Source organism: Talpa europaea (assembly GCF_964194135.1).
Source record: "Talpa europaea genome assembly, chromosome: 5".
In the NCBI taxonomy this organism is placed as follows: Eukaryota; Metazoa; Chordata; class Mammalia; order Eulipotyphla; family Talpidae; genus Talpa; species Talpa europaea.
The window spans coordinates 6,346,775-6,490,953 of NC_140071.1; positions in this window are offsets into that span (position 1 = coordinate 6,346,775).

Consider the following 144,179-nt stretch of genomic DNA (forward strand, 5'->3'; position numbering starts at 1 on the left):
AGTTCTGACTTTGTATAGAAATGCAGAACTGTAGTAACAAATATGGTGGCTGAACAGGCCGTTTAGGATTAGCAGACCCACAGACGCCAATGATTATAACAATAAAATTAAAAAAGCATCTTTTCCCCACTTACTGGAAAGACAATGTGATAATTTGAACCTTTGTCTTCATAGGTGAAATCCTTGTAGTTGAGCTAGATCTCAACTACACAGTTGAGTTATATCTCTATTTGTTATTTACTTGGTGTCAGAATAAAGCAAATAACCAATATTCTTGCCCAGAAAGCAGTCTAACGCCTCTCGTGCCTTTGCTTACTTTTCTGCTGGCCCATCAATTGTGACTGCTTGTACACGTTCATCCCTCTGTCATTTCCTGGAGTCCCAATAAACTCCCTTGTAAAAGCCAGACCCATCTGATGGGCTATAAATTAGGTCAGTTTTAACCTACTTTTGTCCTGGGCTCTCAAATAATTTTCCACTGCAGACTGATTTTCTTTAAATAGATTTTTATAAGGCTTTCATGGCAGAATTACATTTATATTTCACCACTTTCTTGCCTTCTCGTCACATTTTAGCTGAACAGTCACGATTTATTCAACTATAGCAGGCAAATTAATTTGTATTCTGAATCTGAATGCACTCAATATGATATATTTCTTTTAGATAATGACTTAAAATGATGAACTTTTGTTGGCTTTGTCAAAGAATAATCCTTGAGCTCTTGTTTCCGACATACACTCTTTACTTTGGAAATGGAGCCATTCAGAACACACACATCATGGCTTTTAATGTTTGTTATAACAACACTGAGAATGAAAGAGGTACGAGACCCGCAGGAGAAAATTTGGACAACTGAGATTGAGTTAGAGTTATGTCATCACTTGGGGTCTTTTAATAGTTTCTTCGTCTATAAAAGAGGAACATTAACAGCTTCCCACCATCTGATGTTGATGTAGAAAGGACATGTGAAATAAAAAGTAAGCATGGTATGAGTTATATGGAAAAAAGAGGCATATATCCCAGAGTAATTTTCAGATGAATTTAATGAAACAAGCTCAGTAGCTTTTAAAAAGATTCTTATGTAAATGTATACATGTATTATTACTTTATTTTCTAGATTACTTGGTACAAAACATTTTCACGGGGAAAGGCAAGGTGCCAGAAACACAGAGCAGAGGAGAATCTGCTGAGTGGATATTTTTTCTGCCACACATTGCTCCTCTACACCCCTTTCCATATGCACAAAACAGACTCTGGTTGGAGTTTTCAGGTTGAAGCAAAACCTAAAAATAGAAGCAGCATGTAGAGGTCCTCAGGGACCAGGTAGACCACATCAGAGCCTGAGACATTCTTGGCTGTGGAAAAGATGCAGCTCTTTTAGGTGAATGCAGTTTCAGAGCAAGAACATCAGGCAAGGCTCTTTGGCACCTGTTCTCACAACTGGATTTTAGTTTTACTTTGGGTCTTTCAGTCACAGAGTTTTTTCAACAATGCATGCAGCTGGAACTGAATGGATCAACTATCGATATGAGTTCACTTGTTCTTTATGAAATGAGGTTCGTTCTTGAGCAGCCTTGGGTCAGCCCTGGTCTCTTTAGTGGGTGGTTTTAGAAGCTACCAAAGACGCCCAGCATGTCAGCACTTCTGGTCAATGCTGCAAAGCCAAGAAAGTGATTATCAGCTCTCGCCTCAGGGATGACTGGGAATCAGGCTGCTGTTTGAGGCATTTTGAAAGTAATAGTGTTACAGGGCAACCCCAAGGGGTATTGGGATGACCTGGGTGTGCATTCTCCCCTATCTGCTTAAGAACTCAGGACAAGACTCAAGAGCATTCTCGCAGAGAACAGTGATCAAGAGGTTTATTTACAAAGGAAATGAGATGAGGGAGAAAACACACACACACACACACACACACACACACTCTCTCTCTCTCTCACACACACTCACACACACATTAATTGGTAGTGTGTATTGTGTATTCCTTACCAGTAATGTCCACTGGGCTGAGGCCCCTGGTGCATGATGAAAGCAGGAAAAGCCAAGAACCCACATGCCTATACATGCTCAGTTTTATACCAAGCGCCAGTTAACTCCACCCTCAGTCCCCAGCAATGCCCCCTTAGGGAAGTCAAGAGTCATGGCAGATACATGGTACCCTGGGAGTTGTAGTCCTCGTGCCTGAGATCTCTTTGGCCTGGAGGTGGGGTGGGGTCTGTAAACATCAGTGGATAGGGTTCGCTAAGGACATACCGTTCCCCCAACAATAGTGTAAAAAAGGCATTATTTGCAACATGCAATTTCAGCCACGTGGGCACAAAAAGTAAGCCAGTCTTCCAACTAACTTTTCTCAAAGGATTGGAATTTAGATCCTATTATAAGAATAGTGAGAAGTTCCTGAAAAAGCAGATTTCCCACACCTTTTCTTTGTTTCCGTTGAAAATGACTCTGGCAGCGTTGAGGGCGGGTTGCGGTCTATGGCTGGCAGTGGTCCCACAGCAGCATTTGCTTCCTTTTGAAATCACAGAAAGGTCAGCAGAGAATGTGTGTTTACTTTAAAAGGATGCTAATTCCCACATCTCCTGTCACTTAAGCTCTGTTGTTTCTAGGACAGTGGCTCTCAAAGGGGGTGATTCTGCCCTCTAGGCGGTGCTTGGCTGTGTCCCAGATCCCTTTGGTAGTCACAGATGGGAGGGGAGGCACTGCTGGCACTTTGTGGCAGAGGCCAGGGGTGCTGCTGAGCATCCTATACAGTACCCACAAAAAGCACTCAACCCCAAATGTCAAGAGTGTCGCTGATGGGAAACCCTGCTTTGTAGGGACTTTTCTTTGATGTCATCCTCCATGAGCCAACTCAGTGACCACATAAGGAAATGGGTGATAGCCACCAGTGTGTTTGACCATCAGTAATGGACTTACTATTTATTACCAGTTTGCATAAGAACAAAGATATATGTATACACATTTGTTTAACACATCTCTTGAAATCATTTTTAAACTTATAAGCAGAAATAACAAGGAAAGAAAACAACTTCGGATTTTGTTTGTTTAAATATCTGTATTATTCTTGCATATATATAGACCCAGTTCCAATTAAAAAAATATTAATATACTGCATTTTACAGAGAGTTGGAGATATTTATGTTGTGTTGCTGATTATTACAAATGATGATGCTGAGAATAATTTGGTGAACTGAATAGGGGTGAAGTAATAGGAGAAGTAAATATGGCACGTGTTGAGTGTGATTAAATGCTGAAAAGGAAAGGAAGTTAATCAGCCTGAGGTCTCAGAGAATGAAGGGATAGGGTGAGAAAGTGACATGTGAACAGAAATAAGAATGTCTGTGGATCTGTGGAAAGAGACTGCACCCAAAGAGTAAGTCCTTCTGTCCACCTAATTATTAAGCATCTCCTCTGCATTGGGTTTATTTTGGTGGGCATTTTCATGAGCCCACCATAGACAAACCCATTCTCCAGATTTTCTTGCTACCAATCTTTCAAACTTGGAAGTTGTTGGAGCTTCCAACTTCCAAAGCCCAGACCATTCAGCCAAACCATTAGGAACTGCCCATGAATCAGTGCAGGGCCATACATCTGGCCACCTCTCATTCCAGTCATGGTGGAACATTTGCCATGTGGGGGGTTTTCCTTTACTGTACCCTTCAGTGTCATTCCCAGATGGGGAATGACAACTAGGCTAGTTGGGGCTAGAGTGTGATGCTTTCCACTTTCTGGAGGTGTCAGCATATCTTTCTGAAGTTGTTGTTCCTGGTCAAGAGGTCAGAGGGAATAGCCTAGGAGGTCATTGGCCTGGGTTAAGACACAGGAAGTTGGTATTAAAGAAGTTTGAACCACCTGCTCATAATCTAGAAGTAACTTATTTATAGATTCTGGATATGCTTGAGCTCAGTCTCTTACATACCTGTATCTATCAGGACCCAACTGGAGAAGAACTATTAGGAGAAGAACCAAATACTATCCTTATGCAATGTGAGAGCTGGTTAGCAGTTTCTAGGAGGTTGTTGTCCTTCAATTCCACAGAACAGGCAGTCAGGAAGGGAGGTTTGTGAGTTGACTGAAGCCTGGCGGCATAAGCTGGAACCCCATGAGGATGAACTGAACCCTCTGATTCTGATGACCTTTATCTTGGAGGTAAAACACACATATATTGATACTTGGCTCCAAACTCAGAAAGTCTAAAGAATGTAGGATGGGTATTCGTAGATCCAGAGGCTGTTTCATGTTGCCAAGGTGAGCCAACAGGTTGACAACAATTGTTAAGTGTACTAAGAATGGCCACTTTTTCTTTACAGACTTCCAATGTCTTAAAAATTTCCTTGTGACCCACTGTAATCAGAAATGTACAAGAAAAGGAATTCTTGGAAGTGTAGTTCAGCCCAGCTAGTTGACGCACTAAAAAGCCACATCATACCATTCCCATTTGATGATAGATGGCTTCTGCTCACACCCAGTTTCGTGGTTAAGTGGATTTGGTGACACTGGGTTCATGATGGAAAATTCAGGGTGCACAGTCACCTGATGTCCTGTCTTTATGTCTTCAGTCTTTACCTAGGCTGCTCACAAGCCAGATCTATTTCTCAAAAGAAGAATTGCAAATCTCTGATTTATTATATTAACTCTCTATAAAATGTATCTTAATATGAGTTATATATTTCATACTTCTCTGGGTTTGTTCCTGCCCCCAGAACCAATGAATACCTAATCACCATTTGTGTGAGCTGATGGAGCTTTATAGTTTGTTTGGATATTCAATAAATCTAGTTTCTTTCACTGTTCTATTCTACATTTTCTCTTCTATTTTTTGATTGATTGTTGGAATTTTGGTTTAGATTGTACTGAATTTCTCTGATTCAATGGGTCTTTCAAACTCTTCATAATGTAGACTTTTATTTTGTATCCTTTTTGCTTCTGTGTAGAATTTTGAGAGAAATTTTCAGCTCCAGCCTCCAACTTAGTAATTTATTCCTCAGGGGTGTCCATTCTGACATTTGTTCCATTTGAGAAATTTGTTTTGATTAATTTGTTCTCTTATTTCCAAGATCTCAAATTGGTTCTTTGTCAAAAGAAATAATTTTTATTTCATGGATGGGATAATTCATTTAAAATTCCCCCTAGTTTGCTCTATTGCACATGTTTTACTATTTGTTGCTTTTTTTAAAAGAAAGATTTATTCATTTATTTCGTTGTAGAAGAATTGGGGTGTAAGCCAGAGGTGGGGGAGGTGAGAGGATTCACCAGAGACAGAGTGGGGAGCAGAACAGGTGGATCTACTGAAATAAACTGCTGAGGGGAGCAGCGAGACAGGAGAGGTCTGCTGCACCATTTGTGGGTCACCTCCCTGGCCGGGGATCGAACTCAGGCCATGGCAGTGATAGCCTGAGACTTAACCCTTAGGCCACCAAGGAGGCCCCTATTTGTTGCTTTTTTGGTGCTTCTTTGTCAAGGTGTTAGTTCTCCTTAAATATTTTCAGTGTGGTCCCTGAGTGGGTCTCGTGTACTGATTTAAAAACTCCAAGACTCCCTGATGACGTAAGTGTGATTGTGTTTCATTTTGTGGCAAGCTGCCGCCAGTGATTTTGGAGAAGGGGGATAGGATGTGCTCCCTGGGGGAACGTTTGATTAATCTGTCTTGTGAGTGTGGGGGCTTCCAGTTTCTCAGATATGTCAGAAGTCACTGTTGGCATCAGAAGTCACTGTCAGAAGCAGCAGCCTCTTCAACTTGAGTATTGCAACTCAGTGCCACGAGGAAGAAAATGCTGTCCTCTGATGACGTGGAGGTGTGGATTGCAGGGACAGGGAAGGCAGGGTAGAGCCCACAGTTTTTTCCAAATGCCCCAAATGTGATTCCAGAGCCCTGATGATTTCCCCAGTCCTCTACAAGTTCCACCAAGGATCAGAGCTCACCAAGCTCTAGCCTGGTTTTCAGTTTCCTGCTCCTGGGCTGCGTTCTGGGCTCCTGTTTACTCCATCAACCAACCACATTTGCTTCCCATCTTTTGTGAATTAGCCAAATTTCTGGTGTACTGACAGATTTTTTTTTCTCATGCTGGTAAGCAATGATTCTCTTGCACACACACATTTCCTCACTTTCCCATGCGGATGGGGGCTGGGGGGAGAGGAGGCTATGTTCTCTGTCTGCCATCTTGATCTCATTTGGTCTGATGTTCTTCAAGTGATTTAGCCTGTTGCCTTTCGTGATTCTCTAATGCCTTGAACCACACATTATCCCAGGTCTGTCCTATCAAATGAAATATTCAGTCTTGCAACTTAAAGGCACTAGAGATAAAGCTACTGGAACATAATGACTCATAGTAATGAGGTTTCATTTGAGGGTAATATGAACAACTGGGGACTCGTGTCTTTGTTCTCCTCAGTTTGGAATGTTTTCACATTGGGAAATGAGCAGGCAGTGGCTGGTTCCTGGCTTTTGTTCAGACTCTCGAGCATACTGTCTGCTTGACAGATAGAGTTTCTTATTGCTGGTGATAATTCTACAGGGGGTGATTCACTAGCACACGAGGCTGGAGCAGTGCATTTTCCTCCTCCTGCATATGCATGCTCACTCACTGTGCTGTTTGCTCCCAGTGTCCATTCCCCTCGCTTCATAAATCACCCTTTGATGAGAAAAAAATACAAAATATTAGTCATGTGAGGATTTGAATCATGTTAATTTAGCACCAATGAAAAAATTTTCTCCTTAATCCAGTAGCTGTCTGGAGCCACAGCCTGTCATTGCCGATGGCTTTGTGCGTCACCATCCGAAGTCCAGACAGCCAGCTCCCAAACCAGCTCTGGGCTCAAAGGATTTGTGCTAAATTCCTGCTCTGGACTGAGACTCTAAGCCTGGAGGGTGAGCTGTAAATCAGGAATGACTCGAACTAACAACTTCACTAAATTCAATCTTCTTTCTATTGATTCTCTATTATTCCATTTTTCTACTCTTTATTTGGATTCAATGTTATACTTGCAGCGCAGAACGAGGGGCATAGGACCCCACTGAGAGCCCAGTCAGGCACATAGGACCCCACGAGGCACTGTCACTTCCATAAATAAGAGACAGGTGGACTCTCCGGGGTGTGAGTTGGAATCTTGCCTAGCAGGGACTCAGGCACGCAGCGAGCTGCCACTTGCTAGAAGTTTCTGTCCTAGGTCTTGCCCATGTGCCCAGTTAGAGGACAGGCCGATCATAATGGCGATCACAATGGCTCGACTGGTGTGTGTGTGTGTCTGTGTACTCCCAGACTAAAGTTAAAAAAGTGTGGGGTAAAGTTAGCAACTGCAGGTATGTTCAGATTTACGTTAACCAGACTTACCTGAGGGGTTGGGAGCCAGTGGCATAGAGTCACAGGTTGGGTTCTCCAGAAGTGGTTGCTGATGTGGAGTAGGGGTGTGAGATTTCACAGGATTCAGAAGCTGCAAAATGAAGGGGGAGCCTGGGCAGAGGAAACAGGAGACGGTGCTGTAGCCTGAGACACCTTGACCAGCCTGGCAGGGACCTCTGGGGAAACCTGCCTGTCAACACTGTATTCATTAGGCCAAAAAGGCACATCTTCACAGCACTGCCTTGCTCAGTAGCCAGGTGCCAGCTGCCCAGCAAAGGCCTAGGGGAGGGTGAGAGGCTGTGAGCAGTTGAGGCAGAACCTGAAGTGGCTGAGGGTGGCTCCTACTCCCTGCAAATGAGCAAGGCCTCCCCACTCTCGCACACCTGGCCAGCACGTCCTGTGTCCCTCAAGCAGTGCAGCCAATGGGAGAACATTGCCCTGGAAAGAGAAGGTAGAGGTGGCCAAGCTTTCTTCTGGGGCCAGCTCACGAGGCCAGGACAGGTGTATGTTCTTGATATATATATTTTTTTAAAATAATAAATTTTATTTTTATATTCCCCATACAATTGCAACCCCCCCTTTCTGATCCCAATCCCTCCCCTCCCGCCCCCCACCCCCCAAAAAGTGTCTCTGGCTCATAGTTTTTTGTTGATTCTGATTTTCACATTCTTATAGTTATTCATTTTCCTGGTCCCTTATTTAAGTTTTCTAGATTCCTGCTATGAGTGAGACCATCCGGTATTTTTCTTTTTCTTTCTGGCTTATTTCGCTGAGCATGATCCCTTCCAGCACCATCCATGTTGCTGCAAATTGCATGTGTTTATCTTTTTTGAATGCTGAGTAATATTCCATGGTGTATATGGACCACATCTTCTTGATCCAGTCATCTATTTTTGGGCATTTGGGTTGTTTCCAAAGCTTAGCTATTGTAAACAGTGCTGCTATAAACATAGGGGTGCAGGTGCTCTTTGGAATTGATGTTTCTGTGTCCTTTGGGTAAATACCTAGGAGTGGAATTGCTGGATCCTATGGAAGCTCTATGTTTAGTAGGTCCAGAAATCTCCACACAGCTCTCCATAGTGGTTGGACCAGTTTGCACTCCCACCAACAGTGCAGGAGAGTTCCTTTTTCTCCACACCCTCGCCAACATTTGTTGTTGCTAGTTTTTTTAATATGTGCCATTCTCACTGGTGTGAGATGGTATCTCATGGTAGTTTTGATTTGCATTTCCCTGAATACAAGTGATGTTGAACATTTTTTCATATGCCTGTTGGCCATTTGCATTTCCTCTTCAGAGAAATTTCTTTTTAGCTCTTCTGCCCATTTTTTGACTGGATTATTTTCTTTGTTGTTGTTGAGTCTCATTAGCTCTTTGCAGATTTTTGTGATCAGTCCTTTATCATTAGTGTTGGGTGCAAAAATGTTCTCCCAGTTGGTGGGGTTTCTCTTTGTTTTTGTTATTGTCTCTTTTGCTGTGCAGAAGCTCTTTAATTTGATGTAGTCCCAGCTGTTTATCTTTGCCTTCACTATCACTGCTTTGGGTGATGTGTCTGTAAAGATGTCTTTGATGTGCAAATCACGTAGTGTTTTGCCTATATTTCCTTCTATGTATTTTATGGTTTCAGGTCTTATGTCTAGTTCTTTAATCCATTTTGAGTTGATTTTTGTGTATGGTGTGAGGTAGTGGTCAAGCTTCATTCTTTTGCATGTAGCGACCCAGTTTTCCCAGCACCATTTATTGAACAAACTTTCTTTGCTCCAATGCATAGTCTTTGCTCCTTTGTCAAAGATTAGTTGATCATAAATCTGTGAGTTTATTTCTGGATTTTCTATTCGATTCCATTGGTCTGTATGTCTGTTCTTGTTCCAATACCATGCAGTTTTGATGATTATGGCTTTGTAGTATAGTTTGAAGTCTGGGAGTCTGATGCCTCCATTCCCTTCTTTTTTTTTTTCAGGAGAGCTTTGGCTATTCGGGGTTTTTTGTGATTCCATATGAATTTCATCAATAATTGTTCTATTTCTTTGAAGAATGACATTGAAATTTTGATTGGAATAGCATTGAATCTGTATATTGCTTTTGGTAGGATGGCCATTTTAATAATGTTTATTCTTCCAATCCATGAGCAGGGGATGTCTTTCCATTTCTTTGTGTCTTCTATTTCTTTTAACAGTGTTTTATAGTTTTCTTTGTATAGGTCCTTTACCTCTTTTGTTAGATTTATTTCAAATATTTGTTTTTTTTTGTTTCGATAATAAAAGGGATGGTTTTTTTTATTTCTTCTTCTTCAGATTTATTGTTTGTGTATAGGAAGGCTACTGACTTTTGCGTGTTGATTTTGTATCCTGCCACTTTACTGAACTGATTGATGAGTTGAATTAGTTTTTCTGTGGAGTTTTTGGGGTTCTCTACGTATATTATCATATCATCTGCAAATAGTGATAGTTTGACTTCTTCTTTTCCTATTTGGATTCCTTGGATGTCTTTCTCTTGTCTTATTGCTCTGGCTAGGACTTCCAGTATTATATTGAAAAGCAGTGGTGAGAGTGGACATCCTTGTCTTGTTCCAGATCTTAATGGAATTGCTTTCAGCTTTTCACCATTGAGAATGATACTGGCTGTTGGCTTTTCATAGATGGCCTTTATGATGTTGAGGTATGTTCCTTGTATCCCAAGAATTTCAAGGGCTTTTATCATGAATGGGTGTTGCACTTTGTCGAAAGCTTTCTCAGCATCTATTGATATTATCATATGGTTTTTATATTTCTTTTTGTTGATGTGTTGGATAACGTTGATTGATTTTCGGATGTTAAACCATCCTTGTGTCCCTGGAATGAATCCTACTTGGTCGTGGTGAATTATCTTATGGATACATTGTTGGATTCTGATAGCTAAAATTTTATTGAGGATTTTTGCATCAGTGTTCATTAGGGAGATTGGCCTGTAGTTTTCCTTTTTTGTGTTGTCCTTGAGCACTAAACCCCCAAAAAACGGAGTACATATTTTTCTCAAGTGCACACGGATCATTCTCCAGGATCGATCACATACTAGGGCAAAAGACAAACATCAACAGATACACAAAGATTGAAATCATACCAACCATCTTTTCTGACCATGAAGGCATCAAACTAGAAATAAACCATAAAAGGAAGGCAAGGAACTTTCCTACCTCATGGAGATTAAAAACCACACTACTGGAAGACCACTGGACTAATGAGGAGATCAAAGAAGAAATTAAAAAATTCTTTGAATTGAATGACAAGGAGGACACCAATATCCTAAATGTATGGGATGCAGCAAAAGCAGTAATAAGAGGAAAATATATAGCAATAGAAGCTCACATCAAGAAACAAGAAAGAACTCAAAGAAACAACCTAATCTCAAAGCTCAAAGATCTAGAAAAAGAACAACAAAAAAACTCCAAAACCAGTAGAAGAAAAGAAATAATAATAACCAAAGCAGAAATAAATGAAATTGAAACTAAAAATACAATCCAAAAGATCAATGAAACCAAGAGCTGGTTCTTTGAAAAAAATCAATAAAATAAACAAACCCCTAGCCAGGCTCACAAAGGAAAAAAGGGAGAAAGCACAAATAAACAGGATCATCAATGAAAGAGGAGAAATCACAACGGACACAGCAGAAATCAAAAGAATAATCAGTAACTACTATGAACAGTTATATGGAAACAAGTTAAACAATCTAGAGGAGATGGACAAATTCCTACAACTCTACAATCACCCAAAGCTAGATAAAGAAGAAATAGAACACCTAAACAGACCAATTACAAGCAGCGAAATTGAAATGGTAATCAAAAACCTCCCCAAAAACAAAAGCCCAGGACCTGATGGATTTACAAATGAATTCTACCAAACATTCAGAGACGAATTAGTGCCTATCCTTCGCAAACTCTTCCAAAAAATTGAGAAGGAAGGGACAATACCAAACACGTTCTATGAAGCCAACATTACACTAATACCAAAACCAAACAAGGACAACACAAAAAAGGAAAACTACAGGCCAATCTCCCTAATGTTCTTGATATTTAAATGGTCTCTCAACTCAGTCTTCTCTTGTAATCAAGTTCCAAAGGGCTCGAGGTCATGCTAAGAAGTCAGTCACACACAGGAGTAGTATTGTTCTGAAGCTGATTAAAGAGGAAGAGTAGGCAGCTCTGATTTTGACCTAAGAGCAGAATCCAAAGCAGAAGGAAGAGATGGAATCTACAAATGAACTGGTCAGACCATCCAGGAAAACAAAACTCTCACCCTCAAGCTGCCCAGTGGCCTAGAAACCAGCCCCTCCATGCTTATCCAGGAAACCAGGCTGCTGTCTCTCTAGCGGCCAGGCAGAGCCCAAGGCTTGGACTTGAGCAGTAACTGACAGTTTTCCTAGTGTTTGTTGCCGCCTCCAGCGAAAGACCAGCTAGAAGAAGCTTCTCATGCACCCCTGGCCAATCACATAACAGGCCTTATACCCTGTTAGTCCTCCTCGTTAGTCCTCTTCCAGCTTCCCCACGCCAGCGGCCTGTGAGCAGGGCACACGGGAAGTCCCCCCAGATTTTACGCTAAAGTTTTCCCACTTCCTTGCCTGACTCGGAGTCTCACTCACTGGAAGTGATGGTGAGTGACTCGCTCCAGCAAGTTCTGCAGAATTGCCTTTGCTTGTGATCTGCTGCCTGGACTTTATTTACTCCACGGGAGGGAAGATGGTGTTTTTTGCCAATCCCACATATGAGAGGAGGAGAATGAAGCAGGGACAACAGAGCATCTAGAGATGGGGTTGCTGAGAAGCAGCAAGACCACCGAGGACTGTAGGAGTCAGGGCTCCAGGGAGCGGCCCTCCCCCAAGTACCACAAGGAAATCACCCCTGACCCAGAGCAATGATGCTACAGGGACTAAGCCTGAGAACTGACTCTTATTTTGAATTGAATTCACCCAACAAACACCTCCAACTGGGAAAAGGTGGGACATCATGTAGCAACAAACATCCGATTAAATATTTATAGACCCCTGCCTGAATATATGCCAGGCCGAGTGCCAGGCACAGGGGACAAAATAATGAACAAAATAAAAACCTCACAGGCTTTCTTGTCTCCATAAACAGTGCCTGGCACTAGTAAGTATTAAATTCTATTTTTATAATGTAAAAAATTGGATACACAGAACTGTGCCTGCTGGTGTGGCTTTGGGAAGTTTCCAGTTGAAAATCCTAAACCATATGGGAAGAAACCCAAGGAAAGGAAAACCTCCAGGACCTCTGGTGGGAGCTCTTCTCTCTCTCTCTCTCTCTCTCTCTCTCTCTCTCTCTCTCTCTCTCTCTCTCTCTCTCTCCCTCCCCATTTAGATATTAACATCTCTATGCCTCATTGTCCTCATGTAAAAATGTGGTTGATAATGGGTCTCCTTCCTCTCATAGATTTTTGGAATGCAATGGTAAAATAAATGAAGATGAGCAAAAGCGTTTGTAGATACTGTTTTTCTCCCTCCTCCCCTCACCCAGGGCAGGACCTGTAGACACACACCCACATATTCCCCGAGTGGAGCGTGCACACCCCGGGTGCCAGGGCTGTCCACAGTCTTGTGGTCCTACTTCCAGCCCCCTCCATGATGGCTTCTCACCTTGGTCTCTGTCTTTGCTGAATTCCCACAACTCTGGAACTCAAGGCCCCAGGGATAGGAGGGGTGATGATTTGGGCTGGTCTCCTGGCTAGATGGGGAAGCCTCTCCTGCCTTTCCGTGTGTCTCCCTCCATGGTTTGGTCCAGGGTGGACGAAGACAGACTTTCCCAAGGAGACGCCCATTCTTTGGTCAAGGGACACAAAACCCCCACTTGAATCACAAAACCATCCCTTTCCTGGAGAATTGCAAGAGCCTCTAACTATATTCTCTGCCTCCACGCTCCCTTTCTCTAAGTCACTTTTTAAAACTATTTATTTATTTATGCATACAAGAGCTGGGGTGCAGGCCAGAGATGTGGGGGGTGAGAGGATTCACCAGAGACAGAGCGGGGAACAGAACAGGCAGACTGACTGAAATACACTGCTGAGGGGAGCAGCGGGCGAGACAGGAGAGGTCTGCTGCGCCACGTGGGTAGCTCCCTGGCCTGGGATCAAGCTCATGCTTCAGTGGCTGTGGATAGCTTCACAGTGCTGTGTCTTAACCCCTTGCACCACCAGGGTGGCCTTCTCTAAGTCATTTTTCCCAGAATTGCCAGAGTAACATTTTGAAAATGTGAAATTGTTCACATCACACCCCTGCTCAAGACCTACAATCATTTATGGCTGTTCTAGTTAGACAAAGCCACGGGGGCTTGCCAAAATTTAATCTGATGTTACTTTAATATCTGTAGAAACTGTGGTTTCAAAAGATAGGAAGAATAGCATCTAGTTGCTAAATTCAATCAAGTGGGGAAGTCACCTGCATGGGGGTGTAAGCTGAACTGACATGTAGATTATTAGTTCATGCTGCAGCCCCGGTCCCAGCACCGAGAAGAACCCAAGACAGGACCTGGCCTGGCAGGCAGAGTGGGAAGAATTGCCCTGGAATGGATGTAGCTCCAGATATTGTAACACCCGGAGATTTGGGGTGATCATTACGCAGTGTCAGCACGCCAAGAAATCCCAAGTATTCCCCTGGGAAAGCAAGCTCAAAATCCTCGGAGGTGTCAGGATTTCCTTCTTTTTATGGCTGAGTGGCATTGGCGACAGCATGGTTGGACCTGGAGGACAGTATGCTAAGTCAGATGAGCCAGACAGAGAGAGACAAACACTGTCAGTGCAAGCTCAAAAAAAATTAAAGAAGTCAAACTCCGATGAGCAGAGAGCAGAATAGAGCCTGGGGCGGCAGAAATGGGAGTATATATTAGTCAAAAGGAAGAAACTTTCAGTTACAAAGCTAAGTCCTGGGGAATCTCATCAACACTGTGGTGACTCTGGTTAATAATTCTGTATCGTGTACTTGAAATTTGCTGAGCACATCACACACACACACACACACACACACACACACACACACAGGTATGTTAACTAACTTGGTTACTGCAAACCAATGTTACCTCAATGAAAAATACAATTAAAACAAAACAAAAACAAAAAATGTTGTAGACTTTAAACAACATAATTTATTTTGTCAATTATCTCTCAATAAAGTTGGCAAAAAATTGTTTCAGGTGACACAAATTTTTCCCTAGGGAATAAACGCCTCCACTCCAGGGAGGTTTAGCATTAAAGATAGATTTGATATAGTCTACGTGTATTTGTTATGCTAAGTAGCTGTAAATGTCTGGTGTATCAGTGTTAGTAGCTTGACCTTGTTATTTTAAGCTTAAAATCATGAAAGTGAGTAATTATTTGTGATTTATTTGAAGTTGCACTGAAGTTTGTACATGCTGTCGGGACATTCAAGAGATTTAATAGTCATCATATTTATGATGTACTTATAATTAAGTACTTAGGAAATTTGGTTCAGTCAATTGCAAAAGTGGAAAAAAAATCAAACATTAAATTTATAAATAGAGTGTAAAGTGTTTCAACGCAGTCAATTAATTGAGTTTGCAAGTGGGGTCAGATATCAATCATCTCTTAATTATGAAAATGTTCCAGGCTTTGAAATTGAGCAATAGAATTTCTTAAAAGCTCAACATAGGATAGAGTTGATGATGTATAACTTTAATAAATGCAACATTAATTTACATATGAAATAAAATCTGGAGTTTTATTTGGGGGCACCAAAAACCTTCATTTCTGAGCTCTCAGAATAAACTCTAAATTCCCTAGCAATGCCTGCTAGGTCCTGTGTGACCTGGTTTTGATTTGACTGTCTTGCATTTTAGGTCCTCCCCCAAATGCACTTCACCTGGCCACATGGACTCCATTCAGTTGCTTGCTTTTTTACACACACAGGATCCTTTTCAATCTTGTAGCCTTTTTCTCGCTGGTCCCTCTGGTGGAGACTTTCTTGACCCAGGACTTTTCACCATCCCCTTTCCAACTTAGCAGAGAGCTTTTCCCAAGGTCAAAGCCATCCTCTTACCTGCTGTGAGCTCTTCTCTGTGCCCCTATCTAATCCTCCTATTTATTTCCTTGAGGTGAATCATCTCAATTTTTAATGATTTAAAAGGATTCCAATATTTGTTTGCTTTTTTCACTCTCCCTGGTAAGATGTAGTCCTCCTAAGAGTTTGTCTTGTTGACAGCCGACTCTGGCAGTTGGTTAGTAGGTGCTAAATAAATATTTATTCACCAGGTAATTGAAACATACATTTATATTCAAAGCAAACATAGGCTCACACTATCCAATCTTTTCAGTAATTTCTAACATTTACTGAATAGTTTTTTCCAAGTTAAATATAGATGTACTTCAGAATTACTAAAGACAGCCTAATGCGCCACTGCAAGCATATGTGATAGTTGGAAGAATGATGCAGAGACCATTTAAATTTTAATGAAGTCTAATTTACCATTTACAAAATAATAAACCCGAGGAAGAAGAAATATCTCAAAATCCCTTTTTATGAGACAAAAAAAGGGGGTTAGAAAATCCTTTAACATCCTCTCTCTCTGAAAGGACAGTGGAGTAGGAATTCATCTTTATGTGACAGGTAAAGTAATTATGTGTGTGTGCACGCGCGAAGACAGGCAGAGTTTAAAAAACAACAGGGTAATATAAAAGCCGAAACAAGTAAGTAAAGGAAATTTGAATGAACGTGATTCTGTGTAATACCAGAATTAAAATTAAATTTGACCTAACATAGCCCTTTGGACAAGAAGCCCGAAGGACAGAGACCAAGAGGAGATGGTGACATTGAGGACGACAAACAGAGACACACGAACATAAACATTTCAGGTGTAAACCAGAGTAACAGGAACATCGTTTCCATGTAAGAGAGAAAACAAAGAATTAGCTATTCTCCTTAAATCCTCTTACTGTACTGCAGGTTAAAGAACCAAAAAGAAATACATACCCAGAGAAATTTTGCTAAAAATTTGAAATGGGGTGATAAAGGAAAAATTACCCACAAATCCAACAGACAGATTCTACTCTTCTGCAGAATCTAAGGATCAAAGACAGAAGGCTGTAAGATGAAATAATTTTATACACAGAAAATTATTTCCCATGCCTAGGAAGGCATCAGAAGGATGCTGTTAGGTATGCAAGGTTTGAAAATATAAATGAACTCAAGATATCCGTGTCACGCAGTCCCTGATTCCAAAGCTGGAATCTGCCACCAGGGACCCTTTGTATTATTTGTTGTCTACTTGAGTCAGGAGGTCACTGGGGAGACTGGAGACTTCCTTGCCTTCTCCTTAGTTCTCTTTTGCTTCATTTTCTTTGTCAGGAGACAGATAGACCTCCTGACAGATTGGATACAAACGTAAAAAATGACTGCGTGTCTCAGTTTCCGCACTTGCTAACAGTGCACCAAATGATAATTCAATAGGACGTAGCATAAGGCGAATTGTTAAACAAAAAGGCTTTTTACTCTCACAAAAGGAGAATTACACAGAACTCCACAATGGCTGTTGAGTTGCCAAGGAACTGAACAACCTTTGACACATTTGGTTAAATGGACTGAGCCACTTTAGAAACCAGCCAACAGATATTTTCGGTCTCACTCTTATGCAAATAATAAATCCTCGATCTGTGTTTACTGAGTTAGAGATCCTTAGATGCTCATGTAGATATTCCAGCTATAGTTTCAACCATGGACAAAAGGGCATAGTAAAGCCACTACACAATTGTTATCTTGGTTTCGTACCTCACCCCTGCAATTTCCCTCTGTCTTAATACATTTGGGGGGGGGGTGTTATCTTGATCACCCTCCACTAAAAAGTCTTGATTTGCCTTTATTTCCAACCTAGTGGATCCGTCTATTTTTCTGCTTCCTTTTGCAGCAAAACCTTTTGTTGTTCAGGTACTTACTGTCTCTGATTTCTCTCTTCTACTGTCTTTTTTAAGATTTATTTTATATATGCATCAAGAATTGGGGTGTAGGCCAGAGGTATGGGGGGTAGGAGAGAGGATTTACTAGAGACAGAGTGGGGAGCAGAATAGGCAGATCCACTGAAATCCACTGCTGAGGGAAACAGCAGGGAGACAGGAGAGGTCTGCTGTGCCATGTGGGCCAGCTCCCTGGCCAGGGATCAAACTCATGCTGCAGTGGCTGGCGATAGCTTGCCACCAGGGAGGCCATCTCTCCCATTGTCTTAAGTTAACCCCAGTGGATTTTGCTTCACTGAAACCTTCCTGTGGAGACTGTACATGACTCCAGGTGGCTGAGTCCCCAGCCAATCCTCATCCTGGTTGACCAATCACAGCAGTCAAGGCTCCTCCTTCGTGGCCTGCGCCCCTGTCCTGTCTGCCTCCTCCTCTGGCCCCACAGCACCTTCCAGTCTACAGATCTGAGAGCTGGGTCCTCCATCCTCTGCTCTTCTCTGTGGATACCCACCCCTTTAGAGACTTGATCAAATTTCATCGTTCTCAGGGACATTGTACTAGTTTCCTGGGCCTGCTGGAGCAGGTACCACAGACTTGGTGATGTAAAACCCACAGCCAGGGGCCTCCCCGGTGGCGCAGCGGTTGAGCGCTGGGTTGCGAAGCTGCCCGCGGCCTCTGCGGCGCTGGTTCGATCCCCGGCTGCTCCCCGGCCACGGGAGGAGGGTCCCGCATGGCGCGCAGACCTCTCCTGCCGCCCGCTGCTCCCCTCAGCAGTGTACTTCGGTCCTTCTGCCTGCTCTGCTCCCCGCTCTGGCTCTGGTGAATTCTCTCACCCTCCCGCGCTTCTGACTGTACCCAGTGCCTGAATAAACAAAAAAACAAACAAACAAATAAATCAAACATGCCTCTATAAAAAAAAAAAAAAAAAAAACCCACAGCCAGTTTCCCCTTTCAGTTCCAGAAGCTGGACACCCACGATATCACCCCTCCGCCTCCCCACAACTGCTACCAGTTGCACTGCTGAATTTTGGGCTTCTGGCTTCCAGAACTGAAAGAGAATAATTGCTGTGGTTTTTACATCACCAACAGGGCAAGTGGTAGCAGTTCCCCAGGGGGAGATATGTATTTTCTACACTGACATCAATATATTTATTATTTGCCTAGACATTTGTTACATTCTTGAGGATCCCCCTCATAGCCAAATGTTTACTTCCTCTGCTTCTATTTTCATTTGCTTCCACATGGCGGGGAGACTCCTAGGGAAAATATTTTAGGTTAATGATCAGGAAGAAAGACAATCCCTTTGAAGGCAGCTCTGACTTCAAGGGTCTCCAAAAAGTAAACTGTCATTTTCCCCTTGCTTCTGAAGGAAAACCTGAGTGCTGGTTAAATGGGGTGGAGGGGCTTTGTCTGCTGCCAGAAACTTCTAGATTCTGCCTCAAATTTTCATGCTGCTCTCTCAGAATCTCCTATCAGAGACTCCATTATTTCATGATGTGTGTTATTCATAACTTTTTCATTTGCATTATTATTTTTTGAGTCTTACAAGAAATTTCCCCTACATTTGGTAAGGTTGAGAATTCCTATGACATTTTCCAGACTGAAAACCTGAACTTAAAAGGCCTGTCCAGTGTAATAATTAAAAGGTCAAATGGCCTCAAGTTCAGCATCAACCTGCTAACCTTCCCTCTCTGATGATGCCTCTGTATTTTAGGTTAAAGCTGAATGCTTTCAGTTCTGTGTTTGAGTTGAGTGCATAGCAAATGTTTGCAAAGGGTCACAGAGGGGGAAAATGTTCTTCTCCTTCACCCATCAATATTTGCAGTGGGCAAGCCACCCATACACATTGTACTCTTTAATAGCAGAAAGCTCTTTATTTTATGCTTAAATAAAAAAGGCCCCAATAAACATGTTGTAAATAAACAGTTGTAAAATGAAGATGTATTGAGTTGGGAACAGTGGAGAATTGATCAAACTATTTTATGACTTCAGATTTTCAGTATGGATAATAGAAATGATTTGCAACTTCTTACACATTGGCATCCAATAAGTCATTGAAGCAGGTTATTTTATAAAGGGTAATATTTCATCTCCTTGAGGTCGGAGAGACTAGGGACTTGTGATTACATTTTCTAGTGGCTGAGGGTGTAGACTTTGGAGTAAGATGGAAATAAACATGAAGCTCAGAAATACTATGAAACAAACTGAAACTCTTAAACACTAAAGTCTCAATTTCTTCATGTGCAAGATGGGGATAATGCCAGTACTTACAGGACTGTTAGTATAAAAAAGGATGATTTGGTGCAAGAAAGGTATAATCATCCTTCAGCATCCTTGGGAAATGGTTTCCAAGACCTCTTTGGATACCAAAGATTGTGTGTGCTCAAGTGCCTTGCAAACTTCAGTCAGCTCTAGGTTATTTTTAATACGTAATGCATTTAGATGCTATGGAAATAGTTGTGCACTGTATTATTTAGGGAGTAATGAGAAAAAGAAAGGCCTGTTCACATTCAATACAAAAGCAACCACTGCAGGCCTGTGTCCTGGCAGTTGGTTGAATGTGGGAGGCAGAAGCCTTGGGTAAGGAGGCCTGATGCTTGTGGACATGGGCATAGGGTATTGATTCTGCTCTGCTGGGGATCCTCTCTTGCCCTTATGTTCCCAAGAGATTGTAAACACCTGGAGTTTACAAAATAACAGACTGGGATTCCACTTACCTCTTAATTAAAGACTGTGTGGGATTCTAACTTGTACTGGGAACGTGCCGGCCCCCATGGACCCGCTGAGAGAGATAGGCTATGGAGCAGCTTTGCAAGGCAAGACTCGCTGCTCGGTGACAGCTATCTTGCTATTTATTAGCTGTAACAGGCAAACATGACTGATTGTGTGACAAGAGCAGGAGGAACAGGATCCAGGGTAGACAAAGGGTAACCAATTTTTATGGGGAACTAGAGGGGACAGGTTGATCACATATACAGGGAGGACTACCTGTGCAGGTGCTTGATATAATTTCTGAGCTAGTCCCAGACCACCTTAGACCATGGTCACACAATCAGTCAACGGCTACCTAGGCATCCCCAGGCTTGCCTCGTGGTGTGGGCCATTGTCTTCAGGCAGTCAGGCAGGAGGGCCTCTTCAAAATCCAACACATACAGGTACATAGAAAGGCCACCCTGACTTTCAAAGCAGAGTTCCAGTAAAAGCCCAGGGTGGTGTGTGCAGTGCTTCAGGCTGAATTGGGGTCTCTTACATAATCCTGAAATCTACATTCTGGCATCTTCGTACACACATTTAGATGTGCGTATGAGGAGAGACACCCAGATTTTGATTGAGCTCCTTGGTTTCCTAACACAGGGTAGTGGAAGTATAATGGCATATGTATAGTAAGTAGGTCTATATATTTCTGTACTACACATATATACTGCTGTACTATCCTCATATATAGGTATATAGGGCTGTATGGACCCTCATGAAATCATGCCCCAAGAATCACCTGGGGTGTGCAAAAGATGGGCCCCACATGAAGAATGTACAAGCAGCCACATCATAAGGGGACGCAGGAAAAATGAATGAAGGATTCAGTAGAGCACTTGGCATGTGATGTGCCCATTGCATTCTGACTCTTGGAATTTTATTGACTTTGTCAGTAGTAGCATCCCCAGACATTCCTCAGAGGAGCCTCTATCCCTTTGGTAATTTTTATCTGTGTGTCTACATGCAGATGTGTTTATTTGTACACTAATGACCCTGGAATTTTCCTTAAAAATTATAGTTTTTTAGACTATAGGTTTTTAAAACCACTCTTTTCATAATGAAAGATCTATTTTCTCATACTTGAGTGAAGCTAAATGAATTCACAACTGTGCATTGGTGGTGAAGACTAACCTTATAGCTTGTATATTCACACAGTAGCAGCTGAGAATAGTATCCTAAGAAGTGTTCTATATGATTAACTTACTTTATTATTTCTCTAGCAGATGATGTTTTCCTAGAAGAACATACAACTTACTATATGTTCAAATTATGGAAATGAGATTAGATATTGTCACAGAAAAGACTCAGGCTGATGGAAAAGCACAATAACATTGGCAGAGCAGCCCATCAGGGTGAGCGAGGGCAAGTCTTCCCTGTAGACTCAAGAACTAGAGCCTTCTTCAGACTTCTTGAACTTTCTTTTCTTTTCTTTCTTTCTTTCTTTTTTTTTTTTTTAAAAAAAGATTTGTTTATTTATGCATACAAGAACTGGGGTATAAGCCAGAGGTGTGTGTGTGGGGGTAAGAGGATTCACCCGAGACAGAGTGGGGAGCAGAACAGGCAGATCGACTGAAACACACTGCTGAGGGGAGCAGAGTGGAGACAGGAGAGGTCTGCTGTGCCATGTGGGTCTGCTCCCTGGCCGGCTGGGGACTGAACTCGTGCTGCAGTGGCTGGTGATAGCTTGACCCTGCGCCCCGACTTCTTGAACTTTCCACTTATATTTCCAGTAGGTACAATGAGTCACATTTGGAAACTGAAGAGTAACTACTTCCCAGTTTTCGGTTTGAGGTCAGCTTCTGTCCTGGAGGTCTGGTTATCCAAAGTGCCAGATCTCACCATATCCCCAATGCCTCTTTCCCTTCTGCACCCCTCACTCATCGTGGTGGAGAGCGTTTCCTTCTTTCTTGGCTTTGACTTTGCCCATTTGATTTTCTCCGTCAGTGGCATGTGGCTTGAAATGAAAGTGCGCGGGTCCGAGCCTGGCCTTCCAGGGGCTCATGCACTTCTGTTTCCTTCCTCCACCTCCGCCATGACTTGCAGAGAACACATCCTGTCTGGCTGGCTGGATGAAGGGGTGAGAGACACGTGGATCTGAGCCATTCCCGCTGTGAAATTCCGAAGCAGAGTCACCAAGTCAAGCTCGGCGTAGACTGGCAGCTGGCAGGAAGATGGATGCATGATACTGAATGATTGTTTCAAACCACTGAGTTTTGCAGAAGTAGCAAACTAATAGAAGAATTAAATACTGTTTCATCTCAGATTTCTCATGTATGTGGGTGGGAGCTCTTCAGGCATCACAGGGATTTCCATCTCACTTGGCTGCCTCTGTGTGTGTGTGTGTGTGTGTATGTGTGTGTGTACTTTGGCCTGAAGCCTTATTTTATGTCTCCTTTCCTTTCAATCACTACTACTTGGGATGAATCAGGTCTAGCACCACTATCTCCATCATCATCAATAATCTTTTGATTACTTTCTCCAGCATAGTCCACGTCCTGTCCAGAGGGTGGCCCTTCCTTATAGACTCTTAACAGCTGGGAAGAGTAAAGGGTGGCATCTCTCATCTGCAATATTTGCTTTGTCTTCTGCATTTCCTCAACACCCATCAAGGTTTGCTTCAGTTTTCAGTCACCAAACGTGCATCTTACATAGGCTGATCCTGTGCCAAAGAATTTGGATCGGGCTGAATTGTGCTTTGTCCCCTTTGAATGAGCTGTAAATTCCTTGCAACATAGTTTGTCCCTTGTCTTCAACAATCTTCCCTACACAATACTTACAGTTTCTTTTTAGTATAGCTTTCCTCTATCCAGTTAAAAAAAGTATACATTCCGGAGCCTTCTGCTGCATTCCCACCCTCTGAATGTCTCCACGCACGGTAGGCAGGCTGGCTCCCGCCCCCACGAATCCATGGGCAGTGTCTGGAGGATCCTGTGGTTTGGGTTTTCCCTGTCTGGCTGCTCAGATGGCAGCTTCTGTCGTTCATAGGTTCATTGTCAGTGAAACTCTGGACCTTTGTGCATTTGAAAGATGGTGGCCATCACTAGTGCTTGGTGACTGTCCCCAGCCTGCAGTCCTGGCTCCCTCCCCTGCTGTCTAGTTGAGCAGGAGGCTTTTCTGATGAGCCCACAGCAGCCAGTCTGTGTCCTTATCTGCTTCCTCTGGCAGCTGCAACCTGCTCTCCTTGGGAAGTGTGGCTGCTGGATGCGGGAGAAACATCCTCCAACCCCGCCGGCCTGGCTCATTCGTCTTTGGCACTGGCATCTATCGCGAGGATCCTATGCCAAAGCTCTTCATTGCTTTGATTGGTGAGGCTCAGCCCCTTTGCTTCAGTCACAGAAGAACCACACAACCCGCACCCACTGCTGGTGACAACACTCATTTCATCTCCTCTTTGAGGGGAGTGGAGAGTCGGCATCTTGGTGGCCATTCTGTGTCTTCAGGACTGAAAATGTCCCACCCCTGCCTTCCCAGAGGGTTTACTTTAAGGAGACAGGCAGCACCTGTTGGAACAGGAAACTTCAGGAACTGGGGACCTCTCCTGGCCCTGCTGGTTTTCTTATCTCTTCATGGTCCATGAGATCCATGTTTCTTGTGGCGTCTCCTCTACTCGGTGGGTCTGCTCTGATTTCCATCTGCTACTAACCAGCCAATCTTAATCTCTTCCAGAAAGTCCAGAGGACAACTGTCTGTTAACTACGGATAACCTGACTCCCTTCACACCAGGGCACTGCCTTGGTCTCTGGCCTGCCCTGGTCAGACACTCACACCTGTTCCAAGAGTGTCTTCCAACAGGGGCCAGTTTAACCAGGAATGAGAAGGGAGGTGTGGGGGATGGACAGACTTGTCCAGTCCCCTCACTTCCCACCTGTTCCAAGGGCACTGATGTCCCTAAGGGAAGCCTGAGGATGGAGAGTGTTTCTAGGTGGGGCACCTGACCCAGTCCACAGGTAGCTGCCTCTGCACTTTGTCTGCGGGTCAGCAGGTCACTGGCCGGCAGGTCTATAGGGCGTGCTGAGCCTTTTCCTGGCACAACAAGGCCATCCCTGCATACAGAGCACTGCCTTTCTGATCTGATCTGGCCCTTGATTCAGCGCTCTCAGTCCTCTTGATTTGATAACACTAATGGTCTATGTGATTTTTCTTGTCTGCCTTCATTGCCTGAGGATGCGAGTCAACTGTTATCAGGACTGATCCTATGGGTAATCAAAGCAGACAGTTCTTTCATTCATTTCTCACTCAGCACATGTTTAAAGAACACTTTGAAAGACCTTGGGGGTTTACAGCTGTGAATGAAACCAGCCATAATCCAGTGGAGAATGAAAATGTCAAGTAATTAAAAGGGTTATGAGTGTTGTAAAGAGAAGACACTGGCTGCTGTTTTCAGAGCGAGAAGCTTTTGACAGCTGGCGCTCAATCATTCCTTCACTGATGTGTGCATTTATCAGAGCAGAGTCATTCAACGCCTACTATGTGCTGGGCACCGAGCTAACTGCTACAGTAGAAACCATGATGTAATTTCTACTGGATTTATTATTTTTTTTTAAGGCAAACAACCAATAACATTTTAAGGCAGGCAGAACTCAGTCCCAGGAGGAAAGTAAGGCAGAGGACAAGAAGTTGGCGAAAGAATCTGCAATTTTGTTTGACTACATATTGTTGGATACCTGACAATAAAGTCTGCATCATAATGTTTATAATTCTTCAGAGTAAAATATGAAAATCCTCCTCTTCAAAATCTAAAACTGACCATGTTTCATAAGTGTCATGTTCATCAATCCTTATAATGTACTGCAATGTTCAAGTGTATAAAAAACTTGCACTTCCATTGGCTAGAATTTATTTGCTATTCAACAAAGACATCTAAAACAAAATATTTTCTATCTATGTTAAAAAAAAAGAAGTTGGTGCAAGAAAAGTGCTGTTTCCCTAGTGTGGCCACAGCCAGCTTCTCTGAAGAGTTGCCATTTGCTCTGAGCCCTGATGGAAGTGAGAGGAGAAACACTGTGACCACAGGGGAAAGTGCTCCAGACGAGGGGCCAGTGATGCAAGGGGTGCGTGGCATGTCTGGGGGACAGCAAGCGGCCAGTAAGGTGTCAGGTGCTGAAAGAGGCAAGATGTACTCCCGGAGACAGTCTAGGACCACGTCTTGTAGGACCTCGTAAACCATGGAAAGGATTTTGGATGGAACTCTCTAGACTCGGCTTTGGTCTGGAAGTGCATTCCTCATGAATATTTTAAAGGATCATCATGCTTCGTTGGTGGAGTGTTTGTTCTATGTTTGAGTGTTTGTTCTAAATTGCATTTTTTTTTTTATATTGAAGTAATGATGGTTTGCAACACTGTATACAATTTAGGGGTACAGGTTCACACCTCTTTAGATGCTTGTTGTGCACCATACCTGTCACCAAAGCACCCACAATCTTCACCTGAGATTGTGGGGTCCCCTCTCTTTTTCATACCCCACCCCCATCTTCTGCCTGGTATTCTCAATTTTATAGTCAGACTTCTGGGGTTTGTTTTGGCTTTGTTTTGTCTGTTTCTTTGCTCTGTCTATATTTTACATTCTTTCTCTTTCTAACTTATTTCACTTTGTAAAATCCCCTCCAGTTCCATCTATGTTGTAGAAAATGGCAAGATTTCATCCTTTTTAATAGCTTAGTAGTATTGTTTCATTGTGTATTTCTGACATCTCAAACACAGCAGTGAATCTGTTCCTTTGAATTAGTGTTTTATATTCTTTGGCTAGGAATGATGGCTGCAGTGGAAGTTGATAAGTGGTTGAGTGACCATGGTACTAGAGTAATGGGCATAGAGTAGAAATAAGATGGGGAGACATTTCAGTGGAGGATTAATTTCTTCCTTTATGTCCACTAACATGCCATTATGCAAGGGAGTCTTAATCTTAAACCAAAATCATTGCAGTATCTCTCTCTTCCAGAATCTCCTCGTGGGCTGATATAACTCTTCTGCTTTGAACTTTCAATGGATCTTTACTGCTTACAAAATCAAGACACAGTCTATAAATATCTTCTTCCCACAGTTTTCCTCTGGAACACACCTAATGGCAAGGGCAAGAATTTGAACCCGAGAAATCTGGGATGAGTAGTGCAAAATCAACTGATTACAAGTGGGGTGCCCTTTTGGGGTTTCATGTTTCCCCTTAAAAATTCACATGTAGTTGTCACATTCAATAGTTGTGTTTCTCTGACTAAAAATGATATTTTAAAATATTCTCAGGAATATAAAGCAAACATGAACAAAAATATTAACTACTTGAAATCTATTTCTCTGAGTGGTTGACTTATGTGTGAAATATTATTGTACTGAATTTATCCATCACGGGAAGTTGTCCTGAACTGAAGAGCAATCACATAGATTGTCACAGAGTCTAGTTCCTGCTGCCTCTTGGTGTTGCAATATTTTAGTTTCCCAGACTTAAAGACACACATAAATATAAACATCATTCCCCTTCCATTTTTGCAGGAATTTCATTGGGGTGTCTCTGTGGCCAGAGAAGTGAAGAGTAATGGTCTCAGTTGCTAGAGGTGGGAGTTTTGATGAAAACATCTTTCTGGCAGTGATGAGGTTTGAATGATATGCAGCCTGGAAGTATTTCTGATTCATGAATGAGTCTGATCTCCTTTGCCTCAAGAAAGCACTCTTTTGGGGCCTCCCTGGTGGCGCAAGGGGTTAAGCATCAGCGCTATGAAGCTGTCCACAACCAATGTAGCATGATAGCGATCCCTGGCCAGGGAGCTGACCAACAAGACACAGCAGACCTCTCCTGTCTCCCCCACTGCTCCCCTCAGCAGTGTATTTCAGTCACTCAGCCTGTTCTGCTCCCCACTCTATCTCTGGTGCATCCTCTTACCTGCCCTCTCCCCGACCCCCTGCACATCTGGCCTGTACCCCAGTTCTTGTATGCATAAATAAATAAATCATTTTTTTAAAAGAAAGCACTCTTTAGAGGAGGTTTTTCAGTTGAGGTTTTATTTTACCACTGATAATTTTAAATTAAAATGAACAAATGGTCTTACCACTGTTCTCGTGACCTATATTCTTTTATTTTTTACGATTTATTTATTTATTTATCTATTTATTTATTTATTTATTTATTTATTATTTATACACGCACTGGGTACAGTCAGAAGTGCGGGAGGGTGAGAGAATTCCCCACAGCCAGAGCAGGGAGCAGAGCAGGCAGAAGGACTGAAGGACACTGCTGAGGGGAGCAGCGGGAGGCAGGAGAGGTCTGCGCGCCATGTGGGACCCTCCTCTGGTGACCGGGGAGCAGCCGGGGATCGAACTGGCACTGCAGAGGCTGCGGGCAGCTTTGCAACCCAGCGTTCAACCGCTGTGCCACCAGGGAGGCCCATCGTGGCCTATATTCTTACCTAACTTCCAGGAACTGGCAGTGGCTGCCAGCGGGATGGCCTATGACAGGAGATGCTCCTTCCCATTAAGCCACACCAAGTCTGCGGGGCCCTCCCAGTAGCTTTTCAGGAGCCAGTCAGACAGGAGTGTGGTGGTTGAGGAAGTCAGATGGCTAACGATCCTGGAGCAGGTAAACAATGGAGGTCTCATGGTGGTAGGCTAGGAAGAAGCTGTCAGAAGAGACTTCCTTACATTTTTCTCAAAGATTTCTCAAACCCTTTCATAGAAGGGCTCCCAGTTGGCAAACTGACTCACATCTGGAGACTGTAAAGAATGCTGCTGTCTACTGACAGGATAACATATTCCAAATGTCGAGAATGTCCCTTCCCATGGAGGGTCTCTTCTGGAACTCACCATCCTTTGGCTTCTGCCTGGAGGTAGGAAGGCTGGGGGTAGGAAGGGGGACAGGGGAAATGATCACTGCCTGTTAGGACATCCATAAATCTCATTTTCAGGCCTCCTTTTACTCCTGCCCTCCTCCACGATCCGGGTCTTAAATCACCCACTCTCTGTTTATAGCCTCCTTCCATGCATTCTTGGCGTCCTAATCAGTTGACATTACTCAATCCATTTTTCTCTTTTTCAGAATAAGTTTTCAAGTTACTTTCCATTTCATTGAAGATGCCTCTCTGTGCTCATTTTTTGTCATCTTGTTTGTTCTACCAAATTGCCCATTTTACTACCCCATCGAGCACAATGAGAAAATCAAGAGGCACCTTCTTTCCAGTGAGAGATGAAATGAACACAGACGTGCTCCTTGTTCTTAATGGCCAGCTCCTGACAACTGCCACTCTGCAATTTTGTCCTCATTGATTTGCTTCCACACATGCCTTTGTCGTCCATTTTTTCAGCTGACCCCACAGTCACTAAAACACTCACTGATCCTTTTATTTTCCTTTTTTCTCATCAGCCATTTTCCGTCAGGTTTGTTGCAATCGACATGTATTCACAGAAGACCATTACTAAAATGACAGGCTATTGAACATTCATTCTACCAGAGGTAGACAGAGAAACTTAGTTTCTCAATTGGATTTTCAATATGACTTTGGGGCACATTAAATGATGCTTTTTGAAGGTTTACTTTGACAAGAACAGGTTTACATTTGTTGTCTCTTATTGGTGTAAAGCAGTTTTAGATGCTTCTCCATCAGGGCTTCACCATGTCCCTGCTGTTCCCTGAGCTTGGCTTTTTAATGCATTTCTGATACCAGTTTAATCGGTAGTGAGAAACTATTTTTTAAATTATGTTTTGTGTTTGTGATTATACTTATGCCTTTTTATGATTGATTTGCATATTGCTACAAAAGCAATCCTTCCTATATTTATTGCTCTTAAATTCATTTGTTATTCATTTACCTTTTGAAGGATGACTTGATTGCTTCCATTCTTTGGCGGTTGTAAGACTGCTTTGAACACCTACATGCAGGTTTTTGTGTGGACATGTGTTGACTGTGTTGTCGGTGCATCTATGGTTACTTTTGCAAGAAATGCCCCAAAGGTACCTGATTGCACCATTTTGCATTCTCACCAGCAGCATTAGCAGAGGACCTCACCTTTTACTCTAAGAAGTATCGAAACTGTGAATCATAGCATCATCCACCCATTCTGAATTCTTTCAACTCTGAAACCCACCAAGGAAAATGATGTTGGTCAGAAACTTGGACATAAAGAATGAAAAAAACGTTAGAGAATTTACAAGTGAAGGTGAAATAAAATTTCTTCCCCCATTCTTAATTGAGCTAACAGATAACTATTTGTTCAAAATAATAGTAGCAAGAATTCATGGGTTGACAATATCTTGTGTCTTCATAAAATGAATGGCAGCAATTTATAAAGGACGAGATGGAGGACTTGGGAAGACTGTTGGAAGGTGCCTGCGCTATCGGGAGGCCTGTGTTACTTGAATGGAGACTTAGATAAGTTACAAATGTTCACTGCAAGCCCTAGTAAAGCTACTGAACTATGTATTTTTTAGAAGAAGTATGAAGGTATACTAGAGTAGAGAGAAAAAGGAAGTATTGTCTCTCAGGCCAAAAAACCCTTAGCACACTATTAAATTGACTATTTGTAAACCTTTACAATTGGTAATATTTTTAAAATGTTACTCTTTGCTTGTGAGGTGGCCACTTAAAAAAGTATACGTAGGTGAGGAAAACTAAATGCAGCTGCTCAGATGGGCCAGCCCATGTCTTCAAACGTGGTAGTTACTAAGAGTCTGGGCTAGCCCTCTGACCCAGGGTCTCAGGCTAACCTGTAATGCTTACATTCAGTAATAAATTTCAGCTTTATCTGCTGCCATTTGTTGAAGACACAGTCTGAGGTCATGCACACACATCTCTTATGAAGACAAGACAAATGTGCATGAAGCCTGATGGTATAAAGCAGCATCTGAGATGAGACAACTTGGGGAGAAAGAGTTGAGAAGGGGTGGACGACACTGTGATTCTCAATCTCGATGTTTCTTAGAATAAAGGTGAGGTCCTATGCTAACAGTGAGAGCATGGGCCAGTGAGGGCCACAGGCTTGCACAGAAGGGACTCCCCCAATAGAGAAGAGGAAACAGTTATGCAGGTAGCAAAGAGAATAAAAATGGGGCTGAGACACCTGAAAAAGTGACTTAAGGAGGGGAGCTAGTCTTTGTGGCCAGCAAATTTGGACAGCAAGGAAAGAAGCAGGATGAAGAAATCACATTAAGGGAAAAAAAAATAGGAAATGGTAAATTAGGTGACAGAAATTAGAGAAGGCTGGAAAATGTATGAGCTCAATCTAATTCCACTTGTAGAGTGATCATACACCAAGTTTTGTTCATGAAATTCCTTCCTATGAATTTATAGCAAAAGATAGTGGAATAAAACAAGGGGCTTATATGCAAAGAAGCTCCTTTTGAGGAGAGCGAAGCCACGATTTGTTTGTACGACTAGTGGCAGAAGGTGTATCTCCTTATTATGTGATTATTTCATTGCTCAAAACAAAAGTATAATTGAATGAGGCATGTCTGTCACTATTGGTTTCGTAAAAAAACTTCAGCCATGATTTTTTCCGCTTGATCTTGGGGAGATGAGTGGGGGGCTGGTGGATCTTAAAACCCAGTAAAAAGTAGAGAACAAAGTTTGGATTTTAATGGCAATTCAGTATTATAGAGTATGAAAAGGGGAATTTGGGATAATCTACCCTTTTCATTTGACAAGTGGAGCTCAGCAGTTAGATCAAAGAAAGAGCTCTTTAGAAACGGTCTTTTGACTGCATTCACTTTACTGTGAAAGAAAGCTTGCCTCTCAGACACAGTCCATAGGCGTTCCTAGCTGCAATGCTACAGCTGTGAAATGGATATGTGGGAGATTTACAATAAGAAAAAAAGCAGCAACTCTAGTGTTGATAACATTCTTCTACTGGATATCTTGAAAAAGTTTAACATTCCTTAAAAAAACAAATCATTCCAACTCACTGTTTATTATAGCACTGTTTTTTGTTTTTGTTTTTTAAGATTTTATTTATTTATTTATACAAGCACTGGGTACAGTCAGAAGCATGGGAGGATGAGAGATTTTACCAGAGCCAGAGCAGGGAACAGAACAGGCAGACTGACGAAATACACTGCTGAGGGGAGCAGTGGGCACAGCAGGAGAGGTGTGTGCGCCATGTGGGACCCTCACCGTGGCTGGGGATCGAACTGGCGCTGCAGAGGCTGCGGGCAGCTTCGCAGCCCAGCGCCCAACCGCTGCGCCACCAGGGGAGGCCCCGTAGCACTGTTTCGCATGCCAATGTAAAACCCAGACCTATAAGATAATGATTTCTTTATTTAGTTTTGGCAGGGAGGGTGGCATTGTCTCCGATATAGGGAGGTTTAATGGTCATTTGTGGAGGAAAATATACATTTTTATTTCCTCAAGTCCTTGTTAATGTTACTTTGAGATTCTGGAGGAGAAGATGCCTGAAGTGACTTCTGAAAGACAGGTGATAAATCCTTCGGTTGCTCTTGTGACAAATACTTAATGAGCATTTACCGAGTCGGGCACTGTTCTAGGCTCTGGGGACAAGGGCTGCACAACACAGAGCAGCTCTGCTTTTGTTGACCTCATAGTCTAGTAATGATGACGTCCAAGAGATAAATAAACAAAGTAATTCAGATAATATTAAATCCTTTGAAGAATAGAACGTAGCTTCACGGTCTAATGCTGAGCCGGGAGAAGTTTCTTAAGATTAATGAGGACGTGGTCTCTTGAACTAAGTGAGGAAGGGGCTGGCATATGGGCATATCAGAGCAGAGAGCCTGGGCAGAGCAGAGTGCCGACAAGAAGGCCTCAAGCCAGGGGTGTGCTTGGCATGTTCAAGGAATAACCAGGCTGGCGTGGTCAGAACAGGGGGCACAGGGGCAGTGGCAGGAGAAAGGACAAATAGGTGAGCAGAGCCAGTTCGTGAATGGAAAGGATATTGGATTCCATTATGCATAAAATGGAACAGTGAAGAGACTTAAACCGAGAACTTGACATTTTTTGAGGTCTCTCTTCTCTCTAGAACAGGCTTGGTAGAATAATCAGCAGAGCTGCTGCAAAGCGTCTTGGTCTCCCCCAGTTTCTCATGGTCTCCCCCAGTTTCTCAGATGATAACAAACCAGCTTAGGCAGCTGACACCTCCCAGACTCAGCCCCAAAACACTTACTCCCAAACAATAGAGATAGTCTTTACTTTCTCCAAAGTTCCTGGGATCTGTCCCTCTATTTCTCTGGTTTTGTCTACGATGATTTTTACTATAGCTACAACTGCACAATCACAGTAGAACTTTTGGGAAGGACTTTTCTTTATGTCTCTATATTCTCATCTGCAAAACGAGGAATTAGGACTTTACTAGATGGTCACTACATTCGCTCTAAATTCTAAATTATAGTTGAAGTTTAATTCATGTGACAGGATTATCATTGTCAGCAAATACTCTATTTCTGGGAGGAGTTCACTTCCTTGCACCTTTGATATTGAACTTGGCCATGTAGGACTTGCCTGCGTCTCTGGAATGCTAGCAAGCTTGATGCTTGCAGAGTCTTATTTTTTATTTTAATATTTTTTGAAATTTATTTATACAAGAGCTGGGGTATAGACCAGAGGCATGGAAGGGTGAGAGGATTCACCAGAGACAGAGCAGGGAACAGAACAGGCAGACAGACTGAAAGCACTGCTGAGGGGAGCAGCAGGCGAGACAGGAGAGGTCTGCTGCGCCATGTGGGTAACTCCCTGGCTGGCTGGGGATGGAACTCATGCTGCAGAAGCTGCGGACAGCTTCACAGTGCTGTGCACAACCTGCTTCGCCACTGGGGAGGCCCCCCTTGCAGAGAGTTAAATAAATAACAGTAAAAGAGCCATGTAATCAAGATAACAGACACCCCAAAAATGAATCACTCTAGCAGATTGGCACTTGAGGCCGGGTTTAATTTGTCTTCTTTCACCCAACTGAAGAAAATGCACTCCCATCCTCTTAGGTTAAGAGTAGGATGTCCCAGCCTTTCCCCGCTTCTCTTATTTGGGGCAAGATGGGGTAAGTGGTGTCTGAAGAAAAGAGCAATTCTAAGGCTTCATTGTTGCAGAATGGCTCCATCCCTGTGGCTTTGCAACTAGATGGCATTTCTTTTGTTTTACTTGCAATCGTATTTATTACATTCTCTAAGCCAATATTTGATCTCTGCGAACTTCTTTTAATCCCCTTCCTGAAGTACCTGACTACTGCCTGCCTCCTGTTAATTCCATAGTGGCATTTTGAAATAGATCCTGATCAATTTAGCATTTAAGTAGTTATAGGGCAGAGACATGGCCTTGGGTCTGGATAAATACTATTTGGGCTAGGGCTTTGCAAAAATGCAATATTCTTTAATTACAAGCATTACCTTTGAGGTCCATAAAGAAGTCTCTGCTGTAGTCAACATAAGATACACTAAAATCTGAAAAATTGTCATTGAGGCACTGTTGACTGGATGATTAACTGAGAAATGAGAATCAACTAATGTGAAACATTCGGGTAACAATTTCCAGAGAGAAACTCAAAAAGCTGATGTAAAACAAGAAAATTGCTCTCCTTGTAAGAGAATCCCCCCGCCCCTTTAAGGATACTGTGATGAAATGCTGAGAAGGACGTGCAGAGGTGAAAGCTGATTTTCCCTGAAGTGCACATTGTAAATTCAAAGCCAAAATTCTTTCAACAAGATTAATAAGTGCTATTCATGGCGTTCCCTGGGCAGATCGGCAGTGTGAAGAGCACGGGTATAAGGCTACAGCATCCTCTGTTGTCTGCAGCAGTATTTGAGCTGCAGCCAACTACAGGAGGGACTGCGATCATCTTTTTGTGGGGAAGAAGCAAATTGTGGAGGACTGAGTTATAAAACACAAGTCATTTTTAGGAAACCTGGTGGTTAATTAAATGGTTGACTCATAAGCTACAGTCCTTTACTCGAGAATATAGAACTTTCCTAATTTCTTTTTTTCAATTATTTTTTTTGCATAGAAGAACTGGGATGTAGGCCAGAGGTGCAAAGTGTCAGAGGATTCACCAGAGACAGAGTGGGGAGCAGAACAGGCGACTGGCTGAAATACACTGCTGAGGGGAGCAGTGGGCGAGACAGGAAAGTTCTGCTGACCATGTGGGTAGCTCCCTGACCGGGGATCGAATTCATGATGAAGTAGCTGGTGATAGCTTGATAGTGCTGAGACTTTAACTCCCTGTGCCACCAGGGAGGCCAGAATGTTCCTAATTTCTAACTTGCAACTCTTAAGAAGGCAAAAAGTGAGAAATCCTTCCTAAGGACCAAAAAACAGGGAAAGTCTAAATGGACTTAGGTCAGAAGAAGATGAAAAATAGAAACACAGAGAAAGAACATAGGAACTGATGCTTCTTTTCCATTCTGATTAGTGATTAATTCAAATAACCGAACAATTGCATTTATTTAAAATAGCAATTGGAATTCATTTCCAATTCCATCAACGATGGATTAGAAAAATAGTTGAAAGTAACTGAAAAACAAGAGTTTTGGGAAAAGTATTTAGGTTTGGACCTGCCTGCTCTCCACTTCTGTGACTGTAGGCAATTCTTTTCACCCCTCAAAGATTCAGTTTCTTTATCCATATAAGGACAAGCTTAAAGATCCTAAGATGCCTTCAACTTCATGATTTTATGATTTATGAATCTTGGGTTTCAGAGCTGGCTGACTCACTGATGATTTATCCGAGAAAAATAATATTATTGACTCTCAAATGAGAGACTAATATTTCCTGTGGGTGAAAAATTAATTTTTAGCTATCACTAATGTCAAACCAAAGAAAATATCCTGACTCCAATAAGAAATTTAAAGAGTCTGCTCAAAGATGAATGGCTAGGAATTAGCAGTGTGTGAGTTCCCATAATTAACTAAAACTCCACATAGGGATCCTGCTTAATTTATTAAAAAATTCTGTGGTTTCTATTCTTTTCCAAGCTAAATATTCTCAAAGAAATGAAAATATGCTTAAGAGGCATACTTAGCTTGAAGCTACTATATTGTATTTTCCTACTAATATATTCAAACGCTTTAAGTGATGAAAAATAATATTACAAAGTGATAATAACATGCCACCACACGCTCATCCACCATTTGTACTTTCCATTTAATCTCCAAGAAGAAAATGAATATCAAACATTTGGACTGTACATCTGAAATGCAGGTGTTATGAAATTTGGACAATCTACATAGACTTTCCTGAGATCATCTGCATTACTAAAAGTGACCACCTCGTTCTAGTCATTTCGATCAATAATCAAACAAAGATGTAAAATATGACAATGGAGGTTTAAAGGTTTATCAGTAAAGATGCTTTTTGGATAAAAACAACAAACTTGAACTGACAATGAGGCACGTCCAGTGGAGAACAGAATGTGGGGCTGACATGACCCAGACCCAGGTCTCTGGTGTTCTTTTTTTCTTCCCCACATGTTGCTCCATCTCCAGTTTTGAGTTGGCTCCAGGATCAGGCTGTCAGAAGTTCTATGCTGGCCCAGCCTCTCCCTGACAGATCGCAGCTCCTGGAACGTGGTGACTACACCATCAATAATAAAAATGGCCATCAGTGCTGGCATTTATCAAGCTCTCATTGTGTGTTCTAAGTGCTTTACACATATTTATTCATTTACTCTGGACAATAATCTTGCCAGGAGCATGGAACTTTTAAAAAGGTGTCCATGTATTCTTTGGGATGCCTCCCTTCAAGATGTGGGGTTTAATTGCCCCCTTCTTGAATGTGGGCTGGACTTAATGATTTGCTTTAATGAGTAGAATGAAGCCAAAATGACTCGGTCATGAAAAGGAAATGGCTTCATTCTTGGTTATCCTCTCGCTTTCTCCTCTCCTCTTCCTCTTCCTCCTTCTCTCTCTCTCCCCACCTCCACCCATCCCCACATTAACTCCAGGAGAAGCTAGCCAGTTGCCAAATCTTGGGGATAATCAACTAGCCCAGCCAAGATGCCAACAGGACGAGAGTCCTCTCTAAGCTGACTAGGGACTCTGCCTCCAGGATCACTCGTGTGGTCATGGGCAGACGTGACGGCTGTGACCCAGAGATCTCACTTCCTCACTATGTGGCCACTCAAATGTAAACCCGTGAGGAACTCAGTCTCCCACGGTTGTAGCCCATTCTTTCATGAAGCCCACGGGAGTTTTGAGAAGTGTTTGGGAACTGGTCTTTTTTGCCACCGTGTGGAGGTCACCTTGCCCCCCTGTCTGGCTCTGACTTCCTGAGCCCCTGCACCTGGAGAGGCCATGATGTTGTAGACCCCAACAGCAGTTACTCTGGAGCAAAGGCATCTGGGTTTTGTGAATCTGAGTGGTATTCACTTGGCTTTCAACTCTTGAAAGAGGCAGTGGGATTGGAGCTGGGTGGCTCTGAGTACAGCACATGTGACATATTTAATACTACAGATGTGGAGGGGTTAGGATTGTTATTTGGCTACTTGGTATTCTAATGCCTCTTCGCTCACCTTATTTCTATTTGCCTCTTGTTGCCTTTACCTTCTAACCTAAAAATCTGACACCCCAGGGAAGCATTAAGAACCTTGAGTTCTTAACCTTGAGCTCTTAGATCTAATGAGAGGATGTGCCAAGTGCTGTATCAAGGCAGGTCATGGTTTTATTAAGTAGCATTAAACCTTGACAATTGTTGACCTGGAGCACTTTCAACCTCCCTGTCTCTTTGAAGTCTGGAATCACAGTGGAATTTTAATGTGATTCTCTATAGGCTGATTGGAATTTCTAGGACAGTAATTAGGAAAGAGGACATGTTTCTGGTTGAAGACTGTTTCTCCCAGATGCTGCTTCAAATGCCATGGATTCCTGGTGTTTAAAGTGCTGGCCTTGGCAGCCTACAAAAAGCCTACAAAGGAGCTGGTTTATTAGCTTGGGCGCCCTTATTTGCCGAGGTGAGAACTGTTCTTTGCCAAGGTGAGAACTGGGCAGTGAAGAGAATCTACCAAGCTGGTATCACCTACTCAGCACACACACTCAAGTGACTGTTCTAAGAAAAACAAAGATCCCCCTGGCGATCTTTGCAAAGAAGATCTTTGCCTCCCTGCTTAGCAGTCAATCAGCTTTATGTCCTGTGCTGAGCTGATCAGAATTCCAAAGAACAAGCTGAAATAATCCCCCACTTTATTTTAGGGTCATAGAACTGATGAATTCATATGAAATGCTTACATCAATGATCACTGGACAAGGAGAAGAGCTTTTGGACAGAAATGCATGGACTGTGATATTTCAAAATCAAAACTTCTAGACTAGAATCTGGGTAATCAATATGCTATTATCTTGATATCTGGCCCCAAAATTTTATGTAGTTTCATTAAAAAGTTTAGTCTAAGTTTCGGTGACCTGATATACCAAAAGTTGTGTGTTTGTGGTTGTGTGCATGTGTATGTGAGATCCATCTATCTACCTACCTATCTACCTACCTACCCATCTACCTGTAAGAGCTGGGGTATAGGCCAGAGGCAGAGAGGGGGGAGTGAGAGGATTCACCAGAGACAGAGTGGGGAGCAGAACAGGCAGATTGACTGAAATACAGTGTTGAGGGGAGCAGTGGGGAGATAGGAGAGGTCTGCTGTGCAATGTGGGCCAGGTCCCTGGCTGGGGATTAAACTTGTGCTGCTGCAGTGGCTGTGGACAGCTTCATAGTGCTGAGACTTAACCCCTTGTGCCACCAGGGAGGCCCTGTACATGTGTTCTTAAGGGGAAAACAATTCTGACACAGTGGGAGCGAGGTAAATATACACACTGGTCAGTAGCTTTCAAGGTTCAGGATTGAACTCTTCCCATGAACTGGGAAGAGACATGTTTGTTCTTAAGGACACGGTCCACTCAGAGTTACATTGGAAAGAAACACGGTTCATTATAAAAGCAACTGGAATAGCAAAAAAAAAAACCAAAAAAACAAAAAAAAACAAACATTGAACTGTGGTGGTTGTAAAATCAATTTACTGAAATTTCACATTTGTGTCTGCAAATTGGACTCTGATTGGTGTTGAGGAATATGTGGGTAAAGACTTGAACCTCACATCCCTAAAACATAGTGTTGTAAACCAGCATCACCTCAATAAGACTAACATTTAAAAAACATCTAATCTTCTCAAAAATGACCTTAGGGCTCCTGATTACCTTTGCAGTTAAGTTCAAACTCCATATATAAAGCTGAGCCTTCATTTTGTGACCCCAACCTACCTAAGTCATTGTATCATCGCCCATCCTGAACACAGGGCTGCCAAGATGTGTGTTGTTCTCCAGACACCACCCCTACAATTACGTGAACATTTATTTTCCTTTTGTCTGCATGTCGTTCTTATGGATAAGAAATTCCCTGCCTATGGGTCCTCAGGGAAGAAGAAAGCAATGCCTGCTCTGGGGTCCAGCTTTCCCAGCCAGATGCATCATCCCAATTTCTGCACTGAATCACAGACAAGAACAAGGAAACCACCAACAATCTAGCTCCTTTATATTCTTTTGACTGGACTCTATGGCCTAGGACAACTTTTTCAGTTTTATAATTTCTCATACTGTCCCTTTTATTTCTGTGTCTCAAGAAGGACAAAGATGAATCCTATTTAGGGCACAATAGCAAAAGCATTTGTCTTTGGGTTAATATGATGTGATGATGACCACAGCCAGAAAAATTGAATTCTGCCCTGTGCTGGGTGCTTTGCATGGACTATCCTATTTCACCTTCTTCTTGATACTATGAAACAGGTTTTTTTTTTCCCCCTGATATATTGCGGAGGCCACAGAGACTCGCAGGAAGATGAGGTCAATAAAGTCACCTGGCTTATAGACCTGGGATTTGAACTCAACTGGGGAGCCTTAAACAGTGAGTAAATTGAACTTTTAGTTTTAGGAACATTATTTTGGTCACTAAACTGTGGTTAGAGAATCATCACCTAGGTAATTAATTTATAACAGCATATTTCCCCAAAGTGGCTGGCATGTAAAAAGCACACATGAAACTCACTTTTAAAAATTATTGGCCAATCAGTTTAAATGCTTATAATATCAGACAAATGTTTAATAGAGACAAGAGTACTTGAGACAAGTGCACTTTAGGGTATGTCTATATGATGGAGGGATGGTTAAAGCTATATTTTAAGGAATCAATTAGAAAATAGAATCTGTGAGCTGGGTTTCTATTATAATGGGGAGTGAATCACTGCTCTGAATTTATTGCTAATTTGGATTAATTTATATTCCATTAGCAGCTCAGGAAGAAATGTTTTCCATGTTTCCTTTATAAAAAGTTGATGTAGCACCTTTTTATAAAGCACATTCTACATCTTATTTGTAAGTGATCTTAAATATAGAGTAATTTAAAATTAATATCCCATTTTCATCACTTGATGCTGTCATCAGTGGTATAAACATACTCTATTTCAACTCCTTGGAGTTTCTGATCTAGTGACATATGTGACAATTATATCATCCAAACATCTTTATGCACCTTTTTTTAAACAAGATAAAGCATAATTTGCTATTTTCTCTTCTTTCTAGCTGTTACCAAAGTGTTGATATTTATCAGATTTAAATAAGATGGCAAATGTGTGACTGTTCTTTCTGAGAAGGTCAAGGGTATGATACTGGATAATTCTGAGGATTTTTAAACTAGATATTTTTATGTTTGTGTGTAATAGCTTCCTCAGATGCTACATTTAGTAACTTAGGTAAATTTACAACAAAGAAGTAAAAGAAGCATCAGTCTAATAATCCTGGAAATAGATGAAGAATGAAATCATTACAGCACAGTGAATGTAATTAAAATCAAAAGAACAGGGGGCAGTCGTGAAATTTTCATATTAAAATATGATCAGTGTGAAATATGGTTGTGTCATGTATCTTCTTACAATAAAGTGCTATGGCAAGTATTATAAATCAAACCCATAAAGTTTTGTAAGTAGAATTTATGTACCTGTGCATGCAGTTTTAAGGGATAAGAACATATGGAGTAGATGAATGAATTTTAGAGACAGTGTGGGATAGTGTGGATTCCGAAGGCTCCGCTATTTGGATTCAAATCTTAACATTTTTTTTAACCTTTATGTTTCAAGATATATGTCACACTTAAGAAAATTAATGGCATGTCAATAACATTATGTGATATATAGAGTCTATATTTCAATTATTTTATATGCCCCCCCCCAGATGTTTTCTACACTCTTTCCTTTTATACAACAGGGGAAGCTGTGTGACCTTGAGCGAATTGCTTACCTTCTCTGGGCCTTTCCATCTATATCTCTGTACATATACATATGCATTATAAAAATATCCAATTCCCAAAATGAGAAACTCTGAGCAGAGAACTAGACATCAGCTCAAGTGTGACCTCCGATCAATGGATAGTGATGGCTTGAAATGGTGAGTTGAGGATTTGGTGAGAACGTAGCATATTGAAGGAAGGATCAAGAGAGGTTGCCTGTTTCCTGGGTACCATACATGTCACACCTGAAGGTTTGCTCCCCTGCTTAGTGTGGGTGCATGCACACAGATGTATTAATTGAGGAGTTTCTCTATTTCTGGAAGAATTTGGAGAGAGAGAGACATTTAATCTGTCACTTTGACCAGGGCCTCGGTCTATGTGCTTCTATCAGCTGAGGCCAAACGTTCAGCAAAGCATGGTCAGGAAATCCTGCAGCTGCTGGCTAAACAGTCCTTCATCCTGTGAGGTGGAACCAGTTTATTAAAATTTCCCCTTCCGTGGCAAAGAACTCTGTTAAATGCTCCTGGCTGATGTGTATGCCATGTCCTTCATTATGAACTTTTAATTTTGATCAAGAAGCAACAATTTTGATCATCTATGAAGAATTTCTGCTCCGCTACCTTCAAATTCCCAAAGGGTCTTGTGGATTACACCATCTATTCTCCCTGACAGTCACTCACTAATCAGTGAAATCTGCAATTCTTATGGGTCATCTTAGCAAAGGCTGAGAGACAGAGAAACCAGCACACTAAGCAGGCTGGGATATGAAGAAGCCTGAAAAATAAATCATCACTCCTCATAGTATTTCCGTAATATCCACAAGCATCCCATAGGGCACAGATTACCCATCTTCCTATTTTGCAGATGAGAAAACTGAAACTTTGAGAGAGATGGAACTTGTCTCAGGATGATTGGTTGAGCTGGATTCTTAGCGGTTACTGTTCCAGAAGCAGAACAGGTTACCAGGCAACCAGCCACCTGGTAATCAAATATTCCAAAGGAGCTGACTGAATAATAAGGTGGGAGAGACCAGCTCTTGGCCTGGGTCACATCACTGAAAGAGGAGGTGTTATTCCCCGGGTGACAGCAGGGTGCCCATTTGGGCCAGCTCAGCCTTTTCTTCCAAACCTGGGTATCAGATTTTGGCTGCAGCCACCAAGGCGAGCTGGGTGATGGGCACTGAAAATGGAACAGCCTGTGGGAGAAAGAGGAACACAGATAGGATTGGGCGATATGGTGCCTCTTGACGTTGATCAGTTTGATATTCCAGATTAACATGCTCATCAGGTAACTGAAGAAACCCACCAGTGTCTCATTTTAGATAAGTCCTTAAACACTGATGCAAATGACCCCTGAGCAAAACCTACAAATGCTCAGCCTGGAGGCCCTGGGTGTCGGGCTGGAGCACAGCTATCCATGAGGGACACAGTGACCACATGCTAACCCCAAGGATCCGCCCTCTCCAGGGCAAATGATCTCGATGAGAGGGAAGAAGGGATGTAAGACAGAGCTGGGTCTTGTTTGGAATTTGATAGATTTCAGAGTATTTTTGCATGCTCTGACTATATTATTGTTCTTTTCCTTAAAGGCTAGTTTGGATCAAAGTACCTGTTTGGAAGTGGCAGGGAAAGTTCTATGTTTTTGCTTGTGTGGATGAGGGCAGAAGACAATGGACAGAAGACAGTGGACTGGAGACAAAAGGACTCCAACAGTTACTGCCCATCATGACAGGACTGTTCTCTAACCAAAGTTCCCGAACCTCTGTGTCTCTCCCATGAGGTTTTACATAGATAGGCACATTGTTGAATGAGGAATCTCTTAGTTCCACACAAAAGACTTCAGTATTCACTCTAGAAACCCACAGAAAAAGTTTCATATTTAATGAAAATGTTACTCAGACTCCATCAAGTCTCCACCCCACTTACGCAGAACAAACAATGACTTCAGGCATTTGTAAAGAGGAGTTAGCTTATTTGTAAGTCTTCTGGCCAATGGAGTAGGAGATAAATTCAAGTCTATTTCCCAAATTAATAAAGGAATAAGGTTATATAGGTTTTGGGGATCAGGGCTGAGAACAAAGGAGTTAAATTTTATTGACTGAAAGTTGGGTTAGGGGCAAAGAAATGTGCACTTGAGTCAAGTTTATTGACAGGTTACAGGGCAGTTCATACATCACATATGAAGAGGCTTTTCTTTAGAGAAGTGGAGTTTTGCGTTTAGGTCACTAGACCCCTGCTCTGGTAGCCCCCCCCCCCCCCCCCCCCCCCCCCCGCCTCCACACCTACAGTCTCAATCTCCAGCTGGCCTCAGAGTTCAAGGTTGTTTGCTTCTGCGTGCTCAGGCTGGGTCAGATAAGCTGTGTCTGTAAGTATGAGCCTGAAGAACAAAGTTAGATAAGCTTTTTTCTCTTGTGTACAGTCTGAGACCAATTTAACCATTTAGCCTTGGTTTCAAAAATGATGGCAGATAAGAGGTCAGGATCAGCTAGCATTGTCATTCGAGATAAAGAACTGAGAACAAATTCAGAATGTGAAAATGGTAGAGACAGCTGCCGGGCATCTCCCGATACAATGTCAAAAGAGACAAAGTAGGAATGAAGACAGACTGTCCTTGATGTGAAGAGACTGACGAGATGGAATAATCAAATGCGGCGTGTGATTCTTGAATGATTCTTGGATCAGGAAAAAGAAAAGGTATAAATTATAGCTGGGGGTATAATAAAAAATTGGAATATGGATTCCATATTCATAATATTATTGACTCGATGCTAATTTCCTTAAGTGTGTCATTGATGTTGTGGTTATAAGGAATAAGCCCTTTTTCTTGGCATAGAAATACTAAAGTGTTTCAGGTTGAAATCTAATGATGACTGTAATTTGCTGTGAAATCATGCAGGAGAAAAAAGAAGACAGAAATAAGGGATAAAGAAAACATAGCAAACCGTTAACAGATGGTCAGCCCAATGGAAGGGAATATAGGTGTTTCATGGTTTTATTTTTTTTTTTTTAATGTATTCAGTTCTTTTGAAGGTTTGAAAATTTTCCAAATCAAAAGCTGGGAGAAAATGATCCCTAAGGTTGTGCTTCTTTCCTTGAAATGTCCTGAGCAGAACGCATCGCACGGACAAGCCACCCTCCGCGTGTCCTCCATAAGCAGATAACTTTTTGGGACATGTTCTGCTCTTTCTTTAATTCTGTTCTTCTGTTTTTCCCAGACTGGACCTTTGGAAATGGTTTTTCAACTTTTAATAAAATGAATTCTATTTTAGATAAATGTCACGTAGGTGTGTGACTTTACATTTGGAGGGCATTCACTTCTCTATGCTCCAGACACCTGTTTGTGAAAACTTGACCTCCAAGTTTCCCTTCTTGGTGGTGATTAGGGTTTGAGGTGTCCAGCACGCCTGCTCCCCCAGGAGCAGCCACGAGATGGCAGTGTTTCAGAACATTGCTCCCCTGGACAGACGATGTGAGCAGCTGACGAGAGTATCAGAGGCAGGCAGTTGAACCTCTCTGGTGTTCATTGTCTTGAAGGCCTGAAATAGACTTGGAAAGTGTATTGGGAAAAAGACAATATGAAAGGAACTGTTCCATCTCTTGCCTAGAGCTCACCCAGTTCATCCCAGCCATCCCATGGAACTCCATGACATATTTTCTTGTCTCACCCAAGACAAAATTTTTTATTTTCTTCTGGCTGTTTACGTTGTTATATATCAATACAAGGACTTCACGTAGATGTTCTCCGTTAGCCCGTGAGCTATTAAATTTGCTATTTAAGAAATGTAAACTACACTCAACTCAAAAATTTTAAACACGACTACCAGGGAATAGTCTTCTCTCCATGCCTTCCCATAGAATTATGGATGTGTGAGTGCTTCCAGCGCTTGTCCATCAACCTTCCCAATCAAAGAAGAAATGCTATTCATTTATAACCTTTATATAGAACCTAACCTTTAATGGGTTTGAATCTTTAATATTGAGTTTTCATAGGCTGTGAGCATCTAGTGATTGAAATATATGATTCCTATCTTCCTGTGACCAAGCAAATGATGGTCATTTGTCCAAAGTCCAGGGCAGACTCAGTAAATTCCAGACGAGCCTAATAGAAATAAAACTTGATGTTTCTGCAGTTATCTTTGGAAGAGCTTCAAACTGAGGCTATAGATCATTGTAAATGTCGAGGCGAGTTCAGTGTTGGTGAGGCTTGGGAAGAGGCGAGGAGGCTGCCACGGGACCCCTCAGCTGTGTGGTCTCCTTGCTCTATAAATCTGCTTGCAGACTTGTCTCCGGTGTGGCCTCCTTGGCAGGGGCCATTCTCAAATCTGCAGTGTAAGCTCAATGTCTGGAGAAGCATCATTTGAGTTCTTTTCCTCTGACAGACTCCAGATAAATTCTTCCCCCTAATGGGCAGATATTTGAGCAACTGTGCTTAATGGATTATCTTTTTAGAACAGTATAACCTTTGGATTATCCAAGGCTGAATGAAGTACAAACGTTTGTCTTTCACTTGGTAAACCCACAGATGGAATGAGGCCCCCGTTCATTTATCAGGTCAACTGACAAAATGGCCTCCTCCTATAGAGAGACGGTGCCCGTGTGTGGCCTGGATGGGAAATCTCATGCCAGACGGGTGCCCGAACCCAGGTAATCATAGTCTGCTTTGGAGGATAAAGGATGCTTTGTTATTTCAAAATTGTGAATTACTTTTGTTTTCGGTTTTCTAAAAATCCCTTGGGATTCATTGTAGGTTGTGAGAGCATTATTGGGGAGCCCAATATTTTCTTTATAAACATAAAATATCTTTTGCTTCTGACATCAAGACACACACTGTTAGCAAGACTTGATTCTGAGGTTCTGCTCTGATTGTAGATTAGCTTCCCTCGTCCCCAACTGAAACTCAAGTTGTCACTCTTTAAAGAACTGAAGTTTTTAGAACAGATCCTGTCTTTTCCAAAGGTTTGTAAAACTTGAACATCAGGAAAGACTGGAGTGATTTAGAAATTCTTTAAGGCAGCGATTCTCTGTGTGAAGTGACCTCGCTTCTAACTTCGGGTCTTTTCAATATTCATCCAATTGCACCATCGAGGATTGTTGGGGCAGAAACTGACCCGGGCATCCTATTTGTCTTTAAAGTGGCTCCGGTGTTCTGTAAGATTTAAGGAGTCCAACATTTAATAACCGCTGGTGACAACTGTGCTTTCAGAAAGGAAGATTTCCGCTGAAGTGAGAAGACACGCTCACCCACAAACAGAAACAAATATGGGATGGTTCAGTGTTGCTGTCAGAGAGACCAGTTCAGTGTTGGAGACAGGAAGGGCTCCCCTCTGATGGTTGAGGCACCGGTCCCCACTGCTGTCAGGTGTCTCCCCCACCCCCTCTCTTCTTAGATGTCAGGTTTTTCAGACTTTAGCACACACACCAGCTCCACGGGTCATCTGTTCCTTCTATTACTCCTTAGAGCTAAAGCAATGAGCCCGGGGCATGTTCCTGTCCAGAGCAGGAGGCTCACAGAGTGTGAGCAGGGACGAATTTTGGTGACTGATGTCTGTACACCTAGGGCCCCCCAACTCTGGAGATGCAAGAATGAATGTGACAGCATCTATGCTACAGTGACAGGGGCCCGAAGGACCTGGGGGTGAGGCATGTTTCCAAATGGGGTTGCAGGCCGATACCCTCGATGATGGAACTTTTGATTCAACTTTGTAGGTTGTATAGTTTTTTCCAAAGGCATTCTGGGGACAGTGAGCCTTGGGGTGAAGGACTATGGGTGGTTGGATGGTGGGGGTGAGGTGTTGACATACATCTGAGGTGTGAACCTACATCCCTAAATCAGTGTTGTATACCAGTGGCACCTCAGTAAAGGGAGAACCAGGAGTCTAAATGGGGGGATGGGTGAATGGAAGTCAGGATTTGATTAAGGCCAGGCTGTGTGATCACGAGACTTCGAGGGAGCCTGTGTCTGAAGCCCAGAGTGCAAGGGAACCGAGAGAGCGAGGCTGGCATCAGGGCAAGGAAGGCAGTGCCCAGGGTGTGGCTGCCCACCAGTCTTTAACAGCAGGAGCCTCACAGTCTTTGGAGAAAGCGGTGACGCAGATGCTGCTGGACCAGCCAGGGGTGAGGCGTGACCACGGTCAGCCTCTGTTCTGCGTCACGTTTGAGTATGTTTCCTTTTCCCAAGGACCCTGAGGAATAAATAGAATTTCCATCCCCACTTAGATGGAAGGCCAGGGAACTCGAGCAATTTACTCAAGGTCACATGGCCAGAAGGTAGTTAATTCATTACCCAATGTTACCGCAGTTAAAATTAATTATTACAATTATTTAAAATCAATAAAAAAATCAACCAATTAATTGAAAATTAATTAATAACATTGAAAATGATTTATAACCACACAAATAACATCCCTGTGCCCACAGCATGCTATGAAGGCGCCTCATTCTCAGGGCTGAGCTGGGGTGCTCCTGCGGATGGGCGCCTCCCTGAGCACTGTCCCTGTGGCCTCCTGCCACACCCTCCTTCTGGCTGGTTGTGGATTTCCTATCAGGAAGGGGTAGGGGCCGGAGGAAGGACTGACTTGGTTCCTTCGTGTCCCCTGTGGATGGTGGAGGCCTTGACTCCGTGCCCAGGGGAGGCCTCTGGATCCGCTGTGGCCTGGCCTCACCCCCAGCTGTTGGAAGTGACAGATGCTGAAGCAGAGTTGCAATAGTGCAATAAATGCTTGCAGTTGAACTCATCAGTCCCTAAACACACCCTCAAAAGCATGCACTCTGATTGTGTCACTCAAAGTTAATTATCATTCATAAAGCCAAGAGCTCGTGACATGCCCAGCACTGTTATCTCTTGCTCAACAGCACTCTGCAGAGAAGTAATGCCCAGGTGATGTCCGAGGAGCAAAGCAGAAGGAAACTCCAGATGGAGCTTAGCTTCAGGGGGGAAGGAGAGCCTGACGAAGGCATTCACCCTCCCAGAAAGGGGACTCTGGCATCGGGGAGCGGTTCTCCACCAGCTGCGCGTCAGAACCTCCCGGCAAGCTTTCCTAGTGCTCAGGCCCAAGGGTTGGGATCTCCTGAGGTGAGCTGGCGTTTCTAGTTTCACAAGGCCCTCCAGGAGACGCCGAGGAGCAGCTGGCCTCCAAGTTCTCAGGAGGAGCTCGTTGGGGCCGGCCAGGTACCTCGGCCAGGTCTTTCTATTGGCAGCCCACGAGACCTGCTTGGTGGCGAGGAGGGAGGCCCTGAGGGGCAGGGAGGCTGCAGAGTTACTCAAAGTGGTGAAACCCGCCTCCTGCGGTGTGGGAGGGCAGGAAGATTTGGCATGAAGGGGCGCCTGTTCATGCACTCACCGAGAAATGGCGAGTGAAATGAAACCATGCTCCCTCGTTTATTTTCCGAACCCCTCTTTCCTGCCGTTCCCATGGCTTCTGACCCTGTTCCCCGAAGACGTGTGAGGGCAGGGAAGAGCCGAGGAAGTGCTCCTTCCTGAGAGGTCCAGGCAGCTGGTCAGGCTGATCTCATTTCCACCCACTGCCCACGGGCCGGAGGATGCTGGTGCCCGGCAGGATGGACGGCAGGTGAAGGTTGTTCCCACGACCCTCAACTTCAGCCCATCGCTCTGCTTCAGGGGAGGCCAAAACTAAAGACAAAACAGGTCAAAGCCTTATTACGGTGACCGTTCTGGAAATCTATGAGGCATTAGATTATAGCAGACGAAGACAGAAAATAATGGAAATTTTCCCCACTGGTTTTCGGAGAGGCTCAGGGGACCGAATTCAAGTGTCTGTGACAGGTCGGTGGCTGAGACGCACGTTAGGTGCAGGCCTTGCCCAAGAGGCTAAACTCTGGCGCTGGGATCCGCACCAGCCGCCTGGGCGCTCGCGGCTAAGATGTTCTGTGCAGAGCCCTGGCTTTGCAGAACAGTCAGCAGGTGGCCGGGAGCGCTCTGCCTTAGAGGCTCCTTCTCGGTTTCTCCTTTCAAAAATGTTCTTTTTTTTTTTTTTTTTGCATTTTCTTTTTTATTTTTTAAATAAATTTTTAGATATCTTTTACATCATTGTGTATTCCCCGTAAAATTCCCACCACCGGTTGTGCACATCCCTCCCGAGAATGTCTCTCGTTTCTGGCCACCTGCTAGTTTTGTTGTCGTTTTATAATAATAATCATACTTATTATTTTTTTTCCTGATCCCTTATTTGCTTCCCCTATATTCCTCCCATCAGTGAACCCATTTGATCTTTTTCTTTTTCCTTCTGGCTTATTTCCCTGAGCCTGATCCCCTCTATTCTGTATTAGCTACTTTTCCCCCAGACGAGCAGTGCTCTGCGTGGGCTTTCGTGCTGCAGAAAAGTGAGTCATGGAGCACATCTGTTGAGCATGTGAGGAGCCGGGGGGGGGGGCGGGAACACCAGCTTGGGGCACGGCTGATTCCCTTACTGAGTGGGCCACGTCTCAGCTGTGACCTCGGTGACTCAGTAGTTCTTAACTGTAAGACACGTATCAGACCTTCCTGGCATCTGGGAACCAGCCACCACCAACTCTTCTGTCCTCTATCAAGAAATGAGATGATGAGGAAAGGTGCACGTGGGTGCAGAACATCTTCCCCGTAAACGCCAGGAGCTGGTGTTTGGCGTGGGCAGGACAGCCCAGCACATGCTCTCTGCTGAAGATGTCTTTCTAGGGATGAATGAATGTCTGTATGCTAACATGCAGTTCTTTTTAAAAAATTAAAGTAACATTGCTTATGACATTATAGAGGTTTCAGGTGTGCGCCTTATAACACGACATCGTATAGATGGTGGTATTTTGCCACCAGGATTCCAGGTTCCAGTCACACCATATAGTCACAGACACCATCATCATTCACCCCTGGACCTGATTTACTCACCCCCTCACCCTGCCCCTCTGGGAACCACTATTTTGCTCCTATAGTCTAATGCTCTTCTAACTGCTCTGTTATGTTAACTCATTTGGTCTTCTTAATAAATCCATAACAGAGACAATATTATCTATCAGGCATCCTCTAGTTGGGGGCATTGGGGCAACAAAGATTCAGATAGAATTGCCCATAGAAGGATCTCGATTCTTCTGCCTACATACACCAGGATTATTTTATTCCATGATGAACACCATGGGAGACTTCAACCAGGGCACGGAGAAAAGAGGCACCAGGATGGGAGGCAAATTTCATTCAAAGTCTCAGAGCTGTAGAGAGAAGCTTGAGTATGGGTCTCATAGACTTTGTTCTAGAACTTCTACAGAGGTTGATTTTTTCCCTCCTGCCTCACACAAATATTTAGACTTCCCACAAATTGAAATCAAGCCAGCAAATCATAGAACTATTTGCAATTGTTGGCTGGTCCTGACTCGGGGGTGTGGCGTCTTCCCCAGATCAACATCCTTCTGTTGGCTAATTGCCTCCACCCCCACACCCCTTCTGTTGTAACTTGGGGATGGGCTACTTGCTGGCTACTTAGTCCTGGCCAGGCGCACCTGACTTTCAGCTACACCTGTCTGAGATAAGAATCCTTGTTTTGGAAGAGCCAAACATTCCCATGGAAGGACAGTCACAACAAATGAACACCCACGTCACATACGGTCCAAAGAAGAGATACAAGTAGGCAGTGTCTTTAAGGAAGCTCATTGCTTCCTGCTGCCACGCCCCCATCTATCTCCACTCGGTGCTCCTCATTATCAGTGAATGGAAACACCGTGGGTAAACCTGGGTCACTGCGGAAAAAATCAAAGCTGTCACTGCCTTCTGTTATCTAGTCTTTCATTATGCAAATGGAACCCTTATCTTTTTCCTTCCAAGTAAAATGTTGTGTGTGTGTGTTTTAAGTCTCAGACAATAAAGACAAGTTTGAGGAGGCAAACCTTATGATTTGAAACTTTCAACTGTCAGAACAGGAAAAGGGTCACCTTGCACGGTTTTTTAGGCCACCAGGTATGGTAAATGGAAAATTCTGAATTCGTCCTAAACCATCATTCAGAATAAACATCCCTGTTCTGTGCTCCTTCCTGTCCTGATCTGGGGAATTGTGTTTTCTCAGTCTGCTCATTTCTTTATCAATGGCAGTTGCATTTCCTCTGTTTCTTTGGAAGTAGCATTTTAATTCAAGAGTCAGTAGCTTTGATTGCATTTTGCTAATGGGATGAGTCATAAGATGAGGGAGATTGATGGGTTTTTAATTTTTTTTTTTTCAAAAGCGAACACATTGAGGCAGCCTGTCGGGCATTCACGGCCCACATGTAACTCGTTAAAGGTTCATTAAGGGACTCTTAAATTGAATTTGTTTGTGTAACCAGTGTTTATATTTCTCTAGTTGATGATTTATCGCTTAAGCTGCAGTAGCGCTCCCTGGGAGACGCAGGGATTGCCCCCGCCTTCCTCAGGTTTCTCTGAGTCTTAGTTTTAGGTCACCTGGACGTGGACCATCCAATTTGCTTGGAAGTTTCCTGGCTGCCATTCCAGAAGGAAATGTCCTTGTAAAGACAGATTCTGTAATATAAGCAGTTTCGAGCACAGAGATTTAAGAGCAAATTAGTGACTTACTCACTTTGTCCGAATAAGGAAACTGAAATGTCACGACGCAGTGTTCTTTCATCTGATGTGCTTAGCAGACCTGGGAAACCTTGGCAGTTTGCAAGTCTGAAAACTGGAAAAATGCAATTTGCACAGCACTATTGCAGTTTGTCATGCACTTTTATGCACATAACTTTTGGATCCTCAAAACAACTCTGAAAGGGAACTATTATTTTTTTTTAAATAAATATGCCAGCGGGGTGCCCAGTGAAGTCCTAATGGAAGCTGGACTTTCACTTAGTAGATGCAGACTTTCTAAATGGCTGAAGCAAAGATTTTTGGGGGAAAATATATACAGTGGCTTTGATTGATTTTCATTTCCCTCACAATTAGTGATGTTGAGCATATTTTCATATGCTTATCGGTGATTTGTATATATTCTTTGGAGAAATATCTATTCAAACCTTGCTCATTTTTAAATTTGTTGTTATTGGGTTGTAGACTGTGTATTCTGGATCTTTACTAGTTATGGTATCAGGTATATATGATTTACAAATATCTTGTCCCATTTTGTGGGTTAGTGCCTTTTCACGCTGTAGGTTGTTTTTGTTGATGGGAAAAATTTGGGGGTTCAATGTAGCCCCCAAATTGTCTATTGTCATTGTCTATTTCTCTTTTGTTGCCTCTGCATTTGGTGTCACATCCAAGACGCCATTGCCAAATCCAGCCTGAAGTTTCCTCCATATTTTTTCTTCTAAGAGTTTGATACATTAACTTCCTATGTTTAGGTGTTTGATTTATTTTGAGTTCAGTATTGTATACATATATTTAAGATTTATTTATTTATACAAGAACTTGGGCACAGGCCAGATGCACAGGAGGGTGAGAGGATTCACTAGAGACAGAGCAGGGAATAGAACAGGCAGACTGATGAAATACACTGCTGAGGGGAGCAGCGGGCAAGACAGGAGAGGTCTGTCGCGCCATGTGGGATTCTCTCTGGCTGGCCAGGATCGAACCTGTGCTGCAGAGGCTGCGGACAGCTTCGCAGTGCAGCGCTCAAACACCTGCGCCACCAGGGAGACCCTAAATATTGTATATTTTGAGTAAATATTGTATATCATTCTTTTGCATGTGGGTATCCAGTTGTCCCAACACTATTGTCAAAAGAACTATACTTTTCCACTGACAAGTCTTGACAGTCTTGTCAAAAATTACTTTACCATGTATGTAGAGGGTTATTGCTGGGCTTTCTGTTCTATTGCTCTACATACCTATCTTTATGCTAGTATCATACTATCTTTTTTTTATAGCACCTAGGCATTTATTTTAAAGATTTATTTATGCATACAAGATCTGGGGTACAGGCCAGAGATGCGGGTGGTGAGAGGATTTACCAGAGACAGACTGGGGAACAGAATAGGCAGATCGACTGAAACTGCTGAGGGGAGCAGCGGGCAAGTCAGGAGAGGTCTGCTGCACCATGTGGGTATCTCCCTGGCCAGGGATCAAACTTCTGCTGCAGTGGCTGCAGATAACTTCATAGTTTGTGTCTTAACCACTTGTGCCACCAGGGAAGCCCTCATGCTATCTTGATTAGTGTAATTTTATAATGAATTTTGGTATCAGAACTATATGACCTCTAAATTTGTTCTTTTTCATGATTGTTTTAGCTTAATGATATTTTAAGTCAATTTATAATATTTATACCGGTGATTTTTCTGCCCTATTCACCAAACACAATTTCCCACAAAATGGCTTTTCTGGCAATAACTACAAATCTGCAGATGATTTTAGGCACATTATTGCTTTTTTGAAAGTGTTTGTCTTTGTGGCTTTCAGGTCTACCTCTGCTATGAATAGGTGATTGTGTTTTCAGACAAGACACTTAACCTAATAAAGGTCTTAGTTTCCCCCTCCAGGAAACATGAAGATTTGGCAAGATGAGCTTCGGGGTCTCTTTCAACTCTCAAGTCCAAATCTTTATAAAGCAGATGAATTCTCAGAAATTTGCTACAGGATTATCCCATTTGATTTAAAATAAATGTCCTATCCATGTTAAATCTTTCCACTTGTTTATCATGGCATGCACGCAACCATCTAGGTACACATGTACATGTGATCTATGAAATTCTTTCCTCTAAATAGCATAAAAGAGAATCTTAAATACAACCTATTGGGTCCATAAGATGCAAAGAAAAAGCACCTTTATTCTTTCTCATTAGCCCTCAGCTTATTGTATCTATAGAAATACTCTTTCTCATCTTTGGATGAAATTTGGGGCATATCAACAGGTTTTTTCTCTTCTAGATAATGAAAAACCATATGGTGTCATATGGGCCTTTGGAGCCCTGGAAGTAGAGCCATCAGAAGGAAAGGTAAGGAAGGCTTATGCTTCTGCGAAAACAGCGATCTGCGTGGGCTGCATCTGGTGATGGTTTTTCTCTTGTCCTGCACAGTCCTGTCCCCACAAACGCTGGAAGTTCATCTCATTACCTTACAGCTCCACCTCTCTCCTGTGGACAGGTAGCATCCCTTTTACTCCCAAACTCTGGAGGATACAGTTAGGCATCCACCGCATTCTCTTAATGCCCACCTTCTCTGGTTTACGGCAAAGTGAAGCAAGCGTTACAGATCAGAACCTGTCTGCAAAAAAAGGTTTTCCTGACCAGGCTTTTCAAACACCCGGAAACACCGCACTTTCTGTTACACAACCTGGGAAAAAGCAACAGGGTCATATCTGTAAAGCTGTTTCCTCCTCTCCTGGGCGCTCTCGACTCTTGCTGTTCAAAGTGTAGTCTTCAGGCTCCCAGATTCACCTGGAAGCTTATGAGCTAGGCCAGCATGGAGCCCCACCTCCCACCTACTCAGCTGCATGCTAGCTAGATCCCCAGGCAATTTGGGTGCATATTAAAATTCAAGAATTTAGAAGAAGTGGTGTTTACAAAACGTGCTTAACAGTCTCTGCTAAGACCAGAGAAACTCACTCGTAGCACCCTGGTACTTAGGCACGCACCCTGCGGTGCTAAATCATGCGGCACAGAGCGAGGAAAAGAGTGAAAGACTCAGTGGCAAATTCTTAACACTCATTAGGTCACACGGAATAACTTCTAGGGTTGGCGAGATTTGGGTGGACGCCACCACCCCGGCACGTGGAGCAGGCCTGCTCTCAGCCGAGTCTGGGTCACATGTTGTTTTGACTATCTTTTTCTAATTGTTTTTCCTACCATGTCTTAATCTTCACCCTCCTAACCCTCAGCGCTAAGTCAGCAATTTAGGTTCTTTATTTGTTTAGTTCATATGATTCAGGGATTTCTTTTTGTAAACTTGGTAAACTTTTCCATATTTCCAGTTACATTGTCAGTGGGTTTGGAAGATTTTTTCCATTTATAGAACCCTTGTTGAAGTCGTTGAGTCTTGAAACTATTAACTATTCAGCTATTTGTCATAGAAGTATGGGGTGTGTGTGTGTGTGTGTGTGTGTGTGTGTGTGTGTGTAATGAGTCAGTTGAAATAATTACAAAGAAATGCCCCGAATTAGAATCTCTGTTGGTTGAGGCTAAATAAAACTGCAATTTGTCCTTCTGTCAGGAGGCCAGCGAGCACTACTTACACATTAAAAACACACACATTTCAACATTTTTGTTTCCTTTAATTTGAACTGACTTATCTGAAAAGCTTTGGGCTGGACTTAATTTCTAGGCCATCTGTTACCACTGGATTTCAGACCATTCTCCTTGGCGTGGACACACAAAGCACAATTAATTTCCCCATCACTCTCTGGATGCAAGTATTTATATTACCTTATGTCAAGTTAAACTATTTTGATACATTAACTTCTTTTCTTCTTCTTCTGGCAGATAAAACCTTCACCTTGACTTGGAATTTTTAATAATTAGGGAAGTTTAAGATAAGCCAACAAGTCAGCAAATCTGCTTCTAGATATTTATCTGAGGCCTATGAAATCATCACTGTTTACAAAGACTATGACTTGGAGACAGCCTAAGTGCCCTCTCACAGAGAGTGGGATTAAGAAGATGTGGCCTATACACACAGTGGAATACTATTCATCTAGAAGGAAAGATGAAATCTTGCCATTTGCAGAAAAAAAGGAAGGAATTTGAAGGGATTATGAGAAGAGAATTTGTCAGAGAGATAAAGACAAACATTGGATGTTTTCATCTATATGTGCAAATAAGAAAACTAAGCAAATTAACGGACCAGACAAAATACAGACCAGTGGACACTGAAAACTGAAATGAGGTTACCAGAGAGGCGAGTGGGGAGTGAGAGCAAAGACAGAGGGAGTTTCATGGATGCTGGCAGCTAGATTTTTTTTTTCTTTAGAAAACAATAAAAGGTAAGTAAGCAGATTTTTTCTTCCATTCTTTTTCTTTTCCACTTATCACCTACTTCCCATCACCAAAGTTTCTAATTGAAAAGCTGAAGGCCTTTCCTTTAAGATCACGGACAAGGATGTCCTCTCTCATCACTGCTTTTCAATATAATACTGGAGATTCTTAAGTATAATTTTCACTTTGCATTCTCATAGTCCATTCTTTCATTGAATAGCTAACCTGGAGCAGAATTGGTCTTTGGTAATGCAGCCTTGAAGAAAGAAAACTTTCTATTTTTAAGCCATTTTAGATTTACAAAAAAGTGGCAGGGAGTTCCCATAATATTCTTCACTGGATTTTTCACCCATTATTAACGTTTGGCCTGATTGTGGTCTATTTATCACAACTAGGGAATTGATATGGGTACATGACTATGCTCTAAACTCTACACTTTACTTGGATTTCCCCATTGTTCTCATGAATGTGTCTTTGCTCTTCCAGGATCCCATTCTGAAATCTCCTGGGGATTAGCTGCCATCTGTCCTACCATGGCAGTTCCTCAGTCTATCCTTGGCTATCATGACCTTTCAGGTCAGAGACTTTGTAGAATGTTCTTCAAGTTGAGTGTTCATGATGTTGTGGTTAGATGGTTTTATGTACTGAGAAGAGAAATACAAAGCAGAAGTTCTGCTCTCATTGTATCTTGTTGGGGTACCCTATACTGGTTTCACTGTTTTGAATTAATGGTAAAAGTTATTTGGTGCTGCTAGCATGTAACTGAGGGGCATCCAGGGACCCCAAACTGTTCAGGGTTGTATGCTCTAAAAGGAGTCCAGTCTTCTTCCACACAAAGGCCAAGGAAGCAGACTCTTAGCATGAATTAATGTAGACTCTTAGTAGAATTAATGAGCATAGAGAAAAGGGAAGAAAGGACATTCTAAATAATATTTTCCTTAAAAAAAATCCAGACTGACCTGTATCTTCATGAGCATATGCCCATCCAAACAGGTTTGGCTGATGCAGGGCTGCTGAGCCCTGAAAACTTGCCACAAGTCTAAGGCAACTTCTGGGGGAACCCACAAAAAGGGGTTAGGCAGGTCTCAGAGAGTTGGGACAGAAGAGAGACTCCATATTCAAAACCAAAGTACAAAGTGAGATACTGGCTTCTGTTGTCTCTGCCAAGGACCAGGCACAGCCTCCCCATGTGTCCCTTGCCATGTATCTCTTCCAAGTAATTCTTTCAAGTGTCTCTACACATCTCTCCTACACATGCTTCCTCCAAGTCTCCTTTCCAGCAGTACCAGGGTGCAAGTTGGGTTGCAGAAGCAAGAGTGAATGCTCCCCTGCCTTCTGTGCTATATAGTTCCACCTAGAGACTCAGTTATGCTCCTAGTGCTCAGTAGCTCCCCATTCAGGAAGTCCAGTTCATGGCATCCTGGGAATTGTAGTCCAAGGCAGCTGCACATACATGGGGGTGAGAAAAATAGCACCTCTCCTTCATGGAGGTATATCTGTAGCTGTTTCGTACACATCTGTGCAGCCATTCTAGATGCTACCTGCCAGAAATACCTGTACATTTAGATGCTTCGGTATGTTTCTCTGCCTGAGTGTGGTCTCTGGTGGAGGAAGGAAGCCATAAGCTCAGGTAGTTAAGATTCCCCAAATAACCCTTGTCCAATAAGGGATGAGAGTTTATGATAAGAATCCCAGCTTCCTTGCCCAGTGGATGGGTCAATTCTGTGTTGGGGTACACACTGGCACCATCCAACAGAACTTCCTGTGATGATGGAAATGTTCTGTCATCTGCCTTGTCCACTATGGCAGCCATGAACTACATGTGGCATTAAGCACTTGAATATGGTTAGTGAGAATAAGGGCTAGATTTTAGTTCATTTAAATTCAAATGCAAATAGCCACATGTGGCAGGCGGCTCCCATACTGGCCAGTCCCACCCCGTCTCCCAGAGGGCCCTGGGCAGGATTGCACATCACATGCCCACTGTTGTCACCCATTTGTTGATATGCCCCTTGTATTTTTTCCTCTAGTCTTACCTCACATGCCCATTCCTCCATACTTCGAGGGATGTTTGGTTTATGTGTCAACTTGGATGCCAGATAGCTGGTAAAGTGATTTCTGGTGTGTCTGTGAGGGTGTTTCTGGAAAAGCCTTGCATTTGAATCAGAGTAAAGATCACTCCTACCAGAGCAGTTGGCATCTCTGAGAGCCTTAATAGGAGGAAGGATGAGTTTGCTTGCAGCTTGAGCTAGGATTGCTTTTTCCTGCCCTTGGACAAAGCAGCCACAGACTGGAAACTGGCTCCTCCTCTTGGGTCTGGGCCAGAACTGCACCTTCAACTCACCTGGGCATCCACTTTGCAGGTGGCAGACATAGCCTCCTCAGCCACTACAATCTCTTGAGCTCGTTCCTCAGAATAATTCTCTATATCTCTATGCAGATCTTACTTGTTGTGTTTCTCTGCAGAAACCTGACTAGCACATCTTCCCCCAAACTACTGTTTTAAAAATCCTTTTCCCAGGGGCTACTTAAGAGGATCCCAGCCCATGAAGCATTTGTGCACAGCTTTCCCAGTTCCCACTCTGTCCTCTGCTAGCATCTGACCTACTGCACAGAACTCTGCCTCTGTTCCTGCGACATGGTGGGTCTAGCTGAACCAGGCTGTCAATGTGGGGCTTTCCCATGAACAGCGCAGGCATAAATACAGTGCTGTGTGAGCAGAAACAGGCCTCTACTGTCAGCTTACAATCTCAAAGGCCACCATCCGAGATTCTGGTGTGCACTACAGAGGAAATTCAACAGAAACAAGTTTCCTTACTCCTTTGACTTTTGTTTTATTACCCCAGAAATGCATAGAAATCAAATCAGCTTTGTCTGCCCTTGGGCTTTAGCTGTAGGTGACATTCATCTCTTAAAATGAAATAAAAAGACAAAGTGGATTAGAAATGGCTATTGCATATTCAAAGAAAGATATTTTTCCAAAGTCTGAAACGATCTACATGTTAAGAAAGACATATTGCCTTGTCCAAAGAACTCATTTCTCAGCTCCTGACTTGGTTAGGATGGATGTGTCTGGTAGAGGAGGAAACAAATGCCCACCCTCTGCCTTCCTCCAAGGAAGAGACAGCAGACAAGGGCACAGGGGCAGGGAACATGGGCTTTGAATTAGATGATTCCCCCCACCCCTTTCCCCAACACACAGCTCTTGGTGCTCCTGCTTCTCCAATCTCACTGTGCAGGTAGTTAGTCCTGCCCGGCTTGTGCTCACTTCCCTGTTGTTTATTTGTATTAATTCACAGCAGATTTGCAGTGAGCAAGAATTTCTAAGCCAAAGTTGACTACGGCAATCCTGTAACCAGGCAGGAAGCTTTGATGATGCAAGGGGGACTCCTGAATTAGACACAGGTGATGCGTGCCTCGCCAAGAAAAACACGTTGCTTTCAGCAAGCAATAAGTTGTTTGTCGCTATAGGATACTAACTTTAAAGTGAACATAAATACAAGTTACTTTTGAATATGATGGAGATTTCCTGTTATCTGTTATCTTTTATAGTTTTTTCCTGTTCCCTTTATTCCTTTCTTATTCTAATCCTAGAGTTGGAAAGGAAAAAGCATAGAAGACATTATTCCCAGATGACATAATTGTAGATGCAGAAAATCCTAACGGAGGTACAGATGAGTGAATTTAACAAAACTTCCCAATAATATCTCCGTAATCAACAACAAGCAAAGAGGAATTAGAGAACTTATAAATGGAAAGCGATGCTAAATTCATGAATGGAAAGACTAGATGTTACTCAGACATCAGTTATCCCCCAACTCAAATTTTAAATCAGTAAAATACTAATCTAATCCAAGAAACATATATGTGTGTGTATATATATATATATATATATATATATATATGAGTGCATGTATGGTGTATGTCTGGAAATGCAAAGGGCCAAGAACATACAAACCAATCTTGAAGAAGAAAAACAAAATGAAGCACTTAAATGTAAGCGATGGAAATTAAACCTTGGTTTTGGAATCGAGTAGAGAGACACAAACCAACCGAGGACAAGAGAACCCAGACACAGAACATGATGTTCTGTAGCAAGTTCAACCCTGCAGCACAGCAAGGAAGGGAGACGTCCAGGGCTATCCATATGGAAAAGAAATGTATCTTGACCTCTAACTCACACCATAAAAAGTGAATTCCAGATGGTGTGTAGATTTAAGTGTTAAAGGCAAAACAATAAAGCTTTTAAAGGAAAAACATTTCATGACCTTGGCATTGGTAAACATTTCCTTGAAAAAAAACCCCAAAAGTATCCACCATCAAATAAAAATGGGTAAATTGAACCAAATTAAAGGCAGAAATTTCTGTTTACAAAAGTCCTCATCGAAAGGGTAAATGTTCAACCCAGGGTGAGAAAAGGCGTTTGCAAGCAGATATTTAGTGATATAAAGAAAGATATAAATAGTGATGATGACCAGAGACGACTGGTAGAAAAATGGATGCAAGACATCAGAGAAAGGGATATTTGATTGACCAATATGTTTATGAAGAAGTGTGCAACCTAATTAATGGCTGAGGAGAGGAGAAACTAGATCCAGACAAGATGCCACAGCACATCTGTCAGAACAGCTGAAACAAACGAAGTGTTGGCGGCACCATTGTTCTACCAGAGTTCTCACGCACAGCTGGGGTGAGGGGTGTGAGTGGGTACAGCACCTTGGAAAGTTCTTTGCAAGTATCTCCTAAATTCAAGCAAATATATATATACCAAGATGTGCATTTCACTCCTAGGTGCATACCCAACACACTTCCTCACTGCAGACATGTCCAAGAGCTCATCGCTGTTACTATGCAAAATAGCCAGGAACTACCCAAATGCCTGTTCACCGTATGTGGATAAGTGCATTGTGACCCATCCACACAACAGATTATCACACAACAGTGAGAGTAATTAAGCTATAACTGCATGGCACGTGTGGATGAATCTCACAGATACGATGTTGACTAAAGACACCAAGAATATCTATGATATAATTGCATTTATACAAAGTGCCAAAGAGGTAACATTACTGTTAGCCTCATGATTGCTTTGTGGTCCTGCGGTGACTCCGCAGAAGCATGAGGATGCTCTTTTTTTCTGGTTTCTGGTTCAACCAAAAATTCATTGAACTGTGAGCTTGTATGTGTAACATGCACAATACAGCAAGAAAAAGTTTTTGTGCTAGGTTTTAAATTTTTATTTATTGATTGAAGTAACAGTGCATAATAACATCATAAAAGTTACTACTTAGATATCCCTTTTAACGGAAGGGATACACATTTTCTTAAAAGTTTCAAAGCACCCCTATGTTTATAGCAGCACTGTTTACAATAGCTAAGCTTTGGAAACAACCCAAATGCCCAAGAATAGATGACTGGATCAAGAAGATGTGGTCCATATACACCATGGAATATTACTCAGCATACAAAAAAGATAAACACATGCAATTTGCAGCAACATGGATGGCGCTGTAAGGGATCATGCTCAGCGAAATAAGCCAGAAAGAAAAAAATATATATATACCGGATGGTCTCACTCATAGCAGGAATCTAGAAAACTTAAGGGACCAGGAAAATGAATAACTATAAGAAAGTGAAAATCAAAATCAACAAAAAACTATGAACCAGAGACACTCTATAGGGGGCGGGGGGCGAGGAGGGGAGGGATTGGGGTCAAAATAAGGGGGTTGCAATTGTATGGGGAATATAAAAATAAAATTTATAAAAATTAAAAAAAAGTTTCAAAGATAGTTCACTGTGAAGATAATTTGGGCTCCTTGGTCTCTCCAACTCCTTCTCCTTCTGCTTTCTGGTTATTTTAAAATTAGAGGGTCCATGAGGAAATGCAGGCGAGAGGGCAAAGTTCATTCCCCTGAGGTGTTCCTTTTAAATATATGCCTTGGAAATCAGTAAAATATTCTAAAGAAGTGTATTTGGATATTAACCTGTAGGCTAAGAAACGGAACTTTCTTTTTGTATGGCTGCTCATTTGTGTGACCACTGATGCCTGGAATCAGTGCATTTTGGGGGGCATGTTGAAAGTTTATAGAGCATTTCAGCAATCGGGGTGACCTCCTCTGTTGTCAGGTAATAGGTTGCCCCTGGCATATGGTCTTCTAACAGATGAAAACAGGAAAGTATCTCTTTTGGGGTCCATATCCTCCATGCGTATTTCAGTCCCGTTTCCTGATATGTCAGATGGAGGAATGCGTTTTCTTTAAAACCATGGAGGAAGCGAGCCCTGAAATTATTCAAAAGTTTGTTTCTGCCAGAGATTTAAAGTTGACAGTAGAATCTACATTATATCATTTGTTGAGATCAATGAGACATTAATTTTATGTTCTCTTGGTGGCCACTTCAAGGATATTGCAATAAAAATAAGAATCCATGTCTACTTCGTTAGAATTCTTCTTAGCAAAATATTGTTCTTTCTTCCTCATACCCTCCCTCTCCCTTTGTAAGATTCTCTCTCCTGCTATTCTTTTTAAGTCTCCCTTGACTGGAGGGAGAAAAGCAATCTCCTTACAGTCTGCCCCGTAGGTTTGCTCTCATGTGAGAATGTTTTTTCTTCCTTTGCTCTTATTCCCTCACAATAGAATTTGGGTAACTTTGTCCTCTCCTACCCCGTATTCCTCTCTGGATCATCCTGTAATATCTCACTCTCGATTCAATCCAGGCCCAGTTTGGTTTTAGGCTAAACTGCAGGTCTCACCACAGGGGTGTTAGCCCTGCCAGATTGCTTGGGGTGCCCCAGACCTGCTGTTTTCCCCTCTCCCCTGCCTTTCTTGCTCCCTTCCACTGGCTGCAGAGTCTCTCTTCAGGGGTCCATTTCACGTTCTCACAAGCGTTCTCCCTGGTCTTCTCTCTAATTCCATCCTAGCACGTTATAGTTTAGTTATTTTTTCTTTTTATTAAGGTAGCATTAGTTTAAACCACTGTAGAGGGTTTGGGCCTACGCATCCTCACTCAGCAACTGTATGTCATATCACACCAAGGCCAAAAGCCCAGCACTCTCCACCAGCAGCCGGAAGCCCCTCTCTCAGCTCCTGCCCTCCCACGTCCTCTCTGGTAACCACCAATCTTTTGACAAAGTCTAAGTGTTACAGGGCAGGGAGAGGGGCAGCCCAAACCCCACAAACCTGCCTATTCTAAATGGGTTCTGCCATCCGCCGCATCAACACAAAACATAGGAGACTTTAATGGGAAGGAACTTTAACACAATTTGGAAACAATACAGGAAAGGCAAAGAATCTAGTTTCTAAATCAAGCACCCAAAGTTCCCCGTCCCCTCTTGGGGAAAACTTCATCCAAATGGGATTGGCCCAGAACAAGGCCCCAAAGCCTGCCCCAAGTCTAAAGCGTCTTCCAGTGGGGACCCACAGAAAAGGATCAGAAACAACCAGACAAGCCCAGAAGGAAAAGAGCAAAATCAAAATCAAGATAAAAGCTGCCATGGTCACCTCCCCACGGTCTCACCCACATCTGTGTCACCTAGTCCACGACCAAAAGACAAGTGCAGTTTCTTCACGTGTCTCTCGGCTCCATGCGCCTCCTCCAGGTCTCCTTCTGGCTCCATCCTGCTCCTTCCTCAGTCTCCTCTGCAGCTTCTCCTCTCCCTGCTCAGCTCCACCCTCCCTTGGGTGGGGCAGGGAAACTCCCCCTTTCCTGGGGACCCCCCAGTTACATAAGGACTTTTGTTCTTTGCTTTCTTCCCTTTGTATTCCATAAATGAGTGAAATCATGTCAGTTTCCTTCTGACTTACTTCACTGAGCATAATCTCCAGTTCCATCCATGTTATTGCAAATGGCAAGATTTCATCTTTTTTTTAAATCACCGAGTAGTATTCCATAGTGACTATAGACCACATTTTCTTAATCCAGTCATTTGTCATGGGTTACTTGGATTGTTTCCATAGCTTGGTTATTGTGACTAGTGCTACAGTGAACACAGGGGTGTATATATCTTCCTGAATTAGTGTTTTCATATTTTGGGTAAATACCCAAAAGCAGGGCTACTGGATCATATGGTAGTTCTATTTTCAATTTTTTGAGGAAGCTGCGTGCTGTTTTCCATAATGACTGCACCAATTTACTTTCCACCAGCAGTTCTCCACATCCTTGCCAACACTTATTTCTTGACTTTTTGCTAATATGTATTCTAACCAGTGTGCAGTGAAATCTCACGTGGTTTTGATTTGCATTCCCCTAATGATAAACAATGTAGCACATCTTTTCAAGTGCGCATAGCCATCTGTGTGTCTTCTTGGCTGAAATGCTTATTTAGATCCTCTGTCCCCTTTTAATTGGGTTGTATGTTTGTTGTTGTTGAGTTATATAAGTTTATATATTTTGGCTATTACCCCTTGTCTGATATATGGTTTTGCCCTAGAACATTTAGTGCATTCTTAAAGCATAGTGGTCATGTGTTTGTATTAATTATATATTTTTAATTAGTTTCTTCTACAATAAAATTGTGGTCTCTTATTGATGTTGATAATTTCTTGGCATCGAAAATTATGCTTTGCACATAAAGATGCCTAAAACATGCTTGCTGTCACCATTTTGTTAATTAATTTCAAAACATTTAAATTATTCAAGTGTGTGTTATTAATAGTCTCGAGGTTGTAACAGTTGAGGAAACGCTATAGTTGAGGAGGCTGAACCAGAACATGTTGGGTTGATGTGGTCAATCCCAATGTGATGTAGCCTGGACTCTGGTCGTCTGTTTGGAAAGTTCTGATACTAGGAAACACACAGCACTAATTCAGGCAAGTAACAGAAATGACCAACCCAGGTGATAAATTAGAAACTGCAATTTGTTACTATCGAGTATATACAACTACCACATCAAGGTTATTAAATTTTTAAAAGTAAAGCATTTTGGTAACTTTCTTTAATAAATAGTTATTTGTAATAAGTATATATTATTTGTGTGAAAAAGAGGTACTCATTAAATACTTTGAGGAAACCTTTACTATAAATTGGTGAATTATCATAAACTGGTAAATACGCTTCTACCCCGCTCTTACTTATAGGTAAATTTGTTTCAAAACTCCTTTCACAGTTGCATTATGAATAAACTTTACCCCAAATCGTAACTTCCAAATTAGCATCATTGTGAATTAATGACGATTTTGCCAAGAGCACTTCAGAGTTTACATACACACACAAACTGAAATCAATCACACATCATAACTTAAAATCTACGACACTCACTTTAGAAAACGTTTCCACTACAAAAGGAATAAATATGAGATCTCTTGAATGACTATTGCCTCAAGTAAAAGAGCTTTGCTGTTCTAAAATTCTGTGGACTGTGTTTTTAAAAATAACTATTTATTGGCCCAAGGTGCCATTATTGCTGCTTTGATAGCGTCAATGGAGGAACTAGCTAATGAGTTTTGCCCAGGTTGGATGTACATAAACTTTCTTGAACTCTTGTTTTATCTATGCCTCAAAGTTTCTTACTTTTAAATCTTGTTTACTTTCAGCAAAACGTGACTTCTTTGCTTCAAAGTAAACAGGCTATAAAAAGTCTCATAAGTCATCTTGGGATTTAGAAAGTTCTTACCAAACAAAAATCTTAATGGGTTCAGTATCCATGATTCAGAAACATAAGGATTGAATTTCCCTTAAAATACACATGAGCTTGAAAGTTAAGGGTGAAAGTGGTTGGCCAATTATGCTTGGGGTTTTGTGGGAGCCAAGACCTTCAGAAAGCACTTGAGATGTTTTTCTATATACTCAAATTCAACCAGGTTTTTCAATTCGGAGGGAGCTCCTTGTAATTACAAATGATGCGTGTGTGTAGCTTGAAATATTCCCACGGAGGCTGTACAAACCTTTGCAAAGACCAGGGCATATGGCACATTATATAATCCAGATAATTTGCTTTCTTTCTATAAAGACATTAACGCACAACACTCATTGCCTTTTATCTTCAAGATGAAAGAGCTTCATCTTCGATGTTTCCAGAATAATAAAATAACCCTTAGTAAGTAATTTTAATACAGGTGTGAGGTATTACTACTTTAGACAATACTGTGAGTTGCCATGTCTTCTTTTCTCGTTTGAATAAAGAACATGTACAAAGTCTTGCCCAGAACCCACTTAAGTCATTGATTATGGGAGTATATTCAGATTTATCCTCAATAGTATACATATAAGGTCTTGAAACAAATTTTACAAAGTGATTTGAATAGATTTTTGCCAGACTTAGTATATTTCTGAATTGATGGAAAGAATTCTCAACCATAGACAGTCAATACTTCTTTATGTTGTTATATGACATAAAGGAAATGTGGACACCAGGGCTAACAAGAAGCAGGTTTCATGTACTGGTGCTGCCTCAGTGGATTCATATCCCAAGGCTGAGCCCCTCTGTAGGAAGTCAGGGGCTTATATACACCTTCAGCTTCTACAAGGTCCTGGTGGGTTTGCATTGGCGGCTGTACATGGTCCAATAGGATATGGCTACAAACCAGGAGGTGAATCATATAGTTGCATACCGAGGGTGAATGAAGGGTCAGTAGACATGGGACCCCTGGTCTATCCTGCCTCATGGTGGTATATGGTCTTACATGAAGCAAGATTCATATCAGGGGCTAAGGTGCATACCAGGAACTGAGCAAAAGGTTGTTACTAAGGTTCCCAGGCTGCTTATCCCAGGTCACCATGCTTCTTTCTACGTATACTTATTGCTCTACATGTTTGTGTGTATATATAAACATAGAGATAACATAGACCTAGCACACACATATGTAGCTGTTGCAGGTTTTATGTTCTTTGGAATCCAGAGCATGGTTTCTTCATTGCTAGGAAAGGGAGAATGCTAATTACATTTTCTAGCTAAGATGAAATCATTTATTTAAATGAAACTTTTCATGTGGTACTTTGCAATTGTTTTGGCTCTGTAAACTTTGCTTGTAAGCTGATAGTTGGTTTGGTGAGGAACAATTTAAAGAATGCGTTAAAATAATCTTTGATATGGCATGGTACATATTTAATCTGTTAGGAGACCAAGCACACAAAGGAATCCCATCTTTTCTGAGCAGAAGAGCAATTTGTGAGCTCTGTCTGGAGATTCCCAGCTGGTCAGGAACAAGGTCCAGCGATACTTACTCTGGCCGGGTAAACCAAGAGGGGCTAATCTTTATTCTTCAATGTAAACAGTAAAAAGATGGGTGACGCGGCAGCTTAATGGTTAGAAATTCTTGCTTTAAGAAACTTACATAAGGTGTTCTGGTACACATTTTCTTTCTCTATGGAAATTAAACTATGAAGATGAGATACATTCTCTAGAAGAGGATTTCTGTTTCTCTTTCTTTTTTTTTTAAAGACTTATTTATTTATTTATTTATTTATACATACATACATACATACATACATACATACATACATACATACATACAAGGACTGGGGTGTAGGCCAGAAGTGCAGGGGGTGAGAGAATTCACCAGAGACAGAGCGAGGAGCAGAACAGGCAGATCTACTGAAATACACTGCTGAGGGGAGCAGGAGAGGTCTGCTATGCCATGTGGGTTGCTCCCTGGCTGGGGATCTAACTCAGGCCACAGCAGTGATAAGGCTGAGACTCAATCCCTAGGCCACCAGGGAGGCCCTGTTTCTTTTTTTCATATTATTCTTGTTAATTTCACTTTATGTTTAAAAATATATTTTTATTGAACTACTATTCTTTCATATCCTGTTCATTTTTTTTTCCCACAATAGAGGGTTTCTCCACTGGCTGTGGTCACCAGAGAACCCTTAATCCTCCACCACAATCTGTGGTGCTCCCTGCCCCACCCCCACATTTTTTCATCCCCTCATCTCACCCCCCCCCCCCACTTTTCTGGATGACTCAGATCAGTGGTCAGCTCTCAAGGGTTGGTTTTAAATTTTGTCAGTATATTTTCTCGATGGGTTTTATGAAATCATTTTTTGTTAAATCTCCTTTATTAAATTCCTATAGCTTCAAACACCTCAAAAAGGAGAAAATTGGTTTTGGGTGTCTGGACAGGACAGTAGATGTTATCTCACAAAATCATTCCAGATAAGACCTACTGATAACTCTGTAAATGAAATTTTGCTGAGATAAAGTAGCCAGGCCCCAATTTCATTGACTTAAAACAAATGTTTGGTCCCTGTGCTTTTGGGGGATGCCTGAGGGTTCAGCTCCCTCTCCCCCCTCCCCCACACAGTTTACCTTTGCATTTCCTCTGCCTCCCAGGCTGAATCTTACAGACTGAGTCTTCTGTTCTGATGTCAAGTCTTTAGGCCATGCTTGTGGGAGCTGGCGCAGCTCTGGGAGTGCTTGGAAGGCGAGAGCTGGAATGGTGCAGAAGGCCCCGTGGCTTTCCACTATATATTGTGCTTACAATGCATGCAAATCAAGTTAATTCTCACTAAGTATTTTTATTGGATTGATTGATTGAGGTGGCATTCGCCTAAAACAGTGGTAAGAATCCCATGACCTCAGCTGCAGGACACCACACCAACACCCACCACCTAAGGTTTTTATTCACTGAAGGTATCCCTTGAGATTGTGTTATTATCAGAAGGGAGGGATTTGGGACCTTTGGAGAACATGTTGCTGTCACTTCATACCACAGGTAGAATCATGGCTTGTCACAAATAATAGAGTGATTGGCCAGAGGAAGTTATTTTCATATCTGGAAAAGCTTCCACTTCAGATACTTACAGCCTGGCTGAGTGCACTGATATTGTGATGTGATTTATAATTAAAAAAATGTACTTGGTCCTTGTCCTGTTTCTGGCGCAGAGTTCCTAAAACCCTTGGAATTTCTCAGTGATGAGAGCAATATGGGTGTTCTTTGGTATGTTAATGAGGTGGCTTTTGGAAAGCGCTCAGGATGGGAGTTGGTTGGCAAAGAATCTAACACTGATTAGAGGGCTGGGACTTTCAGACCCTCCCTGCTCTGGGGAGAAATGGGGGGCTGGAGTTTGAGCCAATCACTAACTGTTGATCATGCTTGTGTAATGAGGCCTCCATAAAAACCCAAAAGGCAGGGGCCAGAGGGGATCCAGGTTGTGAGCACAGAGCAAGTTAGGGAGGCTGGCACACCTGAGAGAGCAGGGGAGCTGGGGCCTTTATGGAGGAGAGGCCCCACAGACACCTCGTCCTAAGCATCTCTTCCTTCTGACTGTTCCAGAATTACCACCTTTAACGATAAACCAATGATTTAGTAAGACACTGTTTCTCTGAATCTGCGAGCCATTTTAGCGAATTAATAGAGCTTGATTTGGATCGTTGGTGCAGTCTGTAGCCTGGAGGTCAGGAACACAGGTGACAGCCTGAACTTGCAGTTGTCATCTGAAGTGGGGCTGGGGGGCAGCGGTTATTGTGGGACGAAGAACCTGTGGAATGTGACATTATCTCCAGGTAGCTGTCAAAACTGAGTCAAGTTGTTGGACATCCAGTTGGTGCCCAGAGCATTATTTGGTGGTGTGGGAAAATCCTCCCCCATATTGGAAATTTGGTCTCGGAATCCCCCCAAAAGACATTTTTTTCAAAGAGGAAGAAAGAAACCTATGGGTAAGTTTGAAGCATTCTTGTTGAAGAGTGCCTTGTTAGGTAGATTGAATGAAAGTAATAATAAGGACAATTACTTTAGTAAATGAAGAGAGTATTACTCTAGAACCAATGAAAGTTTTTATAATACCATAAAAATATTGGTTTGTTTATATTAACTTCATTTAAATGATAAATCACTATTTATTTAATTAAACATTAACTAATTGTTTATGTATGATATTAATTATTTGAATTATGAAGAATTTGCTTTCAGTAAATTTTAGACCTGGAATTGAATTAAGTTGAATTAAGTTTTATCATTATTTAATTTGGCTAACCCAGAGTCTGTGCTCTCTCTATTCACCTCCACTTGGAGCAGATTTCATCTTTTGTTCAGTTCTCAATTGACTTAAAGTTGGAAATTTCAAAGCTAAATGTCAGTCGGATCACAGATTCATTTTCATGGGTTGTAGTTAGCATGTTTTTCTGTAGAAAACATTAATATTGAAAGGGAACCGCTAATCAAATAAAATCTTTCCTGTTTCCTGCTAAGAGTCACAGGTCTGGTGCAGTAAATAATGCAAAGTAAATGTGAACAACAAGGTTTGCCTCTCTAAAGCCTGTATAGATGAGATTACCTAAAGGAGGTTACATTTTAACAAGGCCAGAGAGCCTCCAGATTGATTGATCTCCCTTGGCATCCCTGAACACCTGTCTTTTGTCCCAAACTTGTGTCCCAAACTTTTGTGCTTACTGACAGATGTTATCTACATAAGATGGTTGTGTATAAAAGAAACCCTTTGTCCTTAGACTGGTGCTCAAACCTTACTGGACTACCCAGGTCTGAGACTCATGCATGAATAATAAAGCTTCTCCTGACCTCACCACTCCTGAAGTACCGCTTGTTCTTCCCTTGCCTGGGAAAAGGCTAGGATTTATTTCTGCAACAATATTAGGGTTCATTCATGTAGTGAAGTTACCAATTAAGGAAACTTTTGTTATAACTGATCATATATATGCCTTTGTGTTTATATTTAAGTGTTGAGGTTGTGGTATGAGCCATCAACAAAAAGTTTGAAAAAAAATAAATGGACCAAAACTTACCTTGTTTACAGAGAGAGTCAAGTCATAATCTGAAGAATCAATTTGAATTTAGAGATGAGAAAATAGGGAAAATAGAAGAAAACATTTTTTTCACTGTGTATTCAAATATTTGACTATAAAGTAGAAAGAAAGCATAAAAGATGGCAGAAGGTGCTGGGTAAGCAATATGTAGAATTCTAGAAATTTCTGTAGCAGACAAGAGTTAATATTTTCTTGTATCACCGTGAGGCTTGTACATCTATTCTAGAATCCAATTGAAGTAGGAGCAGAGGGCCTCACTTTGTAACCTAACTTAATCATTTTCCCATTTCAAATATCTACATTTCCTATCATGGGAACTAGAAAAAATCATGTTAACAATTTAGTGTCATGCAACTAGAAAGACCTGACCATTGCTTGAGCAAGCCAAAGAGAAAATAAAATTCTGACATTAACACTGTTACAATTAAGTCAGACAAATTTGCTAGTAACAATTTGGAAGCATAGGAGAAAGGAATTCCCCAAATGTATAATCAACAGAGAATGTTAAGTAGAAATTGTTATTGTTAGGTTAAAGTGGATAAAACAGCATGACTAATCTCTTAGAGTGTTTATGTTTAATTTTTGTGATTTTAAAACATACTGATAAATACTTTGAGTGCACTTATGACTTCACCCTCCTATTGTAATCTTGCCCAAGGCCTTAACTTTCTATGTCCTTCCAGGTGGGTATTTTAAGAGTTTTATGATGTAAACTTCTTTACTTTGAAGTCTTGAATGGTTAGCCCTAAAAATGGACACACGAGCAGATGAGTTTTAGTGATTCTTATCAATGTTATTGATTATATTCCTCTTTATTTGCTGTTCTAATATTGGCATCTCTATGACTTTATGACATCTGGGAAAAGACCTACTTGCTTTTCCTTGAGGTTTGATCCAATTATTCTTTAAGAAATAATAAGTTTGTATTATTACTGGGTTCTGAAAGATTTTCTTCTTTACTAAAATGTGCCATAACTAGTTGATGTCCACTATTATTTTTTATGAAACTTGTTTTTATTGAGGTAACATTGGTTTACAGCACTGTATATGATGTAGGGATATAGGTTCTCAATTCTTCAGATAGATGTTATGACAACACACCACACCCACCACCAAATACCCATAATCCTTTGTTGGCCTCTCCCCATTTTGCTCCTCGTCTTCCCTCCCTCTCTGGTAGCCTCAATTCTGCAGCCATATTTCTAAGGTTTGTTTTGATTTAGTTTTGCGTGTATCTCTTTTATGTGTGTGTGCACCTGTGTTATAACCTATGGTTACAACTTGAGTGAAATCATCTTGTATTTGTCTTTTTCCTTCTGTCCAACTACTTAGCATTATCTTCTCCAGTTCTAGCCACATTATTGCAAATGGTATGATTTCATCTTTTATATAACTGAGTAGTATTCCATTGTGTATACAAACTGCGTCTTCCTCAGCCACTCCTATGTTTGTGGGTACTGGTTTGTTTCCATAACTTGGTTGTTGTAAATAGTGCTGTAGTGAACACAAAAGGACAAGTTTGTAGAGGTCACTATTCTTGAGGACATGGATTATTTTATTTTATTTTTAAAGATTTATTTATTTTTCTACAAGAACTGGGGTACAGGCCAGATGTGTGGGAGGGTGAGAGGATTCACCCGAGACAGAGAGGTGAACAGAACAGGCAGACCAAACAAAATACATTGCTGAGGGGAACAGAGGGCAAGACAGGAGAGGTCTGCCCTGCCATGTGGATATCTCTGTGGCCAACAGGGATCGAACTGGCACTGCAGAGGCTACGGACAGCTTCACAGTGCTGTGCTCAACAGCCTCTGCCACCAGGGAGACCCAGAGGACACGGATTCTTTTAAAGACAGTGTATCACACAGGTAGCTTGACTAAGAATTCGAATCACATGCTTTGAGAAGTCTTTAAAAACTGATGTATATGTTGAGCCCTTTGTCTTATAGTCTTGCCATAAGTCCTGACCCAACAAACAAGGGGAAGTGGATGTTTGACTCCTGGAACCACATTCTTACTACTCACACTCATTCATTCATTGAACTCATTTCAGATTCCTGTGGTTTCACTGTGTGTTGATTGAACACCTACTAAGTGCAAAATTATGGAAGGTACACTGGAAATGAATAAATCAGAAAATAATGTACCCCCCAAATTGTCTGGGAAATAAAGTGAGATACTGCTGATTCTATACTTTAAGAGTTTGATGGCACCTCGTTGCCCTCAGTATATAATCTCATTGCCCTCAGAATATATAAATCTTTGATTCATTTTACTGTTACTGGTGCTTTTAATGTGAAGTTGTATATTTTGTTTTAGTCTCCTTCCCAATTCCCTGGTTTGATTATCTCATTTTCATACGCAAAATTTCAATAGTTCATTATGTATTATATATTAAATTTTTATAATTTTTAATCCTATCATTAAATAGCTATAGTAATATGTTGATGTGATAGTTTAAATACATGGATTAATTAGGCAACACCTTATTGCACTTAGCCTTTGGGTTTGATCATCATGTCTGTGAGCAGCTTGAGGACAGGGATTATGCCTTTGCATTTTATATCCTGAGCGTCTGCCACATAATAAATTCTCCAGAAAATAGCAAAATGAATAAAACAAATTCATAGTAGAAAGGTTTACATAGTTATTCTACATGTTATTATGTAGTATACTTACCACTGAGTATGAGCCAAACTCTAGAAAATTACATATTCTAGGATTAAGTTCTTAAATTGTAAACCTCAAGAAAACTTTAAAGAAAGGGAAAATATTCAGTCAAAACCCAAAAAATTTAACCATCAGGGCTTTGCTAGATGATGGTGGGAAAAGGATTCTTTCTTTGGACTTTCCCCACTGGCTGTTCTCTCTCACTTACCAAATCCTAATGCCGAGAATGCAAGGTAGATTTGACCTCCTGTGCCAGCTCTGAATACAATTTAGTATCTTCCTAGAGATGGTGTTGAGAAGGATTCTCAGGTCTAGTCTAGACAGGGAACAATTTTCTTCAGAAATGCTGAGCAATTGGCTCATATTTATATCCTAGGACGAATAGTTCTTTTTAAGCATTAGAAATAGCCTTTGAACTACTTGAAAATAAGGAGTAGCAGAGAAATCCTGAGGGAAAAGCCTTCCTTTTGTGACCTCTCTATGCCAACAATTTCTTTCTTTCTATTTAGATTTTCCTACTTCTAAGATGACTCCTGATGGCAGTGCTACTTCACCTGTGATTTCAGGGGCCAGGGTGACATGGTAGAGCTTCCTGGGTGAAATGACAATTCCCCAGGCCATTCTCTGTGCGCTTCTGTAAATCTCAGGGTTTTGAATAAAATGGTTATGCATAACCATGGGTATTTACAGCCACACCTTTGATACAAGGGTTCTGTGAGTGATCGCAAATTAAACTGCGGTGTTTCCTCCCAGTGGCTTGACAGAGGTCTGGGGAGCAGAGCGGGGCACTGTGCCAACACCATGGTATGTGCTGCTTCCTTGGGTGGAAGCCTGCCTTGTCCTCACCAGTAAGAAGACACATTGTGTGTCCAGGCTGTCATAATATTTATTTGCAACAGCTGGCCTGTGACAGAGAGTGAGGGCTGTGCCTTCATTCAAATTAGATCCATGACTTGGTTTATTTGAACTGGGACAGAGAAAGCAAAAGCTTTATACAAAATGACATCTGGGAAGAGATGTACTTGCTTTTCAAAATACTAATGGCATCATAAATTCATGAGTTTCTAGGACAACTGCAGATGTCTGAATGGGAAAAAATTCAAAGAGAAGATTGAAAATTAAAATGGATTTCAAGGGCATTGTACCCCGGCTCTCAGGTATTTCCTACCAAATCCTGAACTAGCTACTGATTTTTTTTTTTTTTTTTTTTTTTTTAGTCAAGCAGAGGCAGAAGGGAGAGGGTGAGTAACCCAGATTCTAATGCTGGAGTGAGACCCCTTTCACCACTGCGGTCATGACCATGGGTGCTATGGTGGCACTGTAGGAAGTGACCAGCTGGACAGTGAGGGTGGGACAGGACATCTCTCATGGGATGTAGTTTCCAAGGGGTGCTGGTGCAGAGGGGGATCACTCACTGATGGGATTCTGCTGTGAAGGTGGCTGGGGTGTCCCTGTGACCAATAACTACTGTTGTCAAAGCCGTGGTGTCCTCCTGTTCCTGCTAAACCTCCTAGATCAGTCATGCAGCTGATTCTCACCCTGGACTAGATGGGAATCAGGTCACAGGAAGACCCAGAGTATTTGGGGTTATGTCTAGAGTGCCAGGGAGTCTTCCTGTCTTCAACTGGGCATGGTGAGACAAATAATATTTTGTGATATCGATGGAAAAGCTTTTCTTTTTCATACTTCGTTATACCTGACCCTCTCCCAATTCAGCCAGAGACATCCATTCCATGGGGGATAGAGGAGTTGTTGTGATTGTTGTAGCAGAAAAGCAATAAGAGGTCATGGTAATTGGAAGGGATTTATGTACTCCTATGTTTATTGTAGTACTATTTACAATAGACAAGTGTTGGGAACAATCTGTGTCTTCAAAGACAGAGGAGTGGATTAGGAAGATATGGTATATAAACACGGTGGAATACTACACAGCTGCGAAAAAGATAATTCCTTGCCATTTGCAACAGTATGACTACTTTCAAGGAATGAGGAAGGGGATGGAATCAAGCATAACTTTCAGGTTTCTGGCCCAAGACACTTACTGACATCATTCTAGGATTTCATCACTTCAGGAAAGACGGAGAGAGTGCAAGAAATCTAAAAAGTTTTCTAAGAGGGAATTTTCAAAGGAAGGAAACAAGGAAAAATAGAAGCCCAGGAGCATATTTCCAGAGGAGAGGGATCCAGTGATAATAAATTCTGCTTTAACACCAAGTAAAATAAGCTTTGGGCAGTGACCATGGACTAACAACACAGGCCTTTAAGGAATTTGGCAAGAGCAGTTCCTTGGAATGGTGGGGAAGGCCTGGGTTTCCAGTGAGCTATGAATGCATGAAGGGTAGGAAAATGAAGTAAAGTTTTCAGTACATTGGCTATGAAGGGAAATGGAGAGAGAAAAGATGATAGCTGAAAGAGATTTATTTGCAGTGAATCTTTTATTCCAAGAAACAGAAAACTTAAATCAAAATGGCATAAACTCAAATGGAATTTATCATTCCATGTGGCTGAAATTAGATAATGACGTCATTTGAAACTGAAGGGGACATGGTGACATTGTCTGTTTGCTGAAGGTGGCAGGAAAGACAGTCAGCTGGGGTTGGGGAAGGAGTCATAACTTATAAGGGGCTGAGCAGGGGCAGGAGATCAAGGGTGTGACTGGTTGCCAACTACTGTTTCCTTCTGTTTCAAGATACTTTAAAATATTAACCATTCAGTAAATTTTGAAGAGCTTCTTTAATTTTGGCGAGTTCTTCAGGCTTACCATGCCGTCTACATAGAGTTCATAATATCACTTTGCATTAATGATCCATTACTGCGTAATGAATTATTACAAACTTAACAACTTAAACAACACCCTTTTATCATCACCCAGCTTCACACCCAGCGTGGGTGCAAGGTAACATTGTCCCTGGCTCAGCGCTGAACAGGCTGACATCCCAGGGCTGGACGTGGCTGCAGTCCTACTTGGTGCAGGCTCCTCTTCTGAGCATATGAGTTCCTGGCAGGATACAGTCCTTAGCAGTCCCAGCTGTCTGATGAGTGGGGACCCTCTCAAGTCATTGCCTTGTTACCCCTATCCCACATGACAGGAGAACGATCTCCCTTTTGCTCGGCTCGTTTGATTCCATCAAGTCCGCTAAGGACAGGCTTCCTTTGGATGAACTCAACTGATTAGTGGCCTTCTCCAGGAGGTGGGCCTCATCATACTCAATCCTGACCACAGCTGAGTGATGGGGTGATTCGGGGTGTGCATATCCGGGGCCCAGAATCTCGTGGTTGCCTTAGCATTCTGCCTGCAGTCCTTTATCATCTCTGCACCCCTCCCCTGCCTTAGCATGTTCATAAATTATTTGACATTTTGTTACTCTGATAAATTGAACAGTCAGTTCTCATGTTTACTGCCCGTTGGAGCATCACGCACCTGCAGACTTGACACAGCTTTATGGTAGGTGACAAGGGCTGATCATGTTCTGTCCTTTGGCTTGGAGACTGGCCAGGTGGCTTGCTTGTGAAGGATGAAGGAACTGGGCTGAGGAGGTAGGAAGGGTTCTTGGACTCGGGTGCAGACCTGGCAGGTGCAAGAGGGGGGAAGGAAGAAGACTGGAGAGAAGACAGACCGCAGGGCAGTTCCAGGGCAGTTTACTAATGAGAAGTTCACAGATCAAAGCAATCCAGTGAAGGTACCACCCCATTGCTAATGGAGTGGGCTCTTATTGGTCACCCTCACCTTGGACCCAGGGAACTGCAGCCCCCGCATGAACACGGAGAGCCACACAGAGTGGCAGTCAGCGGCATGTTCTGTCTTCCTGCTGCAGGATATCTGAGCGGTGCCCTTTTGCGGCTCCCTGGGCAGAGACATGTTAATAAAGGCGATGTGCCCAGTGCTTGGCAGAATGGTTGCTTGGAGGGCTTGCCATCTGATGCCGCTTCTATTGCCACCCCCGGCAGCCAGCACGAACCCTCGAGCAGTGGTGCCTGCAGAGAGGGTGTATGCTACCTTGGTTTTGTGGCAATGGCCGTGCACACAGTGGCCTCATGCAAAATGCCCCATGTACATTCTTCAGGATCATGAACTAAAAATGCTAGGTTTGATATTTTTAGGGCAGGGTGGGGCGGGCAGTAAAATCCAGACAGATTCTTAAAATTAGAAGAACGTAGTAATTTTTTTTTTTTTTACACAGATGAGTAAACTGGGGTCTAGAGAGGTTAAATGAAAGGTCCCAGGTCACACAGTAAATTAGAGAGAAATGAAGGAATAAGTTCCGCATGGTCTCCCGATGCCCCTCTGTTGTCAGTAGGGCAGATACTGGGAGGCAACTGTTGTTTTTTGCACATGAAATAGATTTGAATCTCTTGAATAATACTTGATCATGGCTCTTTTTAATTAGAACCAGATTTTAAAATGGAACATCAATTTTATTAGAGTTGAGCCTGATTTTATAGTATTTTGACTTTCTGAGATAGGAATTTTGGAAAGAATTAAAAGCAGGAGGGAGAAAACATATGGGTATGTTGGAAAATACATAGAATTACACAGATCATAACAAAGAAGATCATCCACCGGGCAGATGTGCTCTAGCTGGCAGAGAATTTCTCTAAATTGAATGTGAGGGCTTTAGCAGGGGTAGATGTTTTCTTTGTTTCTCAAATCCCACCTCCTTCTATTGTTTTATAGATGACCCATTTTATTCACAGGGTATTATTTCTCCCTGGTCCCTGGGGGTATTTGCATTGGCAATTCCTGACCCAGAATGATCTCATATAAGGCTGTCTTTGCATTCATAGGGCCTGATGTGTGTCTGCTACCTTGTAACTCCTCAATTCACCAATTCATTTATACATTCATTCCAGAATATTTAGTGCGGGCCAACTTTGGAAAGGCAGATTTAGGGGTTTGAACAAAAAATGACAGAGTCCTTCCTCACAGAAATTGCTTTAAATATAATAGGCAATAAGTTTAATAAGCAAGTGATAGAGGCTACTAGAAGGTGATAAATCATATGACAACACAGAGAGCGTGCTGAGGGAACGGATTGTTTTGCAATTTTCAGTCAAATATTCAGAGTCAGCCTCGTTGGGGAGATAACTTGTGAACAAAGACTGGCAGGAAATAAGGAGGATGATTTTTGAAATGAAGAAATGAGTAGAGGACGCATTCCTATGAATTGAAATATTTTTGTCTAAGATTTCCCAAAGAAAATGACTTTTCAGTTTCTGGGAAAATAGCAGGGTAGTGACACCTGTTACTTGCATTTTAAAAGCTCAAGTTATTCTCTGATTCTGAGCGTTTTTCTAGTGTCGGGCACCATCAGAGGGATCCAGGGTGCCTCTGCCTTTTACAGGGTGTCTGTGTCACCTGGGATCTCCCAGCATTTTGTTTGGGGATAGGAACTTAACTTTTGGAGAGAGAAGAGGAAGGTCCCCCTCCAAGAGACGGGTCTGCAGGTAGGAAAAGAAATATGGGCACCATTTCACCCTCAGGCTTCAATGAGTCCTTTCTGCTTGGGCGCATTTGCCCTTATGGATGGCTTCCCTGCAACGGACCTGGAGCTGAGCCACAGACAGAAAACAATTTATGTCAAAGGTGGCAGAATAAAACATCGACAGTCCACTGAATCACAATTGCGGGCTTTGACTGGTGTAGCCAAGTCTAATTGAAGCCATCATTTCACTACTGAGAGGAACTTTCTCTGGAGAAGCCGAGGTATGCATTATCAAAACAAACCTGATCCAGAACTCAGAATTTCAGAGCTGCAGAATTTGCTACGTTGGAGAAAAACTGTTTCCCCTTCAGACAGCTAGACCGTGCAAAAAGGCCCGAGGGATCACAGGCCATATCTGATCTAGCGTTTAATAGGGGAACTTAGTGTTGTACCCAGACCCTGTGGTCTCCCTCCTGAGACGCCAAGAGCTGGCTCAAGTGTTTATGCTTCGGAGGAGGAAGCTATGAGAATGGGCACTGTTTCAAAAATGTTGATTTTGGAGAAGTCATCCCAAATAAAAGCCTTTTTGTTTCTGTCACTTAAGTGACATGGCACTGTCCAGCGCCCGCCAGCCTGAGGCTGAAATATGGCAAGAAGCGTTTTGTGTGCGTTAGCTCTCAGTTGTCAACACCAAAGCAGAAAATAAAGAAAGCTTTGTCATGCCCCAGGAATTTCTGGGATGTTGCCTCTGTTTAACTTTGCCAGGCATGTTAATGGGCCTGGGGTAATATTCTGGTAATTTCTATCTAACAAATTGCTTTCTTTGAATCTGGTGGTGGGCAGAAAAGGAGAATGGAGTAATGTCAGCTGGATGAAGAAATATCCTCAGCTTTAACTCGGTCTCATGTCTCTTTTGTAAATGAACTGTGGCCCTGGTCCAGCAGAGGGAAGGCATCTATCAGAGATCTGCATCCGACCGAATTCGGAGAATGGCTGGAGAGTGGATGTGGCTGTTTTAATTTGGATTTTCCCCGCAGAATACCCTGAGATAAGGATTCTCATGCCAGGAGTTTACTGGGGAAGGAAAAATGGCTAAAAAGTGGGTGCCTGCATTTACTTTCTCTGGAAGATTCTGAGAGATGTAACCAGCATACGGAGGTATTTGTCAACGTATTTATTCAATAAATATTTTGGGGGCTCACTAAGGTCAGATGCCCTTCCTGGCACAGGGCGATGTATCAGGAGCACAAAAATCTATATAGCTTTCATGTGAAGCAGAGAATGACAAAAGCATGATAAATAAGTCGAGAGTAGATGTGTGGGGGCCTCCCTGGTGGTGCAGGGGTTTAAGTCAGCACTATGAAGCTAATCAGCAGCCACCACAGCATGAGTTAGATCCAAAGCCAGAGAGCTGGCCCACATGGCGCAACAGACCGGTCTCCCCGCTGCTCCCTCAGCAGTGTATTTCAGTAGATCTGTCTGTTCTGCTCCCTACTCTGTCTCTGGTGAATCCTCTCACCCTCACACCTCTGGCCTGTACCCCAGTTCTTGTATGCATAAATAAATAAATCTTTAAAAAATTAATAAGGTTTTATATGGCATGTTTGTGGCAAAAAATACTTACTAAAATATGAATCCTATCAACATTTCATGCCATTCTATTCTAGCATCCACTGTTGCTGTTCACAAATCATCTGCCAAACTAAATGATGTTCCTATCTTGGGCTTTGTGCTTCTCTAAGGGCATTCTTTTTTGTGGTTTTCATTTGTATTCTAGTGTATGTAAGTGTGAATTTTTAAAAATATATTCTATGTAAGTGTGAAATTTTTTCCTATTTATCTTGATAGGGATTCATTTGGCTTTTAAAAGTACACTTTGTTTACTATATCTGGGAAGCCTTCAGATATTGCCTGTGTTCCATCCCCTGTCCTCTTTAGCTGGGATGCTGAATACACTCATGCACTACACAGTGATGTTTTGGTCAATGAATGATGTTTTGGTCAAGTTTGGCCATACTTGTAATAACGGTGCCTCTCTCCATATATCTGTCTGTCTATCTATCTGTCAGTCTGTCTTTCTGTCTGTCTGCCTGCCTTTCTGTCTGTCTATCTATCTATATCTATAGATCTCTCTTTATATATAGGTATACAGGTGTGTATGGAGATATACAGTGTTGGTGTATATTAAGCCATATCTTCCAGATTTGTGAGAGTTCACTCTGTGACATTGACATAACAATAAAATTGCCTAATGATGCATTTCTCAGAAAGTTTTCTGATTGTTTGGTGACACATCAGTGTTCAGGATGTTGGTGAATATTTGTTAATTATAAAAATCAAATAGTTAGTGTTCCAGAAAGAAGAGAGAAAGGTGCACAGGCAATATTTCAGATGGTAATGGTCAACATTTTGGGGGATATACTCACTTTAATCTTGATGTCTCCCCAGTGGTGTCTAAAATGCTACTAAAGCTATCCATAGGCTTTTATTATCAGTTATACTTCACATCACTGTCTGGAATCTCCATTTGCTTGTGCACATGTGTACATTGCCATTTCTGGGTGGTTTAAAGTGCAGATAAGTTCAAGTGTGGCTTTTAATATGGGCTCTGAACCATTGTTACTCCCAGAGAATTAGCTGTTGGGCCTTTGCTGAGGTCTAGAATAAAGGCAGTTCTTGTAGACAGATGTGTAGACAGGTGTTGCCAGGTGCCTGGGAGTCATCCCAGGCTGAAAACTCTTTAAACCAAATGTACTGTTTGAACTTGATGTGAATTTGGGCTAAAATTCCATCCAAGTCAGCTTGTCATTGACATCTCTTTCTTTCTGTCTTTTTCTTTTTCTCTGCTTGCTTGTTGCCAAAGCAACAAAGCAACTTTCTTTGCAGTCTTCAGTGAGGGGGGTGATAAATTTTCTTCCAGTTAATCCTTAAATGGAACGTGGAACCCTTTTGGGGTCCCAGCTTTATGAGGGGAAGGCTTATTAGACCACCCACTTGGTCTGTTCTCCATGTCCTAATGAGAACTTGAAAATCACCTCTCAAATTCCCACTTTGGCAAATGCCCTCAGGCCCAAGAGGCTAAAGTGCATGCTTCCTGTTAGAGTTTCCAACATTCATGAGATTTTGGCTTCAGATCTTCTTACTATCTTGCTGCTCATCAGTGCTTTTAGGAGGATGTGTTTTTCCCTTTGTTTCCACCAGCATTTTAAGTTATTTTTTTCATGGGAAAACGGTCTGATACCTATCCCACCATATTACCAGAAAGGTCTCTCCCTGTGTGGTGTGATTATGCCTTCCAAGTTCTTGCAGACGCCATTCAGGTCCTTTGGGCCTTGTTCCACGTGGATTTTACAAATGTGAATTTAAGCCAAAGGCCATATATGGAATATGGACTAAAGATTCCCTGGTTCCATTGGAGAGAACAGATGGGATCTGCTTCTATGACCACCCCACCATGGAGAGAATGGAATTAACAAAAAATTTTGGGGAGATTCTAGCACAGTAACTAATGCTATATTGAATTCTTTTTTATGCATGGTATGTTTAATCAGAAAATAGAATTTAAATGCCTTATGAATGGCTTTCAATAGTCTTGGACTTTTGATTAGGGCTTGGAAAAATAGGCACCCAACCATGTACATTTGTTCATTTGCTGGCAAAGATCTAAGGCAAGTGTTCACTTGGGATAGGATGGGCCATTAAAAGTACAGATGGCTTGTTAGATGGACTTTTTGTTTGTTAGATTTAAACTCATAAGGAATTTCAGCAGACAAGAAAATTAGATGATCATTTAAATTATATGAAGAATAAGAGATTTGCTTTATAATGTAAGTGTTCAAAAAGTATTTAAAGAAATAACCTGGCACCATTTTTTAAACTTTATTTCTAAAATTTCTCCCGCAATGTGCATTTCACTCTATATTCAGTATTCCTGATGTTGAAGAATTCTTATGTCTGTTTTGCAGTCTTTTGAAATGCACACATTTTACAAGGGTATAATTTTGTAAGGAAAAGTACTACCCACAAAATTAGGATTTACTAATAGATAAAAGGAATCCTATAATGATATTTGTAAGGAACCCTCAATTATCATGAGCATAATTGTAAATGCTTTGAGTTTGGGGCAGAAAGGAATTAGACCAGTTCTGTACTGTGTAGTTCATTCTTTTCCAAGTACCTGCCACATCCACTCCACCAGTCTGAGCAAAGAAGAAATAGGCTTTTTTGGTTTCTAGATTTCTGTGCTTCAGATCATGATGCCTGTGGATCTGGCTACTATTGATGGATGAGTGTGTGAGAAAGGTGAATGGTTTAGAATGTGGTTCTCCATGAGAGTTCTCCCTAGTAGGGGCATCCTGCTCTTAATGGTGGTAACAAGATATTATTAATAAACCCATTAGATCTTCTTTTTCACGAAGTCTGAAAACAGGGTAAGAAAGACCAAACTAGATAGTAGAATAAAACAGAATTCAAGAGATGCAGAGATAGGATGTAAGCAGAAAACAATGAGGCAGTAGGAGGAGCTGTGAATTGGCAAATGTCACGATGTAGAACAAAGGAGAGAGGCAATTTAGAGTGACCCTAGAGAACAGAGAACACAGAAGGAGGTGCAGAGAAAGCTGGAGACAACAGCATTATGGTTGGGACACCATCTTGCTTTAGTTACAAAAATAACATCTTGAAGGCAGTTTTGCTTACTGCATCTGTTTATTATCTTAAATGGCTCATGTATCATTTCAACAATCTCTCACTTCTTTAAGAAAATGGGCTTCTGTTTCTTAATATCTGAAAGATATCAGTCAAACCTGCTAGAAAAAGAGACAATGGCCAAACTGACATTTTAATGAAATTGTCTTGAGCAGTTGACTCAAGGTGGCAAGTAGATGAATGTGTATTGAGACATTTTCCTCTTCCAACAAGAACAGTGACCATTATGTAGTCTCCATGGAGTTAAACATATAGAAAAAGGATAAATCAAAGTCATAGTGTCAATGTCAAATCAAGTTCTACATCTCTAGAACTGAAGCTGAGCTAAGCTTGAGTCCCAACTTTGCCTCAATTCTGCAGTCATATTTTTAGGGTTTGTTTTGGTTTAATTTTGTCAGCTCCTTTGTTTTGTTTCTCTGTATTCCACATATGAGCAAGTAATGTGTCGTTTACCTGTCTTTCTTTCCTCTCTCCTTCAGGCTCATTTCACTTGGCATAATCCCCTCCAATTCCATCCATGTTGTCACAAATGGCAAGGTTTCATCTTTATATATGTGTGTGTGTGTGTATGTGTGTGTGTGTGTGTGTGTGTGTGTGTGTATATATATAATAACAGTTAGATATATAACTGAGTAGCAGTCAATCTTGTATCTACATCACATCTCCTTAGTACAGTCCTCTGCTGTTGGGCATTTAGGTTGTTTTCATAATTTGGCTATTGTAAATAGCCACCTGTAATGAATACAGATGTGCATATATCCCTTTGACTTAGTATGTTCACACTCTTTGGATCAATGCCAAGGAGTGGAATTGCTGGGTCATATAATTTAATGATCTTAACATTTTTATTTTTGTTTTATTTGGTTCATTTTTTGTTTTGTCTTTATACATACCACATATGAGTGGATCGTATATTGTCTTTCTCATCTGACTTATTTCCCCAGGTATAATACATGGGTCAATTATATGGTGAAAGATAAAATTGGACTTCAATGATGAACTTAATGGTGTATATACACATATTGATTCATAATGATGCACATCAGAAACTTAAATAATGTTATATATGCAATGTTCATTAAATACAAAATTATGAAAATAAGCACCAACCTTGATCTGCTTTTTAAAAAATGACTCCCTCTGTAATTTTCAAAATGCTGCCTAATGGAGAACAAATTGTGTAGAGAAATGCTTTGGAAATACAGCTATCCTTGAAGTCATAGTGAATGTGTGCCACACATTGAATCTAAATTTCTATTCTGCTCCGATGCCCCAAATCTCTAGTACCTGGTAGGTTAGCACTTTCATGAAAAAATCAGATATCCCACAAAGGTTTACCCAGGGTCAACTCACTTGTTGGTTTCTCTTCCTTACATTTCAGTCTTTATCCAAAGCAGCACTCTAGTTCAGATATTCCTTGATTTACGACAGTCCTTGACCAATCCATACAAAAAAGTTGTAAATTGTAAATTTAAAATGCATTTAATCCATCCCACCTACAAACATAGCTTAGCCTAGTCCACTTTACACATTTACAACACTTACCTTAGCCTTCCGTTAGTCTACAAATCATCTTCAAATCATCTACCACAGACTATTTTAAGGCAAAGTGTTGGTTATGTCATATAATTTTCAAAATGCTGCCCTGTAAGTGAAAAGCTGTCTGTTGAGCATTGGCAACTTACACTTGCGACCATGTGGCTGAGGGGAGCTGCAGCTAGCTGCCCAGGATCGCTGCTTATTGGCAGCCTGGGAAAAATTAAAATTTAAAATTCAAAGCATGGTTTCTGTTGAATGCCTATTGCTTTCATACCATTGCAAAGTATAAAAAAATCCTAAGTTTAACCATCACATGTCATGAATCATTTGTATTCTTCTTGGTGGTGAGCAGTAGAATCTGGTCTTGGGAGGAGAAGAGTTTGTTAAACACTCAAGTGAAAAAGGGGATCATTAATCAGGATTATCACTAAGTAGAAGATCAAGAGGTCTGAAAATTCAGTACTCATCAGATTTTTTACTGGGATTGTTTCCATCTTTCTTTTTCGGCAACCCTTACTTTCACTCATTTTCTCTTTACAAATGGAGAAGGCTCACATGGTGCGCCCCAAAGAATGTGTGTTCATTACAATCAGCAGAGTGTCATCCTCACCTGTGGGACAGGTTCTGTCAATGGCATAGGGTAAGGAGGTGTGTGAAGAACACAACCTTATGAAGGGCTCACAGTGGTCCTGGATTTAGATCTGGAATTTCCTGTGTCTTGAGAAATTTGCAGACAGACCGAAGACTAGACCATTTTAGTTCAATGTGATGAACATGGTAGCTCCAGGGAGTGGTCCAAACTCATCCTTGAGAGGGAAGGAGGAGAGGTTGATAAGGCTTTTTCTTTTATCATTTTTTGGAAATAGAAATACAAAGGAAATATCTAATAATATGTGGAATGAAAGTTTTCTCAAGGTGAAAATGGTACAGCAGATTATTATCTTTGTTAGAAAATACATGACAAATTATTTAGAGATGATGGGTTGTAAAGACTGCGATCAATTAACAGTTGGTTTAAAAACCAACAGGACATGGAAGGTCCACTTCTCAGGAGAGTAGATACTCTTTTATCTATTGCTCTCACAAAGTTGAACTGGAAACCCTGCAGTTTATTATTTGCCTTTATCTCACAGTTCCCTCAATTTCTATTTATGTCTTTTAAGTCTTTCTCCTTTATGTTCATCTGGTTATCTATTGCTATCCTTAGGTACACTGGTCTTTTCTTCAGCAGAGTCCCATCAATGACAAAGAAGTGTATGCCTTTCTGTTAGAGATAAAATACGAGGTGTAACAGATGCTCAAAGACATTCTGCATGTGAACTTCCGGTCAATAGTGTCAGTTTTCCAAAGTGGTTACACCAACATACAGGAAGCTTGCAAAAGCACCCATGATACACATCTTTTACACTACTCAGTGTTTTCAGATTTGCAGATTCCTGTTTTGCTTTTCATTTTAACCATTCTTCTGTATAGTATTATCCACTATGTTTTTCTTTGTATTTCCCTGGTGACCAAAATGTTTGTACACCTGTGAGTGTGTTTATCCATCTTTTATATAGGCTTTGTGTGTGTGTGTGTGCATGAAGTGTCATTCAAGTCTCTTAGTCATTTTTTATTAATGGTTCTGGGTAATGTTTTCTGAAAGAGGAGTCATACTTGAGTTGATTCTCTAAAGAAATATAAGAGTTTCCCAGGCTACTTTATCAGCTCACTTAGGGTCAAGGATCATTTTTAAATCACCTAAAAAATCTCTCCAATCACTCTTTAGCCAGATTTATTTTATCCACAACTTCAGCTGTATCATAACAGTGAATTATATAGTTGGAACAGCTGACCACTCTATTTCCAAACCATTAAGTTAGTCATGAGGACTCCCAAATAGCTCCAGCACATTTGCTGGATTTATTTAACATCTTTATTTTAGGGAGGTCCAAGCTTTATAGACTGTTTCATTTATTCTCATATCAATTACCACTGGAAGGTTAAATTTGGTGTTCAGTGACATTCTCCAGGCAACCTTTCCAAAGCTGAGACTGAAAATAATGGACGTGACATTTCTTCCAAGAAATCTCTTCCACAACGCCCAATCTCGAACCCTTAGAGGACTCAGAGGTTTTGGACTGTATCAAACCTGCCAGTTCCTTGTGATTGAAGCTCTGATTAGTTCAAATAGACAAAGTGTCAGGAGACATGGATTCCTTTGGCTGGTATGAATCAAAAGGAGGGAGGAAGGAAGGGAGACAGAGGAAGAGAAGGAAAAAGGAAAGCGGGAGAGAGGGACAGCGAAGAATTGGGGGAGAGGAAGCAGGGGGGTTAACCATCAAGGGAGACCTCATCTCTATCACTGATCACAAGTAATTGAAGAAATTGAACAGCTGATCCTTTCTATAGCGACACTGTGGTGTAATAGGAAAAGAAGCTGGGAATAAATTTTGAATTCAAATGTCCTTTCCATTACATACTAACTGCAGTTATGGCAATTAAACTTAACTTCAGTCTAATTAACTGAAAATAAATCTGGCTTGATAAGAGTACCAAAATCATACAAGGACTGAAAGGGTTAGATGATTCAAGAGTTGTGCAGGAATTAAAAGTGTTACAGCTTAATGAATATATAATAATATTAAAATATGTTATATAATATTATAATTATTAGTGACTCATTGAATTTTTGATTTTCTGAAAAGAAACACAGAAAGGGAATTGAGTATGGTTCGATTTGTGTTCCTTATCGACTGCTAACTTGAAATCTCTGAGGATGACTTGAAGGGACATATATTTGCTTCCAGGGCTGCTGTAACCAATGACTACAAAGTGACTTAAAACAACAACAATTAATTCTGCAGTTCTGGAGACCTGAAGTCTGAAATCAGGGTGTTGACAGGGCTACTCACTTCCAGTGTTCTGGGGGAAGTTCTGTTCTTTGCTTCTTCCAGCTTTAGGTGTTCCTTGATTGTGGCCTCATCCTTCCAATCCCTGCCTCCATGGTCACATCCCTCCCTCATCTCTGTCCTCTCCCTGTGTGCCTCTTAGGAAGACATGTGTCTTTGGACTAGGGCAGATAATCCAGGATGAAATCATCTCAAAATGATTAACCTAATGATTCAATGTTTGGAGATGGAAGTATATAATGTGGTGCGCCTGAAACTGATATAATATAATACATCAACGTTACCTCAATATTTTAAAAAAAGAATAATCCTTTTTCCAAATAAAGTAACATTCACTGGGTCTTAGAAACAGAGATGGATATATATTTTTTGAGGGTTACCATACACATACACACGATTTATTCACATAATATTTGGAGCATAAGAAACATTTTTGTGTTTAGGGAATGCATGTGCAATCAAACAGTTGAGATAGTCTCAGGTAGAAGTGTTGGTTGTTCATTATAAAGAAGTTGAGGTAGCCGGCACATGGAGAACACACAGGAAGTGACGTCAGTCTCTGACTCTACTTCAGGGGCAGCCATTTACTAGTGCTGGCTTTTCCCTGTTTATCTTTGCTTAGTGCCAACTGTGATTAAATTGAGTCAATTTGATACACCTCAGCAAATCTTTAAAGACTCATCACCCAAAGCAGTGATAGTGAAGGCAAAGATACACAGCTGGGACTACATCAAGTTAAAGAGCTTCTGCACAGCAAAAGAGACAGTAGCCAAAACAAAGAGAAACCCCACCGACTGGGAGAAAATTTTGTACACAACACTAATGATAAAGGACTGATCACAAAAATCTACAAAAAGCTGAAGAGACTCAACACAAACAAAGTAAATAAATAATTCAGTCAAAAAATGGGCAGAAGAGCTAAAAAGGAACTTCTCCAAAGAGGAAATGCAAATGGCCATGGGGCATATGAAAAAATGTTCAGCATCACTTGTAATCAGGGAAATGCAAATCAAAACTGCAATGAGATACCATCTCACACCAGTGAGAATGGCACATATTAAAAAAACTAGCAATAACAAATGTTGGCGAGGATGTGGAGAAAAAGGAACTCTCCCACACTGTTGGTGGGAGTGCAAACTGGTCCAACCACTATGGAGAGCTGTGTGGAGATTTCTGGACCTACTAAACATAGAGCTTCCATAGGATCCAGCAATTCCACTCCTAGGTATTTACCCAAAGGACACAGAATCATTAATTCAAAAGGGCACCTGCACCCCTATGTTTATAGCAGCACTATTTATAATAGCTAAGCTATGGAAACAACCCAAATGCCCCAAAATAGATGACTAGATCAAGAAGACGTGGTACATATACACCATGGAATATTACTCAGCCATCAAAAAAGGTAAACTCATGTCATTTGCAGTAACATGGATGGAGCTGGAAGGGATAATGCTCAGTGAAATAAACCAGAAAGAAAAAAATACCGGATGGTCTCACTCATAGCAGGAATTTAGAAAACCTAAATAAGGGACCAGGAAAAAGACTAATTATAATAAAGTAAAAATCAAACACAACAAGCAACTCTAAACCAGAGACTCATAACTCACTGGCGGGGGGGAACAGGGAGGAGGGACTAGGGTCAAAATAAGGGGGGTAGGAATTGTATGGGGAGTATAACCAAGATGAAAATGCATAAACTGTGCAAAAATGAAAAATGTAAAAAATACATAAAATAAAAAAAATAAAGTAAGTCAATTTGCTCTTGAAACCCGGGATCTTAGAAGTCTCAAGTTAGATACTCGACGGCTTTCTCAGGGTGCACACAGCCTCTTCCTTTGCCACTCTCCTCCTCCGCCGGGCTTCACCTCCTGGGCGGGCTGCCCCACTCTCCATTCAACTCAGGCCCCTGGCGCCTCTCCAGGGCGCCCATCTGTGGAGTCATGGATCTCACGCTGTGCCCCCGGCTCGACCCCACTTGGTTCCTGAGGCACATCCACCCAGAAGGCAGCGCAGTGCAGGTGTACGGTCATCACACCAGGGCAGAATGATAAAGAATAAAAGTTTCTCAAGTGCCTGCATCTTAGTAAAAGTGAAAAACTATGAAACTCAATAAGGTCTCCCAGGTACCAAACAGATAAAGAAAACAGAAGTGACCCCAGGATTTAGCCTTGTGAGGGAGACAAGACAGTTTTCACATATTATTATTAAAAAGCAAAAAAACAAAAACAAAAAACTGCGATTCAGAAAATTTAAGGACTTTGCCCGGAGAGAAATAATTAGAAATAATGCCACATTTTAAAATTAGTTCTTTATTTCTAACATATGCCAAGTCTCCTAGGTACACTTTTGTGCAGTAGGAAGAATTCGATCAATATAAACTGTTTTTAACCTTTTCTCTTTCTTACTGTCCCCCTTTGGAAGATGTAATAACTAAACAGAAATTTAATTTTCAATTGTTTTATAGACACATCATTTTTTCCCTCTGACCTTCCATAATGACCTGTGTCGTCAACCACACAGCTAACATCAGAAGTAGGTTCTCAACTGAGATAATCAAAGTGAACTTCATTAGTTACAGAGCTATTCTGGACTTCATTAAGATGAAGTTATACTTTCAAAGTCTTATCTAATGGCATCTTACTGATGTTCTTCTTATTTCCATTTTGGGAGATGGATAACTTATGGTTGGCGTATTGTGTATTGTCTTATACCGTTGCTATTCTAAAAATATTTTTGGTTGGATGCTCAGTGAACTTTTGTTGCATCAAATACATTTCACATTCCTGCTTAGCATAGTAATTGTGTAGCTTTTGAAGTTGCACACTGTCACTGCACAATTAAAAAATGGGAAGAGTGGATTCCAAATGCATAACTTCTAGAATGTTAGGATAGAAAGAGGCTTTATAAATCATTGATCTGAAACTCTTTCCCTTTAGCACTAACTGAAGCTTCACTCGAGAGAAAAATGAAGACCTGGAAGTGCTTGGATGACTCATCCAGGGCAACAATCCAACACAACAGACAGAGACAGGAATCCCAACCTCCTGCTTACAGTGCCCAGTTGTGTGCCCCAGATGAGAGAATGCAGAGAAAAGGGAGGTAAAGCAGTGCCACCCTGATAACCTCATAATTTCATGACAGTCTGGCTTCAGAACAAAAATCACCAAAGGAAGAAAAATTGCCAATTTTCTATAATATTCGCAGCAAAAATATTGCAATGAGCAGCAGCAACACCAAAGAGAAGCAAACCCTCTCTTCACCTTTTAACACATTAATTGTATGTGTCATGTTTCCATTTCCTCTTCTGTAAAATGGAGTTGTTTTGAGGATAGAGTGTAGAAACACATAGGAATTGTTGACAATAGTGCTTGACATGTCATAAGATTTTAATTAATGTTAGTTATTACTAGTAGTAATTTTTATTGCAAAGTCCAAGAACCCGTGCAGATGTCCTTTGTCTTCCACAGCCTTGTAAACTCAGATACATCACTGGAGTCTGTGTCTCGGTTTCATTCCTCGACAATAGGGTCCTGCAACTTTGCTATGATGAAGGCATCATTGGGAATAAATGAGAATTCTATGTGCAAGGATCTTGAGACCATTGCTTTTTATGAATTTTTATTTTCACACCCTGTCTATATTATTCTTTCCATGAATGCTTTAAGTACATCTTCAATCTCAATGTTAGCATGGTTGCAACTCTACCAGTTGAGTAAGAAAGAAAGCAAGCTTGGTTAATATGAAAGGAAAGGAAGAAAGATTCTATTAAAGGCAAATAGTAGACATCTATAGAACATGACCTTGGGTCTCCCTGGGGGTGCTGGGGTTAAAGTCTCAGCACTATCAAGTTATCGGCAGCCACTGCAATATGAGTTCGATCCCTGGCCAGGGAGCCAACCCACATGGCACAGCAGACCTCTCCTGTCTCACCCGCTGCTCCCCTCAGCAGTGTATTTCAGTGAATCCACCAGTTCTGCTCCCGACTCTGTCTCTGGTGAATCCTCTCACCCCCTGAACCTCTGGCCTATACCCCAGTTCTTATATGCATAATAAATAAAAATAAACCTTAAAAAACAAAAGAACATGAGTGGATTATTTTATATCAGATGAAACCTTCCTAAACTAATTAGCAAAAGTACCTATTAATGTAATTTTCCTGGTGCAGCTGACAAAAGCTTGTCAGTGCTTTTTGAAAGTGGCTGGATAGGTTTTTAAAAATGTTTAAATTAAGCTTTTTTAATGTTTTTATGTTTTATGTAATTGTCAAACTTTTTCTTATGGTTGATTTTAGAATGAAAAAATGGGAGAGGAAAGAACCTTTACAAACTAGTGGATAATTAGGAATCAGATGCCATGAATTTGCATTTTCTCAAGGCACTTTCTTTACTTATGCCTCACTTATTTCATCTTTTAAGCTTCTCTTGATTTTTAGCTCTTGTACTCACAATGTGGAGATTATGAATTTTGCTTTCTAATAGTTCCTCAGAGTTAGGAACAGAGTATTAACTATTTCTATTGCCCCAATCAAAAAAAAAATTTAATTAAACAAAGAAAGCATGTTTAAAATGAAAAAAAAATTACAGGTTGTAATATGATATACTTTTATGTTTTTGTAGGCTTAGTTTCCAGTGGCATGTTCATTATATTTTTATATGCAATCCTCACATTTAAAAAAATTAATTGCTTTACATATCAAGTAACTGGTATTTTGCAAAAAAAATTCACATAAAAGTTTGAACTAAGAAGAGTAAATACCTGTTTTTCCTATCACGCTAAACATTAGATTTAATGCATTTCTTTATCTATTTCTAATGAAATAACTGCCCAAAGGAGCCTGCAGTGGATGACGAGCTAAGCAGGTTGCTTAGTAGGTAGTTCCCAAGATTGAATTGTGATGGAAGTAAAATGTCTTGGCATCGTCCCTTTTCTATTTCTGTTTTTTTCCCCATTTTCTTGGATGTCTCCCCAACTTCTCTTTGGCAGGTAGAACTTTCCTCTCTTAGCTTTATCAAAGCATCACCTAGAAGGGGATTTGAGAACAAGACTGTGAGGTCTTTTCTCTTTTTTTTCCAACAGAAAAGAACCAAGGTCTGCATGTTCATTAGTAACTTGTTGGATTGAAAAAGTCATTATGTTTTACTTATGAGCTCATTCTTCCTAGACCAAAAACAATGAGTGCAATTTAGATAATATTTAAATGAGAATATTCAAGAATGAGACGTAAAGATTTGTTTCTAAAGCATAGCCATCATTTCATTAACTAGACTACTCCCACTACACAAATATGCTCCAATAGAAAGGAAAAACACTCTGAATAGCAAAGGATTATTGTAAATCAAAGATGAAATCTGAACTATTTGCAAACCCGAAAGCATGGGTGTGAGCACAGATGCATCCTAATGAGTCCAACAGCTTCATAGGAAACAAGGCAGGAACTTCCCATAAACTGCAGTAAAATCATATTTAGGAATAAGACATTTCTCCAAAGTCAGTGTAAGCTTCCCACACCACAGTCACAAAGCTGACTCATCAAAACAGAAAACAAATGAGCAGTCTGGGCAGGGGTGTGCAGAGAGGGAGCACTTACATGCTGTCAGAGGGGAATCTAAAATGGAAATCTATGGAAACCAGCATGGAGGTTCCTCGGAAGAATAAAGGTAGAACTAGCTATGACGCAGCAATAGCTTTTCTGGTATTTATGGATCCTTAGCCCAAGCTTCTCTCTTGTATATGGAAAGACAGTTTTATTGTGACCAGACAACTTCCTCTGGAAGCTGAATAATGAAGTGAATGTATGCACAAGCCAACTTTAAAGAAAACCATGCAGGATGGGTCAGAGCACTTGGGTGGAACTCCCGAGTATGTGAGCCTTGAAACACGGTGTGTCTCGTTCCTTTGCTCTTGTCACAAATTACCACAAATTGGGTCAGAAGTTCGAATGGGTTAACACCAAGGTGTTAGCAGCATTGTGCTCCTTCTGGAGGCTTGAAGGGAGAGTCCGCTTTGCTTTTTGCAGATTCTGGAGGCTGCCTTATTTCTTTGCTCATGACCACCCTCAAAACCCACAGTCAGATGGCTCCGACCTCTGCTTCCCTCGATACATCGTCTTCTCTGACTCTGCATCTCTTGGTTTCCCAGCCCTTCTCTAATCAGGAATCTTAGGACCACAGGGTGCCCAGCAAGATAATCCAGATTGTTAATTTCACCAGATCGGCAAAGGCCCGTAGCCATGTCAGGTAACTCAGTGGTAACTTTCAGGGATTGGGTTTTTTTTTTTTTTAAATAATAGATTTTATTTTTATATTCCCCATACAATCGCAACCCCCCCATTTTGACCCCAATCCCTCCCCTCCCGCCCCCCACCCCCCAAAAAGTGTCTCTGACTCATAGTTCTTTGTTGATTTTGATTTTCACTTTCTTATAGTTATTCATTTTCCTGGTCCCTTATTTAAGTTTTCTAGATTCCTGCTGTGAGTGAGACCATCCGGTATTTTTCTTTTTCTTTCTGGCTTATTTCACTGAGCATGATCCCTTCCAGCGCCATCCATGTTGCTGCAAATTGCATGTGGTTATCTTTTTTGAATGCTGAGTAATATTCCATGGTGTATATGTACCACATCTTCTTGATCCAGTCATCTATTTTTGGGCATTTGGGCTGTTTCCAAAGCTTAGCTATTGTAAACAGTGCTGCTATAAACATAGGGGTGCAGGTGTTCTTTGGAATGGATGTTTCTGTGTCCTTTGGGTAAATACCTAGGAGTGGAATTGCTGGATCCTATGGAAGCTCTATGTTTAGTAGGTCCAGAAATCTCCACACAGCTCTCCATAGTGGTTGGACCAGTTTGCGCTCCCACCAACAGTGCAGAAGAGTTCCTTTTTCTCCACACCCTCGCCAACATTTGTTGTTGCTAGTTTTTTTAATATGTGCCATTCTCACTGGTGTAAGATGGTATCTCATGTCTGCACTGGGTAGGATTGGGATAGCTAGAGTAATCATTTTCCATATCCTAAAAGAATGAGTGAACTATATTTTGGGGCAATGATGAAGCTTTCTGGCTGGCATAGGATCTCATAATGGGATGGACGAGAGAAGGCATGCCTGGGAGGCACAGTGGGGAACCAGGCTGTAAAGATCTGGGTTTCCAGACCGGCAGTATTTCAACTTTCCTAAAGCCAGTGGGTGAATTTTTAAGTTTTTGAAGTATGAAATCAAAGGTCCAATAGTTACACAGGACTTTAGGGGAAGTGTTGTCTCCATCCCTGCCCTCAGGAATGGTAGGTATGATGATGCCTTTTTTTAAAAAAGATAAGATCAAAAAAGTCTAGCTGTTGTAGCTGAGACACAGAGCTGGAGTATTCGTTTAGCCTTCTCTTTTTACTTCACAAAGGGTAGTTCTGCTTTGGAAGTGGTGATACAAATTCTCTATTTATCATCTTGCCGAGTCATTGATTTATTAACTTTTCCTTTGGCCAAATGGAGAAGAGAAGGAATGTGTCTGGGCTCTGCTGCCAATCAAAACTCTTTGGAGTTCCAGATGCCAGTTTCAATATAGGTACCATGACAGTCAATTAGCATGGAATATTTTTACATTCCTAGGGAGACAACATTGAATCTTTGAAATCCATCTGGATTCAAGGGGAATTTTTTATAGATAAACTTAAAAGAATGCTTTCATGGTCATTAAATGCTGAGAGGCATTTAATTCTAGTGACTATTCCCAGCCTTCAACTAAATCTAACAAATTTCTTCTTAATGGTCTTACTCTTTAGATTTGTCTTTCTTGTGTTTATTTTAATACCCCACCCTGTATTTTTAGAATTCCTTATAGGAGCATAACTGATTAGGGAGACTTGAATATTCATGGCTATAGATGGGTTTCATTTACTGAGAATGGATTCAGACTGAGAGGGACTGAAGGAACTGATACAAAAAAGGACTTTATGAAATCAGTCTGTAAAAATAATGGGGAAACACTGTAAAAAATGAACAATGATGTAAAATATATATAAATAAAAAAGAATAATGGGGATTGATATTCTTCAGTTATCCTTCTTAATGCCTCTTTTTTAAAAAAAAAAATTATTTATTTATTTATACAAGCACTGGGTACAGTCATAACCATGGGAGGGTGAGAGAATTCACCAGAGCCAGAGCGGGGAGCAGAGCAGGCAGAAGGACCGAAGTACACTGCTGAGGGAAGAAGTGGGCGCGACAGGAGAGGTCTGGCATCATGTGGGACCCTCGCCAGTGGCCAGGGATCGAACAGATGCTGCAGAGGCTGCAGGCATCTTTGCAGCCCAGCACTCAACTGCTGTGCCACCAGGGGAGACCTTTAATGCCTCTTTTAGTAGCATATTATTTCAAAGTTGTATTTATAAAAGATCTGCTTTCAGATTTTTAAAACTTTCCCCCAAATATGTATGCCTGAATTTTATTTAATATCTTGGGACAGACCAATAGATCTGTCATTGTTAAAATGCAATTATAACCTATGAATAACAAGATTTAAATTCTCATTTTCATCACAATACTTTAAGTCATTTGTATCTCTTGGCTGCTTGTAATAGGTAAATACCTATCACACATTTTTTTGTTGGCAAAGCTACATTTCCCCCACCCTCAAAAACTGATCTGATACTTTAAAAGGGTCACTTGTGAGCACACCCCAAGATACAATTAGTTTTTAATCTCCCACTGTCATTATCAGCATAATATAAAAATCTAAGTACTAGAACTGTTAATTGAAGGACAGGTACTTGTAGATTTTCTCCGCTATGAGGGTATGGGGGAAATATCAGTTCTTTAAAGTAAGGTGACCTTCAGGGAGATTTTTACCACTTGATGTTTAGTTGTTAAGCATTTTGATTCAGGTGAAATGGTGAACCCTCAGTATTGTGTGGGACATGCGAAAAGGTTGGCATGTCAAAGCCAACATCATGTCTTTTGTGTCTGGAAATAAGGAATGAAGGACTATGTTCTTCTCAGGCCCTTGTGCTCCAATAGACAAAGAATAACAGGCCCAACATTTTCAGCAGGGGCCACATTTAATGAGCCATGACCTTGTCACCTTACAGTTGAAACTGTCACCACATCAAAGAGATCAGGACAGAGGACTGATGAGCAGCTGCTGGAGTGTTGCTCACTGCTCCATGCGTTGTCCACAGTGATGGACTTCTGCTTACATAGGTGATGCACCTGGCAAAGGCACTGTGACAAGGGCAAGGAGTGGGGCGGGACAGTACAGAATAGGGATGGAGTCACCATCGAGAGAAATGATTAAATCAGTTCCTGCAGCAAATAGAGTATGAGTGCATTCTCTCTGCCTCCAAATTTGCTGCCCCTTGACCTTGTTAAAAGACATCTAATGCAAAAATGACTTAAGATAACAGTGATCAACCTGTGACATAAAAGGCAAATTCAAACTGAGATGGAAACAAGCAATTAACGTTATCACATTTTCCTGCTGACACAAATCGGGTGGAGTTCCTTGCAGGTAATTTTCTGTATCTTTTAAGGGACCTGTTGCCTGGGAGTGGCCAAGGGTGTTGATTGGTAACTCCTGAACCAGGGGATAGATTTACTTTCTACACATTGTAGGTAAAATTTAAGACTCATCAGCTAGTGGTCTGGGAAATCCAGATGTTTCTGTGGATGGGCACAACACTGCTTTATCAGCTGGTGGTCTGAGACCTGAGACATTGCTAAGTGGCTGTGGACCACATTGTCTCACAGTACAGAGCTGGGTCCAGTGTGGAAGGACGTGGCCCTGAGGGCAGCACCAGCCTTCCGTGAGTGTCAACACTGTCCCTGGTCATGGGGTCCAAGCGTCACTTTCTTTGACAAGCGTCTTACAGATATCAGCATGACTGTCTTCTTGTTCAAGTTTTTGATAAAGCATTATGTTTAAATGTAAAATATTTGTGCAAAAATTGCCTCCTGGCTCTCCTGCATACTTCTACATACTTCTGAAGCCTCTTTAAGTGATCTATATCTTCTATTTTTCATAGTACTTATTACCTTCGAAGATACTCTATCTTTCACCTATTTAATTGTTTGTCTCAATGGTAAGTTCCAAAGGACAAGGACCATTGTCATTTTCAATGCTGATACCCAATGACAGCAACTTCTGCTCCTCAGGAAGGCAATTAATGTTTCTGAAATGAATTAATGAAAGGTTTTGTCTTTGGTACATTTCAATAATACTTTAAAGTAATTATAATCCAACATTATGTAGCAATCATGTAACCCAACATGATGTAGCCAGGGGAAGGACCTAGGAATAGCAGAAATCTCAACCTTCTATGTAGTAATATTTTACGGCAGACAGTTCCAAACTTTTATGTGCTGCAGATCCCAGGCTCATCAAGCTCATAGAGGAAGTGCATCTGGGAACTTCATGGATTTGAAATATTTACTTCTTAAATCAATAAATGAGTTCTTTTGGAAGGCAGTTTCCAAGTAGAAAATCATCTGTCTTGGGTCTTATGATTACTAAAGTTTTGATGTATTTATACCAATTACTAAGTTTGAATAACAGCATTCTATAGGGGAAAATCCTTATGTGTTAGATCCAGGAAGATTAGTACACTTGGCTCTTGGAGGAGGTGGGATACATGGAAATTTAGCTTTTCTGAAAATCTTGAGTTTATGTTGGCAGATTTAAAATGATTCAAGATTTGCTTGTATTTAGTTATAAAATATATCAATTTCCTGCTCTTTCTTTAAAATTCATGTATATTTACATATGATATATGAGCATATACATACACATGTATGTGTGTAATATATACATGTGTACAATTTTATTGGGATTTACGTTTTCTGATGATTCTAGACTGTATATTGACCCTAGAATTTGCATGGTTGATGTAATGAGATCATTTTTTCCATGACTGAGATTCCTTTATAGGGGAAATTAAATTTAAAACTTTAGAAGTGCCGTCTTTATATTTTATTACAGGGTTTTGACAAATCTATAATTTTTTAATGGAAGTCTTTGAGGTGCTCAACCCAGGAACTCTTGCTTAGAAAGAAAGGCAATGGTGGAATATCTCAAGCAGCAGAAGAAATAAGACATTTTATGGCATCCTGTTGTGAAGTAACCAAGGCTGGGGGAGCTGAGACGGTCATGAGCACAGTGCCAGGGAAGCAGCAGGGATCTGCTTGCTCCTGTCATGCTCAGTGTGCAAGAGACATGCCACCAGAGAGCCTTGGTTCCCAGGAGAGAGAAGGATGCAATAAATGTACCCTTCTGGATGGCAGGGCACCTCTGTGCCAAGGAGGCAGGACCAGAATGGCCAGTTGTACTTCTGATCACCCCTGGGCACCACTCAGGTCACCCCTGCTGTTGGGTGTCTGCTTACTCTCTCTCCACCTTGGGGTGCTTGTCTTACATCAGCAAAGAAAGATACAAAGTCTTTATATCCATCTTTAAAAATGTTAGCATTTATAAAATCTAAATCAATGTATAAACTACATTAATTTCTACCATTAAAACTACCATTAAAAGTTCTGTCCTTCAGCAGATCATCAACCTCTGTTCCTTGACTTACCCACTCTCCTTGATCTTTCCTTTCTGGTAACCACTAATTTGGTGTGGTACAGTCTAAAAGGTTATTTTTATTTTATTTAGTTCATTTATTTGTTTTCTTTATGTACCACATATTAGTGAGGTTTGAATTTGTTGCTGAATGAATCTCATTCTGTTATGCAGAACTACTAACTAAAGTGTCACGACTGGATCTGAGACATTGTATTGACAGATAACTTAAAAAATGAGCTTAATGATTCCCTGTTTGTCTTTATTTCTCTTTGTCCTTTTCCCTGCCCTAGGGATAATGACAGCTGTTTGGACTTTCAAAAGTTTAATTTCCTTCTGTGATTTGGAGAAAGGCAAAGGGGCAAACTAGGTATGTGGTCATTTTCATTAGATCTGATACTTAACAGCCACTCTTTGCAAATTCTCAAACTTTTGCGTGAGGTTAAGAAAACAATTTTGGGTATTTCAGAGCATGGAGAGAGGAGAGACAGGGAGACTTTTGAAGAGGTTGGTCTGGCCATCCACAACAGGGTGGCAGAGCTGGTAGGTATTGTGGAACACGAGTCACTGATTACTTAGAGAACAGAAGAAAGGCAAGCTGAGGAGAGATAAAGATAACATTAGGTTTAAACATCTGTTCCCCCTATACACCTGAACATCTCATTAAAATATTTAAGTTTTTCCTGACACAGTTATCACATAAATGGCTACATAGAGCCATTAAAATCTAATAACCCTATCATCATGCTCCCAAACCAATTTATTTATAATTACCATTGAATCTAAGCATTTAATCTTTCTGATGAACTTTACAGTCAGTTTGCCAGTGGAACAAACCCTTTGGAACTTTTAAATTTATTTATGAATTTTAAATTTATAGGATACATTTTAGTTGAGTTGGCAGGTTTTTATTATTAAGATTATCCAGGTTGGAACATGATATGTTTTTCTATCTTTTTAATTTTTCTTTTATGACCTTCAATAAAGTTTAATTTTTTTCTTTATATCCAGCTTCCACACTTCTTATAAAGTTAATTTCTGTACATCTATGTTAACTGTTGCAATTATAAATGGGTTTGTTTCCATTATATTATCTAGCTGATTAGTACTATTATAAAAAAGCTATTATTTTGATATATTTGCTTTATATTAGACATATAATTCTTCATGGATCTTAGGGGTTCCAAGAGTTTTCATTATTTTTCTGGGGTTTTGTTAGATGGATAAATCATACTATTTGCAAATAATAATTACCTTCCAAGAAAAATACTTTCCCCCTCTTGCCTTAGTGCATTGGCAGGAAGCACAGACAATGCTGAGTAATAGCGATGGTTAAAAGACTTCAACTTTTATGGCAATTGCAAGTCTCATGATATGAAGCTATTAATGACTTAATACTTCAAATTATTGCTTTGGATTAGAACCGTGGAATAAAGCATTGTAGTTGTGTTCACTCAACGAACCATAACTCCAAGACAAATACTTTCTTTCAAAGGCAACTCAGCGTGAGCGGGAACTGAGTGATTTCCATAAGACTTGAATGTTATCATGAGGTAAGATCTCATTACCTGAACTGTCCAAGATATGATATATGGATGTATGGGTCATTTCCAGAGCTTTTTGGCTCACTCAGACACAGCTCTAACCCTTCTGAGTGTGACTGCTTGGGGTAGAGGGAAGCTGGGAAGCTTGTGCTATGGGAAGCAGCAGTAAATAGAACATATCATTCATTATTAAAGCGATTGGGGAGTTTATTCAGATGAGGTCTTATTGCAAGTAGGTATATATGATGGGGTACTTTTATCCTTTGCCATGTGCTCAAATAAAATGACGTCATTAAAGAGCATCTGAATGTAATTAGAGTTGTGTCACCACTTGGACCCTTCGTGGGGATGATCAGCCATTGGCAGGGAGTGTAATCAGAGCTAGAGCTGGAGAAACAAGGACCAGTTGGGGAGGCAGCCACCTCTCGTCCATCTGCAGTGGGGTCGCACTCTGGGGGCAGGACAGGGAGAGGCCACTGGAGAAGTGAGCCCAGGGGAAGTGGCTGGACTGGCCAGGAAATGAAACAGGTGTCCAAAAAAAGAGACAGAGTGGAGAGAGTTGGCTGTTAAATTGGAATAGGGACCAAATCCCAAGGCACAGTAGAAGAAGTTGTTACAATCACCAAGCCCAAAGCTCCATAGCTAACATATTATAGATAACTGGAAGAATTTTGTTGATGCCTTTTCTTTATTTTGCCAGTGATGAATTTTGTGGAGATCCGCAGTTATAAATCCCTCAGAATGAGCTCCCTCAGGACCTTATCTGGTTAACTCTAGATACTTAATTAAATCTTCCTTGGTTTTAGATGTGAGCTCTTGAGTAGAGAATGGAGACTGGGAACAGAGCTCTGGCTGCGAATCTGCATTGACACAATCCCTTGGATTAGAAAAAGAGGTGCTTTTGGGGGAAAATGGGTATGAGCCAATTAAGAAAAAAAGGGGTAGTTGAGCCAATAGAGTAAAAGGAATTAAGTATACAGAGTGGATATTCAAGAAATCCCAAATAGATGGGATTCAATTAGTGATGCCGTGTGGATAGATGGTCCTGCCTTGCTGCACACTAGCAGGTGTTCTCAGGGCTTGGATGTATCTATAGAATCCACCTTTGCTTACCTGTAGGGTCAAATGTGCAACCTCACTCAAGGTGGGCCAATGAAACTCTGTGTGGAGACATTGTCCCCTGTGCAATATACAAACGCTTCTAATATTTGTTCCTTTACATCGTTTGTTGCTCTGCTCTGTATTTAAAAGTCAGTGTATGAGGAACTCTTCTCTTACTGGCAGTATGATATTTATGACAAAAGAACGGTATTCATTGTATTTAAATAAAAATATATAGAAAACTTTCACTGATCCTGAATGTTGAAATTAGCATCTTCTGGTAAACCACTCATTTCAGTTATTTGAAGATTTACAATTGGTTATTTTGTATTGACAATGCAGATGGTGACCAAAAGTGACATGATTTAGTCAATTCCTGATAGTTTGCAAGGATTAGGTTATTCTTTAAGATTCTTATTTTGTAATACTAGTCCTGGTATGGAACTGCACACAAGACCTGATCATTTGCAATTTGATTTAACTGTCAATTAAATTTTAGGTAAATAGAAGTTTCAATGCCTAATTCTGAAATTTTCCATACCCACTGTAGCTCATTTAATCCTTCTCTATAAGTTTCCAGAAGATGAAGAAATGTTCTTAAAAGAGAGACTAATTCTTTAAATGGTTTTACTGTAAAGGAGGTATATTTCCTGGAAGGGAAACTTAGTAGCCTAGAGATCTTATTTATGATCAGACCAGTAAAACTTACTTTAATTTCCAAAAGCAAAGTGAAAATCCAGCAGTATGGTGAGTGGGCTCAATCTCTGTGACCTAGAATATTCTTCCATCCTCATTGTATTTTAGAATGACATCCTTATGGGTCTGGTGCAAGTGTAGATTCAATTTCCATGATACTAAGAGCATACTATAGCCGAAATTAGTGGTGACTGTATAAGGTTCTAAACACTTTCCACGTCCTAATAAACACCAGAGCTGAGAGAAAATATGTAATTAATGCCATAGCCATTGCTAACTACTGCCAAACACCCATAAAAGAAGACCAACACAGCTGCACTGTTATTACATTCTGTGCTCTATGCAAATATTTTGTTTTCAATAAAAAGACCCATGTAACAAAAATACTTAACTTACTTTTGAAAGTCCTCTGGGATGACTCTAGAGAAGCAGCAAAGGGGAAACCTTCAAATGGGAGGAAGCCTTCTACTTGGGAGGACATCGTGTGCCCCTGCTGTGGGTGGGATGAACGCAATGCCAGGCCCTCACTGAGCTTTTGTGAAGTGGACAATCCCTGGTCAATTGCCCCCTGTACTTTTGAGGACAATGCGGCTCTTTAGAGGAACTCTCCCTCCTCAGCCCGTGATCATTCTGCCTGTCAAATTAGATCCCTTCCAGATGCAAAGGAAGGCACTGCATGAGCCAGGTCTGTCCATCCTTTCTGTCAGATTGTCTAGCCATGCCCTAGAGAAGGAGCAGCCCTTATCCTCAGGCTGCAGAACCAGCAGAGATTTGGCCCACTCACCACACTGCTGGGTTCTCGCTTTGCTTTTGGAAATTAAAGTCAGTGTCGAAGAGCTGCTAGTGGCCTTTTGGAAAAAGCCAGTCTGCTGGAGGAGACAATGGAGCTGGCAGCGTGAAATCTAATCCAGCTGCAGGGGGGACCCCCAACCCCCAGCCCCTGATTCCTGTGCCCTGCAGTTCTCCCTGGCCTTTCCCAGTGGGAGTCCACCATCCTAAGTTTTTATTTTAAAGGTTTATTTACTTATGCATACTAGAACTGGGGTATAGGTCAGAGATGTGGGGGATGAGAGGATTTATCACAGACAGAGTGGGGAGCAGAACAGGCAGCTCTACTGAAGCACACTACAATGGGGAGCAGTGGGTGAGACAAGAGAGGTCTGCTGTGCCATGTGGGATCTCAGCCCTTGGCTGGGGATCGAACTCATGTTGCAGTGGCTGGCGATAGCTTGATAGTGCTGTGTCTTTAACCCCTGTGCCACCAGGGAGGCCCCTTTTTTGCCTAAGTTTATTTGAATTGTCTTCTGACATATGTTCCCCTTTTCAAGGAAAGAATGATGTCTAACTTTCATTTACTGGCCTAATGACCTTGCTTAAGTTGCCTAATCTCTCTGAACTGCTACCACATTTGTGAATGGGGATCATGGGGTGATAGAGCAGAAGTGGGGTCCTTGGGAAGATGGGTGATGACAGGATACATAGCATAGTTGGAGAGTTTGACCTGGGATTGAAGTAGAGACGTTCCTTCTGTAACAGGGTGGTCCCCAGGAAAGGGGGAGGTTCCAGGTTTCCTGCCACACCCAAAGGAGGGTGGAGCTGAGCAGGGAGAGAAGCTGCAGAGGAGACTGAGGAAGGAAGGAGCAGGATGGAGCCAGAAGGAGACCTGGAGGAGGCACATGGAGCCTAGAGACGTGTGAAGAAACTGCGCTTGTCTTTTGGTCGTGGACGGGGTGACACAGATGTGGGTGAGACCCGTGGAGAGGTGACCATGGCAGCTTTTATCTCGATGTTGATTTTGCTCTTTTCCTTCCGGGCTTGTCTGGTTGTTTCTGACCCTTTTCTGTGGGTCCCCACTGGAAGGTGCTTTAGACTTGTGGCAGGCTTTGGGGCCTTGCTCTGGGCCAATCCCATTTGGATGGAGTTTTACCCACAAGGGGACGGGGAACTTTGGGTGCTTCATTTAGAAACTAAATTCTTTGCCTTTCCTGTCTTGTTTCCTAGTTGTATTCAAGTTCCTTCCCATTAAAGTCTCATATGTTTTGTGTTGATGCGGCGGATGGCAAAATCCATTTAGAATAGGCAGGTTTGCGGGGTTTGGGCTGCCCGTCTCCCTGCCCTGTAACACTTCCACAGCAAGAGGGTAAAGGCAACCTCGCGGGGATATGCCATGGAAGAGAGTACTGTTGGAAGCAGAGATGACGACGCTTCCATCAGATTTCTTAGTTTCTCTGTGTGCATAAGGCATGCTCACCGGTTGAGAAGTATGAATGGGGATAAATCTCCAAGAGTGAAGAGGAAGAAGAAAGTGAGAAATAGGCATTTTGGGAAAATGAGAGAGGAAACATACTAGACAAATATAGTCAGAGTGATGAATTGTGGTCAGCTCTTTCTTGGGATTTGTGATACTAAATTGACAGCATGGTTAGGGAGTTTTCTTTAAAAACATCCAGCTATTCAGGTTCAGAGAAGGAATCAGAGCTTAAGGTTTCCCCAGGAGCATATGAATGGAGGGAAGGCATCAAGGGAGTTAAGAACATTTGCAAGAAAAGAGATTATAATGATGCACCATGGAATTTAAATTGGATGAAAGCAGAGGTGAAGACATGCAGATGAATATGGATGGAGTAAAGGTCACCTGGCCATGGGCTTTGTATTCTATTTAGAAGAATGAAGTGATGGAATTGAGTAATGAACTGGAATAATAGAATGTGCTTATTGCTGAGTGAGATGCTTGAAAGTGAGAAATTTAAGATAATGCAATTAAGAGCAATGATGAGGTCAAGTAGATGACTGTGGGCCTGGTAATGGGAGGCAGAGAATAGGATCCCATTAGAGAATAAAAGAATAAGATGAGGTACTCAAAAGGCAGAGGGGCACATGGTTGGGGGATCATTTATGCAGAGATTGAAGCCATATCAAGTGAGGAAAGTATAGGAGTGAAAACTAAGGCCCACTGACTGAGCATACCTACACACTGGATGCTGTGGACATGGGTGCAGGAGGACGGATGTGATCCAGTATTGGTAGATGATGATTGAACAATCATCTACCCATTAATTAGGGTGGTCACTATAATGAAAAAAGCTGGAAACAAGTTTTAGCTAGGGCGTAGTTAAATGGGAACCTAGCACACTATTGGTAGGCAAGTCAAATGACATAGCTTCTATACAAAACAGTATGACCATTCCTCAAAAAAATTAAAAATAGAATCATCATATGATCTGGCAAGTCCACATCTGGGTATGCACCCATAAGAACTGTTAGCAGGGTCTCAAAGAGATACGTCATAACAATGTTCTTTACAGTGCCATAACAGTGAGAAAACATGGAAGCAACCCAAGTGTCCATGGATGGAAAAGTCGGTATACATACAATGGAATATTATTCAGTCTTAAAAAAGGAAGAACGCTCTGATATGTGCTATAATATGGATGAAACTTGAGGGCATTATTGTAAGTGAAATAATTCAGTTACAAAAAGATAAATACTATAAAATTCTACTTATATGAGGTACTTAGTGAAAATCATAGAGACCACAAGTGTAGTGGTGGCTGCTAGGGGGTGAGGGGAGGGAAAATGGAGTTGTTAAATGGGTATAGAATGTCAGTATTACCGATGGTGAGAAGTGTGATCACCACACATTATGAATATATTTAATTCCACTGGATTGTACTTAAAAATTAGTATTATGGAAAATTTTATTATTTTTATCTTAACACAATAAAATTTGAGAAAGAGAGAAGGTTTACTGAGTGGCAAAATCAGATGGCAGGAACATTCCATGAAGTGCAAGTTCTGAAGCAAAGAGAAGTGGTTACACAGATCATGAATTAACACTCTCAGGAGGCACTGGCTTTGCTACAACCTCTGTCTCCTCTCCCTTTGATGTGTTTGCAGTACACCAAATGGTCAAGGTTGTTGAGAAATCGGAACCTGTGGAAAGAGGGAGCCTCACTCTACTGATCTCCATCCACAGAGACCCATGCCCAGGTCTGCCCTCCGGTGATATGGGCACACTTTCCTCCAGCACCCCCTGTCTGATATCACTCTCTCAGAGCATCTCTCCCTGAGGCAGCAAAGGCCTCTTCAGTCAAGTCTGATTAGATTTTAATCTGTTTCAGACAGAGACTGTCTGTTTTGTCTGTGGTAGAGGGGGCTGTGATAAATCACTCTGCTCAAGACTAGTAAGAAGCAGTGAGCAAATGCATTGAAAAAGCAGAAGCCCGGTGGGCCAGGAAGATAGTTCTGGGTGGAGAATTCCTTCCTCCATCTGGGAGAATGAAAGAAATGGTAATGCAGGGGAAATGACAAAAGCCAGGGGTTCGTCTTGAAAAGGGCAGTAATGTTGTTGGAATTGCTGTGTGTTGTGCTGCTGGTCACACAACCCCAGGGTGTGGCCAACGGCAGAGCTGGGTCACCCATCTACTGTGTGTTCTCAGGAAAACCTTCTATTATCCGTGTGGCTGACAAGTCCATGCCCCTGAATGCTGAGCCTGAAATTCTCCACCTTGGGCTGTGTGTAGTCAAGGACCTACCCACGTTTGTTCAGCTTCTCAAAGAGCTGCTCTTGTGAGAACATACCACTGCAAGTATTTGCTGGCCTCCTGTCCCATCAAGAGCTTTAAAATCATAATACCTGGAGTCAAGCCACTCCCTTCTAATTTCAGTCCAGCTAAAGTTTGGAGAATGATGGCAGAGACTGTTGGCCTCTGTCTCTGCTGTGAAATGCGAAGATTGACCTCTTTCTGGTTCTCCCATTCCATGAACCACGACATAGAACCCCAAGGGCAGATGACAGGTGTCTAATGCACCTGCTAGCAAAGAAGTTTGTCTCTACTTGTAATCAAGGAAATGAAGATTTAAAGGTAATGTACCTTCCATTTTTGCTCATAGAATTTTAAAGGTGAAATAAATAAGTTTCTGGACTGTTGTGAGTAGAAAAATAGACTCTCTCAAGCACTGCAAGTGAGGGCAGAGGGGCGGGTTGCTTTGGAAGGCATCTTAACCTAACAATGTGTCGCAAAATTTAAAAGCATACACTCAACAAGTTGAGGTCTGGAATGCTTGTTTCTACGTTCTGTATAAGAGATCTACTGATTATAATAGCCACCTACGGATGTAATTAGATCTATAATTGTAGTGGATATCTACTGATTAACTAGAGGAAGTGGGAAAGAAAAGGAGGAAGACAGAAGGGAAATGGGTGCTATCATCGTGTAAGTGAGAATGTGAGGTTTTTTTCCTCAGAGAAAATCAAAAGTTCCACTTTTCACATGCTAAGTTCGCGATGGATAGTCGATATAAAGGTAAACTCTGGGTATAAATGAATGAGATGGAGCCATTTTTATCCCAGCCTTTCTTTTGCCTCAAAGCCTGGCTATGGCTCAGTTGAGTATGGCAGTTGGTCTTGGATTATGCACTAGAGTTTAAATATGCTAGTGTAGACATCAACCCAGTGGGATTCAACCTTCCATTGGAAGACTTCCTGGTCACATCAGCATCGTTTACATATTTCAGATTGGCATGTTTTGGTACAAATAAAAATATTAATAACACAAACTCCCTCTTGTTTGAGCAAGTCTACCACACTATCAGCTTGCTTTGAGGTGAAGCATTCCTGCTTGAAAGGTCCCTGGGGATTTGGGGGATCCATTGCTATTTGACTAACGTGTGTTTGCTCCACATTCAGAGAGTACTCGTAATCTACCCATGGAAGGTTGCAGAGTCAAGGGGAAAAGGGTCTACCCAGATTTACCTCTTTCAAGAAATGACTTCATTCCACGATGGGAAGGACCAGGACAAACAAACCTAACTGGCATCCTGAAGCGCTTACTGTGTACTTTCTTTGTTTCAAGTCAATCCAAAGTGAAATTATCTTTGGATTGAGTTATCTCATACTTTAGAGGTAACATCTGCTTGGTTCAATCACTAGCATAGAGGAGGACCAGAGAGAGAATGCAGTAATCGGGGCCTCCCCAAATACTTAATGGGTAAGCACCACACTATAAAGCAATCCGCAGCCTCTGCAGCACGAGTTCGATCCCCGGCTGGCCAGGGAGCAACCCACATGGTGCAGCAGACCTCTCCTGCCTTGCCCGCTACTCCCCTCAGTAGTGTATTTCGGTAGATCTACCTGTTCTGCTTCCCACTCTGTCTCTGGTGAATCCTCTCACACCCCATACCTCTGGGTTACACCCCAGTTCTTGTATGCATAAATAAATAAAAATAAATCTTTAAAAAATAAAGTCACATTCAGAAAGGTAGGAAATTCCATGGTATTTAGATCCCTGTCCCACCTTCCACCAGGTATAGAACAGCATAGTTGGGGTGGGAGGATAGTGACTTGATCCCCAATTGCCTTCCATAAACCAGAAAGAATTTGCAACTTTCTAAGTTGTCTTCAGGCTGCCTGAGAGATCAGTCTCTGAGCTCAGATGCTTTGAAGCAATTGAGATCTCAAACTAAGCAATGCTGTGAAAATGGCAGCAAGAACGCTGACCCATAGATGCCCATGGCAAGTAAGTGAAATGTTTACCTTTTGTCTTGTCAGTTGTAGTGTTTGTTCTCAGTCATGACAAGTTTGGGGATATCATTTAGTCCATATTTTTTTTTAAAGATTTATTTATTTATGCATACAAGAACTGGGGTACAGGCCAGAGATGCGGGGGGTGAGAGGATTCACCAGAGACAGAGTAGGGAACAGAACAGGCAGACTGACTGAAATACACTGCCAAGGGGAGCAGCGGGCGAGTAGGAGAGATCTGCTCCCAGTAGGAGAGGTCTGCTGCACCATGTGGGTAACTCCCTAGCCGGGGATCAAACTCGTGCTGCACTGGCTGCGGTTAGCTTCATAGGTTGTGTCTTAACCCCTTGGGCCACCAGGGAGGCCCTACTTTAAATTGTTAACATGTACTTCTGAAGGAGTCTCCAGCACTGGGAGAGCAGAGGCAGCTGATTTCAAGAAGCTTCCTTGTCAGTAAAGAGGTTTACTTGAAATGACATACTTCGAAACTACAGGCAGTAGATGGAAGACTGAATTTCAGGCATTACATGTCTCTAACTAACATTCACTTCAGACTTCCTGCCAAAGATTGAAAGATTAGACAAAGTTGGCTGCCATTGTAATTGTCTCCCTGACCTTTTCCTGAACGCAGGAAGCAGGACCATCAGTTCAGATTTATGTCAATTCACAAACCAGGGTGGACTCTTGCCTCGTAGGTGTATTGCAGAAGAATTAGCCTTTAATTGAGGTGACCCAGAAAGGGAAGCTATTTCAGCAGAGACTTTATGCCTCAAGAAATTGGCTTTTAATGACCAATTTCCTTTATGTCAATTCACCAGAGAGGCTTAGGTTCAAAAATCTTTCTTTTTAAACCCACCTCTAATGTTTTTATCCACCTCTAAGAAAGGATAGACTCTGATTAAATTTGCTTTTGTGAGAGGGAACTGAAGATGTCTTAAGTGTACTTTAAAAATGTCTGAAAAGGAAGGTAGCATTGTGTGTTGTTAACTAATAGAACATCTGAGCAATTAAGCTCATAACCTTGAAGTTCCCTTATTACAGATAAGCTTATGCCTCTGGAATTTATGGAATTACTGTGGACACAGATTCATTAGAAGTGATAATCCCTGATTACAGCTGGTATATGACTTATTTTCTTCTTTTGGACAGTTGATCTCTTTGTTGTGCACTGATGGCTGCTGTCAAGATGGACATGTATAAAGGAGCCCATTTGTAAGTTGTTCATCTAAATTATTTTGCTTCTGTATTTGTCTTTCCATTTTCTATTCATCTTGGGTATTTGGTGAGAATAGCTCATCGTGATAAAGTTGTGGGACCACTTTCCTGTGTGGTTTAGAGAAATCTTCCACACTGTTTTATAGTTACCACCCATGTGGAGGACCCGCATGTAAGATGGCTCATGTTTAAGGAAGAAAAGGAGGATTTATTGCATCTGAAAGAGTCTAAACAGCATGGGAATGTTTAAATTCTAATCATGTTCTTATACTGACCCCCCTATGTGATCTAAAGAAAGGAAAGGGGCACCTATTGGAACAAAGAAATAAGCCTGCTAAATAAAATAACTGATGCTTACACACACTCATTAAATAAACAACCTCCCTGAACTATGAGCTGTATATAAATATATATAGGGGCAATCTTGCTTGGCAGTCTTCTGATTAAAGTGGGATTTTTCCCCCCTACTAACGTTTATTTTCTTAGATAAAGGAGGAGTGAATGAAATAAGGGATGAAAGAAATACAAGGATAATTTCACTATGTTTAATGAGTTTTTAAGATGGAAATATCTCAATGCTACATTTTGGTCCTAGTGCAGTACATTGTGAATCACATATAGAATTTTTTTTGGAAACGTATTCTTTTTTAAACGACTACATAGAAAAAAAATAAATGTCCTTTTGCATCAGTTACGGCAATAACAATCCAGGATTATGAGCAGAAGTCTCGTTGTTTGAAAGGAAGCCTGAACGCGTGCAGATGTTGGGAGATATAAAGTATCGGGGTGTCCATTTCAGGATAAACCATCTTAACTCCACCCACCTCTTGAGAAGTTGTTTTATTTTAATATTCCAAAGAGCAAGCCCTTTTCACTGGTAAGTAAGTCATCACTGCAATAGCTAAACATGCCGGGAACACACCAGAGTGAAAAAATAAATATCAATTTCCTTGCAAAAATCAGTAAGATTGACCATTCCATTTTGTAAAGGGAAGTCAGCGACTTTTAGCAGGGAGTGTTAACGCTCCTGATTATAACGACTTCTTCCTCTCAGTCTTATATTCTAACTTTGAGGTTTGGCAAAAACTTCAGCATCTGCTGGTGACCAGAGTCTGGGGACAGCAGAAGATCTTGGACAGGTTTCAGTCGCCCGCACAGTCACACCTTGCACTGGTCATGCAGTCTTGTGACCTCCCACCACAGGCAGCTTCTAGGCCTTGCAGGATGAGGACATCCCAGACTAGGCATCTAAGCACTTATCTGCATCCTCAGGCCTCAGCAACACGTTTTCACAATGAGACCCTCGAGTTCTGCTCACTGCCTGAGTGCCTGTTAAAGGAAATTTATTTTTAATGAATAAACCTTCATAGTTTTCTATGAATAAACCTTCATAGTTTTCTATGAATCCTCACATCCACCTACCGTGAGACTCCTTCCTGTTTCCCTCATTGCAAAGCTGGGTCTTGCCCCTCACCTCAGAGACACTAGGGAAGACGGTGCTGTTTCCAGACCCAGGTGAGTTATTGCAAAACAAGGAGCTTGTGTGCAGGAAACCCCATGGAAGGCGCCTTTACTTGGATGTTGAGTGGTCTTTGATCTCCCCTCTCCCTGCTCAGCATGAGGGGGGCTGCTCCCTGCTCCACTGACCCAGCTGTGATCTTGGCTATAGTGCTCTTTTGATGCCTGTGGTTTTCTGGCCTCTCTGGAGGTGCTGGTAGGAAGATTAAGAAGCAGGCAGCCCAGCAGGGAGTTTTGCTTAAGATGTGGGATTGAGATCTAGGAATGGACTCTGAAAAGTCTAGAAATTTCCATCCAGCCCTCTGACTGCTTACCTCCACAATCTAGGGAGCTGTCACTGCTACCAGCTTAAATTTTGTTTTGTGAGGAAAATTCAGTCCCAGGTGAACTCCACACAACAGGATGGTCTAGTTCATGGTAAATGTATTTAAATAGCAATATGTGATGAAATGATCTAGCTATCCATTTGTACAACCCAGGGCTGTCTCAAGAATAGAAAATATAATTAGACTTGCATGGACTCACAAAACAATGTGAGCAATTTTTAATAGTTGATTGATTCCTGTTTATATGCGGCTCACCGGGAGTGAGCTTTCTAAATGTTGCAAACTGAGTCAGCTAAACAGGGGCGACCTGGGGTAGAAATTCTGCCCAGGAATTGGGGGGAGGCCTCCTCACTCCTGCTTGTGTCCTGGCAGAGTTACGGAAATAGGAGAGCTGGGGGTAAGATGGCCACTCTCTTAAAGATGAGAGATATCTTGGAAATAGAGGATGGCTTCTCTTTGGTTTCAAAGCAAGGGCATATACTACTGCAGTGATTTCTAGAAACCACACTTCAGTTAGGCCTCTTGTGAATGCATTCCGTGGTGCTGTTGGACTTAATACTCTGGGACATCATCCACACAAGAAGGTGTGCACAAAGGGGATCTGGGCAATGTCTGGAGGGCTCCCTAGCTTCATATGGAAAGGAGAAGTTAGACATCAGTACCCATCTTAACTTTTTTATTGAGGTAACATTGGTTTACAACATTCCATGATTTACAGGGATAAGTTCACACCTCTTTGGATGAACATTATCATGCCGCACCCACCACCAAAGCACCCATATCCCTTCACCACAGACCCCGCGGTGCCCCCCTCGTCCCTCGCCCCCACCTGCCCCTTCTAGTAACCTCAATTCTTCATCATTTCTAGGGATTGCTTTCTAGTGCTGAGACACTATTTACAATTCTGAAAAAGCTGCACTCCCAAAGCTGAAACCCTGAAAAAAAGATTGCAAATGAGAGAAGCCCCAAAGCTTCTCTCAGGGACAATTCTTGCCTTCTGAAGAGGGCGTGTTCTCTGAGAGACACGAGAGAGATCTCACTGCATCTGCTTCCGGAGACTGCTGTGGCCTCTTACCTTGTAAATGTGCAGTAACTGCTCACTAGCTCTGGGGACAAGTTCTTGGAGATCGCACATTGAGCAACTTCCCACAGGCTAATTGATCTAAATAAGAGTTAAGTTCCTACAGTTTCCTTCTGGTCACAAAAATCACCAAACTTCTAAATAAAGGCCCAAGACCTTTAATATGAAACAATTATTTGTATTCATTCATTCATTCATTCATTCATTCATGCAATTCCAGTTCATCATGCAGGTGGGAGGGCCTCTCCCAGCAGCTCAGGGCACAGGCAGAACCCGCCCTGGACAGGACACCCTCCCATCACTGGGCAGTCATGACACACCCACATTCACTCCCACTAGGAGAGGGGAGACATATCAGTGACCCCACAGGCACAACCTTGGGCTGAGGGAGAAAACAGGAGAGCCTGGGGACAACAGGCAACTCTGCACAGACTGTGAACCCTCCTGGGAATTGGCTGCTTTTTTTCATCAATGTTCTAACAAAGCCCTGGTGAAAAAAATGACATTATTTGAGAACGGCTGCATGTCAGTGCCGCGCTCCAGGAAGGCTAGATCTCTGGCCCTTGGCAGTGAAGGGATGCTCGGGTAGATGAGGAGGAGCCCCTCAACTCTCTTTTTCACCAGGGTGATGTCACTAGCCTCCCCCATCAGGTTGGGAGGGGTCTGGTTGGAGGAGTTACAGAACAACAAGAAATGTCTTCAAGAAGAGTGTCAGGGCGAGAGGGGTCTCTCAGCACAGCCAGAGCTGTGGGCTTCCAAGGACTGATGGGCCTTCCACCCACCTCGTGGCCTTTACCTCTCCCAGGGGGATGGTGGCGCTTTTGGTTTTGGCTTTGGGGGTTGTGCCTTTCAGGATTAGAACCTACATTTCATTAAAAATGTGATGTTTGTCACCCAAAGCAGTGATAGTGAAGGCAAAGATAAACAGCTGGGACTACATCAAATTAAAGAGCTTCTGCACAGCAAAAGAGACAATAACCAAAACAAAGAGAAACCCCACCAACTGGGAGAACATTTCTGCACCCAACACTAATGATAAAGGACTGATCACAAAAATCTGCAAAGAGCTAATGAGACTCAAAAACAACAAAGAAAATAATCCAGTCAAAAAATGGACAGAGGAGCTAAAAAGAAACTTCTCTGAAGAGGAAATGCAAATGGCCAACAGGCATATGAAAAAATGTTCAACATCACTTGCAATCAGGGAAATGCAAATCAAAACTACCATGAGACACCATCTCACACCAGTGAGAATGGCACATATTAAAAAAACTAGCAACAACAAATGTTGACGAGGGTGTGGAGAAAAAGTAACTCTTCTGCACTGTTGGTGGGAGTGCAAACTGGTCCAACCACTATGGAGAACTGTGTGGAGATTTCTGGACCTACTAAACATAGAGCTTCCATAGGATCCACCAATTCCACTCCTAGGTATTTACCCAAAGGACACAGAAACATCCATTCCAACGAGCACCTGCACCCCTATGTTTATAGCAGCACTGTTTACAATAGCTAAGCTTTGGAAACAACCCAAATGCCCAAAAATAGATGACTGGATCAAGAAGATGTGGTACATATATACCATGGAATATTACTCAGCATTCAAAAAAGATAAACACATGCAATTTGCAGCAACATGGATGGCGCTGGAAGGGATCATGCTCAGCGAAATAAGCCAAAAAGAAAAAGAAAAATACCGGATGGTCTCACTCATAGCAGGAATCTAGAAAACTTAAATAAGGGACCAGGAAAATGAATAACTATAAGAAAGTGAAAATCAAAATCAACAAAAAACTATGAACCAGAGACACTTTTTGGGGGGTGGGGGGTGGGAGGGGAGGGATTGGGGTCAGAATGGGGGGTTTGCAATTGTATGGGGGAATATAAAAATAAAATTTATTATTTAAATAAAAAAAATAAAAATCACAAAAAAAATGTGATATTTAGCTTTAGGATAGTTTATTGGTATTAAGATTTTATTTATCAAGTCAATTGAAATTTCTTTTACTCTCCATGAACAATGTTTAATTGCTTACCTGCACTCTCAGAATTTCTGATCACTTTTTAATGGTCTTTGAATTCCCCTCGGGACTTTGTCTACCATGCTCCCTCTCTCTTTTTCTGTGTCTCTGTCTCTTTGACTCTGTCTCTCTCTCTCTCTCTCTCTTATTCATCAAACATACCCTTGAATAAAACAAACACTATCCTGTATCTGCTGTTGAGGATTCCACTTGTTTCATAAGTTTGCAGATAGAAGACCTGCTGTGGCACATGCGTGTGTGACAACACAAGGGTTTGAACTGCCCTTCATGCCAGACGAATGAGCACAGCGATGCAAGGGGGAAGTGAAAATAGAAATAAATCCTGAACTGTGTGCAACAAGCTTGGAAGATTTTTGATGGCAACACCCCCTGCTCCCATATTCTTATTTTGAATTCCCCAAAACAACTGGAGTATGTTTGGGGGCATTCAACGGATGACTGTTGAGTGAATTCCGCACAATAAAATGTTAAAAGGGAACAGGCCATGCAATGCTGTTCCATAAGCTTGTTGTTGGGACACGTTGAATTCAGAATGTTTTGACAAGAGGCTGAGCTCGCTGTGACTCTTCTGTTTCCATCCTTCATCTATTTTCAGCTATTTTCATTACATTACCCACATCTCTCTAGAGTTCAATTCTTTCTACTTTTGTTCCTTTGTGCTAGAGAAGTTTTTACACATTAGAAATGCTCGGCAGAGTACTTTTTACCTTCACTGTTTTCAAGTAAGATTAATTTTCATATTTCCCACAGGTTCAGTCTTTAATCTTCTATATTATTATATGTGTAGAAAAATAAAGCAACAATGGGTAAATGAAGTTTTGGGTTTCATGTCTTACAGCTAAGTTGATGTTACAACAAAAGGGAAAAATCTCTCTCTCTCTTCCCCCCCCCCCAAACAGAAGCAATGTTTTATGAATACTTTTACTTTTAGGTAACCTCAAATTTATATCAAAACCCAAAAAATAAGTAGGCTAGGGTATCGATAAGTAAGTCAGCAGAGAAGACAAGCTCTACCATTCTGAATGCCTTTGTCAAATCTCTATATTTTCTTTAGTCTTGGGCCCAAATTTCTCTGCATTATTTCTCAAAGAGGCATTTTTCAATTTTATAAGATAAAGTTGCTTATCTCCTGAAAGCTGTCATTTGTCACTTGGCAGGTAGGTCACCTCTGGTTGTTGGAGAAGGTCACTGAAAGTCATTGTAAGAAGCCCCTCCATAGACTCCCTCATAGCAACACCTCTTTTGAAAGCACTCCTTAAGGATTTTACTGATTCTATTTCTAGGGTGTATCTCAATCTAAAAGGCTTCCATTTAGTTCTTTACATAACGCAAAATCCCTTCAATAGCATATTTTCCGTTAGTGATGCTAAGTGAAAAGACTAGAAGCTGGTCATTTTTTTCCCTGTGGGATAAGTAAAAGTGGATGACAATTGTCCAACAGAGCAGCACGTTAGTGACATGACGCAGGAGCTGGGCCAGAGCTGTCCACACGGGCTATGGAAGATGCATTCCCTCTGTGCTTGGACCTTGGAGCGTACAAGCTAGGGATGCATTTGGTTGTCTGAAGGCTCCTTTCTTGGCTGGCATAGATGTCATTCAGCCTCCTTTCTCCTTTCAATGATCATGCACCAACTCAATAGCTACTGACTTTATATTATTGCTCCTTCACACTTGCAAAATTATCCTCAAAGCTCTACTTCTCACCCTCCATTCACCCTAATCCATTAGAATCTGACTTCAGCCTCTGCTTTTCCATCAACACTTTAATTTCTGGGGAAAAGGCCCAACAAACACCACAAAGAGGTTAAGACAGATCTAGGGACGATGGTGACGGTTCATGGGGTGGGGGGGTGGGAGACTATGGAGATTACACCTGAGGGGAGAAACCAAATCTTGTATAAAAATGAACAACAAAGTAAAAATATTTGAAAAAGAGAACGAGAAAAAAAAAGACAAATCCCTGCTCAGAAGCAGTTTTTGACTTGTGAACAAGAGCCGACCCCGATGTCAAGTTAAAGAGAAAATGTTTTTTCATTTTTTTTGAAAAAGAAGGAAAGCGGTTTCTGTAAAATGAAGACAATTCCATGTCTGGGGCTGACTCTGCACCTGAGAGCCAGCAGCGGTACTGCTGAAAAGCAGCAGCTCCATGGAAGAACCTTGGGCCCTGGAAGAGAGACAGGGCAAAGTGACATCCCACGGCTCACCGTCCCGTCCCTTCTACTTGGCTTTTATTTTATTTTATTTTTTTTTTAAATAATAAATTTTATTTTTATATTCCCACATACAATTGCAAACGCCCCATTCTGACCCCAATCCCTCCCCTCCCGCCCCCCACCCCCCAAAAAGTGTCTCTGTTTCATAGTTTTTTGTTGATTCTGATTTTCACTTTCTTATAGTTATTCTTTTTCCTGGTCCCTTATTTAGGTTTTCTAGATTCCTGCTATGAGTGAGACCATCCGGTATTTTTCTTTTTCTTTTTGGCTTATTTCGCTGAGCATGATCCCTTCCAGCGCCATCCATGTTGCTGCAAATTGCCTGTGTTTATCTTTTTTGAATGCTGAGTAATATTCCATGGTGTATATGGACCACATCTTCTTGATCCAGTCATCTATTTTTGGGGATTTGGTGCCTGCCATAGCTCCTTTCCACTCACAGTCCCGCTTGATCCATAGTTTGTTGTTGTTGTTGTTGTTGTTTTTCTGTTGGTCGGAGTGTGCCGGCTTTGTGGGTGGGGAGACTAGCAGGGTTCTGTGCTTTCCTCTCTTTTCGTCCTCCTTTATGGCAACTTTCTTCTTCGGGCAGTTTGCCAGAGTTGCCCATTTATCTTCCGTGTCTGGGTTTTCGCAAGGAGCTGCCGCTTTTCCTCCCTGTAACTTCTTTTTTGTAGGAGGCCTTACTCTCAGCGTTTCCCCACCGCCATGTTGATCTCTCTCTGAAATCAACACATGTTGCTCATGATACAAGAACTTGCAAGCTCTGTGCTTTGCTCCTCGAAGTTCTTCCTCTGCTCAGTGTCATACATAGTCATTTTTTGACTCCTTGCCAGTTGCTCCATTTTGAAAGACATTGCTTTTCGCAGACAAATCAGAGCCTACCTGTCCAACAATACCTAGATGAACAGCGTACCTTTGTGATGCTATTTCACAATCTTCTTTCTTTTCAAATGTGTCGGTCCATACTCTGTTAGGACATGGTGGAAGAAGCTGAGCACATGTCATCTATAATCAAAGGAAACCTGAACTGCCATTAATCAAGCTGACACTGATTCTGGCTTTATCATTTAACTCATGTGTGACCATGCATAAGACCTGTTTTTTAAAGATTTATGTATTTATGCATACAAGAACTGGGGTACAGGCCAGAGGTGCAGGGGGGTGAGAGGATTCACCAGAGAGAGTGAGGAACAGAACAGGCAGACTGACTGGAACACACTGCTGAGGGGAGCAGCGGGTGAGTCAGGAGAGGTCTGCTGCGCCATGTGGGTCAGCAACCTGGCTGTGGATCGAGCTTGTGTTGCAGTGGCTGACTATAGCTTGATAGCACTGTGTCTTTAACTGCTGTGCCACGAGGGAGGCCCAAGACCTATTTTAAAAACAGATTTAGTGATAAACCACCTAACAAATTTGTACAGATTAAGAAGGAGAAGAAGTATGTAAAAGTACTTTGCAGATCATAACACTTTGTAAATATGCTTTATAGGTCCTCATTTTTTTCCCCCACATGCATTAGTCTCTTTTTAGGCATCAACAGCTACTTTATTTTTGTGAAGTGACAGAAAAAATGATTATGTCATGTATCATATTTTGCTTTTGTTACTGTTGTTCACAGACTTGACTGTTCTTGCTCTTTGGATTATATATTTCTGAGACTGGAGACTCTATCACACTCTTCATTTCAACCTGTGTGCTACCTAGAATGTATCAGAGGCACGTTTACTCTTTGGTGAATTAACTGGGATTGTAAATTGGTGCAGCCATTATGGAAAACAATATAGAGATTCCTCCAAAAATTAAAAATTAAAATTTTAAAAATTAAAATGAAAAAAATTAAAAATGGAAATTCCATGCCATCCAGTTATCCCACTTTGGGGTATGTAGGCTAAAAAACACAAAAACACTTACTCAAAGAGTTATGTGCATCCCCCTGTTTGTTGCAGTATTGTTTACAGCAACCAAGACCTACAAGCAGCCCAAGTGCCGTGGACAGACAATTGGGAAAGGATGTGGAATACTACTCAGCTATTCAAAAAAGATGAAGTCCTGCCACTTGCAACAACATGGATGGATCTAGAGGGACCTACACTTTGTGAGACAAGCCAGACAGAGAAAGACAAACACCATGTGATTCCGCTCTATGTGGTATATAGAGGAAGCAAGTGAATAAACTAAATGAAACAAAAATAAACTTTTAGACTTAAGACCAATTAGTGGCCACCAGAAGGGAAGGGTGAAGGGGGAGCTGGGAAAATTGGGTAGAAGGGTCAGTTGTGTGAGGAAGGACATTCAGCGGTAGGCACAGTGTAGTCTTACAGGTGATTTTTAATGCTGCACACCTGAGAGCTACAGAACGCTATAAAGTAATGTCACCTCATTAAAAAAGAAACAGACAAGTTTAGAAATTATTTGGCTATATAACCCTCTACTAAATTATCAGAATTAGTGAATATTAGAGCAAATACATTTTTGTATTCTTTAAGCCAGCGGTTCTTATCAGAGGTGGTTCTTGTCCCCAGTGGGACATTTGGTAATATCTCAGGACAACTACCATCATCATGCCTGTGGGTCGGGGGGAGTTTAGTGAGCCATGGTCTAATTTGCCACTTGACATCCTGCAATGAAGGATTATCTAGTCCAGAGTCCATTAGTGAAGACTAGGAAGTCCTGCTTTAAACCAAAATGACTACCTAAAAGAATATCTGCTTGGGCCAATATGAGCTTATACCACTAATAAAATTGGAACTATGAAATAAATATCACTTCAATAGGTCCAGTACTTAATCAGAAAAGTTAACGACTCAGGGCATTTCTGAAAGCTTTATTTTGAGACTTTTTCTAAGACTTCTTTTCATTCCAGTGGGGATTTTCATCATCCTCAACTCATGGTCTTAGCTCAATAGCATAATACTTCACATGCTTTAAACATTTGGTCTAATAGTTTATTGAAAATGACCAACAGATCCCAACTTTGTATGTATTTTTAAAAAGCAGTATTGTTGATTTCAAGAACTCGTATTTAATCTTTCAAAATATACTCATAGAATATTCCCATGAGTAGATGAGAAGTTAAGTATAAAGATAATGTGAAGGATAAAGAAATAGGGAATAATGCTCTTTACTTTTGCTTTAGACCTAAGATATCCATCTACAACTTGACTTCAGTCTTCATAGAATTATGGTAAAGAGGAAGAAGTGGCAGAATGATTCATTTCAAGCTAGAAAAAAGAAATACCTTCTATCCCCTTCTTTTTTATCACCTGCTTTCTCGGTTGTTAAGGGTGTGTCCTGCCTAATATTTAAGGAGCATGGAATTATGACATTTCTGCCACCTGCTTGCTAAGACAGTCTTCTGTTGTATCATCTGACATTGAAGTCACAAGGGGGTAAGGAATTCAAATTAGTAAATTAGTTTTTTACATCAGGAGATAAGTTTTCAATGCCCTTAGTTCAACTAAAGCATCATTTTTCTAGTTCTTTCTCTCTTTAAAAAAATGAGACTAATAATACCCCACATAAATGTAACTACAGGTTGGAGGATCGGATTTGATTATGTATGATGAAGACCCACTTGAGTTTCGAGGAGAGGAATAACGCTCCGTAAAGCTATCACAAGTCTCCTCTTTGTCTGACAATACGGCAGGAAGTGAAATACTCCATTTGGAGGATCCCGGGAACTGCTGTGTTGGGCCACCGTCCTTGAAGGTAGAACAAGTTGTTTGTGAGGAAAAGTTGATAGAAAATCTGCTACCCTTTCTTTTATTTTTTAACTTCAAAAATCAGACTCTAATTTCAGATATCTTTTCCAGATTGAACCACTGCTAATTTAACCAAAAACATGTGTGTGTAACAAAAGAACTCGTAAAAGGAACATTTGAGGTTTCACATGGATTTCTGCAAAAGACAAACACAGTAAAATCACAGAATTGGCTGATGGACGCTCTGCTATACTAAAGCTATAAAGGTTTTATTGAATCCTTGGGACTTATAATATCCATTCATCCTTTAAGAGAAACTAAAGGTCTTAATCCACAAAGGATCTTTCCACTGCTAACCAGAGAAGCAAATCCTCCCACTTTGAATGGCAGAGTCCAGAACTTTCCGGAATCCAGTGTGATTTGCACTTCTGATCTCCAGTCAGCCCTCTATCAGATGTGTTGTGGAGAGGTGTTAACCCTGTCATGTGGCATATGACTTGAAATGATACTGAGCACTAAGAACTAGAGTTATTACAGTATGTTTGCACTGAGAAAGTTGCCCATTTTCGGCTCTTATTACAGAAAGATACCTAAGAATACTAAATACACATTCACCAAACACTTCAAGTTTGGTTGTCCGTACTCAGATAAATGTGCTCAGGACAAGGGATCTGGAGACTGTTAGCCAGGAAGACTGACCAAGGGCCATGCATTCCAAACCCATGGAAAAGACATCCAGGATTTAGTGCTCTTGAGAAAAATTACTTAATTAATTGACTTCAATAAACACTTCCCCTTGTTTGCTCCAACCTACTTACATATGCCCATTTCTTTTGTCTCTTCTCATAAGCTGTCAGGAGAAATCATTGAGAAATTGGGTAGGTCAACCTGTTAGACTATTGATTGTAGGGGCCATCAGCTCCTAAGATAGAGGCTATGTCTTTTATAACCTTACTCTTCTTGGAAATGAGGCTCATTGTCAAGATGAGCCTCTGATTTTCAAAACACTATAATTGAGGGAGAGGAGAGGGATCTGGGATCCCATCAGGTAAATAATCTTTAGTGATTTATAGAAGCCCAAAAGATATACTCTTCCAGTCTTGAGCACAACATCTGAAAAAAAAAAAAAAAAAGAAAAAAGAAAAGATACAGACTTCTGGGAAAACATGATTTTTTTTTAAAGATTTATTTATTTATTCATACAAGCACTGGGTACAGTCAGAAGGACGGGAGGGTGAGAGAATTCACCAGAGCCAGAGCGGGGAACAGAACAGGCAGACTGACTGAAATACACTGCTGAGGGGAGCAGCGGGCGGCAGGAGAAGTCTGCACGCCATGTGGGACCCTTCCGGTGGCGGGGGATGGAACCGGCACTGCAGAGGCTGCGGGCAGCTTCGCAGCCCAGTGCTCAACCGCTGTGCCACCAGGGGAGGCCCGAGGACATGATTTTTTTACCTCTGGACTCAAGGAATTTGGGAGTATCACTTTATACTTTATCAATAAAGTCTTCTTTCCTGGTAATAAAAGTAACTGTGAAGGTTTCATCTCCAATAACTATGGGTAGGCATGACAATTATGCTTGATATGATCATTATTTGGAGGCAAAATATTTTTACTAAAAATGATTGAAGAAGAAATATTTAGGTAAAGGTGACAGAATAATTCAGGATCACAATATCTACCCAAATAAATAGATATTTTCCAATATTTACCCAAATAAATTTTAAAATGTGTAAAAAAATAGCAGCCAAGATTTACCAGCAGCCATTAACAAGGGAATTGGAGATATATAATTTTATGGTAAAAATTTCTAAAAGTGATAACCAAGGAAAGAATTAAAAATGTTTCTGCCAAGGTTTAAGTAACAGTCAGACCGATGGCCATAAAGAGTACAAAGGAAAAAAACCATCAGCAAAATTTTTTTTCTTTTCGTTTTTTAAAGATTTATTTATTTATGCATACAAGAACTGGGGTACAGGCCAGAGGTGCAGGTGGTAAGAGGATTCACCAGAGACAGAGTGGGGAACAGAACAGGCAGACTGAAATCCACTGCTGAGGGGAGCAGCAGGAAAGTCAGGAGAGGTCTGCTGCGCCATGTGGGTAGCTCCCTGGCCGTCCAGGGATGGAACTTGTGCTTCAGTGGCTGTGGACAGCCCCGCAGGCTGCATCTCAACCCCCGCACCACGAGGGAGGACTGATCAGCAAAATTTTTATCAATATCCTTTAATTTGGAGAGATGTGGGCCAATGAAACGAGTCAGAAACCTGAAAGTTGGAAAATCCCTAGGTGTGAAACCCCAAACTACCGTGGGACCAGTACTGTGGGCAGATGGGACCTTCCAGATTTGCAGCTTCCTGGGCCCTGTGCTGACTTAATTTCCTGGGTCTCCTGCAGGTGCTTCTCCTCTCTCTCCCCCTTGCCCCGATGCGCTTGCCCAGGTGCTGCTGTGCCCGCTCTCCCTCGGCCCACGCCAAAGCCATCTCATCTCCCCTCAGCGGCCCATCGCTCTTTGTCCTCCCCCCTGACGTGAGGGACTGACAGAGGGGAGTGATCCAACCTGGAGATGGATGCGGCCCAGGGGAGTGCAGTGAGGCCTGGTGCAGGCTTCTTAATGGAATATTGGAAGACCAAGAGTCCAGGCCCCTTTGGATATTTGTATTCAACCAGCCTGGCTCTAACCTCCTCTTCCCCTCCCCCATTTTTATATTGAGACCTTTAAAAAAAAGAAGAAAGAAAAGAAAAGAAAAGCAGCTCCTAGACCTCGAAGTGTAGCTTGAGTGAGGAAAGACAGACCAAGCCTATGGAAGGTGAAAAGGGAATGGGAGGTTTCGTGCTCACCCATGCGAGCTCGAGCTCGTAGGTCTGTCTGTCTCGCATAAGCAAGGTCAAACAAATGGTGTGGCAGTGATGCAGAAGGCAATTACAGCGCAGGGAAGGAAGGAAAGCTCTACAGCTTACATAATAAAGTCATTCTGGAAGAAAACACAGACCCAAGATGAAGAAAGTAGTATAATTCCCACAAGTGTCAGGGAAAAATTGAATAAAAACAGACACTTGTTTCAAGAAGAGGCCATAAAGGAGAAATTTTAAGAAGATAACCTAGTCTGCTATGACAATGGAGACTGTTCAGGGATGGCTACACTAGAGAACACCGCAAACTACTAATTAACCAGAAGGGTGAGAACTTAACAGCAAAGAGAAAAGGCTTAAGAGACTCACAATGAATTCACAAGAAAAAGACAAGCCATCATGTTATTGAAGAGCAGATGATAAATATAAAAGGCAGAAATGACAAATAGTTCAACAAGGGATTTCTCTTAATGAGACATCAGTGACAGGAAGAAGAAAGGCAAAACGCCAATCACATCCTTGATCTCCTGCAGGTGCTTCTCTCTCTCTCTCCCTTGCCCCAATGCGCTTGCCCAGTTGCTGCTGTGCCTGCTCTCTCTCTGCCCACGCCAAAGCCATCTCATCTCCCCTCAGCGGCCCATCGCTCTTTGTCCCCCTCTGACGTGAGGGACGGACAGAGGGGAGTGATCCAACCTGGAAACGGAAAGAAATCTCAATGCAGTTTCACCCCCTTTCTCCACGTCACCCCACCCTTCCATGATGAAAAGGATGGCAGTTTCCTACATCACAAAAGTAAGTCACATTCCATTCATATCGTAATCTCTTGGGCCTCATCTCTAACCTGGCAAGCACAGAAAACATGGAAAGTTTACATATTGAAAAAAAGACTTTTAGATTAGCTCATGTTTTGTTTGGAAAATGTTTGACTCTTGCCTGGAGATAATATAATAATGCAGTTCCTTTCTGGTGTGGAGGGGGTTGTGACATTTCCTAAGCATAACAGCCTCATGGTTTCTTGAGATGGAAAGTGTCTGGAGGAAACCTGCAAAAAGTTGTTTTGTAAATGCAACAGAAACTTGAGATAAAAATGTCATTTTTGGCTCGAATGGCAATAATTGCTTAGAGAATACCATATGTGTATTTCAAAAGATTTAAGAATAGAATATTTAATCATCTGTATACTGAATTCTATCTGTAACTTTTAAGGAGGAAATGTTCAGTCTTACACATTTCTGGTATTCTCTACTGTAGGTAATTTCAGTTACCTCTATTGTGGTGAACCTCAAGCAAGACTGATATATAGATACAGTTATAGATACAGACATATGGACATATAGACAAATACATCACCAGGAGGAAAGATCTGGATAATGCCTACATAGTACCACATGGGTTTCCAGAACCTTTGTGCTGGCAGGACTCATCACACCCCTGATGACCAGCTCAATGCCCCACTTAGATGGGGTGCTCCCTAATAATTTTCAAAATGAATAAATTGGAGGTGTGTTTCAAAGATGCACTTTAGTTTGCATGCACCATTTTCTTACCTTTTTCAAGTTTGGTTATGCCACAATTTGATTGTGTTGTTAATTAGGCACTTTATTTTTTTAAGATTTATTTTATTTATTTATGCATACAAGAGCTGGGGTACAGTCCAGAGGTAGGGGGTGAGGGGATTCACCAGAGACAGAGTGGGGAGCAGAACAGGCAGATGTACTGAAATACACTGCTGAGGGGAGCAGCAGGTGAGACAGGAGAGGTCTGCTGCATTAGGCACTTATCTTTAAATCGATGCACTGGTACCTAATTGCATCTCAATACATTTTTTTTTTCCTGTGTTGACACAGTTCCTCCAAATTGAAGTAATTGATTCTAAGTTCTTCCACTTAGCTGCTGAATTCCTTCAACACTAGGTAGACATAGTGAGGGTTTTTTTTTCCCAGCAAACTCAAGAGGGGCTTTTGTCCCTGCTTCAACTTCCCCAAACTCTTCTGTAGGACACTTGATGACTCAAGATGTTAATAGAAGCCGGCCAAGAAATGCTTATGGTGGCCAAAGTTAGGAAATAAAGCATTTGGAGATTGTACATCTGGGAGACTGTCAATGTGTATTAATTTGTTAAGGGCCCTGAAAATTCCTTCAATAAAAGAAATCTGTTCAATTTTATTTATTCAAACACTCCCAATTTTTTGATGAAATCTATTTCTAATGATATTAAGAGTTTCATACAAACAATTTAGAAAATTCTGCCCTGCCTGATATTTATATCTTTGCGCTAATGCTCAATACATTCTACATACAATTGAACCATCATGAAAAGAAAACTTGGACGTTGTTTCCTTTCTGCTGCTTGGGAGAATGCTCTTATTTCTTGAAGCTGCACAACAGCCTCGACAGTATGTGGAAATGTTCGTATGAACATATTCAATGACCTACAGAGATCTTTGGTTTCAAATACCTGTTTTTCTAAGCCCAAAAGGACACTCTATGGAAAGGTGGAAAATGGGCATCACCCACTTTAGTGACCACTTTCATTTTGTCCGGGATAACCTTGAAATTCCCAATGCGCACTGTATTGTCCTCAAAATGAACTCAGTCTACTTTGAACATGAATATCGGCCCCCCTGGTCCTTGAAGAATGTCTTGTTGTCTCTCGACACACTCACGGGGCTCAGAATGTGAATCGTTTCTGACGTGAAACAATGTTGGATGTTGCCTGTGTCGACACAGTGTGGAATACACCAGATAAGAAACTGGAATTCTGTTTCCATTAGCTTCACACATGTTATTCTACTCTTGGGGGAAGAAATATGTATTGTAAACACATGAGCAGAACTGTGGAGAACTGACAGGCCTTACTTAATTTGTTTCGAGATCTAAATGCATTCTGTATTCCTAAAGAGTGTTGCACCCAAACTTTAAGAGTGGAACAGCTAAACTGCAAAACAGGAGAATATGCATGACTGGGCAGTCACTGCCACGTGTTTCGTTTTTGTTTTTCTGAAGCATTTTCCCAAGTCGATTTAAAGGCAAATGTTTACATTTAAATGATAAACCCAGGTGAGAGGGAACAAGAGAGGAAGAGACTAGAACATTAATGGGGTCACATGTTTTATCCATACTTCCTTTCAGATGTGACTAGAAGGCTATTAAATTATTTTAGACCTCTGGGTCATTTTTTTTTTTTTTTATGGAAATGGGCAGGATATGGATGTCTGGCCTGACTGTGTCTTCTTCAAGGAGGATTAAGAGAAATCCCAAAACAATTTGGCTGTGTAAGTTCTGGCACTAACCTGAACAGCTTGATTTCCTAGGCTTTGGGAAAAAAAATGAATTCATCAGATTGTGAATTCTCGCCCATCCAGAGTGATGACTGCCGAGACACTAAGGAAAATGTTGGGACCAGGGGACAAGTAAAATCAGGAGTTATCACTATCTTTTCTTGTTTACTCCTGAGAAGAGTAGATAGAGATATAAGTGCATATGATGTAAGAACGTGAGCCCCCACTTTCACTATTTTACAAAAAAACATGGGTGGGCATTATAAGGGAGGGAGAGTCCTGGATCATATCATGTGGACCCTGAGCCCTTTGTGGGAATCCAGAGTTCCCTGGACAGTTGTGATGCTGAGATGATCATCTGAATATGCATGAGACAGCTGTCCCTGGTCAGTTCAGCAGAAGCACATACATAAATGTACATATGCATGTACATATACATATAACAACACATGTACGCACATATATGCACATATGTGCATGTATGCACATGGATGATCTTTGGTAGCAATCTTTGTTACAGGTATGGATGGCTAAGCCTCCCTCAACCCCATCTCTGCTCCTTCTACACCCCCTCTCTCCACTTATAAGTAGGAGCCTTTGAGACTTTGAGAGTAAGTCCTCAGCTCTATAGGAAGATGATGAAACTATATTTTTAAATATACTTGACAAGCAACAATGTGGAAACTTAATGTATACAGCTTATTACTTTGACACATTTACATATTTTAATGTGATTGCTGAAGTGATGTGGTGCTATTTGTCACATTACATAATTGCAGGACATTATTATTGTCTTTATTCATTACACTGGGCATTAGATATCTATGACTTATTTACTCCTCATTACAAGTTTGTACCCTTACAGCCCATTACTCTTCTCCTCCCCCTGCTTCCTTCTGACAACCACCATTTTATGCTTTTAGTTTTACAGGTTTAACTTTTCTAGATTCCATTTGTAAGTGAGGTCATACGGTACTTGCTTTTCTCTGATTTATCTCATTTGGCATCCTGTGCTCATGTTGTTGCAAATGCAGGATCATCCTCCTTTCTCAGGGCCAAATAATATTTTAAAATATCTACTTAAGTGGGTGAGGTCTGGGATCGAGTGTGCAAAAATGAAAATGGGTGTGATCATAGCACAGTGGTTTTTTGGCCTAGTGTTTAAATATGCAAAAGGTAAATAGACCATTTGGGAACAATATGTCAGAAAAGGAAGCAAGAAAAGAGGAATGAAGCACAAGATGTAAAAAAAGATGTAAAATGGGAGAGAGGAGTCAGGATTCCCCTTCCTTAGAGCTGCGGTGGTTGACTCCAATGGGATGTTCTAACCTCAGAGAAAGAAACATTTTATTTGTCTCTAATTAGCCCTCCAAGATGAAGTAAAGAGGCAGACTTCTCTGGAGGGGCTTTCAAACGGGGATCCCATCACAGACAGAAATCATGTGACACAGATCATAAACTTGCTCCTGAACTGGATTTAATTAGAAATTGCTGGAACTATTTGGCATGCAAACGGCAGCTGTCAGATCTGCACAGCATCTCCCAGCCTCAGAACAGCTGCATGCAGTTACTCGTTCTCCTTCCAGCTAGACCTGTGTAGGAAACCTGTTATGTCCTGGCCAGGGTTGGCGTTGTGCTCGTGAGCTAATCAGATCGACTTAGACAATACATGAAAAAGATCAGCCCTCTTCTCCCGGTCTCCACCGCTCCCCTGCCCACCTCCTCTCATCCTTCGCCAGCTCCTTCTCGTTGCTGTCGCCCACCGCCACTTTTTCCTCCTCCCTCTTCCTCTTATTTTACGCTAATGGTGAGCACTGCCTTTTATTTGCTGATCATTGCAGTAACTTGTTTACGCAGCTATCTGTGTGCTGCAGCGGAGGCCCCTCTGGTGGTGGTGTTGAAACTTCCTCAGGGTGTCTTCTGTGTGAATTGGGGAAACGTGTTGGAGGGAAGAGAGTTCATAGGTCCCTGGAGGCTCTCTCTGTGGCAGCTAGTTCTGCTGCACTCGATGCTGGAGCGGCGAGGCCTCAAACTCCTAAGTGAGCTGTAGTCACCAAGCTCAGCGTCTCATGGGGTGGACACTGGCCTTTTGGATTTTGTAGTGAAAAATTAGATGTCTGCAGAGACGAAGCTGTTGCCCTGGGCAGCCACTAGCAGGCAAGTGGGTTCCCCTGGTCACAGAGAAGGTGAGGACTCCTGGGTGGAGCCCATAATATCGTGGACCATAATACTGTAACGTATTGTTATGTTCCCCTTTATCAGGGGAGCCTTAGCTGCAAGCACATGCCTCAGTGGCCACCAATACTATTATCCAGCATGCATATGGTATGTAATGTGTGTGTGTGTGTGTGTGGTGTGTGGTGTGTGTGGGAGAGAGAGAGATAGAGTCATTTTGATTTTGTCAGTTTAAATCTCCTCCCCCAAAACTAGCTCTAAAACTAGACAGAATGAGCAAAATTAACGATGAGTCAGCACTTCAGAATCTGGCTGAAAGCATGCAGCAAAGCTAGAAAACTCCTCCTGAAAACTAGTGAACCCCACTTCAGAACAGGGGAGTCTTTAGCCTCATCCCACGGGCTGTTGCTACCCCTCTGCTCTGCCATGTGGTAGCCCAAGGAGGGCAGACAGGGCAGGCATGAAGCCCAGCAGGGTACTGGCTGGCAGAAAGGAGTTCCCTTGCCTGGAATGTGGTCTGTTAAGGGGCACTTCGGTGGCGGGCCATGAGGCGAGGGGCTGCAGCTCTGTCCACCGAGTTTGAGCCCACTTGGGGTAAGAGTGGCAGTGGTTCAGCAGGATTTCGCACATCACAGGCCACCCAACCCACAGAGGGTGCTGAGCAGGTGCGGAAGAGGCGGGAGAGCTGCTCCCTGATTGTTGTCTGCGCTGCTGGAGACTCTGGATTAGCCCAGCAGACAGCGAGATGCCACTTTGGTTTTGGAAGAATCACTCTCGTCGCCATGAGGGAATCTAGGGGAAGGAGTGACACTGGTGTGGTGATCCCCAAACTGTGGCCTCCTGTGCTTCGTGATAGACCTGCATCAGGCTCACCTGAGGGGCTGTGGGAACGTGGATCCCTGGGCTCCAGTGTAGACTTACAGAACCAGGAGCCTCCGTGGAGGCTGAGGAATTGGCTTTATTTGCAAACATGGCAGGTGAATTCCGAGAACCTGGGAGCAGAATATAGGAGCAGGTGAAATCAGGAAAAAGATAGGAATTTCTTAAGCAGAGCAACTTAACTATTCTGTAATATATCAAAAATATTTCTGTAGGACTATAGTGGAGGACTCTGGGTGCTTTGGTGGAGGGAGGGCTGTGGTGACCAAGCCCTGGTTCCCCTGGGCTTGACTGTCAAAGCCCTGGTTCCCCTGAGCCTAGACTGTCAAAATACCAGTACGGATGTCAAATAATGGCACTTCAATCACAATACTAATAAATAAGTTAACTTAAAATATTCATACATTTGGGCAAGTTCAGCTTCCTTTTAGAGTGCTTGACTATCACAGCTTATTTGGATGCGACTGAGTTATGTCAGTTCCAATCAACAGTATTTTATGACTAATTAAAAAAATAGGAAATTAATAATTATTAAATGTTGTCTTTGTAATCATGTATTTTATCAAACAGGGCTATTTTGAGAGTTAAAAGGAAGTACTGAAGTAATTTAAGTCCTTGACGTTTTGAAGTATTTTTTTATTGAGTTGCATGTTGGTTTTATTATATTGATAGCCCAATATATGGTCATAGTCACAAAACTGTTTTAAAAGATAAAATTATTCAAAGGGAAAGATTACCAGACAGCCATGAGCATTATATTAGAAGAAATTTGTAGAATTCATCTGAACAATTAAAACACAATGAGTAGAAAAGTTATTTCTATTACATATTCCCTCCCATACCTCAGTCAGTTTTTTAGGCATCTTTTCCTAATGCTATGTTATTAGCATTTTCAAAAGAATTTAAAACTTCAATATTGTTGTTTTTTCCCCACAAAATTGCTTACTATTTTCTCGAAGGTTGTATTTTTTTTTTTTTATGTTTACTGAGGTAGCATTCATTTGCAATATTGTTTATGTTATAGGGGCATCAGTATATTCCTCTTCAAATGTATGTTAGCATATGAATTTGTATTTAAGATTAATAAACATAAAATTGTTTTCTATAGACCATAATATTGTTAGTTAAAAACACCCTTCCTTCAAGTATAAAGATATCTGGAAATTCAGACAAAGCTGCATTCCAAAAATGTAGGAATTATCTATTCTTACTTTTTTCTTATTGAAGTCTATAAATATTCAGCCTAAATATTTTGATAAGTGCTGTCTTTTAGCTTTCATTCATAAGACTTTTACTTAATATATATTTTTATAAGACAAAATATGTCTAAATCCCTAGGATTCCTTTGAAAGTTTCACACATGTAGGTGCTGTAAAATCATAGGTCTTTTCAATCTGACTCTATTTAGACAGTGTGTCTATTTATTGAATTAAAAGTAAGAACTGTATAAAAAAGTCCAAAATCAAGATATTCTGAATCTCAATTACATGATACTATATTTAAAGTAAACAACTTCATTAGTTCCTATTGCTACTGGGACAAAATGCCCCAAATTTAATGGCTTGAAACAACAAAGATTTATTATGTTGCTGTTCTGGAGGTCAGATGTTCAGTGAGTTTTTAAGGGAGTAACATTACAGTGTTGGCAGCACTTCCTTTGTTCTTAAGGCTCTAGAGGACAATCCATTCCTTGTCTTCCCAGCTCCAAAGATCCCCCATGTTCTTGGTTGGTGGCCTCCTTGCATTTTCAAGGCCAGAAATAACTGGAATCTTTCCCAGTGGCCTCACTTAGAGTCTGATTATCCCTCAGCTTTTCACTTGTACTTAAGGATTCTTGAGATTACACTGGACCTACCACGTAATCTCAGATTATCCCCTGATTCTAAGGTCAACTGATTAGCAACCTTAATTCCATCTATCACCTTAATTTCTTTTTGCCATTAAATATGTTCACAGGCTCTGCCTATTTGGCCATACGTATGTTTGGGGAGCCATTATTTTGGCTATTATAACCTGTATGCTATTTGAAAGGGAGGTATTAGTTATTAGCAAAAAGAGATAGGATATTGGTGATCAACTTATAGACTTGAACTTACATTACAGTGAGAATTCTATTTGTTATATATGTGTAACACACACTATTAGACAAGACCACAGCAGAAGTTATTGTATGAAGCAGAAGTCTGTGGAGCATATTCAGGTTTATTTTAATATGAATATTAATAATACAATTTAATAAAAACTTAGGATGAATGCTAAGCTGTACAGGATGCCAATATAATATGTATTAAGTATATAAAGTATATAAGTATATATAAGTACATAAAGTAGGTCCTGGCAAACCAGGATCTATAGTCCCTTGCTCATGAGTTAAGGTCTGTTCCTACTGTCTTCATCCCCATTTTACAACAGAAAATAAAGTCATGGGTAAGGGTGAGTAGGACAGGTAGGAAACTCAAATTTGTGCATCTAGTAATACAAGTGTATAAGCTGTGGAATTAGTTCTGCTTCTCCTTGGAGGATGACTGAGAATAGGTGGCAGAATGTTTTTTCAGCAATAGCTGCAATAAAACCGCCTTCCCTTGTTCTATGCTTGCAATATGATTTTGAAACTCCTCCCATTGAGAGGCGGGATCACTTTTCCACCCACTTGAAAGTGGCTGGAAAGTGGCTTTGACACTATAGGAGGTGTGACAGCTCTGGTGTGATGCTCTTGCGAGTCTTTTCCTTGGAATCCAGCCATGTTGTAAGGAAGCACGAAGCTTCCCCATGGCAGAGAAGCTGACAGCAGTGTGATCTGACTAGCCATTAGAACAGCTTTTGATGAGCCAGCTGGGATGATATCAGCCAGGGCAGCTCATACACAGATTTTTCAGCAAAATAAATGATGGTTGTTATTTTAAGCTTCTAACTGTGGGATAATATTTGATGCAACAATAGTTAACTGGACTCAGAAGATTCCAAGTTTCTAAATTCAAGTAATTGGTTTTCTTATCTCACTCCCAACAATGATGTTTTCTGGCAGATTCCTATGGCAGTGGGAAAAGGACAAGGGTTGCCATCTGGTGAGTCTGTTTGGAATTTTTGGGCTTCCTTTACCAGAGAACGTCTTCTAGAATCTGAGGACAGATTCCTTTTGCTCACATATATGAAACATGCATCAGGGACTTGGCGTTTCATCCTCGAGCTTCTGAAGGGTTGATGCAGAGATAGAACAGAGGTCATTGTTTCAGGCATCAGAGCAGAGGTTCTCATTGATGTTGTGCATTTGATGCAGCCAGGAATTTTAATAGCACAGCTTCCATATTAAAAAAAATGACACTTATTTTGGGTGGCCTGGGTGTTGCCCTTTAGGGTCTCCAGTGCTCATTACAGTGCTATTTCCAGTAGGCAAGTCCTGGAAGCAACCAAGTGCCCAAGGACTGATGAGTGGATTAAGAAGATGTGGTGCTTACAAATAATGGAATACTAATCAGCTATAAAAAGGTGAAATCTTGCCATTTATGACAACATGGATGGAACTGGAGGGGATTATGCTAAGCAAAATAAGTCAGAAAGAGAAAGACAAATACAGGATGATTTAATGCTTACATGAAATAGAGAGAAACAAATAAAGGTCAGATGAAACTAAATAAAAATAATCCTTAGAAATATGATTGCAGAATTGAAGCTACCTGAGGAGGAGGGTGCGGGGTGGGGATTAAAGAGGTTGGAAGCCCAGTGGCCTGTGATGGAGGATTAGGGGTGCTTTGGTGGTGGGTGTGGTGTGGAAACAGACATTTGAAGAGGTGTGAACTTACACCTCTACATCATTTAAAATGCTATAAACCCATGTAACCTCAATAAAAGTGTTAAAATTATTGAAACAAATTCCCAAGCTATTATGTTAACCCCTGTGTGCAGACCTCTAGATTAGAGGGACAGTCTTCACAATCCAGATGCTTAAAGAGAGGATGCTAAAATGCAGAAGGGAGAAAATTGGGATTAACCAATGAGGATGAAAGAAGAGTGGTTTTTGCAGAGCCTTGTAATCCACCCACAGGCCAGAAAGCAGGGCCTGGCATACATCTGCATGTTCAGGTTGGTTTTCCTGCAGGGACCTATGGTAACTACCATGATAACTCCCCCAAATCCAGGTATTTTCCCCTTCTGAACTCATAAAGATGGAATTTTACATCCTAGCATGATTTAGTGAGACTGTGAGACTAGCAATGGCCAGTGAAGTATAGACTGGAGCATTTACTAGCAGGCTCAAGTTCTTCCAGAATGATCTTTCTGGCAGAGAAACAACTTACATTTGAAATGTGGCTATTCTATCAGCATGGATCACTGAGAGATTATTCAGAGTAGAACGTGACAGCTAACCCTTGGTGGGTGCATTCTATGAGAGAGAAATCTTTGCTTTGCGTTGGGTGACTAAGATTTAGTATTGTGTATTACCGCAGCATACCCCATTATATCCTGACTAATACAAAGTCTGAGCCAGATGGGCAAGCATCTCTCTGCAGATGGTAAGTAACAGAATTCCTACCCTTCTGAGGTCACATTTTTCCCAGGATTCCTTTAGGGGAAATAAGGACAGAAAATGGACAGAATTTTCAGCTCATGCTTCATGAATTAAAGCAATATGCTTTGACTTCAAGTCAGAGGCTAAATATTTTATTTTATTTAGAAGTCACTATTTGGAAAGCTGGCAGCTTTCCCCTAAGGGTAAATTGAATATGATGCCAAGTTCACACTCATGGAATTAATTGACTGCTCTACTTTCAGCATAAGGTATCAAAGCCTTCCACATTAGTGACCCATGTAAAACAAACATGGCCACATGGGCTGTGGTTTTCAAGAAGGCTTCTATTAAATGAACTACTCAATCTGGCCAGCAGTCCAAGCCCAGAGGGGGAGCGGGCACCCAAGGCTGGGGCAGACCAGGCGTGCAGGGGAGTGTATACCCGCATTGCCTTTTTAGAACAGGACCTTTCTTCGATAAAGACTGCTTGAAACTGGCAGAAGGCTCCCGGAGGAGCCAGAGGTAAGCTGGGAAGTTTGCCCAGGCCAGGCCCCTTCTGATCGGCAGTCTGAACCTAGAGGGGGAGTGGGTACCCACAACCGGGCAGGCCGGGCATGTGAAAGAGTGTGCCTATCTCCAAAGCACCATTTTAGAACAGGGACCTTTCTTCAATAAAGACTGCTTGAATCTGGGGCCTCCCTGGTGGTGCAGCAATTGAGCACTTGGTTGTGAAGCTGCCCGCAGCCTCTGCAGTGCCAGTTCGATCCCCAGCTGCTCCCTGGCCACTGGAGGAGGGTCCCACATGGCGCATAGACCTCTCCTGCCGCCTGCTGCTCCCCTCAGCAGTGTACTTCGGTCCTTCTGCCTGCTCTGCTCCCCGCTCTGGCTCTGGTGAATTCTCTCACCCTCCCACACTTCTGACTGTACCCAGTGCTTGTATAAATAAATAAATAAATAAATCTTAAAAAAAATAAAAATGTCTTAAATGTTCTACTCTTAACTATCAAAACCTAATTAAAAAAAAAAAAAAAGACTGCTTGAATCAGGCAGAAGGCTCCCCCTGGAGCCAGAGGGAGAAGGTTCCCTGCGCAGTCAGAGGTGAGCTGAAGGCCCCCACAAACCTGGTTCCACCTGGCAGGAAGTTGGAGCCCAGAGGAGGATCCAGAGATTTGGAACTCAGAGTGCAATCCAGCTGCCCCACCTCCAGGGAAGTCTGTGGGACTTCAAGACGCACATTTGTAACTAAACACAGAAGGAGGAGAGATTCTGTGACAGTGACCATTAACATACTCAAAGTACCACTGCCTCACTAGACTTCTGGCATAACAGTTTTTGACTCATTTGGATTGCCAGTTTCTGAAACTCCTGAAAGAACACACCAAAAAGATGCCAGCCAGTATCAGCGGCACAGTGTCCCAACTGCATAAGGCAATTTAGAAGACAGGCAGCAGGGAAAAGAAAAACTACAAGCAAAGTAGCAACGCCTCAGAAAAAAGACACCACAAAAAAAAACCCACCCACCAGCTTGCAACTACGGTGACTTGGAAGAACTTCTGAGCCTTCCATGATGAAAAAAACTGATGGAAGTCATTAAGGAAAACAATGCTCAGAAGAATGAAATTGAGTCCCTAAAGAGGGAAGTAAAAGAAATGCAGGAGATCAAAGAATTAATGGAGGCGCTAAAGAACTCTGGGAAAGGCAATGAAAGCAGAATAGATGAAATGGAAGAACGAGTAAGTACTCTTGAAGACACAGAAATAAAAAGAACCAAAACAGAAAAGGAAAGAGAAGTACGAAGGAAAAAGACCGAAGAAAGACTTTGGGAACTATCTGACTCCATGAGGAAAGGAAATATAAGAGTTATAGGAATCCCGGAAGGAGAGGAGAGAGATGTAGGAACAGAGAAAATATTCAAGGAAATAATTGAAGAGAACTTCCCAAACGTGAAGAAGGAGCTGAAAATTGATATACAAGAAGCAAGAAGAACACCAAACTTCCATGACAAAAGGAAAAATATAGCAAGACACATAATAGTAAAGCTCCCAAGAATCCAGGACAAGGAAAAAATAATGAAGCTGACAAGAGGGAAGAAACAGATAACATTCAAAGGGAAACCAATCAGACTGACATCAGACTTCTCTGAAGAAACACTACGGGCAAGAAGAGAGTGGAGGGACATAGTCAACAGACTCCAAGAAAACAGATGCCAACCAAGAATACCCTATCCCGCAAAGCTCTCCTTCCTCTATGAAGAAAGAATAAGGACCTTCCCAGACAAACAGAAACTCTGGAATTTCATTACGACTAAACCCCCACTCCAAAAAATACTACAAGGAGTCCTAAAGCCAGAACCTCAGAGGGACGAATAACAATGAAAGAAGGCCAAAAAAAAAAGTTATTAAAAGAATAAATAAATAAAATCAAAGACAAACACAATGGCAAATACAGATGCTAACATATCAATATTAACTCTAAATGTAAATGGACTAAACTCTTCAATAAAAAGACACAGAGTTGCAGGCTGGATTAAGAAACAAAACCCAACCTTTTGCTGTCTCCAGGAAACACATTTAGCTACAAAATATAAAAATAGACTCAAAGTTAAAAGATGGAAAACAGTCCTACAAGCAAACGGACCAAAAAAGAAAGCAGGAACAGCTATACTTATATCAAATAAAACATATTTCAAACTCAAAAAGGTAAAAAGAGACCCCAATGGTCACTACATTATGATCAAGGGGCCAATACTTCAAGAAGAAATAACACTCATTAACATATATTCACCAAATGAAGGAGCACCAAAATGTGTCAGACAACTATTATCATCTTTGAAAACAGACATCAGAGAAAACACATACGTAGTGGGAGACTTCAACACACCACTATCAACAATGGATAGATCAATGAGACAAAAAAATAAGTAAAGACACTAAAGCTCTAAATAAGGATCTAGAGCACTTGGGCTTAACAGACATCTATGGAACACTAAACCCAAAAAAATCTGAGTACACTTTTTTCTCAAGCACACACGGATCATTCTCCAGGATCGATCACATACTGAGACCCAAGACAAACATTAACAGATACACCAAGATTGAAATCATGCCAATCATACCAACCATCTTTTCTGACCATGAAGGCATCAAACTAGAAATAAACCATAAAAAGAAGGCAAGGAAATCTCCTACCTCATGGAGATCAAAAACCACACTACTGGAAGACCACTGGACTAATGAGGAGATCAAAGAAGAAATTAAAAAATTCTTTGAATTGAATGACAAGGAGGACACCAATTTCCTAAATGTATGGGATGTAGCAAAAGCAGTAATAAGAGGAAATATATAGCAATAGAGGCTCACATCAAGAAACAAGAAAGAACTCAAAGAATCAACCTAATCTCGAAGCTCAAAGATCTAGAAAAAGAACAACAAAAAAACCCCAAAACCAGTAGAAGAAAAGAAATAATAAAAACCAAAGCAGAAATAAATGAAATTGAAACTAAAAAAACAATCCAAAAGATCAATGAAACCAAGAGCTGGTTCTTTGAAAAAATAAATAAAATAGACAAACCCCTAGCCAGGCTCACAAAAGAAAAAAGGGAGAAAGCACAAATAAACAGGATCATAAATGAAAGAGGAGAAATCACAACGGACACAGCAGAAATCAAAAGAATAATCAGAAACTACTATGAACTTTATATGGAAACAAGTTCAACATTCCAGAGGAGATGGACAAATTCCTACAACTCTACAATCACCCAAAGCTAGATGAAGAAGAAATAGAACATCTAAACAGACCAATTACAAGCAGCGAAATTGAAACGGTAATCAAAAACCTCCCCAAAAACAAAAGCCCAGGACCTGATGGATTTACAAATGAATTCTACCAAACATTCAGAGACGAATTAGTGCCTATCCTTCACAAACTCTTCCAAAAAATTGAGAAGGAAGGGATAATACCAAACACGTTCTATGAAGCCAACATTACACTAATACCAAAACCAAATAAGGACAACACAATAAAAGAAAACTACAGGCCAATCTCCCTAATGAACACTGATGCAAAAATCCTCAATAAAATTTTAGCTATTAGAAAACAACAATGTATCCACAAGATAATTCACCACGACCAACTAGGATTCATTCCAGGAACACAAGGATGGTTTAACATCCGAAAATCAATCAACGTTATCCAACACATCAACAAAAAGAAATATAAAAACCATAAGATAATGTCAATAGATGCCGAGAAAGCTTTTGACAACGTGCAACACCCATTCAGGATAAAAGCCCTTGAAATTCTTGGGATACAAGGAACATACCTCAACATCATAAAGGCCATCTATGACAAGCCAACAGCCAGTACCATTCTCAATGGCGAAAAGCTGAAAGCAATTCCATTAAGATCTGGAACAAGACAAGGATGCCCACTCTCACCACTGCTTTTCAATATAATACTGGAAGTCCTAGCCAGAGCAATAATACAAGAGAAAAACATACAAGGAATCCAAATAGGAAAAGAAGAAGTCAAACTATCACTATTTGCAGATGATATGATAATATACATAGAGAACCCCAAAAACTCCACAGAAAAACTAATTCAACTCATCAATCAGTTCAGTAAAGTGGCAGGATACAAAATCAACATGCAAAAATCAGTAGCCTTCCTATACACAAACAATAAATCTGAAGAAGAAGAAATAAAAAAAAAATCCCTTTTATTATCGAAACAAAAAAAAATCAAATATTTGGGAATAAATCTAACAAAAGAGGTAAAGGACCTATACAAAGAAAACTATAAAACACTGTTAAAAGAAATAGAAGAAGACACAAAGAAATGGAAAGACATCCCCTGCTCATGGATTGGAAGAATAAACATTAAAATGGCCATCCTACCAAAAGCAATATACAGATTCAATGCTATTCCAATAAAAATTTCAATGTCATTCTTCAAAGAAATAGAACAATGATTGATGAAATTCATATGGAATCACCAAAATCCCCGAATAGCCAAAGCTCTCCTGAAAAAAAAAAAGAAGGGAATGGAGGCATCACACTCCCAGACTTCAAACTATACTATAAAGCCATAATCGTCAAAACTGCATGGTATTGGAACAAGAACAGACATACAGACCAATGGATTCAAATAGAAAATACAGAAACAAACCCACAGATTTTTGACAAAGGAGCAAAGACTATGCATTGGAGCAAAGAAAGTTTGTTCAATAAATGGTGCTGGGAAAACTGGGTCACTACATGCAAAAGAATGAAGCTTGACCACTACCGAACACCATGCACAAAAACCAACTCAAAATGGATTAAAGAACTAGACATAAGACCTGAAACCATAAAATACATAGAAGGAAATATAGGCGAAACACGTGATATGCACATCAAAGACATCTTTACAGACACATCACCCAAAGCAGTGATAGTGAAGGCAAAGATAAACAGCTGGGACTACATCAAATTAAAGAGCTTCTGCACAGCAGAAGAGACAATAACAAAAACAAAGAGAAACCCCACCAACTGGGAGAACATTTTTGCACCCAACGCTAATGATAAAGGACTGATCACAAAAATCTGCCAAGAGCTAATGAGACTCAACAACAACAAAGAAAATAATCCAGTCAAAAAATGGGCAGGAGAGCTAAAAAGAAACTTCTCTGAAGAGGAAATGCAAATGGCCAATGGGCATATGAAAAAATGTTCAACATCACTTGTAATCAGGGAAATGCAAATCAAAACTACCATGAGATACCATCTTACACCAGTGAGAATGGCACATATTAAAAAAACTGGCAACAACAAATGTTGGTGAGGGTGTGGAGAAAAAGGAACTCTCCTGCACTGTTGGTGGGAGTGCAAACTGGTCCAACCACTATGGAGAGCTGTGTGGAGATTTCTGGACCTACTAAACATAGAGCTTCCATAGGATCCAGCAATTCCACTCCTAGGTATTTACCCAAAGGACACAGAAACATCAATTCCAAAGAACACCTGCACCCCTATGTTTATAGCAGCACTATTTACAATAGCTAAGCTTTGGAAACAACCCAAATGCCCAAAAAAAGATGACTGGATCAAGAAGATGTGGTCCATATACACCATGGAATATTACTCAGCATTCAAAAAAGATAAGCACATGCAATTTGCAGCAACATGGATGGCGCTGGAAGGGATCATGCTCAGCGAAATAAGCCAGAAAGAAAAAGAAAAATACCGGATGGTCTCATTCATAGCAGTAATCTAGAAAACTTAAATAAGGGACCAGGAAAAAAGAATAACTATAAGAAAGAAAATATCAAATTCAACGAACAACTATAGACACACTATGGTGGGTGGGGACGGGGAAAGGAGGGCTTCGGTTCAAAATAAGGGGGTTGTAATTGGGGAATATAAAAATAAAATTTAAATAAAAAAATGTAAAAAATGCTGGAAAAAAAATAAATGAACTACTCAATATAAGTTTACTGGGGCGGGGCAAGAGGGGGATGGAAAAGCACACGTGCTTAGAATAGCCCTTTTTGTGTTTATTTCTTCTAATTTTATACCCAAAGGCTTAAAAAAATCTTTTGGTATTCAGAAGTCAACACTATTGGCACAATTTACTTTTAATCATGAGTCTTCCTGCAGCTGGAGCATGGGAGAAACCAGTTCTTTCAAAAACAATCTCCATGTAGAAACCCCACTGCTTGTGCATTTTGACCCATTTATGGAACTTCTGATGCTCCTCCTTGCCGTGGGACTCCTCCAGGCCACCTCCAGCCCAGCCCGCTTCCTGTGAGCCTTCATTTCTTTTCCTATGAAATGGAAAGATTCATCCTGAGTGAATGTCTTGCCCACTTTATCCCGGGGTCCTCTCCTTTCAGAATTATCTTCAGAAAAGCCTCACGTTCCTGAGAGTAAATGGACAGCTCTGGCCAAATACTCTGTGATTTGACCTCTGTAGGTTTCACCTACTACCTCCTTTTCCACTTCATGATCAAAGGAGATCTAAAGACAGAGAGTGAGGAAGACAATGGTCTCTGAACTTGAGACCGGATGGGGGTGGTATGCGGACGAAATGTTTGACCACCAGCAGAGGAAAGTGGTGCTTCCTTCTAAACCAACAAAAGGATAAAATCTGCCCCTGCTTGGAGGGCAAAAGAAAGGAGGAGCCGGGCCTCCCCCGTGTCGCAGTGGGTTGAGCGCAGCCCTGTGAAGCTGTCCGCAGCCTCTGCAGCACAGGTTCGATTCCTGGCCGGCCAGGGAGAAACCCACATGGTGCGGCAGACCTCTCCTGTCTCTCCCGTAAATCTTTAAAATAAAAGAAAAAGGAAGGAGGAGCATTTTAAAATATTGGTGAATTAACAGAAAGTTTGAGGTCTAGTAAGGCCAGTGGATGGGGAGGTGGAGATCTTTGAGAAGAGGGTTGGTTACTCCCAGTTCCTAAAGGGAGACAGACTACCCCATAGAGAGCCCTGAGGGCCAGGGGTAGGCCAGAGGGAGTGGGAGAAGTGGGGTAAGGCTGTGACTGGTTTCTGTGAGAAGGAACAGAGCGGGGTGAGGCAGAGTAGGCTGGCTTAGGAGGCTTATGATGGCCCCATTGAATGATTCTCCTGGACTCTGGGGCGTAGGGTTCTCCCTGGGTACCTGGCACCAGGCCCTGTATGATCAAGAAGGTGGATAATTTCCTAAAGTGAGAGGCTGATTAAGGAGGGGTTGGGATTCGGGTTCTGGATTGGTTGGCTTGTCTCTGTAAGGCACACTTGCCAGTGAGCTGTGTAATTTCTCTGTGTATTGACTAACCAGGAATAGGAAACCCTTTCCAGATCAGTGAGGCCCCAGAAATGTCAAAGTATCAGAACATGTAAATAAGCCATGGCTGTTGTTACAAGGAAGGGTTTGCTCCCTAATTCCTGGCATCAGTCAGAACCAAGATGGATATGTGTGGCCCGGGACAGAAAGGGTAGCATTGCCTAACAAATTATCCCAATGTTAAACCAATAAGAATTTATTACCTGGCAGGGTTGGGGGGTCAGGATGTAAAGTTGGCTAAACTTGTGAGGGGGGATCTCACAGGGCTGATGCTTCATGGGTTGGCGAGAGGATGAATTGCTTCCAAGGTCACTCGTGTGCTGGCTGCAAGGATTCAGCGCCTGCTGGGATGATGGCATGAGGGCCTCAGGCCTTTCCTGGGTCTCTCCACAGGGCACACCTGACACAGCCGTTGGCTTCCATCAGCAATCAAGCAAGAGAGGCTGAGCAAGACGGAAGGCAGAACCTTTCTGTAACTTAATACCGAAGTATGTGCCGTCGCTGTTGCTGTGTTGCAGCTGTGAGAAGTGCATCCCAGGTCTAGCCTGCAGTTGACGGAAGCATAAGTATCAGGAAGCCGTATCTGTCTGCCTCCCACATGGAAAAGTCCAACTTCCTGACTTTGTGCCAGGAAGCAGCCATATCTCAGCATTAGGACAGATTTGAAAAAATGCCACTGCCTGGGCATAGCAGAGCCTGGCAGAAGGAGCCAACCCCAGAGCCGGGGGCTTCACAGGCCAAAATGATAAGCGTTTCTGAAGGAGCCTGTGTGAGTCATTGATGAGAACCATGTCTCTTCTAGTCAAAGCTGGTGTCTCTTGGGACTTTGGGTCACCTGCAGCTTGGGGAAGTGATTCATCCGTGTGGACACCAGGGCACACTCAAAAGCCCTTGGGCTCATGCTGGAGGATCAGCGTGAGCCAGGACTGTCCCAGGCAAAAGCAAAGCAGAACACAGTCACTCCAGCAGGAAACCTTAAAGGGATGGACTTGCGTCCTGCCACCCTGAGGAAGGGGGTTCACCATGACTGCCAAGTTGAGTTAAGACAAAGCCCTTGGGGCACAGGGGGACCTGTTATGTAAGTCACTTCCCTGGTGAGTGTTTAATAGCTGATCCCCAAGGAGAAATTTTTCTTGGGAGAAAAGAGATAAGCTGTCAAGGGAAAGTTGCTAATGTGCCAGTGACCACACGGTGGTCATCTGGTCATCGCAGCCCTGGTCTCCACCCCTACACTCCTGCCACATTGTCACCTCCACCCTTCTGCTCAGGCCTTGCAGGCTCCTGGGGCTATAAGGCAGAGGTAGGACAGACAGGGGGTCAGGAGTCCCCAGCCTTGCAGACAGAAGCCTGGCCTGCCTCAGCTGGCTCTGGATTCAAACCCCAAAGGCCTGTCAATCCTTCCCCTGAAGGGGGAAAGTTGCAAATGTGCAAAGAGAGAGCTTATCACCATGCAGATGATAACAGAACATTCTTTATTGTATGTATGTGTGTTTTTAAGACTTTGAAGGCATCCCTTGGGTAAGAACAAAGAGATGGTGAACTAAAGGTGGGTGCAGGTGTTCTCCTTACCACCCAATAGGGCGATGGCATTTTCATTTGCATGCATGATGTCACTCCCAGAGTCCACACAAGTGTTGCTCCTCTTTGGTAAGAGACAAATATTCCTGATTAGTAGTGGCTTGATGTGAGAAGGTGTACTTTTCGTGGATTTTTATACTTTCGGCTTATGGAAAAGGGAGACATTTATTTTGTACTTAAAAATAATCTAAATATGATATAAAATAAACTACTTGGATGACAACCTAAAGGATTTTTTTGAGCCTAGATTTTGTTCTACTTTTCCCCCTAAAGCCATGAGTGATTAGCCTCTCCACTGGTGTTTTTGCAGATTTCTTATCTAAATCCTCATTTTCAACAGCAAAGTCACCTCTACCATCATTTCTTTTCATAAAGATGATGTAGTGGTAACATTTCCCGGAGATTTGTGAGTCTGCACGAGGAATGACATTAATAGACCAGTTTTTTCAATTATCACGGTGCTTTTATGTTATATTCCATTTCACAGGCCTCATGGACACAATTTTTTTTTTTTTACTTAAGCACTAAAACTATAGAATTTGCATAATAAAAGTTTTCTGTCTTTAAAACTCTTAAAAGTCTTGGGGATTTTCATTATCTGGTACAAAGAT